This window comes from Varanus komodoensis, unplaced genomic scaffold, assembly GCF_004798865.1.
Source record: "Varanus komodoensis strain SLA01 unplaced genomic scaffold, ASM479886v1 scaffold15, whole genome shotgun sequence".
Taxonomy (NCBI): Eukaryota; Metazoa; Chordata; class Lepidosauria; order Squamata; family Varanidae; genus Varanus; species Varanus komodoensis.
In genome coordinates this window covers 25,495,693-25,639,871 of record NW_025335440.1, presented here as the reverse complement: position 1 = coordinate 25,639,871, position 144,179 = coordinate 25,495,693, and the positions used below count along the sequence as shown (strand labels likewise).

Here is a 144,179-nt window from a genome sequence, read left to right as displayed (position 1 = left end):
AACATCCTTTAGGGATAGCTCTTTCAGAAGGACCTCATGCCCAGATCTCAATATTCTTGAACTGACTGGTAAAAGTAGACTATTTTTTTAACACAGAAACATTCCCCCCACTACTTTGTTTCAGCTCAAGGCACAGGAGATAGAGTCCAATCTCTTGATGAAGTTGTTTTGCACTGGAATTGATCTTTGACATCTCGGCATAGTGTAACAGCTATTTAAAATCCTTGGTTAATAAACAAGTTGGGTGCTTGGACCAAAGCACTTTTCAAAGGGCTTATTGTGGGGCACTGAACTTGTCTTCTGATGAAATTTCTCTTTCAAAAAGTTCTCATACCAAATCGCTAAACTGTTGGTTTTTTTTAAAGTGTGGGAGTTTAATGAGCAAGGGGGGAGTTGAGTGGGAGAAGGGTATTACTGAAAAGAAACCTCTGGGAAAAATTACTGCTCTCACAGATCACAGCTAAAGTGTTTGAAAAAGAAAGAAACACATAAACTCAAGGATGGTGACTCATATACCCCCCAAAAGTGGGGGGGGGGAATCAAAGTGATGGATAAGTCAAGGAAGACAGAAGACAACAAAAGTGGGTATAGACAATCTTCCAAGCTGGTTTAGCACTACAATTCCTGTTAGTCTAAACGTGAAAGAATATTTTTCATTTTTCCTACAAAGGGATATAAGGTTTTTTCCCCTTAGTTATATATTCACAATGCATTAGTTATTATTAGTGTTGCTGCTGCTACATGATAAATCGTTCAGGCAGCAATCCTGTACACACACCGAACCCCATTGAATTCAATGGGATTTATTTCAGGGTATCCATGTAGAGGATTGCACCATAGCACTTAGGGGGGGAAAAGATAGGACCATCTAGACTGCACACCTCTGCCTGACCCTTTGCAAAGCCAAGGGTCATATTGCAGATGGTGCATTTGACAAGGATGACTGATAAGGTCAATCACAGTGCAAGGTGGGGGAATCCAAAAGCCACAACAGAGTAACACCCAAGTGTTATAAACTCCCGAGCGTTAGCAGACGGACGAGCAGCGCTTTCATCGGAGCCCCGCTTACCCACAACTCAGGTGCTCAAACTCATCCTGTTTTTCTTGAACCAACAAACTATCCAGTGTTGGCGAAAGCACGATCTACAGAAGAAGCATGTCAACTCTCTCTCTCTCGCACACCCCCCTCCGAACAACAACGCGGCCGCCTCACCTGAGCGTGGCCACCGGAGGCGAGGGCTGCACCGCTGTCGCAGGCGACCGGAGGGCTCTCAGCACGCCGGGGGTGCCGTCCGTGGCTGCTCGGAGCTCCTTCTCCCAGCCCCTGGCAAGCAAGCGAGCAAGCAAGCAAGACAAGCCAAAGTTGTGCAAGACTCCAAGTCGCGGGAGCGGCGAGCCCTGCCCAAGCGCCTCCCGCGCTCCCGCGCCGGGGCAGCGGGATGCAGGGAGCCCCGCTCTCCCAGAGCATCCCCCGGCAGCGGCGCGCCCGCTCCCCGCGGACCACCCCCGGCACGGAGCCGTCGCCCCTCCCGCCGGCCAGCAGCGCGCCCCTCGCCTGTGCCCCCGGTGTGCTCGCGCGCGCGGCAGCCCCGCCGCCGTACCTGGCGCCCGCCGAGCCGTCGGCGGAAAGCCACGCGAGGCACAGCAGCAGCAGCAGGCTGCTGAGCAGAGCCACCAGCGCGAGGAGCGCCCGCATCGTGCGCCCGCCCGCCCGCCGGCAGCCCTGGAGCAAGCCGGCCAGCCGCCCTATCGGAGAGCCCGAGCAGCAGCAGCGGAAGGGGACGCGGCGGCGGCGGCGGCGGCGGCAGCCCTGGCTGCAGAGACGGCGAGCCCGTCAGGACGGCGGCGGGCGGAGGAGGGGCGGCGATTGCCAGCCCAGGGTCGCTTCTCCCCGCTTCTGCCTCGCTGCTCCGCCCCCACCCCGCGCCGCGCGGAGCCGCTGCCGCCCCTCCCGCCCGGCCGCCCCACCCCCCGCGGCTCCTGCCATCAGATTCGCCTCCTCCTGGGTCTGCCGAAGCAGATGGGGGGCGGGACGCCTGAGCCGCCTCATCCCATCGCCGGGAGAAGCCATCCCTCGGCAGCCATCCTTCATCGCGCACTTCCCCACCCCCGCCCCGTTCTCGCTCGCTCGCTCCCTCGCTGGCTCTCTTTCCCCCCTCCCTCCCTCCCTCCGGCTGCTCACTCGCTCCCCCCGCCCTTGGAAGAAGCGGAGGAGGGGGCCGGAGAGGTTAAGAAAGGATGGAGGGCAGCGTGACTGGGAAAAGTGGGTGGGGTGGGGGACCGCAGCAACGTTTTATAGTGCTGGCGGTTTGCAAGAAATCGCAAGGAGCCCATTTCCAAATGGTGATGACCGGCATGGAGAGGGTGCCTCTAGGCATGTGCAGTGTAGTCTCAGCAAAATCTTCCAGTGTGGCCTGAAGGAGACATGACACACAGCAGCCTTCCCCAAACTAGAGCCGAGTTGATTCTTTTTTTGCACTGCAGCGCCCATTATTCCCCATGGTTGAGGATGATGGGAATTATAGCTCAAGGCATCTGGAACGTTCTAGAGAAGATGACCATAGAAGGTTCCTATCCAGGCTGCTTATCGTTGTCTAGAAAACAGTCACACTTTGTGTGTGTGTGTGTGTGGTGGAGGTCATTTGGATCAGGGCCACAGCACAGCTTTGCCACCCCTTGCTCCCTATCTGTGTGCTGCTTCCATGGGTTTAGTTGTTCCCACCATCCTAAAGGTGCTACTAGCTACAGAAGGGCATGGGAGAAGGCAAACACATAAATTTTGTCTCTCTTCTCCCCATACCCCCAGCCCCACTGGGCATCAAAATAAGAACAGAAGCTTAGGGAGTTAGGAGTTAGGGAAAGGGCTTGTGGATGACAGGGCAGGCAGTCAGCAGCAATGTATGGCCTCCGGTATTGGAAGTAGTAGGAACAGCTGCCGCTGGGCATCTCTAGCAGGAAGATGGCATTTCCCCATGTCCGGCTGCCATCTCCCCATGGGTAGCTGATTGGCTCCTTTGGGAACACCGTGCTGGACTAGATTGGCCTCTGATCTGATCCAAGAAAGCTCTGCTCAAACCCTTAACCGAAGGAGCATCCTTCCTTTGCCATCCTTCCTTTGTCTGGCCATTGGGATCTCTAAGAGTAGGAGTAAAACTGGAATCACAGAGGTCTCATCTCTAAACATTTGCTTTTTGCTCACCTCATACCTGTCAGGAGCACCCAGCACGGCCAGGCTTTCCTCCTGTACCATGAGGAGGAAAATCCCCAATTCGCTGGGCACCACTTTTTAAACTCCTGGGCTCCATTCCTGCTCCGTTACCAGGCCAGCCTTTCACTTTCGCTGAGTAAGCACTGCTGGGCCTGGAGTGGGACCAAGGCGAAAAACCACCATTCCATTCTTGCCATTATGTGGCTGAGCACATGCAGAAAGTCTAGGCCTCAACCCAGCCTCCCGTGCCTGATAAGAGGAAGGGGGGGCCCTCTTCCGGTGCTCCAGCAGAGCCTTTGCCAGTCAGTGTGGACGTTGGCGGGCTAGCTAGGCCACTGGTCTGGCTCTCCTTAAACTGGGACTAGAGAGCCTGTGCTGACATGCGAAGGGGTGGGAAGGATCCTGGCAGCAGAAGGAAGGCCTGTGGGTGGTGCCCAAAGTCTTTTCCCCAAAGGCATCTGGGAAATGGGATGCTGGCCTGGACTAGCATTTGGTCTGAACCAGCTGCTTTTTCTTAAGCACTACCAATCTCTGCATATTTGAGGAAAGCCATTACAGATTTTCTTTCCTTCTGGGGGCAGGGCTTTTTAAGGGATAATAGCATAAGAGTTGTGTGAAGTATTTCCTCTTATCTATCCTGAATCTCCCACCATTCAGCCTCATGGGACCCTGCTGAGTTCCAGCATTATGAGGGAGGGATCCATATCAATTTTCTATATTCATATCGAATTTCTCCACAACATGCATAATGTGTATGTCTATAAAGTCTCTCCTTATTCACTTTTTTTTTTCCGGGGGTGGGGGTGGGAAGCTAAACAATCCCAGATGCTGTAAGTTTTCCTCCTAGGCACGTTCTTGTAACCTTACTCATTTTAGTTGTCCTTTCCCCACCTCTGCAATATCCTTCTTTAGGTGTACTGATCAGTGCTGTATACAGTATTCTAACTGTAGCTACACCGAACATTTATATAAGGGCACTGTGAACGTGACGGTTTTATTTTCAATTTCTTTCCTAATTATGCCAAACACGGAGTTTGCCTTTTTCACAGTCGGTCAGCGTCTGCCAAAACCCCAAGGTCTCTTTCTTGATCACTCACTACTATCTCAGATCCCATCAGCTTGTACATCAAGTTAGGATGCTTTGGCCCAATGTGCATCACTTTACACTTGCTGACATTACACTCCACTTGCCATTTTGATGCTCATTTTCCCAGCTTGGAGAGATCCTTTAGGAGTTCTTTGTAATCTCTTTTTGTTTTACCCACCATAAATAATTTAATGTTATCCTCATATCGAGCCACTTTGCTGCTAATTCCAGATCATTTATGACTAAGTTGAAAAGCATTGGTCCAATATAGATTTGTGTGGGACTTGACCATTTACATCTCTCCACTGGGAGGATTTACCATTTTTCCCCACTCTGTGCTTTCTGTTCTGTTGAGATGCTCTTCCTCTGTGGTTTTTGTGGGCAATTTGCTCTGTCCTTTGTAGTGTGTTTTGTGTGACACACTCACAGACTCATACACACGTTGTCCTCATTCTTTGCTTGGGAACCAAGAAGAACACAGAAATGAAAAGTGTGCCTCCTACACCAGATATTACACTTTAATGATGAAGTTTCTAATTCAGCATCATGTCTAGCTTTATCCTAAGTGAATAAGGTTGGAAAGACATCGATTATCCTACCCTTGCCATCATCAATTTATCTTTCCACGGTTTCTGGAATAAAATTTGGCTTGTCAGAGAGCTATCAATCTCTTCATCATCAGACACTTGAAAAGGAAAGTGAAGCATTAACATTAAAAGCTGCCCTGACTCAATCAGGAGGGCTGTAGGTTAATGGTAGAGGAACTGCTTTGCAGGCCAGAGGTCCCAGACATGGTCCTCAGTGTCTCCAGGGAACAGTGGGAAGCTTCCTGTCTGGATCCTCCAAGAGCTGTTGCCTGTTGGGATAGTTCAACCTTCCTATAGGAACTGTATCCCAACACCTCTTCAGGATACCAGGCTGGGGAAGGCTGCTGCAGACTAGAAGTGGGAATCTCTCTTAGCCCAAGGGCCAGATTCTATTTTGGGGAAGCTGTCAAGGCCCACCTTCAAGGGGTAGGTGGGACTGAGGAGAAAAGGAATGAAGTTCCAAAGACAAAAGTACCAGCACATTGTAGCTTAAAGCTGTCTGTGTGCAAAGCCTTAGGAGAGCTATGTCCAAACAAAGTGCAAAAGCCAGGAAACTGCCACACAATGGGTAGTTGCTGAAAAAAGTGGTGCCAGGAAAGGGGGGGAAGACCACTGGGGGACCACAGGCTGGACTGGGACCTTAGGAGAGCCAGACTGGCCCCTGGGCCAAAGGTTCCTCGCTCCTGATGCAGATGGCACTGAGTTGGATTGAACAATCGTCTGTGCAGAAGGCAGGTTTCTATCTTCCTAAGCCCACAATCCATCTATTTATCTCCTATAGCAAGGTGAAGAGTGTGTATTCCTCCAGATATTGCACTGCAATTCCCATTAGCCCTGCCATTAGCTATACTGGCTAGGGCTGATGAGCGCTGTTGTCAAACATCATTTGGAGGGTCATAATTCCCTGTCCCATCCTATGATTACCACTAGAAAACGCTATGTTAGATTTAGGGCATGATCCTTTGGTCACAGCCATATGCCTCTGAATTTGAGTCTTGTGGTCATCAATGCAGAGGGGGAGGAGCAGTGGAGGAGATCTCCTCCTCATTCTCCTTTCGGCTTTTTCCCATCTTGTTGGGGCACATTGGAGAGGGAAGGAAGGAGGCTGGCAAGGCATCAGGATAGCTCATCTCCTGGCCTTTCCATTTTCCTCCACACTGACCCAAGCACCTCCTTTCCCTCATCCCTGAGGTTGCTTCCTTGCCTTGCAAGAGGCATCCAGCAGAGTTCTTTCTGGGGGCCAGAAATCAGAGCTCTGGCTGCTATCTCCAGCCTCAGATCTGGGACTCTAAAATATCTTATGGCCCCTCTGTCCCTGTCTGGGGTGATAGGACTGCTCCCTCCCTCAAAATGCTCATTCACAAAACATCTCAGCCTTTTGGCACATACTCCTAAACAGGGAAAGGGTTGAAAACTCTTCCATCGATGCATTTGAATTATATGGTAGGGACAAGAAATCTCAAAAAGGAGTTTAAACTACAATTGTGAAGATGTGGTCCCTCGTGGCTAGCCACAAAAAATGTGCCAGGAATTGTAGCTCTGTGAGACATTCAGTGCAGCTAAGAACATCTTGTACATATCACTGGACCACAGATCCCAAAGTTCTTTGTAGGCCTGTCATAGCTGGGTTAAATTTGAGGTATGAATGGGTGTGAAGTAACCAAGTGGCAGCTGCAGGATGCTCCCCTCCACCTTGACTGCTGGATATCACTTAACGTGCTACTGTAAAATGGTGGCACTGTGTCATGGAAACTCACGAGTGAAACAAACTGGTGACTGATCTATTCAGACAGCTACGTAAGCATTGGCACTCATACCTGAGATCAGGAAATAGAGAGAATGAAAAGGATGGCCCAATTAACTGAGCTCTAGTTTATTTCTGTCCTTTAGAGGTGTTGGTACAATGTGTGAGAAGGCTTTTGGTGATCCTGAGAACATTTATTTTTAGCATGCCATAAATTAGGACTCTCTTGCCAACCAAGTACCTCTTCACACACACGCCCCAAGTCCACCTCAGTCTCAAGGCATAATCTACTGAATGGACATTTTTGTGTGCATGAATGCAGAAGGGGCAGCAGCAAGAATCTATTTCGTAATGGGAACTCACCTGCAGTGAGGCTTACCAATATTGCAAAATAAATTCTGGCATAACTTTGTAAGGAACACAGTTCTGAGCATTTGGAATGTTAAAGCTATTTTATGGTAAATCTGCAATAGCTACAGGGCAGTCAGCAAAACTGAAATGGCATTTAGGGTGAGATTAAAAACATAAAAGAAACTCACTGAATCAGAGTATTATCTAGCCCAGCCACTGGTCCCCAGCAATGGTCAGCAGTAGAGTATGAAGCAGGGTGCCAAGTCATTAGTCAGTAGCTTGTTTTCTCCTATTGTGGGAACCAGAAACTGGTATTCAGCAGTCTATACTTGAGCGCCACTGTGGCACAGTGCTTAGAATGCTGGGAGGAGATCTGGGTTCTCAGCCATGTAAGCTCACTGGGTGACTTTGGACCAGTCCCGGACTAACCTACTTCACAGGGCTGATATTGTGAAGATAAGATAGGACCATGTATTTATTTATTTATTTATTTATTTATTTATTGGGACAACTTGTATGCCACCCCTTTCGCATAAGCCTCGGAGCGGCTTCCAATACATAAATAAATACATTTCTGTACAAAATACATAAAATACTGGAGATAGTCTGGCCACAGATCTAAAATCAATAAATAAAATCAACAGTTAAAATAGCGTTTAAATAAAAAGGTCTTGGTCTGGTGCCAAAAAACAAATAACGACCTCTCTGGGGAGTGTGTTCCATAAGTTGGGCGCCACCGCAGAGAAAGCCCTCCTCCGGGTATTCACCCTCCTAATATCTTTCACGGAGGGCTCCCGGAGAAGGGCCTCTGCCGCCGATCTCAAGGAGCGGGAGGGCACATATGGACGCAGGCGCTCCTTTAGGTAACCAGGTCCCAAGCTGTTAAGGGCTTTGTAGGTCATAACCAGCACCTTGAATTGGGCCTGGACTTCGATGGGAAGCCAGTGAAGCTGACGGAGGACTGGAGTCATGTGAGCACAACGCCCAGTCCCCGTCAGCAACCTGGCAGCTCTATTTTGCACCATGTAAGCTGCTTTGAGTTTCTTGCAATAGGAAGAAAGGTAGTGTATAAAGGATGATGGTGGTGATGATGATCTAAACATAAGGTAAATATTATACTTAGCTATCTTGAATCAATGGCTTCCAACTTGGCTCCCCTTGACAAATAGCTTCACGTTTCAAGCATACAGAAGCTTCCTCCAGAATAAGGAAGATTTCTTATCTGGAATACTGTGTCAAGTTCTGGGCATCAAGATTTAAGAAAGATGCAGAAAAATTAGAAAGGGTCCAGAAGAGGGCAGCAAAAATGATGCAGGGTTTGGAAACAGTGCCCTATGAAGAGAGACTGAGAACTGGGTATGTTCAGCCCTGAGAAGACTGAGGAGGGTCATGATATCCCTTGGTAAGTACCTCAAAGGCTGTCACAAAGAGGAGGGTCAAGATCTCTTTTCCCCTAATGCTAGAGTGTAGAACATGGAATAATCAAGTCAAGCTGTGACAACTCAAGTTCAGACCAGATATCAGGAAAAGCTTCCTCACTGTCAGAGCAATACAACAGTGGAACCAGTTGCCTAGAGAAGTCGCGGACTCTCCCATACTGGAGACATTCAGAAAGAAACTGGACAGCCATCTGAGTGGGATGGTGTAACTTGGTGTACTGCAACAGCAGGGGTCGGATCCAATGGCCTCCAAGGCCCCTTCCAACTCTATTATTCTATGATTCCATGATTCTATGTTCCATATTGCTGGTTAGGGAATGCTGGGAGTATGGGATATTTTTTCTCTCTAGACACTCATAGAATTGCTTTAAGTTAACTAAAATGATGTGATCAGATGTTTCTAATTATTCTGACATGGCTGTAAGGTAATTAAATATAGTAATAATTTCTCATTACTTGCTGTTTTCCAGCTGATGAAATTGTCCAAAATTTGCCAGACTGAAAGATGGCAACTTGCATATGAGCTGCAGGGAAAATATGCATCCAAAAAGCATCTGGGGGTTGTCAAACTCTGAGAAGAGACTTTTCTGTCCTGAAGGCCAGAGTATTACCATGGCAACCTCCTAGGGGCCCACATGGCAGCAGTGAGCATGATCTACAGCAGGCATGGACTGGAAGTAGGTCTTCCGACGTTTTGGACATTGGCCATGCTGGCAGGGGCTTCTGGAAGTCCAAATATCCAGAGACCTACCATCTGTCCACACCATGGTCTTAAGGGGCCTTCCTTGACATAGCATTCTCCAGCAGTGTTGGACTTCAGTTTCCAATGCCCTCCACTCTGGATTGGAAGACAGAATAAAAACCAACCAATCAAATATATATTTTAAATACTAACTGAATGTTAAGCTCTAAATTCTGGATCCAGCTAAATGGTGCTGCTTGGCCTGGAGTCTTGCACAGTGGGTTTTCCCAGCCTCCCTTAGTCCAGCCTCCTCTCCATGTGGGAAATCTACTATTGCAACATCCCAGATAGATAGCCATCTAGTCTCTGCTTCACCATATCCCAGGAAAGAGAATCCATCATCTTCCTAAGCAGCTTATTTCACTGTCAGACAGTCAGCACTGTTAGGAAGTGCTTTCTGGAATCCCCTTTCTTGTAATTTGGACCCACTGGTTCAGGTCCTACTTGCTGGAGCAACAGAAAACAAAATCTCGCCATCTTCTATGTTGGTGTGAGGAAGCAGTGGAGGTCCAGATGTTTTGAACAATTCCCATAATCCCTAGTCCATGTTGCCAATAGTCAAGAATGATGGAAGCAGCAATCCAAGACATCTGGAGGGCTATAGGGTCCAGCCCTTCCAATACTAGAATTTGGCTGAGTGATCACATCACCTCTGAATGATCTCATCTCCTGGCTTATCATAGCCAATTCTGGCAATAATCAGAATGCGTTTGTTTAGCCTGGAAAAGAGACTATTGGAAGCTATTGGCTGTGCTAGCTGGGGATTATGGGAGCTGAAGTCCAATGCATATGGAGGGCACCAGACTGAGAAAAGCTGTGATATCCCTCACATGGAGATCTGGATCTCCAACAAAAAAGGCATGTGACCCCTTAGTGATATGTGACCCCCCCATCTGTATGGAACCTGAGAACACCACCTGTGCTGTAACATGGATGGGGTGGGGGCTCCACAGCGTTGATATACCTTTGTTCATACAGAAAAGCTCCATAAAGATGCCTCTCTAGGACACAGTCTTAATGTGAAAGAAACCCCTGGCAAAAAGTTTCTGATGTTGATCAAGCAGAATTGCAGCCTTAGGCTTGGCTTGTGGTGTGGAAGGCTGGGTAGAGGGCCTCTCCCAGAAGTGGGTAGAAGAGAAGGCCCTCTGCAAGCAGCGCTCATCCTCTCACAGAAGACAGATCTTGGGTCCAAATCCCAGTGGAACAGGGAAAAAATAGTGGCAGCGGGGTGGGGGGGGGGGGAGAATTGGTAGAAAGTAGAAATGTGAAAGTAAGGTTAAAAATGGAAAAGGAGTTAAAAATAGCACTCTTGACACTTCATGGCTGGTCAGATGATCACCTCTGTTTTACCATGCTTGTTCTCATTTTATTCAAGCACTTTGCTTTTATGACATTGCTCAACAGCACAATAACCAAGCATTCATATAATTGGAGGAGCTGATTGAAGACAACTGGGGAAGCAGAATTTCTGCTTCATGAGCAACTTCATGAGCAATGGAAACAGACTCCCTCACAGACAAATAGAACTGGGGCAGGGAGGGCATCCTAGGCCACAGTCTCAGCATGCTGCCCTGGGATCCCCTCGAATTCCTTAAGATTGCATGGACTTCTTGCTCTTTGTGCAGCTGGTCCAATGCATTCTTAGAATCAGAGAATAGTATTGCTGGAAGGGGCCATGAAGGCCATCAGGTCCAACGCCCTGCTGTTGCAGGACACCAGTTTATACCATCCCACTCAGATGGCTGTCCAGCCTCGTTTTGAATGTCTCTAGTGTGGGAGTGCCCACCACCTCTCTAGGCAACTGGTTCCACTGCCATCTTGCTCTGACAGTGAGGAAGCTTTTCCTGATATCTGGACTGTCACAACTTGAATTGATCATTCCATTATTCCATTGAATTGATTATTCCATTATTCTCAAGCATTAGTGAGCAGAGATGTTTAATCTAAACATCCATAGAATTATTTCCCACATTATTACATACAAATAATGCATATGATAATTAATGGCGCAGCAGTTTCTTTTTTTCATTTGGGCAGACTAACACCACCATGTCTTACTAGTAAACTCCTTACAGATTGAAAAGTTTACTTACTGCCAGAAAGCCAATTTTCCCCTTCCTTGAATATGCACTTTGAAGCTGAAAGCAGGGCTGGCTGGGTATTCATAAAACTATTCCTATCATCCCCCACTACTGGCAGTGCTAGTTACAGCTGATAGGAGTTGTAGCTTAAATGTCTGGAGGACCACAGGTTGCCTGGCTTTGAAAGCACAATTCATAGAATCACCGAGTTGGAGGGAGCCTTGTAAGTCATCTCTACTGATGGAAATCTGGAGCTCACGCTTCTTCAACAGACAATTGTGTAGCTTGGGATCTGGTTGCCCAAAAGTCTGCCTATTCCTAGCTCAATACAGTGGCCCACTGAGAGCATCTTTGGAAGCTTTCCTGAGGGCAGCCTTGTGATCAGAGAAGCAGGCAGCCACTGACAGAAGACCTGCCAGGTTGTGGTGTCCTGCTTATGGCATTCTCTTCCCAGGGACGCATGCCTGGTGCTGAGGCTTTGATTCTTATCTTTGTCATTTCTTCACTGCCATGGATAGACTTGGTCCAGAAAGGTGCTTTGTAAATCTTTGGAAAGAAATCCAGCAATGCTGATGTCCTTCAGGGAAGTCCCGTGTTAGTGGTTTGCTATCACTGTGGGGTTTTTATTCTTGCTGAAAGTGTCATTAACTGCAGAGCTTCTTAATGTTGCTTTATTGATAAGATGCAAACTGCTGTGAGAATTTTTGTGACTGAAGGACTGGTGTAAACCTCTTAAGGAACAACCCTATTGATGTTCGGGCAGAAAAGGTTCTACAGCTCCCAGTATTCCCCAGCCCTTTCCTGTCTAAGCATGCCTAGGACTGTGCCTTTAAACAAATCAAAATATTCTTGGGCATATGAGCTCTCTGTGTAGATCAGGGCAAGGAACCTGTGGATACCCAGATGTTGTTGGAAGACTTCCATCCCTGGAAGAGAGAAACTCTGCATAACCACCAGGTACAAAGAGCTGTAATCTGGCAAGGCTCAGCATTTTTGTCTAGTGCTGAATGCTCCTGCTTCCGTTTAGTGTTCACAAATGACTGCCAAAGCAGGATCATGGGATCAGGAAGCAGTGCATTGGCAATCTCAGCGCAACGGACAGAATACGTCCCCTCCTGTTGTCAGATGTGTAGGTCACATCTGACTCCCCATCATCTCTGTGACAGTTAAATTGCTCGCCCTCTAAAGGACTGTTTGGGGGAAATACTCAGTGTAGCATGATGTGTTATTTAATGGGGGAACAAGGGAGAGAGATGCGGCACACAGGTTGCCATTTATTCCTTCGCAGACCAAGCTCAATGGACCATCCCTGATCAACAGACCATTTGAAAAAGACGGAAAGATCACAGTAGCCCAGTTCCCTTAAACAGCAATGCAGTGTGGCCTGAGGCCCTGCTCTTGGCTTGCTTCTCTCTTCCCTTCCTCCCTCTGTTTATCCTGACACAGGAAAGATGGGATGAACAAGGCAGCAGTAGGCATAACAGGCAAATTAGACAGGGGAGTTAGGAACTGGGAGGCTCAGCTAGTTGAGCTCCTCTTTCTTTCTTTCTTTCTTTCTTTCTTTCTTTCTTTCTTTCTTTCTTTCTTTCATCACTGGACCAGCTTACAAGCCACACTTCTCTGCATATTTGGAGGGGAAAAGCCCTACAACTCACACTATTCCCCAGCCAGCATGGGAAGGCATCCTAAAATCCTGAAAATAAAATTACAATTTCAACATTTAAATGGCAAAATTATACCCACCAAAATGCAACAGATTCAGATTCAACAGATTCAGCAGCAGGTTCAACTAAATGCAGTCCCCAGTGAATGGGCCTTCAGAATTTACCAGGTAGTAAATCCTACTGAAGTCAGTGACACTTCCTTCTGAGTAGCCATGTAGAGGACTGAATGATCCTCGTTTGGTATTTTGCATCAGCCTTCCCCAACTTTATGCTCTTGAGAAATGCATCCCACGGGCAGCAAGGGCAGCAGAAGCTTCTTTCTAGTGCCTGAATCCTTTCGACACAATATTACTGCCTTGGAGCCAGGGGTCATGCCATGCTCACCCCACTTTTCTGGGTGGCAAAACATTCCAGAGTGCAGCATTCATGGGAATTTGATTTCCTCTGAAAGCTTACGGAGGAGATGTCTACAGGTTTAATTGAAGATGTATGGGCTGATCCCAAATGGAGGTATAGCTCTAACCAGGTCTGTTTGTTTTCATCCAGGGGCTGAATTCCATTTCTGAGAACTCTCTGGGACTATATCCCAGTTGTAGGTGGGGCCAAAGGCAAAAGAGGCAGAGCTAAAAATCATATTTTAGCTTCCAGCCACATTCTAAGGAGAGACATTTTATTTCACTTTATTTTTAAGGAGGAAAATCTGCACAAAAGCCAGGAAACCACCAAAGGTTGATGGTTGGAGAAACAGGAGGGGGCCAAGGGAAAGAGACAGACATTTGGAGAAGTTGATTTGGCCCATGCCCCAGATTTTAGGAGATTTGGGTTTGGGGGTAGAATCTACAGCTCCTGTTGAGTAGCAGAGTCTGCCCTGAGCCAGTCCAGGAGTTTTCATGGATGCAACTCCCTGTATCCATTGTCTTGAACCATCATCACACATAACTGCCTTGAGGTGAGCATTTAAGGACAATAGCTTGCTTGGATCACACACAGAAGTATGGAACAGAATTCTAAAAAGGGAAGGCAGCATTAAACTATCAAACACAACTTTAGACCTTGTCCCCGCAGGCCATCTCTCTCCATCAACAGATTTTTCCCCTGTATACAGTATCTAACATCCAACAAACAAATGAAAAACACAGTACAATTTATTACTTCCAGGAGATTCTAGACATCCTAAATTAGCCTGGATAGTGGAGGGTTTTGTTATGTTTTGTTTTTGCATATGAGCATTTACAACACAATCCCCCAAATCCGCTCTGCTGTTCGTACATGCTCACAGTTTGAATTCTCAAGGAATTATTATGAAACATGCTGTGAATGCAAAGTAAGCCCAGTGCATAACATTCCAACAGGCAAGTGGGATGAAGCTGAATTCAGGCAGAGCAATTAGTTCTAATGCCACCGCTAAGAGGACAAGCCAGCACGATAAAATCAGCTCTGAAACAAACCGGATGCAATTACGTTTACCCCGTTCTTTTCAACATGCCAATTACTCCATAGGCAGGTGAATTTGCACCTAGACTTCAGATGTTGTGTGTATTGCCACACATCCCTCTGTTTCCAGGGGAAAAGAACAGGCACATTGGTAGAGTATAGCTAATTTGCCAAGCCAATTATATGAAGCCAAGCAGTATCCATGCTGCACGTCCCACCAGCAGAGGTTAGGAAAGATTCACCAAGTATATTTGTGGCAAAATAATGTTTGTTTTTCTTAGATTTTGGAATGGCCCTATCTCTGTCATGTTAAACTTGGGTATTATTCATTGAAGCTGAACCAATTCTCTTCAAATCATGTTACATGCATTGCCAAGTCTATAGCTGAAGCCACAGAATTCCTTCTTGCTCAGGTCAGCACCTTTACTATGATTGTCTAGTCTTTTGGTGGTAGTGGGTGATTCAGAGCAATGAAAACCATTTGCTCTCTGTGTGAAGACAGCCCAGGCTATTGGGTGGTATAGCAATGAATTAAATAAATAAACCTTCTTGAAACTTTCACATGAAATTGGAAGACGGGAGCTGTGGTGAGTGAAGCTGACTGCCACTCTTGGCTGCTCTCCCCGAGGCAGCATGCCAGGGATTATGAAGGACAAGAAGATGGGAGTTTGGGAAGACTGGTTGAGTCACAAGGCCTTTGAAGTGTCTTTAGGGTTGCTGCACACAAGTTCCCAGGACAACCGGGAGAGTGGGGATGCTTTTGAAGGGTTGGAGAAGAGGAACAGGAAGAGTCATTGCCTTGCCTGTTCTCAGACCCCATTACAAGGTGCTGGGTTAGACAAGGCAGGGCATGCACAGGTCTTGCTGGCTGTATATTGCTGGCTGGGTGACCCATGGGAGCCACCCTGAGGGTGGAGCCCATGGAGTTCCTGAAAGGGAATGGCTTTGGGGAGAAGTCCCCAGCTTGTGTTTGACTGTCCTGACATGTGCAGAGGCTGATCTTCCCGCTTACTAGAGGGCTCTTAAAATTACTTTGCATTGTAGCTGCAGAGTGCCACTCAATATCTGCTTTGCAAATTGAGTGTCTGGTGTTTTGAAGCTTAAGGGAAAGGTGGGATGGGGGGCCATCTCATGACAGTGGCAGCACTGGTGTGGTATAGTGATTAGAGGGAAGGGCAGGAAAGTGGGAGATCTGTGTTCTAGTCTTCCCTCTGCCGTGAAGTTCACTGGGTGACTTTAGGCCAGTGACTGACTCTCAACCTAACCTACCCCATAGGTTGTTATGGGGATAACACGGGAAAGAGTCAAACAGCAAAGCTGTCTTGGGTTCCTCACAAGAGAAAAGGCAGAATATAAATGTAATACTAACATTAATGCTACAAGTAGCATTGGCGGGCCAGATCTATCTGTCATTTACATATTCCACAACTCCCTGGCATGATCCTGCACTGGGGACACAGTGGGAAATTTGAATGGTGGCCTGCCTCTGACGCGTGGTTCCCCAGGCTTCTCTCTGCGTCTCCTTTTGCTGATCTTTAATTCAGTTCACACCAAGCCTTGATTTTGTTTTGTATTTTAAGTTTGCATGAAAATGTGCATGCCTTTCTCCAGCTCATGAGGTTTTGTACATAATTTTGCCTAATGTACACATTTTTTGAGGAGATAGGTTTCCTAATATAGTGCATTTTTAATGTTGTTTTCACTAATATACGTCTTTTGGAATGCATTTTTGGACTGGAGAACTGCATTGCAAAGTTCCAGAGGAGAACTGTGTTTCAACTTGTGTATTGGTTTGATTGCAGAGAAAATCATAATGGAAACAACATTAGGAAATAAACCAACAAATTTCTCCCCATCCAAACACCCTGCCAGGCAAGCAGCTGGAGCCAGTTCATGGTATCAGCTCCAAGTGTTAGACATTTGGAACCTCAGCTCTGTCTGTGCCTGGAGCTATTTCTTGTGTCATGGAGAACTGATCTTATGTTCTCACCAGCACCAGACAACTGAGGTTATGAAGTCTTTCTCTCCTATATGATTAGCTAATTAACTTCTTGCACTGAAGGGGTGAAGGAACAAATATCTCAAATGGGGGTGTTTATTCCACCCCCATGATAAGGATTAAGACACGGGTAAAATACCACTGCCACTGAGAGCCAAGATCTAATTGGAGTTCTTGGGTGATGCCAAAGGTGAAGGGTGTGAGGCTCAAAATACCAGCATATGGTAGCTTAAAGTTCTTATTGCCGAAAATTAAGCCTTAGGAGATCCATGTCAACTTTTCTGAATGGGAAAATAACCTACCAAGGCTAGAAAGCCAACTAATAACTGGTGACCAGGGGAGAGGGGCAAGTCCAGAAGGAGGTGGCATGGTGATCTGGGAAAGCACAGAGGGCTGGATGGAGGCTCCATGTGAACCAGATTTGGTTTGTAGGCCTACAGTTTAGCACCCAAGGACTAAAAGCAGGTTAGCCAGGTTAGTAGGAAGTCTGTCTTGTATCATGTTTTGAAGATACCATCATACCACCAGGCTTTGAAGATGCCATAGTCAACATGTGCATGAGGGTCCCAATCCTGGCTTGGCTAAGCTGGGTTCATTAGCTTCACCTGTGGCTCCAAAGTCCACGGGGTGGTGTAGCCACCATAGGACTTGGCCTGAACTTTGAAGAAGGTATTCTTGGTGCTGAACCTATTTGGGGATCGAATGCAGCACCATGGAGAGTTCAGCCTACAAGTTCAGCCTAAAACCCAGAGACCGAAGCCACCAGCCTCTGCTGGTCAGCCAGAACCATTGCATGAGCTGCTATCCTAAGAAGTGAGTTTCGGTAGCTGTGCTCATGTGCCTGCTGCTCCCTTTCAGCCCACCCTGGAAATATTGCCAAGAAAGGCCACCAGGCTATCTGGTCTTCCTGCACCAGGCATCTGCAGAGCTCCTGGCATCACAGCTGTGCCACAAGACGTCCCGTCACACGGCCATTTGCTGGCCACTGCTAGCCCCCCTACAATGATTTGTTGAAAGCAAGCGTTATCTCTCATGGAACACGCAGCACGATGAAAAGGGAGGGTTGCGATTATTATTTGTACTGAGCTGTGAATATGCAAGGTGATCTCAATAGATAAAGCCTGTCCAACAAAGAACAATCTAAAGAAAAACATCTTCAAAGGCAAGCAGGAGCAAGCCTGGGACCTTGCGGAACAAGGCTGAAGCAGTCCCAGCAGACAGGAAGCTTCCCCAAATGTATAACTTACCCATCACTAAATATTTTAAAATATGCACATTTAAGCATAAATGCCTAGGAACTGACCTCTGTTACTGCTGCAAATCCGTAACTGTTTCAATCAAATTCATCCTCCTTGAAGAAGCCAGGATTCATCTTCAAGGACTTTGAGGTTGTTGCAATTTTCCCCCTTGAGTTCAGTTTTGTGGCACATTTGGCTTTTCATGCATTTAATTCAATTACCTGAACCAGCGAATACCCAGCAAAATTCTGAAAGCCATTTTGATGTAGCTAGCTCCCCTTTAATAAGCGACTGAGACATAAAAGCACAAATAATTCTGAATACAGGTATTTATTTTGGCACTGGAAGAGAAGCTGCATTTGCATCTACAAAAGGCTCTGCATAATATATAGCTCCCTAGAGCATAGTGAACCTGAATGTTTGCTTTTAGGGAAAGATGCAGACCTTCCCACAGATTTCCAGTCTTACTGTGCACACGGTGTCGCTTTTGCCTGTTCTTGTTGTGGTTTTACATTTGTAGATTAAAGGTACAATCCAATGCATGTTTAAACAGGGGGAAAGCAGGCTGGACCATGCTGGGCCTTGTATGACTTTTTTCTGTCTAAGTATGCATAAAATTGCACCAACAGTTGTGTCTGAATTGTGCTTATCACATGCAACTCATTTAAATGTTTTAGTTCTGACAGTTTAAAATGAGAGGCATCAAAATCTTTCCCCAAATACTGGTATGCTCACTACAGACACTGACTCTGTGTGCTATCAATTATAAAAAAAGCCAGGCAAATGCATCTGTAGGGCTTCTAATATAAATCGCAATTGTTTGCTGGAAAAGAATTGCTTTAAGTTGATCAATCTCATTATTCAGTATACAGTGGCTTGTTTCATTTCTAGAGCTTAATTGCCTGTATCCCACCAGTTAGTCACTTAGATTATTTTACTCACCTGAATTAATTAGACTCAGATGTTAACTTGCTGAGCAAATTATAACTTCCAATGCTTGACAATTCCTTCAGGACTCAAAATACATCACTGAAAGCACAATCCTATTAATGTTTAGACAAAAAACATCCTACAACTTTCCGCATTCCCCATGCTGGGAGATGTAGGGCATTTTTCACCTCTAAAAAGGATTGTGCTTTTTGGGTTCGTATGTGAAAGATGACTCTTGATGTCCTGCACAAGGTCACTGGATAAGCCATAGTAAGAAAGTGTCTCGTATCCTAGCCAGTCACAATAACTTTATCTGTAATAAACTGCTGCCCCCAACTGCTGACATATGGAGTGTATTAGCTGCACCATCACCAGTAGAAAAGGGAGTTTGTTAAAGCCATGATACAGCTGCTTCTGAAGTCTGCTTAGGCTTACCTAATAATTATTAGCAAATAGAATGGAAACTATCCTATGCCCATTTATTTAATTTAATTGCCTGGGACATACTTCTGAGTAGGTAAGTATAGGACTGACCTTCAAAGCAACTGCTTTGCTCCAGAAGGGCTATGTCAAAATTAGGCCAAAACATGCAATCCTGTGCATGTTTAGACAGGAAAAAATTCATACAGCTCTTAGTGTCCCCCAGCCAGCATGGGTTGTGTCTCAAAATCCAGAGTTAGGCAACTGCACCTAATTCCCAGATGCCAACATTGATTGATCATTGATTGATCATTTGCTTATTGTATTTGTGAGTACTGTCTTTCTGAAGCCAAGCAAGTTGCCTCAGTTGCAAATGGTTCAGAAAATACAATTAGTAGTGGAATACAGCTGTAAAACATTAAAATAAAAACCTTAAAACCATAATAATGATTCTGAAAGCCAAGCTGAAAAGATGTGTCTTAGTCTCCTTCTTGAACAACTCCAAAAGGTGCACATCCCAGAGCAACATAGAACAAAGCCGTTTCCCACAAGCCCAGCAAATGTGTCTATGGGGAGCCACTCCTTCTGATGTTAGGGTGCAATCCTGTGTGTATTTAGATGCAAAAGGCTTACAACTCCCAGCATGTCCCAGCTGAGAGCTGTAGGCTTTCAAGGCATGCTCTTTCAGCTTCAAACTGAGATTGTCAGATAACCAGCTGACCCAATGCTTACTCCCATAATTTCTGGGCTTATGCAGGTTGTGTGCAACAATTGTATATTGTGTGTGCTATCTATGATCATGGTACATTCATCATCATCATCCCCATTATCATCATCTCCTTGTCCCCTCAAACTTTATCTTGGCTGTATGATTTAGGCCAGGAGGGTAGTCATTTATGTTAACCAGCAGTTAGGACTCAGAAATTCTTGCCAATCTACTGCAGGTCACTTGCAGATCTAAAAGCTAGTCCTGATCTACCTCCTTCTCTATGCTAGTTCTTTGCTAAGTTGTTCAGCAAAGTTGGGTGGGCAAGTCTGGGGTCTCTGTGAGGTAATTTCAGCTTCCTGGAATCCTCTGGGGACTGCAACGCAAGCATGCGCTGTTGAATTTCAGATGCAGCCACAGCAAAACTTGGACAGTGTGTCACCAAATTTCAGGAGCAAACCCCTGTGGCGGCTTTAAAAGACTAAATTTAGCTTTAAAACAAGATGTGCCTGTTTCAAAGAAACTTTTGTCCTTTTTAGGCCAAACTTGACATTTGACACCAGAATTTGGTGCCAAGCCACCCATTGTTTTCAAGCTGCTGCCACAGCAATAAATTTAGGGGATGCCATGGTGCATCCCACGGCCTGGGGGAAGGCATGTGGTCCCTGGGCTATATGTGGCCCACTGATATATAAGAACGTGCAAACTATGAGCCATTTCCCCTTTTTGTGTGGTAGGTTCATCCTGGCTGATAAACTTACATGTAGGAGATGCAGCTGCAGTATCTGTTGTTGGTGAATAAAGAGAACCAGGAACTGGATTGTCCCACTTTGCCTAATCACTGGATCATGGCAGGCTCTATATGTGCTCCCGCCGTGGATCTTGAGTTGTACATTCTTCAGTGAAAACTTTTCCTTGGGCATGGCAATGATTCTTCAGTACGGGATTCCCCCACCTGGCTGATTGCTGGCGGTGCAATGCAGCTCATGCTTCTTTTCAATATATAGTTTGATCATCTGCAAAAATGGCTTCTTCTTGGGAGGAGCTTATTACAGAGATAAATTTTGTACTTCAACAGTCTTTAATATTCACTGATGTTAAGTGTTCATTTCAATTATCTATCTGCTTCTTGGAAATTAATTGGTCAGAGTAATTGGATTCATGACTGCCAAAAAATTGATGATATTACGATGTTGGGAGAATAAACACTGACCTTCTATAAAGCAATGGATTGAGGAACTGACGATGCTTTCAATATATGAGTGAGGGCCACCAAGATGCCACCTTCAAGTAGATACTTATTTGGATCTCTGGCTCACTATGTATAATTGCTAGAAAGCTGTTATTTCACACTTACACACACACACACACACACACACACACATGCATTTCGTATTTATTCACTGGGGCTCACACACATACCCCTTCTTTTTATAATTTTGTGGTTGTTGAAATTCCACAATAAAACATATTTAAAATGTAAAGGATGGCACAAAGAAAAATGGATGACTCACTGGAGAGCATTGGACTAAGGATCATGGCCAATATGAGAAGGATGGAGAACCTCGAGAAAAATGGGTCTTGGGAGAAACAGAGCCAGAGAAGTGCTGGAGACATCTTGCAGGGGAATGTTGGCTATGTGGCACATCCTCAAGAATGGACTAATTCAGACTTTCTAAGTTGCTGCCTTCCAGTTCTTTTGACCTACAATTCCCATCATTCCATTTCATGTATCAGTTCCATCCAGCATAGCAAATGGTCTGATGATGGGAGTTGTAGTCTAAAATAGGACACCAGGCTGGGGAAGGATGTACTAGCTGGCCCTTAGGTGACTGGACAAATGGTGGAAGGAAAATCTCATGGTTCTTCTTGATTTTGGGCAACTTTTCTGGGCCTCCTCCCACTGCTTTTGACACTCATGCACACAAGCAAGCAAGCAACTATTATGTTATATTAGTCATGAAGTCGTGTCCAACCCATCATGACCCCATGGACAACATTCCTCCATGCTCTCCTGTTCTCCACCATCCCCCGGAGTCCACTTAAGCTCACACTGACTGCTTCAGTGACTCCATCTAGCCACTTCATTCTCTGCCGTCCCCTTCTTCTCTTGCTATCAATTGTTCCCAGCATTAGGCTCTTCTCCAGTGAGTCCTTCCTTCTCATTAGGTGGCCAAAGTATTTGAGTTTCATCTTAAGAATCTGGCCTTCTAAAGAGCAGTTAGGGTTGATCTCCTCTAAGATTGGCTGGTTTGATCTCCTTGCGGTCCAAGGGACTCGCAGGAGTCTCCTCCAGCACCACAATTCAAAGGCCTCAATTCTTTGGCGCTCAGCCTTCCTTATGGTCCAGCTTTCACAGCCATACATTGCAAAAGCAACTATGGAAGGGCCTAATAAAATAAAAGATGCAGAAGATTCTGTTCATCTGACTTCCCCCAAGCTGCACTGCCACCATTTTGGAGTCTGGTGTTGTTCTCAAAGGGCCATTGAAAAAAAAAATTGCACAAGTTCAGATGCTCACATTACATACCTGGGGCAAGCCCCCAGGTCACCAGATCAAGGTGAAGGGGAGGTGCTACAAATTATTACAGGAATGAGGCTGTTAGTCAAGAACTGAGTTTACATAAAGCTGGATGCATTAAGGACTATGTCACCTAAGGTAAAGGTAAAGGCTTCCCCTTAAAGTCCAGTCATGTCTGACTCTAGGGGGCACTGCTCATCTCCGTTTCCTAGCCGAGGGAGCCAGCATTTGTCCATAGACAGTCTCTGGTCATGTGGCTGGCATGACTAAACACCGAAGTGCATGGAATGCTGTTACCTTCCCACCGAAGTGGTACCCTTTTATCTACTTGTATTTGCATGCTTTCAAACTGCAAGGTTGGCAGGAGCTGGGACAGAGCAACGGGAACTCACCCCACTGTGCAGATTCGAACCAGCAACCTTTCAATCAACCAGCCCAGCAGCACAGCTGTTTAAACCACGGCGCCACCTGCATCCCTTATGTCACCTACTGCCCTGCTAATGGATTGCAACCTTTTCTGCCCACTTTGAGTCATCCACATTAATCTGAGGGTGCATTTAAATGACCAAAAGGTCAGTTTAAATCCTGCCATGAAGAATGGGACTGTCACTTTCTCATTCTGACAGGTGCCATTTTTCCTCCCGTTCCACCTGTGCTACTCCAAGCTCCATCAGCTCTATTTCTTTGGGTTGTAGGATAGGGCTAGGCAGAGCAAAGGGAGTGAAAAAATGGGGAGATGGGAACAGTGGCAAAATATCACAAGGCACCCGAATCCTGCAATACATCCTTAAGCTAACCGGATACCTTCAGGTGTGGTGAATGAGGATTTCCCCTCACTGGTGTTGAAGCAAGGTTCAATAGGCAGGCCAGCTATTCTCTGGGCTACAATGGGGGAAGACTGCTATCTTGTCCATTGCATTTCACGTAGAAAAAGCTGCCATCTGTGAGAGGTCCTGTGCCCGACATAGACATTCCCATCCCTCAGTCCATCATTGCAGGTTGAAGGCTGTACCTAATAATCTCCTGACAGAGGAGGAGACAACCTCTTTTAGTGTAGTAGATTTGTAGATTGCCTCCCAGCCCAGCCCAGAAAAAACAAATCTTCAAAAAAAATTTGAAGATTTTTTATGGCACAGAAAGAAATTCTTTCACTTCCTATTGCTCTAGATCAAACTGGAAAGTGTCAAAAGCTACAAGAAACCTAAGCTTCTCCATGTGATGGAACATGAGAACTGCAGATTGGCGCATAGGTAAAATATTAATAGCTGTGGAATATTATCAGGCTGTTGACAGGACTTGCCCACTTGGACAGGAAGGGCTACAAAGCTTCCTGGATGAGATGGTCTTCATTTCAGAAACAATGTTTTTCTTGAGTTTTGTCAGCCTCCTCCAACTTCTTGATCTTCAGATTTTGGACTTCAGCTTCCCTTAGCTCCACCCAACATGGCCAATAATCAGGAATACTGAAGTGGTAATCCAAAATATGGTTCTGACTTCTGGCTTGAAAGCTGCTGGAAAGGCCGACAACCTTACACCCAGGTTATCTAGAGGGAATCCCCACTGATCAGACAACAGTTACAGCAGGTTGTTCATAAATGGGGTATGTTAGCTATGTGGCACCCAGTCATCTTTTTGGAAGAAAGAGATTCCATTTTGATTGACTGCTCCAAGCAAGATGTAGGACCCTGTCAGAAGCTTTATGGTTCCAGATGGAGCCTTACTGATTCCTTCCATCACTGGGCCTTGCGTCTGAGCTGACAGCTGCAGGTCATTGAAGTGATGAACAGCAGAGAAGAAGGCAGTCGCTCTTCCCTCTCCATGGCAGCACGGAGCGCAGTGATGAGGTGCAGCCAAGGGAGAAGCACTGGGATCTTCTGAGTAACAGAGACGATCTTGACCCACTGCCACTCCCATCCTCACTCACCCTTCTCTGTTCCCCTGACCTTAACCCGTGGTAGCTTGGGAAGGCTGGGGTTTTCTCACTGATCCTGGGAAGAAAAACGCCTGCTAAATCTTCAGCTGGTGGTCTTATGTTGTCTGGAGACACCCTGTGTCCCTCTCCTTCCTTTCTCATGCCATCTGAGGTGCCTCCAGCCAAAGTCCAGCCTCTGCACTGTTCTGCAATTGCTAGCAGATCCTAATAAAGTGGGAATGCTGACCCGGGCAGCTGTTCTTTGGTGTGTGTGTGCGTGCGTGCGTGGGGGGGATGTTCTCTTTATAACTGTGGCTATGCTTGTTGTCATCATGAGTACCCGCACTTTAAAATTTATCACTGCACCACTGATGGAGAGTGAATCACCTGAATCTCACTCCCAGACTCTTTTAATTGAGACCTCTGGAGCCTCATAAATAAAGAGGCCCTGGGTATTTGTAGCTTGATACTAGCCTTGTTTCCATCTTTTGTTTTTACTGACACAAAAATTCAGTGGATGTTTCAAAAGACATTATCATTACTAATTTAGACAGCATTTCTTGGAATCTCCATTTATTTCTGTGAGGTGTATAAATGCCTTTCTGAGTTTACTGCTGGGAAACAGAGTGTGAGAGTAATTAAGTTATCTCCATAGATTTTTCCCCCTTGTGGTCTTCTAGATAAGCAGTAAACTAATCTGACAACTGAAACAGAATTGTGACTGGTTATTATTTCTGGAAATTAATTCCTATGGGTCCACCCCCCTGCCAAACCATACATTTAGCAACACACAAAAGGTGCAATTCATGGTGGTTCTAGACTTGGTTGTTTAGTCTATTTGGATTTTATGATCTGCTGTATTATGTGACTGTTGATTCATTTGAATGTGCATTTAACCTCTGTTTTGATGTGTTACGGTGCTTTTGTAGGATGCTTGTGCTCTGTTAACTGGTGATTTGAAATATTTTGTTTGCTGCATGGAGTACATTGGCCATTTTGTGTTTGATAAGTGCTTTTTGAAAGGTAATGATGTTGAATTAATTTCTACAGATATTCGCTGCCCTCATGAACACATTTAAAGCTAGGATCACATGTATCATCCTTCTGCTGTGTAGTATTTGCAATAGGTATCAGTAAGAGGAAGTAAGCACTAGATGGCATAATGACTGTTCCACACCAAAGGCGTAGATACTACTAGATGACGACTAAACCACTGATCCAGCCACATCAAAACACTCCAGCTAGGAGAAGGAAAATAGTTTTTTCTCCCACAGCCAAGGTGAGCTCAAACCAAATGTTTTGCCAGTGCCAAGGGTAGATTGGTTGGTCAACTGGTGGTGGTTGTTGTTTTTCCTTCTGTTGCAGTGATAGGATAATGGTGGTGGTGCAAGCAAGGGGAGACTCAGAGGAGGGAGCCAACCTTGTGCTTATACTTAGGGAAGAAGCTCTGAATGATACCAAGCAAGACAGAGCATAGATGCCATTCAAAAGGGTTGCACAGTTCAAGTAAACATGTGCGCCTGTATACTCAGAGCTTGCTGTGGAAAATTCTGCAGGTAATACTTCCTCCAAAGGGAGAACCATTCAGTGAAAGCTTTCTATTCAAAAAGCACCCCCGTCTTGACACTTGGGGTCACTTTATCCTAAGAAGGGTAAAGTGCAGGTAGAAGGCGATGACCTCTCTGCATTCATCCCGGGAAGCATCCTCCTACCCCCTCCCCAGGGAGTGGCTTTGTAGTATCATCACATCCCCTAATCTGGCTATGCGGTGTTGCCACATTGACTGTGAGGCTCCTGATTAATTGAGCACAGGTACTCAGTGTGGAGTTCTTACTGGGATGTGCAAGAATGGAGTTTCTTTTTGCAAAGCATGCAAACGTGTCCTGTTCACAATCCTAACTATGAATTCAAGGAGAAGCACAGTTTTTCAAGAAATGTTCACAAATTCCAGCATTTGCAACTATCTCTCTCTCTCCCCCTCTCCCCCCTCTCTGTGGGTGGGTGGGTGGAGGGGAGAGAGAGAGAGAGAGAGGCATAATTAAAGATACACAGAGAAATCCATAGTTTCCCTGCTCAGGGTGCACAACAAGCTGAAAAACTGATCAAAACAAAACAAAAATGGGAGCAAACCAAATGTACTTCAGTGTGCTTTTTGAAGAACTTAGGCAAGCTTGAAAATTCCTGGCTCACCCATCCCTACTCTCATTTTTAATATTTTAATAGAGGAAGTGCTTCAGAGCTCTTTTGCAAAGACAAAAGATATTAGCAAGCCTGATTTTAGGGATGTTGAGGTCTCCTGGAAACCTTGACTTTAATAGAAAGAGTTTTAGTTTGTGGAAGTTTGGTGCAGCGCTAATTACAAGCATTTCTGCAGGGCAAAACAGGGCATGATGCCAGTAACCACCTTTGTGGCTGGGAGTTCTCATTTTAGTGTCAAAAGTGGATACAGGCTGAGCCCTCCTCTTCTTCCCCTTTTTATGCCATATTTTGCTCCCCTAGACACCTTTCTCCTAGCCTGAGAAGTAAGGCAGAGAAGAACTACAGTTCAGCGTTCCTCAGCTGCCCACTCTTGGCATGTTCAGACAGAAAACCATCCTATAACCCCCATCATGACTGGCTAGGGAATAATGGGAATTGAAATACTTTTTTCTGCCTAAACTTGCATAGAACTACAGCTTTAATGTTTAAATTCCCCCATTTAAATATTATTTAATGTTGAAATAAGCCCCCTTTTCTATGTGAACAGGACAACTGCCCCCATCCCAGCTTGTTTCATCCCAGCAGCCTTCCTTAATATGGTTCTCCCCTGATGGTTTGGACTACAATTTCCAACAGCCCATAATAGGACCAATAATCAGGGATGAAGGAAACTATAATCCAAAGCTTCCAAAGGATGTCAGATGGGGAAGGTATTAGTTTGCTATCTGAAAACAGGTTTTGCTTTTCAGGAGTACATCTGAGACATTTCAGGAATAATTGAAAAATGTAATGCGATTGCAACCAAGATGGTAATCTCAGCAGGGGCTTCTACACATGCCCATTAACAAGAGAAGCAACAGAAGTGGGGAGATTCCAGGGGGCAAGGGAAAATATGATGGGGGAACAAAGGGAAATTAGGGGTGCAAAGGTTCAGTTGAAGCTATATAAAACCTTGACATATGGAACCTGAAAGCTGGGGCAGTTGGTGAGATAGTGGGAAATACTTGTGTGTACAGTGGGGGTGGTGGAGCCGGAAGGTCCCCACCATTTTGGACTCAGCCCTGTGACTTGCGCCTGAATTCAGAGCTCCATGCTTGGCACTCCCACTCAGATTTAACCCTGCAATCCTATGCATGCTTCCAAGGAAGTAAGCCTCACTATACCGAGATTTCAGCCTTCTACTGCAACCTTAGGCATGGCTTTTCAGAAGAAAATTCTGTGGATGTCAGTAGGGTTTATTTCCGCATCAGTCTGTACAGAACTGCTGCTTCCAAAGCCTGCCTTCCACGAAATGAAAATAAGACTTAATAGCTCTAATTGGTGTTACCATCCAAATATGAGCTATAATTTCAGTAACCAGCAATGAAATAAATAAAACAGATTACTTTTGGGAGGAATACAGGTTGGACTAAGACAAAACAGCTACTGTTTTAATTTCAGTTCACTTGAAATCACAGGAGGGCTGCTGAAGCAGCTGTACATTGAAATTCTACCTGGAGGAGGCTTAAAAGGATTCAGATGAGTTTTCTGTTTCAAACAGAATTACATCATGCCTTAATCTAGGAAGATGATACCATGTGCTATTGCCATTAATATTGAATATATCCAGGGTCCTTTCTGATGGAGGTGGATTGCTGCTGGCTTTGCTATTAACATTAAATGGTCCCAAATCTTCCCTCTATCATCTTATAAATATTATTGCTCCCCTTTTACTTTTCAGTTTGCTGCTGCCTTGCTAAAAGATGAATTCATCTTTCGGGCTTTGGGGTATGAGAATCATTTAAAGAAGCAGCGAGGACTTAACTAATGACTTGCAATGAAATGGATTCTTCAAGGGTCCTTAGATTCCCTACTTCAATTAAGAGTTTCCTTTGAACAGCTGGGCACTGATGTTCCTAATCTGCATTAAAATCTGAGAGCTGATTTTTGCAATTAGTAAGAAATGGTTTTGGAAAAAGATGTGGAACAGTCAACTTCAGGAAGTTGAGTCTTATCACCCACACATATTTCTCATGAACAGCAATTCATGATTTCTCGCTGATCTGAATTGGCAACACAGTGATTTGCACATTACTCAGAAATAAGTTCTACTTAGTTCACTGTGACTTACCCCCAGGTAAGTGTGACTAGATTAATTCCTTATCCACAGGTAAGCATACAGGATCAGTGTGCTAGACTTTTCTCTACCCTCTGGGCATCCTGTCTGATAACCTCAGTATCTCTAGGAATTTCTTCTCAGTTCTTGGTTTACCCAAGAAAGGTTTTGCAGTGTGGCTAACAACATCCGCTTCCTTCAAGGAAGCTGGACTGGAAATATTAAGAAACGTTGTTGCCAGAGCAGCTGGAATATTCATGAACCTTCTCCTGGTCAGTATTAAACTGGCAAAATGGAGAGTAAGTTGGACTAATATGACATCTCCTGATATCTTGCTTGTTAATTTTTCTTTGCAAGGGCTTCATGGAGAGATGCATAAACACATCATCTCACCCAATTAATGACAGAGGCCTCACTATCACAGGCTCTGTGTCATACCAGCAGCATTTGGAAGGATCATCAAAATCATCTGTCAGCCTTCCCCAACCCGATGCCTTCAAGATAGTTTGGACTTCCAGCTCCCATCATCCCTCATTTTTGGCATCATTGGCTGAAGCAGAGGGAAGATGCAGGCCAAATTATCTGGAGGGCATCCGATGAGAGAGGCTGCCACAGAAGATTGTAATTTAAGGAATAAATCTTCTCTTGCTCTCCCCATGCAGTGGAATAAGGAATGAATGAGGTGGTAAGAGTCCTGAGATGGTAAAAATGGATTGTAGCACTTCAGGCTGGTAGGTCAGATGATCCGAAGGGATTCAGTGCCTGTTTCACATTCCTGGTCAAAGGTCTTTATGAAGCTTAATGGATTTAGGGTGCAATACTATGGTCTCCCAACATTATCTGGGAGGCCACAAGATGCTTCTGAGTCCCAGTTCAGGAGTGCTGTGAACTTTGGAGACTTCTGCTGCCCCCTCCAAAGCCAGTGGGGAGAGAACTGATCCCAATTCTCTTCACCCAAAGGTTGCCACCGAAGGAAGAAAAAACAGGCTTGCCAGTGGACAGGCAAGGGAGGAGAACAGGGCCATGGAATGGCACTAAATTAAGACAGTCAGAAACAGTTGCCTAGATAAAACACCCTGTGAGAGGCACAGCAGTGGCAGAGATCACTTGCTTGCTTGCTAGTTGCGAAGTTGCATCCGACCCATCGTAGCCCCATGGGCAACACTCCTCCAGGCCTTCCTGTTCTCCACCATCCCCCGGAGTCCACTTAAGCTCACACCGACTGCTTCAGTGACTCCATCCAGCCACTTCATCCTCTGCCGTCCTCTTCTTCTTTTGCCGTCAATTGTTCCCAGCAGTAGGTTCTTCTCCAGGAAGTCCTTCCTTCTCATTAGGTGGCCAAAGTATTTGAGTTCCATCTATTCAGTATCTGGCCTTCTAAAGAGCAGTCAGGGTTGATCTCCTCTAAGACTGACTGGTCTGATCTCCTTGCAGTCCAAGGGACTCACAGGAGTCTCCTCCAGCATCACAATTCAAAGGCCTCAATTTTTTGGCGCTCAGCCTTCCTTATGGTCCTACTTTCACAGCCATACATTGCAACTGGGAAAACCATAGCCTTGACTATATGGACTTTTGTTGGCAGGGTGAGCGTCTTTTAATTTAGAGATCACTACCCCATCTGAATTCAGAGGCTTACATGCAGTGAGGTTGTGGGGCATAGGATGGGCATATACATCTCTGAGATCAAAAGCCAATGTGCATTGAGGCTGCTGTGCAAAGGACTGTGCTCTAATTCGCCAAACTAGCCAATGAATCAGTTAAAAGGCAGATAGTTCATCAGTTAAGGGTGCAATCTAAGCTTGTTTAGTTTGATATTCTTTGAGATTGGGAATGCTGGGAGCTAACGGCCTTCTCCCACTTGAAATATTCACTTGCTTGTGCCCTAAAAGTTATGTAATTGGTTGGCATCACCCACACCATTCCCTAAAACTGATGTATTTGCTTCCCATTTAGCAACTGGGAATTTCAGCTCCATTTGATGCCATTTCACATAACCAGCAGCCCGACAGTTCCACAGAACTGTGTGGCAGGAAAGGGTTAGCCTCTCCTTTCCCACTTCTCAGAGGCAAAGAGCGGTGCTAATTTCCTCCTTGTTAAGCAACCTTCCCTATGTTTGGAGTCACCTCCCCTCCTTCCTAAATGCTGCTCTAAAAATACCTGGGAAAGTACTCTTTAAAAAGAAAAGTGAAAGTGTAGGATCATGATATTCTCCACAGAATCCATAAACAAGTATGAGCAAGAAATGACAGGTCCACAAGAAATACCTTTTCTAGACATTTATTTATTTATTTTATTTTATTTAATTTCTAACCTGCCTCATTTGCCACACAGTTCCCTGGGTGGGTTACAACAACAAAAGCATAAGTACAATATAAGATACAGTATAAAAACAGAGATTACAAAGAACAATCAAACATTAAAACCAACATAAAATGTGCAGAACTGATAACTTTGTAAATAGGCATAACCCACAGTTAAAATGTTATTAAAACAAATTAACTATTAATATGCCGTTGAAATGAAAAATTCTTTTCCTGGCACCTAAAAGATTGTAAAGAGGGTGCCAGGAGAACCAGAAATGTGTGTAGAACTCTATAGTAACATTTAGGGTGAGAAAAAATATAGCAAAAACACAAAGCACACATGAGAAAATTAGATGCTTTATATAGCCATGGAATAGAATGCCAAGCTATAATGGTTTCTCTTCTGTTAGAGTATGATAGGAAGAACTTCCGTTTTTGAATTGACGTACTTGACCCTGTTGCTATAATAAGCATTTATTGAAGCAACTTGATTTCCATAGTCACTAAAGATGCATATAACATGCAAATGTGTTAAGGTGCCCATCCTAAAAACAGCATGGCTTATTTTGATTAACTGTGCATAGAACCATGTCTCACAGGTAACAGATTCAGTAAAATATAGGAAAAGCTGCTTGTTGTTGCATTAAACTTGCTACTCATCAGATCCAACTTTGATACAGCAGTGAAAAAGCTCAACGTGTGGCAGGTGCCCACATGGGGATGTTTGAATAAGGACCCAAAGGCTCCAATTCAATGCCTACTTGGCCACCAAGCTGACAACACTCTCTCCAAAAGCCGAGCAGCCCAGTTCCCATTTCCGAAGGAAATGCCCTCATTAATGTAACTTTAATCCTGTAAATTGAAATTTAGTGCTGTTCTGTATGTTTGCAAGAAGGCTAGTAGTTATTTATTTAAAAGATTTGTATGCCGTCCATTACTGTCGTCTCTGTATCAGGTATACAGCACTGTCGTTGCAGGGAGACATTTGTTCGACTCTGTGGCATCTGGTACTCAGAGCAGGGCTGACTCGGGATACTTTGCTGCCTGAACAGAAACACAAAATGGCCCCTTCCTCATAACGATGTACAAAGGTCGACTCTTTCTTCCACACTGGCAATGGGACAGCATCCTCCTCCACACTGGAAGGCAGCAGGCTGGCTTGGAGGATGTGGGGCAGGGCACAGGGACCACAGCTCCGCTCTCCAGCACCTTGCTGCATCCAATACACTGCAGCTGCCTCCCAGTGCCTGCCGTCTGAGCTGCCCTCCTCACTCTGCCTCAGCGTAGAGCCAGCCCTAACTCAGGTATATATGGCAGGACAGTGGAAGTACTTTAGAGAACCCCGTCCTTTGTAAATTTGTATAATTCTAATTCTTTAAAAAGCCATCTGTTTTACTGTGGCCACTACCACTTCCTGTGCTAATAAATTTCCTCAGTTAATAATGTAATGGTGTACTACAGTAGCCGTGATGGAGAAACCTAGAAATTCTGATGGTGCTCGGTGCATTTAATGCCTGGATGCTCCTGAAGGTCAACTCCACAGGTGGCACAGAATTCTATTGTCACATCGAGTGTGCAGATGGCCATAATTCATTCCCATAAGCAAAAAACCCTTTTCTCACTTTGGAGGAGGCATGCTGGTGCGTGAGGGTTTGTCCTTTGGAATGGGGCCTCAGAGGTCTTGCAATGTTAAAATAATGGTTTAAGCTGCCCTTCCACATTAGGCCACCCATTTTCAGAGCAGAAGACTTTCCATAAAATCTTAATGCCTCTATTAAACTCTCTGTGTGTGTGCGCGCGCGTGCAACAGCTGTCAGCCTTATCTTGATTGGGTGCTGCGATTCCAGTCTTCAATTCTGATGGACTAGGTGAAGTGCGCACCATTAAAATCCATTTCTCAGTACAAACTGCTGGCAGCTTTACAAGCTCTCTCTGCAATTAAGACTGTGTAAGGCGATCCCCTACAGAGGGGAGTACAGTAGCAAAGGAGGGAATGAAGTTGGGTGGAATCCCAGGATAGCAAATCATTTTTCTCTGGCAGGACTTGGAAGGAGGCAGGAGCAGATCACGAAGTCTAGGCCCCACACCGGCTGTCCAGGTGTGGCCATGTGCAAGGGGCAGTGGGGCCAGCACCCTCAATTCCTGGCTTCTTTCCTGAATTTCCAGATTTAACTTTTTGCAACCTGAAAGAAGCTCAGGTAGGATTCTACCGAGTTGCTCACTAGCCAGGGCTGGTGTTGAGTTTAGGCCTGGCTGGGCATCTGCCCTAAGTACACACTCCCACAGGGGGCCCCTGACAAGAACCCCTAGAGTTGCTCCTTCTTTCAGCATCGTGGCCTGTTTCTTTAACTATTCCAGATAATGGAGGTGGTGAAAAAGAAGAACATTCAATGGCACTGTCTGTGTGTGGCCAGTGGCACTCAGACTATCAAACAAGTTTAGCAGTTTATGACAATGAGGAGGGTAAGGGAAGACCATGGTGGTGAGAAAGTGGGCTCACTGAAGGAGGATGTTACTTGAGGCTGCCTGGCCGAAGGCTCTTGGAACCCCAGAGTTGGCACCGAAGTCAACCTTTCTCAACTTGGTGCTCCCCAGAACTGCTACTCCTATAATTCCCAGCTACTATGACTGAGGATTATTGGAGTTGTGGTCCAACTTGACTGGAGGACTCCAGGTTGGGCAAGGCTGGAGCAAACCCACACGAACTTGGCTTAAAATCAAACTACATATTACAGGATTAAGCCTTGGACTAAGTGTTCATGTGCTCCTGCTTTTTCCTTCCAACTCACCCCATAACCTAGCAGTAGTCCATTTTTGCAGGAATCATAATTTGTCGTATAGCTAGATTGAGAGAAAAGTGCTTTCTCAAAGCTACAGGGCAGATTTGCACAGCATGAGAAGCCATGGTGAAAACTCACAATTGTATCTGTTGTGTCATCCAGACCCAGTTGCAGAGCTCCTGTCTGACAGGATTAGTTTTCTGAAACCATGAAGAGAATCAATAGCCTGTTCTAAGATTTCCATGAGCACCATGTTACCATTCTTGGTATGGAAATACCACAGAGTCTTCTGGCAAGAGTGGCCTCTACAGTTCTCAGCTCCCTAGCAACAGATACGTCATTGCTTGTTTTATTCCCATTGACCAAGCAACATGCCCATCTGTTTACTTTGTAAGCAGGGAGACCTCATAAAAATACACAGGCAGAAAATGAAGGGAGATTGTGGCAAAACTGTTTGCTTTCATTTAATAAAAATCTCTGAAGGGCCTGGAGTGGCTGAGGAGCATCGCAGACATGGGAGGGGAAAATCAATAGAGGTAAGGAGGGAATCCACCTCTGGACCACAGCAGACCAGCTAGGAGGAGGACGGGGAAAGGTCAAGGATTTCAGTCTTGGGGCTGCTGAGATGTGTGGTGAGGCTAGGAGGGCAGAGCAGAGAGTGAGCAAACCCCAATGCCCAGGTAGCCACGTAATCACCCGACTGGGCAAAATTCATGTACTATGGAAAGATTGTAGGGCTGCTTGCTGTGTGATGTGAACGCAGCAGTGGTTTGCCTGCAAGCCGGAACTGGTAGCCTGGATCAAACAGTAGCTTTGATTTCTGATCTGCAGGCAAACCATGTTGTTCAGACTTGGATGTAATTACAGTTCTGGTTTGCTGTGAAAAGACTGGGGTGCGGGGTGGGTACAGGATAACAGGAGAAAGGGAAGAACAGGGAACTGGATTTGGCATTAAGCCTGCACGATCTTAACATCATGAGAATAAATCCACTTGGGTGTCTGATAAGCACTTGGCCACTTGTATTAGGTGAATTGGATTTAGGTTTTTGTTGGGTTTTTTGTTGATTCATGATGAGGTCAGAGCAATGTGGTATTTTTAGATATGTGCTTGCATTTTATTTAACTCACCTCAATCTTTTGATAGTTTGTTAAATGAGAAATTTCAGTACCATAGCTGTCTAGGATGATTTCTAAAAGACTTTGAACCCATTAACATCCCCAGCACAGCTCACTGCTAGGTCATGTTTAGAGGATGCTAAATCGTTAAATAAATATTCATTACCTCCACTCTTGCATATGTGATCAGACTTTAAGCCTTTCATTTTACATTTTTGCTACATAGTTGTTCTTTTAAAACTGCCATTAAACTTCTCTTCCATTCATTAATCACATTTCAACTGTACATTATATCCTCAAGCTAAATTACATCTGTGTGCCAGTAATATGAAGGGGTGAATTTACTGAACAGGTATGACTCTAAACCAATAATAATCATAATAAATTTAACCTTCAAATACCTGAAGGGCAGGAACAGGGAAGAGAGCAAACAGGGACCCAGAAGGCAGAATAGATTTAACAGGCTTAAATTACAGAAGGGTAAATTTGGTTGTACATTAGGAGAAACCTGGCTGTTTGGCAATGGAACTGGTAATGGGCTACCCAGCACTGGAGTTTTTATGTAGACGCTGTTGTCGAAGCCTTGGTTCTGGATTTCTCTGTAAGTCCAAGCTCTGGCCAAGAGATAGTTTGAATAATAATAAATAATAATATCCACACAGTTATTTATTTAAAGTTTTTATAGATGGTTCTATAGCAACACTCATAACCGTTTATAGCATAAACATAGTAATATCAATAAATCCATAGGAATTATAATGAATCAACAAAATTTACAAGGAATGGAATAATAGTAAGCAATGTAATAAACACTATTCCACTGCAACCACTCAATCCTTATCTAGAGAAAAACCAGTATAAAATCATGATCATCTTGTTTAACTGTTAAACTAACAGGACAGTAAAGAAGTTTTTGATCTGGCACTGAAAGGCATACAGAGTTGGCACCTGGTTCACCTCCCTGTGAGTTGGTTCCATAAACAAGGTGCCACAACTGGAAAGGTCCTTCCTTCATAGCCACCTTCCTTACTTCCTTTGGTGGTGGCTCACGGGGAAGGACCTCCATGGATGATCTTAGGGTCTGGGTAGGTGTATACGGGAGATGTTCCTTTAAATATCCAGGTTGATGGCTTTATCCATCAATGTGAGCAAACTGAAGCAGACTTAGACTTCAGTTGCAGCCAATGCAACTGATAAAGGACAGCGGCTTATACGTTCACAGCAGCCCATCCCAGTTGACAGCAGGCTGCCCTGTTCTGTACCAATTGAAGTACCTGGACTGTTTCCAAGGGCAGCACCATCTAAAGCACATTGTCCAGGGAGTTGGCATGTACATCTTACAAGGCCCGTTCCAACACTATGACTGGGATCACACAGAATGCTAAGCTACTGGGGCGTGGGGGGGGGGTGACTTAACATGTCATCTGAACCCCTCCTGCTTTTCAAAGGGAGGTTTATAAGCCATCCCAACTAGCCCAAACTTGTTGCTGGGTTTAGGAAACCCAGATGATACACTAAGTCACAGTCAAGCTGAAAGGCTACAGAGCCCTTGGCCAGAGCAGGGAAAAGTGGTTGCCACTCCAACCAACGGGCTGTAGTTGATGACAGCTGACAAAGTGCCCAAGCGGCTCTTTGCATGGCTATCATCAGTTCTCCCCACCCTGCTGGTGCTGGGACAGTGGGATTGCTCACAAGCAATGAGAGTGTGCGAGGAAGCTGCAGGTTGTCAACTCAAACCACACTGGGGGTCCAGAGAGGTAGCACACAGAAAGGGAACCCACCACTTCGCTTCACTTTCCTGCCACCACATCCATTTTGCTGCAGTGGTGATGCTGGGTGAGAAGGACCTGCTGCTTGCCTCCTTCAAGGGGAAGCTGAGCAGAGAGGGCCAGCGCCCTGCTGTGCCTGATCATTAGTCTGGGTCCTCTATGCACTGCATGCTTGCTCAAGGGTTAAGCTGTTGAGCTGTGGGTTGCCACTGAAATGTTGCTTGTCATGTTGTCTGAACCAACTGCACTAACAAACCATGGTTGGTTAACCACAAACAACTCACAGTTCACAAATCCACAAACCGCAGGTTCCCTTCAAGGGTTGTCAGTAGCTAAGGTGCACTGCATAGTGCAGTGAATTCCATATTATATGCCATGAGTAAGACTGTTAGTGCAGTGTGCTTTGAAAACTGCCGAGTTAGATCCATCCATTAAACTATCCCCCAGGAAGATCTCCAGCAGGGGGATTTCAAGCAGAGTGGATCCCTTTCTGTGTGACCAGTGGCATCAGCCTGAGGGAGAGTCCAATGCATCAAGATGTTGGGGTGCAGCCCAGGGTACCAATCTGTCTCTCCAGGGCTTCTCGGCTGGCCGCACTCCATTTCCCTCAACCATGGATTCTTCGGTGGTTTCCCAGCCTCTGTGCACATTTTTCCCCATTCTAAAAAGGCGACTTTCTCTCCTAGCACTTTTAGCTACAGTATGCTGATATTTTTGCTACCTCGGGCCTTCCCTCCTTTGCCTTTGGCCTCCCCCCCACCCGCCCTTTGTGTTTGTTCCCACTGACCACTGGAATGTGGCCCCTGTGTCCTTTTGTGGAAATGAATTTGATGGGCTAAAAGAGATCCAACATCCCTGCACTGCAGGCAGTAAAAAGGGGGAAATCCCAGAGACAGCCCAACTACTCAGAAACATCACAACTACCCAGAAATGACAGTCCTCCCTTGTGTGCTGATTTGCACAGCAATTGAGATGGGGTGAAGGGGGAGAGGCAGGCTGTTCAGATGCCCTTTTCTTAAACGCAGCTAGCTGCGGGTGGCTTGAATGTGGAGGAGTGTAAAAACATTTGTCTAAGACCCAATCCAAGTCATCCTGCTTATGCCACTGAAAGCTGTAAGGGGAAAACATTGCTGGTTTAATCTCTTGAGATCCATAAAGTGTGTCTGTGTGTGTGAGAGAGAGTGTGTGATTTATAGCAAGTTGTGGGGAGGGGAGATTAGACTGGGGTCACAGTGAGGATGCAAAAAGTCAGCCTGCTCTGCTCTGCTCTGCTCTCTTTTCCCCACCCAGGGAGGCCCTGCAGCTGCTCTTTCAGATAGAAAAAATGTCAGCGCTCCCACACTGCATCTAGCTTGAACTTTATCCTTTTGAATGCCAGGGTGAAGACAGGCATAATGTTAGGACACTGCTCCCCGGGAAATCCTCAGCTGTGGTGTAAGTCGGCCTTCGCGCGGGAATCAGCTGCTGGCTCAACTGTCAGCCTCGCCTGCCCCATCGGCTGGCCAGCTTCTTGTTTCCAAAAGCCACGCAGGAACATTCTTGCCAGTATCCATTTGCTGGCCTCCTCCTAATTCTGAAAGGCCCTCTCAAGCGACGGCGGAGCCTGCACGGTGCATCACAGAGGCAGCCGGTCCCTGCGCCTGCAAAACATGCAGAGCAGGTAACATCTTTGCCCAGTCCCTCCCAGCACATGTCAGTGACACAGCCAGGTTGCCTCTAGCCTGAGTTCAGGGCAGGGCATTTCGGAATAGCCCTGCTGCTCAAACACAGCTAGGACTTTAACGGTCTTGTGGGGAAGGGCCAGCAGCAAAAGCAGGCACGCTCGGGCACCTGCCGAGGGCCACGCCCCAGCAGGGGACAAGAACTGCCAGACTAGCTCTTCCTTTTTGCCATGGCAATTTGCCTCCAACAGGAGTGCTGCTGAGAAGAGGAGCAGGAGATGCCCCGGCCCACGTGGTCGCTGGCTTTCCATCTGACCAGCAAGCAAATGGTGGCCATTAGGAGAATGAGGAGCAAAGCGGCAGGTGGCCATGGCCATCTCTGGACATTCACTCATTTGTGACACACACAACCCACCTTTCTCTTCTCCACCCTGCAGGTGCCATTCCAGGATTTGCAGCTGCCTTTGTAATCCTGATAGGATAGAGCAAAAGACAAGACCAAAAACAAATGTTCTGAGCCTGTGTAGAGTTTGCATTTTAAACTTGATAAATCACAGCACCATTGTGGCTGTAGAAATAAAACAGACTCTGCTTCGACTGCATTGATGCAACATACTGGTTTTGGAATAAGCACCATTTTGATGTGGCAAATTCGTTTCTAAAGTAAAAATAATAAAACAAGCCGATGTGGCTATGTATAAGCCCAGTGGGCTTCCTGCTAGCTATAATGTATTTTGAGCTATAACAAGATAGAAAGGAAGCTGCAGTGACCAGTGTCAGTCCCTGACCCCCAGAACACTAACGGTAGGACAGCCAGCAGTTTCTCCCATCATCTGCCTCTCTCTGGTAGTTACTGGTGCCAGTGCTGGATCACAGGCCATGGATTTGGTCCTGGTGTTCACCCCACTGTTCAAAGAACAGTGTGCAATTCCTCAGTGTCAGCCCAAAATCTTTTGTTTCCCGAATTAGAGCTCAAATGAGCCTGTCATCTCCTGAGGAACCATCATTTTCAGACAGATTCTTCCTTTCATCTATTTCCTCCACCCTCGCTGTCCTGGCATTCCCTGCAGCAGGTCACAAGAATATATGAACTTAAGAAGAGCTGCACTAGATCAGAGCAAGAATCCATCTGACCCAGCATTTTGTTCTCACAATGGGCAACATGATGCTCCTGGGAAACCCACAAGCAGAACAAGATTGCAACATTACCCGTCTGCCCATGCTCCCCAGCAACTGGTGTACATAGGTATCTTGTCCCAGCTGCTGAAAGTAGCACAGAGCCACCAGGACTAGTAGCCCTTGATAGTCTTCATTCAATTCCCTACTGAAGCCATTCAAAGGGGCGGCCATCACGCCATCTTATGGAAGTGAATCCCATTGTTTTACTACACGTGAGTGAAGGCGTACTTGATTTTGTCTGTCCTGGATCTATTGCCAGTCAGCTCCATGGAATGATCCCGGGTTCTAATGTCTCCTTCTTCACTTTCTCCATACCTGCATAATCTTCTCTCTATAATGCTTCCCTTTACTTGGCTCTTTTCTCGGCTAAACAATCCCAGCTGTTTTAACCATTCTTCATATGGAAGCTACTCCAGCCCCTTGATGATTTAGTCACCCTTTGTTGGACTTTTCCCAACTCTACACTACCTGTTGTAGGGTTGCTTGCTTTACTCTGCTGTACAGCAGGGCCAGCCCTGTACATCTTCAACCTAAGAGAGAGCTTCCCCTCCAAACTTTATGCAACCACAGTTTCAGAAAAGCTGATAAAGTGCCTTCTGGCCCTACTTATTGGATAGCCCTCCATTCACTGCTTCTCTTCAGCATAAGGTTTAAGGTTTCGTTAGAACACCGTGTAACATTCCAAGTGTCCTCGAAGAAGGCATTTCGAATGGAGGAAAAATAAGGGCATCAGCATAGTCCATTATGAAGGATCAGAAACCTAATTCAGCTTTATTTTATCTCCTCCTCACATATTGAATCTGTAAACCTTTTCCTTAATCCAGAAGATAATTGTGCTGGTTAATATCCTACTTTTATCAAAATACTTTTTGAGGTAGCTTGTAAGATATGAACAGAAAACTTGAAATACAAGTCTTAACAATAAAACATAACTAAAATGCAATGAATATAGCTAGCAGCAGAACTTAAATCACCCATTTCAGCGGTGGAACAGTGTAGAAATGTAATTAATAACAACAACTTCAAATTAAGCAATATTAATATATAGAAACCAAAAACAGTTGCAGAAAGTAGAAAGTAGAACTCTAAGTAGTGACACTCAGTAGAAGTAGACTTAAAGGTGTGGACTAATAAGTAATCATTTCTCAGTGCCTGAAACTTTCTTCATAAGAGGCATCATATAGAGTGGCAGGGAAAGCATCCCAGAGATGAGGTACCATCACCAAATAATGTCTGATCCCTGTCCACTGCCTACCTCACCTCAGCTGGTGGAGGGGCACCAGTAGGAAGGCTTGCCCAGATACTTCAAAACACGGGCAGGTTTTATTTATTTTATTTATTTATTAAAACATTTTTATGCCGCCCCATTCGCCGAAGCCTCGGGGCGGCTTACAACAATAAGTTAAAAAATAATTATAATATTAAATTAAAAAAAATATAAACATTAGGTTAAAAATACAAAAATACCAATATAAAATAAGCCGCACTGGCCAGGTTGACAGTAGGAAGTCCATGAAGGATCCTGGTTGCATGCACAACAGATTGCAGTAACTGGTCCTGAATGTTCCTAGGCATAGGTAATGATGGTCAAGTCAGGGGAAAGGTTCAGGGCCAAAGGAAGCAGCCCCATTTGGTGCACTTGCTGAAGCCTGTGGAAGGCACCTCATGTCACTGAGGCTCCATAGACAGCCAGAGGGGGAAAAACGGGATCTAACTGCAGCCTGGAGCTGAAAACCTGGTCCTTCAAGAGTGGCACAGGCCCATTCACATGGACCACACCAACCACTAGCAACTCCATTTTGTCTGAACTGAGTTTGCATTTATTAGCCCTCCAGCAGTTCGTTGTTGACTCCAGATGTTGGTTCATTACTTTGTGTCCTTCACCAGATCCAGTAAAAGTTAAAACAGAGCCAGGTTAACTATTTGATTTAAAGACTGTGCAGTGGGACCAAGTTTATTAATTTTGTTTCACTGAAACTATTTTAACCAGAATTATGGAGCCTTCATAATGGATATTTATTTATTTAGCAGACTTATATGCTAAATATGGTCTTTATATGGAATATTCTTTGAAGGGAGATACATATATCCCCTTCTTTGTTGGTTTTTAAGGAGATCCTTGAAGATATTCGTATTCCAGCTTACAAGTAGATGAAGTTTTACAGCTTTGTTTTAGCAAATATTGACATACTGCTCTTATGTTCACACTGAGGCTTCATGCTATTTGACTGTTATTTTAATCATTTGGAAACTTTTATTTTTGTTGTATTTTGATATTGTGTACATAAGTTGTCTTGGCAGGATATATGAGTATACCCTGAAAGGTGGAGTAAAAATCTATTAAATAATACACAATACTACTAATTTTTAAAATGAATGGTATAATCATATAATCAATGTTATAAAATATCAGTGGCTTATTAGTATTAATAATACTAATTTATTTATTTTCTATTTAGTATTAATAGTAGTAACCAATGAATATAAAAAATGAAATGCTGCAGAAAGACTGCAGATTTTTTGTGTCAGGCAGAGATTTTTGAGAATCCTATTGCTGCTAATGAAGAAATAATTTCTAGCTCAAGACATGCTGGGATTATGAAATATGGTTGACAGAATAAAGCAATCCAAATTAATGTTGTTTTCTTTCCTTTCAGCTTCGAGTTTAAACCAGCTGAAGAACATTTTCTCCAAAGAAGAGAAAACTCCAGTTAAAATAGGATAATGGCTCCTGTTTGCATAAGAGGACCATATTGGTAAATAATTATGTTGTACTTATGACCAGTTTGTTTTCATACTTATTTCAGGAGAATTTCCGCAGAAAAGGGCCCTCAGGCTCCCTCAGTTATGACATTTCTCCTACAAATTAGCCCCAGCTTGGAATGATGATTAAATACAGGCTGTTCAAGGATTGGAGGAAACCTACCATATTGTACCAATTGAACATACCCCATGGTTTCCAAAATCAAATAGACTAAAGTGAGAATCCGCCACACAACGGTAAAAGAACACAGATGTTTTCTTCTTTCAGATCTCAGCACTGCACACATATTATGCTGCTTCTGCTGATAGTATACTGCTCCCCTTGTCTGTTTATACAGTTTGAAAGGGTTCCACCTGTCCAAACTAACTTTGGAGCAATCTGGGGATAGTAATAACTAATTATAGGGAAAATAGACATTTTAAAAGAGAGAGGCAAGGAGGAAACTACTAAATAAACAGGCAGTAGTTGTAGGAACTTGGGCCCACTTATCCCAGAATGCAATGCTCCAAGGTGGAGGTTTCAGACTCTGAATTGAAGTGGAAGAAGAGGTAGTGTCAGAAAGGCCAAGGTTAAAGCGATGCAAAATAATCCAGTGGTGAGAACCAGACTGCCCCTGGTTTGGGGGGAGATACTGTGGAACAAGGAGGGTCAGAGAGGAAGAAGCATGATTTTATCAAGTCAAATAAGCCATGTTTGGCATCTCTGCCAGCTGGTGCACAAGCAGCATGAACCTCCTTGAAGGTGAAGCCAACTCCATTTGGTAGAAAAGGAAGGAGGGGAATTGAGTTTGCAATCATCTCCTGGTTCTCTGGACAAGAATGAACTCCACAATCAGAGGGCCTTAACTTGATGGATGCCTCTTGCTAATGACCTTTTAGGTAAGCCATGAAGCCAGTCCTAGCTGGTCAGCTTTAACATAATAAAGCTTGTAGTTAAATGCCTTTCATTGCCATCTGCTGGGGAGGGAAAAGAAGAAGCTGCAGGGAGTGAGATACCATTTCTTGGTCCATGGGAGCAGACTGTTGCCGCAACTGTATTTTAAGACCCCAGCAATGCCTCATGTTTGGAATCAGGAAAACACTGGACTTTGCTTTATCAGTGAAGTCATCATGTTTCTTGATAAAAACTGAATTGCTGAATGAATTGCATCCATTACAGAGAGCTAATGTGGAAGCAGCTGATAGTATTCATTCCAGTACAAGCCTCACCTCATGTGGGCAGGCACTTATAGGAAGGCCTTTCCAGATTACCTCAAAAAGTGGGCAGGTTACTAGGAAATTGCCAAACACTAGCAAAACATTGTGATGTTTCCTAGCCTACACACTAACTGTGCAATGGTATCAGATCTGGAAGAGATACTGCCTGTACTGTAACTTAGTGAAGATTTGCAAAATGCCTGCATGTTTTGAGAGGGATACTTCTTTAGCCACATTGCCAGTTCTAGATCCTCAACTTCATTGATAAAACACTTCCAAGAACCCCCTTTCCATGCATTTGTGTAGGCAAAACTAAACCAGATTGGAACACACCATTCCTAATTTTCATCTGCAACCATTGCTTCCATTAGAAAGCAGCTTCTGTTTTGCGTCCTGTATTTATGCAGACAAAATGCATCTAATATGCATAACTGCAGGACACTTAAGTGCTAGCAAGGTCAAGACATTACTGAAATGGTTCAAATACCTTAAGAGTGCCTGTAATAAGTGCCAGCCTCTCCATTATGTCTCCAGCCTGCTCTGCCAATCTATTCTATTTTTGTCTCTGCCCTTAATGTGCACAATAAATGAATGGAAGCCATTAGGAAAGATAATTGCTGAAAATGTGTTGAAAGAACTATCTGAATTATTATTCAGTGTCATGATGAGAGATTGTATGCCATTTGTTCTGGCTCCCCTAGCTGTAAACCAGTCTTGCCAACCTGGTGTCCCCCTGATGTATTGGACTACAACTCCCAGCATCCTCTAGCTGGGAGAGTGAGGAGGGTGCTGTTCCTCTGTCCTTATGCATCTTTCTCACATGCAGCCTGGCACTTTGCTTATAAGGGAAGACTCTGCTTTGAGTGACTCTGGGAAAGGCAAGAGGAAGAAACACCAGGCAGGTTAGCTCAGCAGCAGAGGGTGGTGTGGAAGTGGACTGACCTTACCCCATTGTAGCCGAGCTGTGAGACCCATTTCCTGATGCCGTCTTTCGCTATGAGACTGGAGGCTCTCTTGGAAAGGTGGCAAGGGCAGCATGAGCTGCCACGTAAGCATAGAAGCTCTTGAGCAAGACTCAAGGCATTCACACGTTAAAATCAACATTTTAATCAAATTATGCTCAAGTTCTGCCCTGCTTTTCCTTTGCATTCCATTATTCATGGAAGATGAGCGTTTGAAAAGGAGAGCTTCCACTACTCATTTCTGAGGACGTTCTGTGGAATTCAGAACCCTGATTCTCCATTGTTCCCAGTCATGTGGGCTCCCTTTCAGGCAATTGTCCTCCATGGAGAAGAGAGGCAGGGCTGGAATAGTCATTTAAACACTTTTTAAATGCCTGAATAGGGCTGGTAAGGCCCAATCCAGTGCTTATTCAGGTATCTTCAGATATAAACAGATAAAACTTTAGTAGGGCAGTGTCCTATTCCCCTTTGCAGCACAAATTTGGGAACTCTCATTAGTGTTGCTGTTGTATTCAATTTATATGCCACTTTTCTTTCTCTTGCAAGGAACCCAAAATGGTTTACAAAGCTCTACTTCACTCCATTTTATCCTCACAACAACCACCATATGAGGTAAGTTAGGCAGAGTGTATGTGCCTGGCCCAAAATCTCCCAATAAGCTTTATTTATTTATTAGATTTATATCCCACTGTTTTCTTTTAAGGGACTCAAAGCAGTTTACATAATTCTCCTCATGCTGCTCTCAATCTTATTCCCACAGCAACACTGTAAGTGGGGCTGAAATTCTGAGACTGGTCCAAAGCCACCTAATTAGCTCCATGGTCAAGTAGGGACTAGAACCTGAATCTCCCGAGTTCCTTGTCCAACACAATCACCACTGCACCGTGCTGGCTTGCAAAGGTTTCTACATTCTTCCTGGCAATTTGCCATCCGCTCTGCTGTAATTGTCAGCACCAGCTTCAGAACATCTCCAGCATGCCGTGGTGTCGGAACAGCAATAACAGAGTGCAGCAAGAAAATTAAAGACGCGAACTGACAATGGCATTCTAATTCCAAAGCTGCTGAGGCTTGATTTGCATTGCCTATTTGTAACAGGATGTGTCATTAAACTTGGACTCATGATAAAGGAATACTTGAAATCATTGCCAGAGATAACATGGGCCAAGGGGGCATGTTCCCTCAGTGAATTAATTACCGTAAGTGGATGCTTTTAGAGGTGGAATTGTGTTTTGCTGGTCCTGCAAGACCTGATCTACAATATTATCTGCACTGGGGTTGCCTGTCACAACCATGCTAGTTTGGTGTGCCTTGACAGTCCATTTATCAGAAGTGATCCTCACCTTGACCACAGCAATTTCAAATGAATCATCACATAAGCTGTTATTTATTTATTTGCAACATGTATATACTATTCCAGTTTTAAACAGATTCCAGAGTGGTGAACAATAAAAGATCGAAAGAATAAAACTTCTTATTAAAATATTGTTTCAAAGGGGAAAAAAGCAAGAAAGAGCACGAAAAATGTGGCTGGTCAATCAAGGAAGGTTTCTTGAAATAAAGTTGTTTTCAGGAGGCACCAAAAATAGGCTGAAGTTGGTGCCTGCCTGATCTTCTCAGGCTGGAAGTGACATAAAGAGGGACCACCACTTTGAAGTCTCTTCTCCAGGTGGGCTCCAGGTGGGCTGTGCATCCATGTGCAACCACCAGCATCAAGCTTCATTGCAATTTAAGGAACACCCCCTGCCATGAACCTAGTGGCCAAAGTATACATCAAGAACCATTTTGATCTTAGCAACCCTTCTAAGTTTGGCTTTAGGTGGGTGCTGGACTCATTTTCCTGATCTCTAAACCTTTTGCAGTTCATCTACAATACCATCCATATACCTAGTCTTTCCCCTAAAATGCACTTGGATCTCCATGGGATTCTAGAGTGGCCTCCCAAGTGCCATTTAGGAAGCCCATGAAGAACCGCATTAAAAGTCAAACTCCATGTGAAGCTAATCTTGTAGCATGAAGCTAAGGCTTATCTGATTTTTCAACTTTTGCATACACATGCCTGGCCCTGATTTGGATCAGAACTACCCTGCTCTAGGAGGGAGAGAAATAACCCTCCCAGTAGGAATTCAGGAGGTGGGGTTCCATCATCTCCTCCTGAAGCTCTGAGATCCAAGTCAGCTACACAGTACATGATTAGTGCCATAATATGTAGTCTGACTCTAAAGTGCACAGTTCAGGAGTGTGTGTCTGTATGTTTAGGGCATCAAGACTGGTGGTTGCAGTGGCGGCCTGGCATACCTTTATTTTAAAACTTCCAACCCATGATAGGTAACAAGTAGCATCTTGGGATATGCCTCTTGTAAGCAGAAATATCTTTTGCAACATTGTGGGCCGGGCCAGCCAGTCTTTTTGCTACCCCAAATTGTAATAGCACAGAATCCAAGGGCTGTTCCTTAAGAACGATCGCAGTGCTAAGTAAGCTTGACTAAGTAGGCTTGAGTGTCTATAGTGACATTGTGCAGCTCTGCAGCTGGCTTCTCAGATTGCAATCGCTTCACTGGAGTTCCCAAAGGCATTGCTACCTGCATTTTAGGGGGTCCTAAAGTCATGCTTTTCATTCATCTACCCAGACTCCTACCCATTGCTTGTTAGTGTTTCTATGTCTTTCTATCCTGTCCTTAGCTTGTGGAAAAGTCATGATATTTAAATAGGTGTCTGGACCAATTCATTACAATATGTACATCCAACAGGACAACCTTCCCATGTTGACTCTCACTGAGTTTAACAGGTTTTATTCCTCCTTGAGTGGCATAGCACACTCACAAAGAACTGGGTCATGCTAAGCTCAATGGGATTTGCTCTGGAGCAAATAAATTATAAATGGCAGAGTTCTAGCTTCTTAAAAAAATAGAAACTTTCACTATAGGGAGTTTAGACAGAAAATGTGCCACATTCACGGAATGCCAGTTTAACTTGTTGCCATAAAAGCAGTAAAGCTGAATGGTTTCGCGTACTATAGTAAATGTAGTTTTGAAGTGGGCATGCATTGAGAGTATGCTCAATGGGGCAAAATCCTGCTTCCTAACACTTCTCTCCAGCTTTATAAGCACGCGTGCGAAGCAGCCCTTTTCCAGCAAGGGCATCAGTAGGACAGGAGAGGTTAGCTAGTGCCATCCCATAATCCCTCATTCATGCTTTTGACTCATGAAGTGGGTTGTTTGAAACTCTGCTATGTCTCCCGGTTAAATTGATACAGATCTGTCTTCAGTTCGGTAGCATATTAAAGAAGTTGTGGCTTAAATTACAGCCTAAAAATACTTGAGAACATAAATATACATCTTGACAGGTAAGAAAATCTCTCACCCCGCTTCCCAATCAGCATATATGCACTGTAAATTGATCACATATATAAACTGAAATAGGAAGCTTGTCAAGGAAGGGTGTACAATCTAGACCGGGGTGTACAACTTTCCTCTTGCCGTTTTCTATGAGGTCCCCAAACTCAGTGGAACTTAGACATACACACACATTTTCCCCTGGTTTCTGAGATCACCATTTTCCTGCTGCTAGTAGTGTTGGTTCTGGAGGAAGGAAGAAGACTTTACCTCCAACCCCACACCCCAGTGAAATGTTCTCAATCAATTACACTGGCTACCAATTGAAGTCTGGGCCCACTTTAAGGTGCTCATGTTAACATATAAAGCCCTAAATGGGTTAGGACCTGGATATCTTAAGGAACACATCTTCCCTTCCATACCTACACATACCAAGATCACAAATGAGGTCCTTCTCCAAGAAGGACCTTTAAAAGAAGCAAGTAAGGGAGCTACAAGGGGAAGGGCCTTTTCAGTAGCGGTGCCCCACTTATGGCATCAAGTCCACAGAGAGGTGTGCCTGGCACCAGCACTTTATACATTTTGGTGCCAGGCCAAAACCTTTTTATTCTCCCATTATTTTAATTGTCGGCTACAGATTCATTTTTAAACTGGTTTTTATTAGAATGATCGGTTGCAGTGGTTCAATATCTATTTATTCAGTGTTATAGCTTAACTTGTCTTGCTTGTATTCTTGTATAAGTTTTTGGTTACTTGTTATGTCATTTTAACATTTATCTGTTTGTAAACCATCCCAAGAGCAATGTGCTGAGGCAGTGGTATATGTTTTTTGAAATAAATAAATGTGATAGCTAAAATGGGAAAGAGGAAAGGGGAGCAATTTGAGAAAAGAATGTGTAAAATGGACAGAAAGAAAAACAAATGAAGAAAGCTACGGAAAATGACTGGAAAGGAACAAGGACAGGTGCAAAGAGTGAAGAAGGGACAATCATGTGTGATTAGGCACTTTCTAAGAAAGGAAGGACTAGTTTAATTGAAGGGAGAGTGAAAGAGAGACTAAGAGTCAGGTCTAAAAACAATTACAGGGCAAGCAGTGGAGAGAAACAAGCTTATGTACACACGCACTTGGTGAAGGCTTAATTTACGGATCAAAACACATGAGAGATTTTATTTGAGGAGGATAAATATTCATGGGCCATGACATGAAGGTTTCATCAGACATTTAAAGGTTACTGGAGGAAGGAATCTTTCTTGGGAGTTACGGAAATTTGCAGAAGTGGAATGAGTTGGATACTCCACACATGTAGCAATGCATTGCAGAATTACACTCCAGAGTAAGGCCAGAGGGAGGCAGTAAACAGATAGATGGCTACCAACCATGCTCAGCAGCAAATATTTATCTGAGAGGTTTGGTTTTGTTTTTAAGAAAACACAAAAACACAACTATAGAACCCATATTATCAGATAATATAATAATGTTGGTATCAGAAGCAGCAAGGAGGGGGAAGAAGGAAAATGTGATGGGCTTATCCCAAAACGTGTTCTGTAATTTATTATAGCTAGGATCACAAGGTGAACTTGTATACAGTAATCTTGGTTATGGAAATATAATATTTATATCAGTGCAATGACCTACACATAATTATCTACACATAATTGCTAAGAGGACGTGTTAGCTCAAACTAAATTGTTCTATTGGTTTCAGTAGGCCTTACACATAACTCTTTTTGGACTGGGGTTGTGTATTCTAGAAAAAATGGGATAAACTATGAGCTATTCATAGAAAAGCCCTACTCTTGCTTGTCATGTCTTGCAATGTGCAGATGACAAAATTAAGTCATTAATTGCAATTTGATGAAAATTGGCATTAGGTAGAGTGACATGCTGGTGGTACCCTCCAAAAGTGCTGGACTGCAACGATCGTCTTTCCTGCCCAGCGTGGCTACTAGCCATGACGAGTACACTTGTGTCCTACCTTTCTTGCATCCTGGGATCCAGGGCAGCATGCATTGGGTCCCCAGCTAGGATCTGGATCACATTCAGCAAGATGGCCATGTTGCTTCACATACCCTCAAATGCTGCCCTTACATTTCCCCAAACTGTTTCCATAGACAGCATGGAATACAATGCTGGTAATTACTAATGTGAAAGAGCATGAACCTGGAAAATATATGCTTCTCTGTTATTCTGGCTGTAGATTGGTAAAGTAAGTCTATACAAAAATAAATATGGAATCCATAAAATGAATCGCAAGCTACCAAAAAGACATATATATCTTTAATTTAATATTTCCTTGCACAAGATAATGTTCTGAATTCAAGATGTAAACAGGCTTGGGGGGTGGGATCTAACCTTGAGCTTTGCTGGTGAAGCAGCAAAATTGTTAATTATTAAAATTATTAAATTATTAATTATTATGCAAAGTGGCACTTGCATCAACCGAGGTTCGACGGTTGTATCGCTCCCAGGTTTTTATCCCTCCATCTTTCCCAGTTTTCCATCTTGAAGGTATGGAAAACAAAGTTTCAAAAGATTCAGATAAGGAGAGAATAAATGTGGCCTATGTAAGACTACACTGACATCTAATATGCTTGACATGTATTAAAATCTTGAATAATTGGGTGCTTCGGTTCCTAATCCTGTGTGTGTCTATTTGAGTTCCACTGAAGTCAATAGGAGGTAGTATCAGGTAAGGACACTTCAGATTGCTGCGTTAATAGCTGTGCTTAAGCTTTGGAATGCTTTCCTGATGGAACTCTCTGATGTTCCCCCCTCTTTTAATGCTAATGGCCCACTCAGAACAGCCAGTGGCCAGGAGTTGTAGTCCAAGCAGCCAGCACCATATTGCCTACTCATGAGACATGAAGGAAGCTGGGTGTACTTCAGGTTCAACTGCTCCCACCACCAGTCTCCATTCACATATGCTAGAAGAGATGATTGCAAACAATTTTCGGCTTTAAACTAACATATAATAGCAAACTATTGTTGAATTATGGCTTACTGGAATAAGTCAAGATCTATATGTGGTTTCTTCTTGGTTTGTTCCAATAAACCCCAGAGGTAAGCAGTTTATCCTTGTCAAAACTAAGGACAAACTACAGTGAGTGCAGGGCCAGAAGTGGGTGTTTCTAATGTCCTGTTTGCGGCCTTATAGAAGGAAAAGAAGGGGAAGTATAAAAACCGACACTCACCCAAGGTCAAGTTCATAGCTCTAAATTGTGGCACAGTGTCGCATCTGCAATGCACCAAGATATCATCTCTAGATTTGATATGTTATAGTAACACAAGCCATTATTAATTATTAACTGAAATTCTATAGAATGTACTGTTTAAATATGGTAATATGTAATAAACAGATCCTATCAAGAGATCAGTTTAAACATCTGGCTGCATTCACACAGATACTCTTATTTTAAAATGTAATCATTTCCATACTTATCACAAGCAATGCAAATTGCCACCTGACCCAAAATCCCATAATGTACTTTCTAATGAGCCTTTAAATGTGGAGCCTATTTTCAGGAAATGTCATCTGTATACATGTTTATGACCATATCAGTGCGATCTATGGAAACTTTATATACCTTTTATGAATAAAATGTAAGTGACAGTATTGGTCCTGCACTGACAAACCTTTCTGCTCTGTATGTCCTGAAACTGCAGAACCATAAATTCATTTGAGTGTGGATTTAACTGTTTATTTAAAGGGCAATTTTGCAGGGTATTAGCATGGTGAAATCACCTTAAAAATTTTTCCTTCCTAAAATATACCCAGGAATATCACATGGCTGTTCTGTGGAAAATCAGAAAATCATGATTGAAAGAATTGTATTGTTTAATATTGGATGTACAAAATGGTAAAAAAATTATACCTACAATATTTCTTTGTTTACTGTATGACAACATCCTCAAGTTTCAAGACAGCATACATGAGAATCCAATATTTGTTTTCAAAGAACAGCTGAATGACAGGATGATGCACATAATATTTACTTATGCACTGATAAGTTAAAATGCCAGAAGAAGGTTACTATATTAATCATGAACAAATAGTGGCTTTTCCCATATTAGTTCTTCTCTGCACTAATTCAGTAACATGTATCACAGAGCTGCCTGGATATACTGCAAAGAACAGTAGATGCTTTTAAAAGAATTGGCAAAAAAATTCTGCCAGTTTTTAAATCCTGAATTGGCAGAATTTAACAATTATTGCAAATATTCCATTGATACAACTTGGAACATTTTAATCTAAACATGGCTGAGTGACTTTAAATTCTTAACAGCTATATTTTAACATTTTATGTTATATGGAATACATGGTTAGAGCACCTTTGATCGCTTGATTGTAGAAAACACGGCCCCAACTAAAATAAAATGATTACGTTGCTGGAAAAACAACCATAGTAAATTGTGTGTGTTTGATGAATTTTTCACCTAATCCCACAGAAATATACCATTTGGAAGGATGTGATACATAAAATCAAGTACACTGGAAGGAAGATTTCACAAGCTAAACCTTCGCATCATGACATGGATTCAAGGATCCTGTTGCAGAAACAGAAGCATTTCTGTTCAAGGAATATGTACATCCCACTGGTAGATTCCCCCACCCCCAAACACACCACATCCAGATGGTTCGAAGGCTCCCCAGATCCCTTGGAGAGAGATTTCAGGGTATGTGTAAGACTGTAGATGCAAGGAAAGAAATGACAACATTCCCTGCACCACACACAGGATCCAATTTCAGTCCTTTGTCTTCCCAGCATTTGATCTGCATATGCCCCACTGATCAAAGCTTTATAATGTTTGATGTTAAGGCACAGAGGCTAGGATCCCAAAAGCTGCAAAACATACACCAAATCATTTGACTATACCACATAAAATTTTGAGTTCCTGCCACCAATTTTGAGCAGTAAGACATTAATTTCAAAACTAGTTCTCTATGTTACACAGGGGATTGCTTTGTAGGAAACACATGTCCAAAGCCCCCTTCGACAAAATAAACTAGTTTGTGTGGCGCTTTGGATCCAGCCCTATGGTTCCTCACCCCTACTGGAAGGATTGAAATAAAGGAAAATCAGTGCTTCCATGAGAAAGTAAAATACAATGTCTCATGGATTGTCCTTGTATATGCAGAAGGTAATTGACCTTCCCTATGTGTCTCTGCTTTTGATTATTTGAATTCAGTATTTTGAATATGCAAAATATTGGTTTGCTTTTAAAAATCAACAAATCCCTTCATATTCTAAAGTTATCTAGACAGTTGAAACTTTACTTTTAAAAGATTAGTCTATGATTTAACAATATATTTTTGCATGGAAAATAAAGTTACATTCTGGTGAATTCCTTTAATGGGCAATTGCAGTTGAGGGAATTTTTAAATCATTCCAGAATTTAAGACTGTCTCCTATATTTACAAAGAACACCGCGGGTTTAGTTTCAAGGAAATACTTCTGAAAACAATTCCAATTCTATGCAATCAGTGAATTGATCTAGTTAACGTAGACTTAGAATTTATTTTAAAAATCACAATGACATAATAGTTTATGAATTCTCATTTTAAGATATTAACACAGAGTTCCTAGGCCAACATTAAAAGAAAGGTAACAGGCCAAGATCTGAAGTGGAGTGCATGGTTTCCTACATGCTTTTCAGTCCCAGTCCTGACTGCATTTCTACATGCCCATGAAAAGCTTTCTCAGTGGCTTGGGGCCTTCCGGAGAAGCAGCATCTCATGAAGTATTAAGAGGCTGCAGCAAAAGGCCTTCAGGTACATGCAGAAATGCTTTGTACACAGAGACTTCGCCATCTACTAGCCACAGTTAAGCTGGGTATGCTAGGGTCAAGGAACTTTAGTTGATCATGTTGATAAGTGACCATGTTCAGAATGACAGCTTTCCAATAAAGTTCAGCTCTCCAGCCAGGATTTGTGACCAACCAATGAAATTGGATCTTTTGTTTCAATTTTGTCATATATAAATGATTGACAACCAAATCTTTTCCAAATAGGGAAAGGAAACACGACAGATGAATGCAAAGATGAAAAATGAAGTCTGAAAATATTAGTGTTACAAAATAATAATGACCTATGTTGGTTTTGCACACTGGTTATCCTTGTTCCATGTCTTCAAAGTTGGCCTTGTGCAACTTATTATGGATTTGGTTTGTTACTCTGAAAAGCACCATGATGGGAGTGGTTTTAATCGTCCTTTTCTACAATCACTTCACCATGAAGCACTTTCCTCCTTTGACGAAGCATATGAAAGTACAGTTGTGGAAACACTATTAAAGGAAAAAAGAACAAATTGTGTCCATTATACAAAATGTACGCGTGTAACTATAGCATACTGAATTGGCAGAACACAAAAGATGGCTTGAGTTATTGCATCTGAAAAATGGGTAATCGTTTTAGCTTTATCCGTGACTCTTAAACATTATCTGCCATGTTATCCAAGTGAGATAATTCAATAATCGTTTAATAGATACAATTTGGGTGTTCCTTCGCTTACCACACTGAGCTACTTGGGAGGAGGAACGTACATATTAGATTGCCTTAGAATGATCTGATGTATTGTGATTACAGGTGGAATGACTGTCATCTCACATGGACACAGCTCAGGCTCCCCATGGTGGCCTGTTTTCCCACAAACTACCCATTCTGAAAACCCACAGACCGTTCTAAGGTTGTTACTCAAAGGGGGTTGCCAGGGGGCAGAGGGCAGTCCCCAAATGTTGCATTAGTCTTGGCCGCAAGCCTCTGCTTGTTCTGCTTCAGACGAGGAGTCCTGTTTGTGCAGTGTGGACTCTGCCAGCTGTAGTGAGCTCAAAGCATTTTGCAATCAGAGGTATCAGAGGGAGGAGACTTGTTCCTCCTCAGAGTGTCTCTTGGGATACCAGCTGGGGGTGGAGGGAAGGGAAGAGGGAGCGAATATCCTCATTGAGCCTGACCATCTGTCAGGTTTATCATGATTACTTTGCAAAACAACCCACCCACCCTGGCTTACTGCAAGGAAGAGTTGTTTGCTGTGTGAACCCGGCAGTGAGGCAGACCACTGGTCCACCTAGCTCAGTAATGTCTGTTACCGTCAACTGACACACAACAGCTTTCAAAGGGGAGGCTGTGAGTGTGAGCAGGTGCTTATCCCTGACTTATGGTGCATTCCAAAGTGAATGACAACATATAGATCTGCATTGCATGATTAAGACCTACACACGTCTATGGATACTTACATGGTATATAGGAGGCCATGACGATGAGAAGGAAATAGTAATAGTCAAAAGAGACATTATACTTGTTGGGAAGCCTCACTGAAAACATGCCCGATCGCTTTACATAGGGCAAGGCAGCATAAATAGTCAGGAGCTCACCGACGACTCCTACTGGATATAAGATGATGAAAAAATTGTACCTGCAGAAAAACACAACGCAGCTCCAGGAATTCCTTTCTGAACACCTACTGTTTTCTGCCTTGGATTAACAATAGTAGAGCAGTAAATGAGGGGGCTAATGCTCCAGCCTGATGCATGCGTATGCAGGAGGAAGCACAGTGGGCATTACTACGTGAAATACATAGGACTGCAAAGTGTGTGTGCCAGTGGGTAGGACAAGGGTTCTTGGTGTTGCACTGAGGTATGTATTCAATTAATTCACCAACAATTGCATCTGATTCTTTGGACAGGTATGACTAGCCATTTGTCTCCTCACTGTTGGCCCAAGTGTGTTGGCTGGCAGCAATTGCCAGATAGTAATGAAACTCCCTTTTGTGGTAGTACTTTAAATTGGCATAAAAATACCTTTCTAAGGTATCCATACATCCCCCCACCCCGCTTTGGCCACCAATTTTATTTCTGTGATGTGAAAGAATTGTTTGATTTGTCTTAATCTACTCTTAATCTACTCTTCCATGGGTAGATTTAAAACTTTAATTTCCTAGCTGGGGAAGTTCAGCAAAGATTTGGTTCTACAACTTTGGCACTGAAACTGAAGATCCTGGGTGATTTCACACTACATGACAACCCACCCTGGTAATAAGCAGCAGTGTGATGGCTGCTGTGTAAACAACCCACAGTGCACCTGACAGATGTCTGAGCTCATCATGGGTTGTCCATCCATACATTCCCACAGGATTCCCAGGGGATCAACTTGCCCATCCTCCTCCTGACACAATCTGAGCCAATTTTGCTAGCTACAGATCTCCCCCTGCCCCCTGGTCCCCAGGGATCGTAAAAGTCTGTTCTGACAGCCAGCTTATGCAATCTCCACTTTGATAGACACTGGAAGAGTCTTCAAAGTACCGAGTGGCAAACTGAAGATATCTCTAGTTGGCAATCATTTTTTACACACGGGCATTAAATGACTAGATCAGTGGTGGCAAACCTAAGGCACGCATGCCACAGTGGGCAGGCAGAGCCCTCTCTGTTGGAACACAAGCCAAGTCGCCCCAGCATTGCCCCAGCAGCTGAGCACTGGATAACAGCAGACATAGGGGCCATGTGCGTTCTCGGAAAGGAGTAGTGAGCCAGGCAATGACGTCACGAGCCGCGACTCAATAGCCACAACTTGTCCGAGCTTCCACATAGCCAGTCAGTGCGCTGCCAAGGATATATATACACACACATACATATTTGCTTGGACTGGCTGTGAGTTGTTTTTTCTAAACTCTCAGTTTTCAGGTTTTATTGTAGTGTTGGCACTTTATGATAATTACGTGGGTTTTGGGTTGCAGTTTGGGCACCCAGCCTCTAACAGGTTTGCCATCACTGGACTAGATGCACCCAACAAGAGCAGCCATGGAGGCTTCTAAGCCAGGACAGTTTGTCCTGTTGTCTGAACCCAACCAGAGTGGTTAACAAGCCATGCTTCTGGGTTCAGACAGCACAAACCACCTCTGGCTAATATATACTAGGACTTACCATGTTGGGTGTACTCAGTCAGTGGGCACACATATTTTCATTTTTGTTTTTCATTTAGCTGTGCTTGTGCAACTGGGTTTCTGACTAGGATGTAACACCTGTAGATGTTTCAGTCAAAAGAATCCTATTCCTTGTCAATCCCATTTTAAAATAGCCCAGAGTTGTGGATTACTATTTGCTTCCCCACCATTGGCTCAGTTGTGTTGGCTAGTGGCAAACACCAAGCTGCAGTGGCTTGTAACCATGCTATATCAGCCAGTGATGCTTTTTTGAGGGGGGGGGGGTTGCATAATGATTCTCAGCAGCCTGGCTTGTCATGTGAATACTGTCTGGGTTGCTTCTTGCTGGGGGGAACAAGCCACCCAGAAGCCTGTAACAGTCCATTGGTTCTCGGTGGCTTGTAGCCTAGAGCAACAAGCTATTCTGGCTGGGTTTGCATGATATGACAAGCTGTGCTGCCAAAGATAATTATGCAAATTCCTGACATATGCAGCATATCAACAAGTTACCATGGCTTGTAAACTGACTATCACGTGGACTGGGAAATTATACTGAATATGAGGAGAACACCTTCAAAAATAACAGCCAATCAATTCAGATTGATGTTTCTTATATAAGATTGCTGGTGTTATATGGCAAAACCAAACAGGTTGAAGCAACAGCAACAGGGCAATCATCTGGTTTGCTTTAAAGCTTGCTGCAACAAGTTACATTTGAATTCTATTCACAGCAGTAATTAAGAAGCTAAAAGTAATTTCTCATTGGAATCAACATAATGTAAAACCTTCTGTAGAGGCATTTATAATAAAGTGGGGAAATTTTCCAACAACATTTCTAACAAGCGGTCAATTTCTAACAATGAAAGACTCCAATTGCTTTGCAAAGGATTGCCCTATTCGTCACCCTATATACTGGAAACTTATTAAGAGGGTAGCAGCAATGCCATGCTAAATTCCCAAACAAGGCATGCATGTGCAATCATTCATACAGAATGACTCTCTGGAGCTCAAGCTGGAAATTGCAGTGAGAGTGCCCTCCTAGGATGTGAAAGAAATGTGCAGTATGCATTCCATGACCAAAACTGGTGAGATTTAAAATGGCAGCCATGAAATGTGAAACCCTCCAAAGAAATAATGGATCCAGAGGGCATGTAGGTCAACAGGAATGGGTTCATATGAGGCTTAAGAAGAAACCAAATAGTTTAGTGGCATGAAAGAGGGAATACCTAATTAATCCAGTCTAGGCAGAACAGAAACAAATCAATGAAGGATGAACACTAAGCAGCGGCGTGTATTCTATTAATGCAGGCAAAGCTTTTCTGGCAGCAAACACAGAAGATTAGAGATCTTTTAGAAAATTATTACAAAGAAGTACAGTGTAACAATTGTTATCAGAAAAAATATATTAAATACATTGAAAGGGAAGGTGCTGAATTAATTCCTTTGATTTCCGAAATCTCATTTTAAAAAATCACAAGGGACAAAAATGTTCAAAATACGCTTGTCTACTTTGCTCTGTAGTGTTCTTACAACTTGGGGGAAGGACTCAAGTTCAGTGGTACTGCATATGCCTTGCATGCTGAAGACCTGCAATTCAATCCCAAGCATGGGATCATGTAGCAAGTGATGGGAAAGATCACGACTGGAGATGGGAGCCACTGCAAGTCAGAATAGGCAATGCTGGGTTAAACAGCAAAGCAGTCTGATGTGACATCAGGCAGTTTCTTCTATCTGGTAAATTTAAACCGGTAAAGTTTTGGACATTTTTTACGCGCACACATGTGCATGATCCACTCTGTTCATTTCTTGCTGTATTAGTATCCTCTCCCCCTTTTCTCAAAGGACTCAGATGAGCATAAATAGCTTTTACTGCTGCGCAGTCCTGAAGCAGAGATGGTTTGGAAATTACATGCTCCAGGCCAGTCGATGAACATCACAACTGAGAAGGACACTGGCTTCAAATAGCAGTAGAGCAGCACATCTGCAGGACACCAAGTTGGGGAAGATTTTGCTAGCCGCTGCATCGCACCGGCTCTCTTGATGCACTAGTGGGGCTTTTCTTTTAGTTCAACATTTATACAGCATTTTAATGGTAGTGGACAATCAACGTTTTCCGTCTGGAAGTAGTATGGTACAGAACTTAACACACGGTGGGGCTACATGCAGTCCGAAGGCTGCATGTGGCCTCTGCACACATCCCTATGGGGCTGCTGCCACCCCCACACAAAATTGCAAACAAAATTAAGCCCGTAGCCGCTAGAGTCTCAAAAGGGCCGTGTTAGCTTGCAAATGTCTACTCTTTCAGCGTTTTGGAGCAGCTGTGGGTGGCATTTTAATCTTTTCTCCTTTTTGGCATCCGTGGGGAGGAGGGGCAGGCAGGGGGAAAATGCCCCCTGACATCTTGAAGCCCGCTTTTAAGCCTATCAGAATATAACTGAAGAGGACCAAGTTCAAGTTGCCACTCAGCCATCCAGCTTTCCACTGGGTGATCTTGAGCCAGTCACTTTCTTCAAGCCTAACATACCCCAGAGAGGTGTTGCAGGAATAAAACGGGGAGCATAGGACCACAGGCCACTCTTGCCACAGTGGCTCTCTGGTTCTGGCCTTGGGACCACAATGAATTGGGTTTTCTGGGTATGGATGACACAACAAACCATTGTGGTACTGAGAAACCACTGAACAGACCATTGTTTCTGTCTGTTATTTCCACAAATCATACCACGCTGAAATACCACATGGTTCAGATGATATGATGGACCAATGATGGCAAAAAGTCCCCACTGTGACTTGACATGTATCGGAATAGGGGCTATTCTGATAACCCCTATTTCAAGTACTACCCATGGTTCAGCAACAACCCTAACTCAACCCATACTCAGCTTCCCAGGTTACTGTGTTGTTTGAACCCAGTCAACAAGTGTTTATTTGATTAGTTGTGGCTATAGAGAATGTACATTGTTGGATATAAATCAATTACACACAATGAATAGCTTCAGCTATTGGGTGATGCAGAAATGTAGTAAAACTAAGCTCTTGGTCACCAGCTCTGCCCATTTTTGTGAAGAGCACACTGTGCGCAGGGCCGTAGCAGGACAAAACTGATAGTGCAACATTTTAGCAGGACTGGCACCAAACAGCTATGGGGCGGGTCTTCCACTGGTGGGGTGCCACCATGGAGAAGGTCATCTACCTTGTTCCCAATAAACACGTTTCCAATAGCAAAGAAACCCAGAAAAAAGCCTGAAAAAATAGGCAAGTTGGTCTAGAGAGAGCAGTTCCTTCAGGTATTTGGATTCCCAGCTGTTTAGTGGCTTTAAAGATAAACACTTTGAATAGGGCTTGGGCAGCCAACAGAACTCTTTAAGGACTGGTGTAATATGATCCCATTTGGCTGAACCAGTTAGATTTCTGGCAGCTGCATTACTGAAAGTCTTCAAGTTGTCTTCATGTACAGTGCATTACCAAATGGAAGATTACCAGAGCATGGATCACCAGAATCAGCCTATTAATAAAAATGCCATCTATTTTATTGCATGTAAAAGGCTGTCACTGGTTTGGCTTCTGCAAAATTCAACTATTACAACTACAAAACTTGAAGAAAGGTAAAAGATCTATTTTGAGAGGAGGAAAAGCTCAGCAGAAAAATGCTACACTTATACAGTCTTTTACAGAGTATGGTAATATGACTGTATCTCCAAAGTGTGGAGCAAGATAAGACAAGTTAAGATAGGAGCTGCTTTTCCAGCAAGTTACTTACTTGCTTACTTCTTTGTCGTATTTTTCCATCAAGGAATTCAAAGCAGCTTACAGAATCCTTCTGCCCCCCTCTCAGTCTTATCCTGACAACAACCCTGTGGGTAAGTTGCGCTGAGAGTCAGTGACTGGCCAAAGTCACCCAGGGAGCTTTGCGGCTGAGTGAAGATGAGAAGCCAGGTCTCCCAAATCCCAGTCCAACACTCTTGACAACACACTGCACTCGCATGATCTTGTCCATCCAAGTATACCAGAACAATGGCCTCAAAGTGACATAAGAGAAATCTGCTCATGGAATTTGCATTTACCCAAAGATTACATTTCTGTGTAGGGCACCCTTTGCTAACCCAGCATCTCCTGGATGATTTGGAATGCAGCTCCCATTCATTTCCCTGCTGGCTGGGGCTGACTGAAACTGTAGTTTAAAACATTTAGAGAGTACCAGGTTGATATCCCTCTATAAGTACGTCAAAGGCTGTCACAAAGAGGAAGGTCAAGAGCTCTTCTTGCTGTCCAGAGTGTAGGACACGGGATAATCAGTTCAAGTTGTGACAACCCAGATTCAGGTTGGACTTCAGGAAAAGCTTCCTGTCAGAACAATACTACAGTAGAACCAGCTGCCTAGAGAGGTGGCAGGCTCTCCCACACTAGAGACATTCAAAAAGAAACTGGACAGCCATCTGAGTGGAATGGTGTAATGTGGTGTTCTGCAATAGCAGGGGGCTGGACTAGATGGCCTTCATGGCCCCTTCCAACTTCTATGATTCTAAGATGTCTGGTACAGGGTAACCAAAAATAGCACATTATCAAAGTAAAATGTTACCAACTTGCAAATGAGCAACTTTTGCATTGTATTCAATATGCATATTTCAAAAGACACACAAGCACTTTCTAGAAATATTAATGGTATTAGCATAGGTCAGATTCATTCAATAGTCAGCAAACTGCATTTTAAACATGCCAAGTGTTTTGAACACAAAATGTTTATAAGTAAAACACACCATCCTCCACACGCACTAAATTCTTGCAGCTGTTGTCTTCCTTGCTGATTTTGCATGCATGAGATAAGCACTGGACAATAAAAAACTAAACTGCAAGGAATTCTCCACCTGGCCCATTTTATGAAGTATGGCAAGTGGTTGAGCATATTGAATGTGTAGAAGGAATATCGAGTGATCTCTGTCACAGTCCACACGACCAGAAAAAGAATAACACTCTCCTCATTCTGGATCTGTAGAAGTAGAAGAGCCAATATTTTCTGCATCCTTAACATTGCAATAAAAGTTAGAAATAAAGTTGCAGACATCATGCCCAAACCCATCTTTTTAGGAAGAATGCGTGTGTAACAATTTTTTAAAAACACTGGACACACCGAAAGACTGTCCACTGAACAGAAATAGTACATTCACATACACAATACAAAGGTGCTTACAGTTCTTCACTGTTCCTGAGAGCCTTTTTAGTTAGCTTCCCAAATAGTTCTTATTTTGTCTAATTGCTTTTGGATCAACCCTGTTACGGTGCACGTCTACTAAGAAATAAGCCCTACAGAGTTCAGTGGGCCTAATCCCAGGTAAGGGAATATTAGAACTGTACCTTTAGGAGCCCGTATTGGTAGTATGTATATAACTCATAGAATGCATCTATTTTTTGACGGGGATGCTATTTTGCTTACATGTTCTCCCTTTCTGTTTTGGTCTTTATGCCTTTACCCATCACTTCTAAGTCAGACCTCATGTCTATTATGTCACTTTTTCCATGTCCCCCTTTCAGTGCTAGGTATAAGATTTAGCAGCAGGGTGGGGGCGGAGGGAAGGTTTTCAGGCAGGGCACCTTCAGGGGACCCTCCTCACCAGGAAGAAGTGGGATGTGAAATTATTTCAAGCTGTATCCAGTATTTTTTGATGCTTTGTGCAGAGCAGAAACAGCAGCACAGCTACAGTATGGGCTCTTTGCTGGTCTTTGGATTCTGGCAAATGCCCAACTATGCCATCTGCTGGAGCTAGGTCTGCCCCCTTTGATAGGCTTTCACTGGCTTTGACATCTCCATATACATTTTGCTTTCGGCAAACAGTACCTCACTGTGACTTCTGCAACCAGAAGGAGGCAGCCACCTTATAGCAGTGATCTGGTCAGAGCCATTTCTGTGTGTTGCAAGAGATTACTTTGCCAAGGCCAGGGCAAGACATCTTGACCAACTGCGTAATGCTGTAATGCAGTACAAGACCTAGGGGCTGTGGACAGGTGTGGTCACCTGCAGCTTGATAAAAGACTGAGTCATTAAACCATCTTAGCAGGCAGCAGAGACCTACCCACTACTTCAAGACAACAGAACCTCTCAATAGTAGATGAAACGTCAACAGCAAATTAATTCCAAACTCTGAAAAGAAGGTGGGCAGGGAGCTATTTATTACATTCTGAGAAGATAAATTATAGACAAGTAATTTTCTTTTTGTTAAAATGGGAATAATTTTATAATAAACTTCTATGCCTGAAGACTAATAAAAGCCCCAGGGATGTTTCTGAAATAAAATAAAGCAACAAAGATGTCATTACAAGTACAAAAAAGGAGACCATGATTTTATCAAATGCACCATGGTGACAAAATCCAAATGCTGTGTTTACAGACATGCTGAGCATCTCAAGTATCATAAGAAATTGTGGCACTTGTGCTTAGATAGGGAGTATTCAAGGAGTAGTGCCAGGTGTTAGCCACTTTGGAACAATGTTTTGTATTATGCAGTACAATTTCATGTTTGCTTTACCCAGAAGCAAAAACCACTGTTTAACAGGGCTTACTTTCAGGGAAGCATACACAGGAGAGTAATTTTTTGTTAACATATTTCCCACCACTTTCTGGGGATGTTTAGCCTAATATCCTCTAAAAATCCTCTAAAAAGCTGCCCTGGATAATACGCAGCCTCTTGGCAATCGGGTTGTGGTGTTTCACAGGGCACTATCTTGCCCCAATATTGTTTGACATCAACTACAAAGGAGAGGTCATTAGGAAATCTGGAGCAAGTAGCATCACTGTGTGCGGATGTCACACAGCTCTATCCTTCTGTGACATCTGTGCCCAGAGTCAGAGATAGGCTGGATGAAGGCCTATGAGCTAACTGTTGCTGAAACCTGGTGAGACAGTGGCCCTGTTGGTGAACAGATTCGGGTCTGAGAGACAGGCTCATTGCTGGTTCTGGATGGGTCTGCATTCTGTTTGAAAAATCAGCTCCATACTCTAGAGATAGTCCTGGATCCATCTCTGGTTTGGGTGCTTCACCTGGTGCAGAATGCAGCAGCTCAGCTGTTTTCAGGAGCTGCCCCTTTTCAGCATGTGATGAATCTACTGGCGGGATTACACTTGCCTGTCTATTTGCTACCAGACCAGGTTTAAGGTTTTGTTATTGTTCAACAATGTAAACAACTTGGGACCAGAATGCCTGAGAGCCCGTTCTCTCTTACCCGCCTGTCTGGTCACTGGGGTCATGGTGGTTCCACATGGGCCTGTACTCCATATGGGCCAACCATGAGCACAGTACTTAGTGTGTTAGTTCCTTCCCTATAGAATTTGCTGCCTGGAACACTATTTTGATGCCTGCCAGCAAAGCTTTTACTTAAAGAAGTCTTCTCTAACTAATGAGCCATAGTTTAATTGACAATCTGGTTCCAAGGTTTTGATTCTGCATTTTAATCATTATTTTCCCATTATTCTTCATTTAATTTCATTTATTTCAATTCTACACTGTCCAATAGCCAAAGATCTTTGGGAATATTGCAGAGATTACAAGTATTAAGCAAAATATAAAAAACATTTAGCTAAATACAGCAGAAACATTCACACACCTATCCAAATGATATCCCATGACCCGATTAAAAACCTAGCATGAGCTAGGTCTTAACCTGGGGCCACAAAGAGAACAATATTGTTCACCATTCTGATATTGGTATAGAATAGTGCATACATTGTGCATTAGACTAGGTTCCCACTGCCCCCACTTTAAATGAAACTGGCATTCACAGTAAGAAGGAGAATATTTGGGAAATCCACTTCCATCATAACTCAGTGTTCATAGACATGGCCATAAAGAGGAAGGTCCTCCAGCCATCCTTCACGTAGGGCCTAGACTGGAGCTGGCACCATGTCTCTTCATCACTGGAAATGCCTGCCAGTGTTGACTCCCCGGCCCCTCCATGCACTGCATGTTCCATTGTGTGCAGAATTCCTCTATTGGCACATAGTAGGAAGCCCCAGAAAAAGATGTGTTTGCTGTACATGATGAAATCCAAATCCTATGTGTGCTGTATGAGTATCTAAGGACAGCTGATACCGTTAACTGACCTTTTGGTCAGTCTTTTGCTTATTTAGGCTATTTATATGTTTTAAATGAACTGTTGGGGAGTTAATATTGCATTGTAAATTATGATTATGCGTAATGTATTTTTTTGCTTTCATGAACTGCTTTGAGCACAATGTGTTGCAGAGAATGTAACCCATAAATAAACTGACTATAACTATTAATTCTTTCATATGGCTCCTACTAATGGTAAATGATTAGTAACCAACAAGGATATGCATCATTATACAGGCACACCATTTTACTGCACAGCCAAGAAAGACATTGTATAACATCTGGAATGCTCAGTTGATTAATTAGAAGCTTGTCTTGCATTAAAATGAGGACACTGTGGTTGCAAGAAAGCTAAAAAGAAAATAAAGGCTAAACCTGATGAAACAGAAGACCCATGGGCAGTACTCCCACTTAACTGAACAATCGTTGAAAATTTTATTGGAGTGACACTTAGGATGGGGTGGAGGAAACTGCTAATGTCAGTGCTGGCTCCAGGTGTTAGAGAGACTTTGGACAAGACACCCGCAAGCAGTCACCTCTGTTAGCACATCTGCCTTTGCACTGTCTTGTCATCAGCTACTATTGCCATTTGCTTCCTCCCTGTTGTGAGCATGTATTTTCCTTTCCAGCGGACCAAAACAAAAAGCTTATAAAATCCAGTCCTTTATTGGAGCTTCACTGGTTTTGCTGTGAGACAAGGAGCTTTAAATGAGAACTGTGAACAAGTTGCATAAATCAAGGGAACAATCCCTCTGATCTGTGAGAGCAGCTTCTGCCCACGTGAAGAGCAGATTCCAAAGTGAAACAGCCCTCTCTCCTTCCCTCTTTTTCCCACAGTCTTGATTCCACCTTGAGTTCATTCCACTTGTGGGCCAAAGAGCAGGAATGCCTGATGTTATATAAATGGCCTGTCCATTGGCCTGGTACCGTAGCATGAGGTCTAGGAATTCACTCTTCTCCCCTTGTTCTATATGGCATTTCCCCTCATGTCCAAGACAGTTTGGTTCACAGTCACTGCCAGACTTGCTTCTAAAACTTGACTTTTCAGGGTCACCTGCCAACTCCTCTCCTACCCTGTTTATGCCACATCCTGAATCTGAACGGCTGACAATGCTGCACTGTGAGAATGCTGGGCCCCATCCCCACATTCCTCATGGCCACCACTGGCTTGTCTGACAGGCAGAGAGCTGGTGAGCATGTACAGAGAGGCATCCAAGCACTCCTTCTCACCAAGAGTGTTGCCTGGGCCAGAGAAGGAGGCAGGTAGGGAAAAGGTTACAGCAGCAAAGAGAAGGAGTGGAGGTGTGTTTTGTCCATGGGCCCCTGCTGGGGTGCTCAACCGTGCCTACCCTAGATGTCAGTCCTGGCTAGATTTTTACCTTTCAAATAAAAAATGGCCCTCTCTGCTACTTTCCCACCTGTGAGGGAAAAGATACAGTCTCTGTGAGAAACAGCAGCTTTTGTTCTCTGTCTTACAAGGCACCTGTGTGCTTTGATTAGTGCTTGAGGCAAAACAGAGTAATTGCTGCCTTTTATGTTTTCAAAAGAATAGCAGCTTTTGGTACAGACAGAAATCTGTTTTGCACCTAGCATAATTTACCTGATGAAGGTTGCATAACACCTCTCCTCTTCCATTTCAATTACCATCTGCTTTTTCATCATGCCCAGCAATATTGTTCCTGCTGTTACTCCTCCCGTTACTTTGTTTTGCTTTTGGCTTTAAAATCCAGCAGTTTCAAAGAGGCCTGATCAACTCAAAGACCTGAACACTTTTCATTTTTCAGTGTAATGAATCGCTTTTTCTTCTACTGTAGTTTATTTTGCAATTTGGATGGTGAACCTAAGCCTGGCATGGGCAACAATAGCACCAATATTTAGAAAAACGGCATCTGATGAACCAATCCTGGAAACAAGTTTCAGTCTAAGCCATGACCAACTATTTAGCTAGTCACAGGGTTGGGACAGTTCGGATTCAGATGTGCTAAACAGAGGGGGCCATGGGATTCAGAAAAGAAGGGCAGGGATTTAAATTGTTATGCATGCAACACAAAAATTATGACAAATAATGAGACGGTTCTGAATATTATCCCATATTAGAAGATGGGCAAGTGCCATCTGCTGGTGAGACAGTCTAATGGCTCAGCCCTCCTTTGAAAGGCTAGCACACAGGTAATGTACACATGGACACACACCAAAATTGACACACATCATTCAGACCATAAACATCAAAGTAACATTGATCTCAGACTATGAAATAAAATATTGCAAAGCATTTTATATACTGGAAGCACTATAGGAAAGATACAGTCAAAGCTAAGAACTCCTGAACATGTTTAACTTAGACTTAATTCTTACTTTGTTAAATGAGATTTAATCCCCAGTTAAGTGATCTCCTGGTTGCTGTTCTAGATTCCAGTGCAAGAAAATTAAGCACATCTTTACTTTTCCTTTAAAATTGATTGGACTATTAAAATGCATCCAGACCTTGTCCTACTAAAATCCAGACCTTGTCCTACCAAAACCTTATCCTACTTTATGCCTACTAAAATCAAACAGATTTCAAATGATCAAGCATCTTTACCATAAAAGCAATAGCAGTTTTCTTAGATTGTCCAATAGAAGGGCTGGAGTTTCCTAATTGCATTCTGCAAATAAGATCAACCCTTGAAAATAATTTAAATTCTTATTAAAATGTATGGATCTTTGAGAAGAAATATCAACAGTGCAATTTCACATCCTATTAGTTTTACATTTAAAATGCTGCCCCCCACAAAATCCAAATGTCTTATCCAGTTCCACTTTGTCAGATCACCCAAATAAACTTTTACTACTTTTCCCAGAGTTTAAATACGATGGTAGTCTTTATTATAACTGTTAAAATGGCAGAAACTTTCCTATGCATCCTTAAAAAAGATGGAATTTATGCAAACAAAAAACTATCTGCATAAAGGTGATGCATTCAAACGCAAGACTTATTTCTACCTTCTCCATTCAACAGGTGCTAATTTTAAGTTCTCTCCAAAACAGCAGCAGCAGACAGATTGGTGAATAGGCTGACTAAGAGATGTGTCAGCCTTTGATCTAGTTTCATAGAGAGAGCAAACTAGGCAGCAAGCCAATGTAGCTCAGATATCCATCTCCAGTAGGCTTCAAGTTCTCATCAACCATGTGTAATGTAGATGCAGTTGAGGAACCTTTAAGTTTTTCCCGGCATTGCTTCGTGCAGTTAGTCACTTTCAGTCCTGTAAGAGTTCCTTCCGACCTGCTGCGGATGGTTCTATGCTGACATTTAAATAGTCATGACTTGCTATCAAAACATGTTTTACTACTGTTGTGATAGAGGGTAAAGCAAAGGGACAAGACTTTTTTTTGAAGACTTACCTGCTTTATACTATGTGTAATGAACCACACCATGAAGATCCGGGAACTCACTTGGACCCCAGTCACGAGCACAGATGTGTGCACTACTCCTTAAAAAGAGAAACATGTCATTTTTGTCCCCTAGGACAGGATTATGCTTAGTTAACTGAGAAAGTGAGAAAGACTCACCAATTGCACAGTGGAGTATCTGTAAATTAAGGAAAAGAGACAGAATTAAAAACTGAGTGTTTCAAACTCATGCATATCAGAGCAAGGGTGAGCAGAAAGGTGGAAAACCAAAATATCTGAAGATCTACCTTTCATCCATCTCTAGAGGCTATTGATTTAAGCCTAGGGTGGGCAACTGGTGGCCCACCAGTTAGATGAAGGTGAGTGTGATGGTGCAGTGGCTGGAGTGCTGGAGTGGGGCTCAAGAAAGCCTGGCTCTAGCCCTTACTCAGCCATGAAGCTCACTGGATAACTCTGGGCCAGTCACTGACTCCCAGCCTAACTTCCCGCACCGGGGCTGTTGTGGGGATAAAAATGGAGGCCAATCCTGCGAGCTGCCCTGGGTTCCTCCACGTTGAAGAAGTAGGATATAAATGTAGTAATAAATAAATGTTCATTGTTGGGCTGTTACTCCCAGCAGTTCCAGCTGACATAGCCGATGGTAGAAGTTGTACTCCAACAACATCTAAGGAACGCAAGCTGTCTGTTCCCAAATGCTACCGAATTGTGTGAGCAGTAAACATTCTTGGGAAAATGGGTTGTACATTATTTTCACAATGGACTACACTTTGTGGGTCTCTTAAAGAATTTTCTCCCTGTCCCCACACCAAAAAGTATACTACTCAAAAACTCACCTCAAGTAAAGCAAAAGTCTGGAAAAATTTAAGTGTCTTTTGAATGCTTTTGTACAAGCCTTTGTGTGTTCCTTTGTCCATATAAAACCGCACCATGGCAATAGCCAATACCAGCCACCTAGACAGAGGCAAAACAATATCCTTAATAAAGAACACACAATTAATTCATTAAAAGTGCAATCTCAGGCAAGTTTGGATGGAAAAATACTTACAATTCCAATCACTACCCAGCCAGCTATCTTGGCATGCAATTTTCTGTCTAAATTTGCATAGGATTGCACCCTTATTCAGTTACTATTTTCTATACATTTTTCATACATATTTCTCGTAAACTGCATAGTATGTCTTCCATTATCTCAGAAACACATTTAATATAATTAGCAGGAATTTCTACAATTATAAAGTTTTTTACACATTCAGAATAAAAACTATAGCATAGCTAGTCTGTGGCAGAACTGTTTGCTGATTTAATATTTAAATCATTTTTATGCAACTTGTTAGCCAGAAAGGCTCCCAGAGAAACGTATGCACAAACCAACTTACGCACAACCAACAACTTATGCACAAAACCAGTCCCTCACTGTGGGTGTACCATCAAAAGGAAAGGAAAGGAAAGGACAGGACACAAAAGGAAAAGCAATGGGGATGGAAGAGAAAAAACCCAGGAAGTCTTATAGGAGGTTTGGTAAAATAGGGCTGCTTCCCATCTCATCCACAGACTGGAATGGCTGCTGTTAGTCCCAGTATACTCAGAAGGAAATGTAGAGTGGGCTGGATTTAAAGAGGTTAACTTTGCTCAGCAAAGGCATTCCTTAAATAAATCATAGCAACTCATCAAGTGAATCCTCTCTCTAATCTCACCTGCTATTCATGCTCCATTTGAAATTGAGCCCTTCGCAGTCAGGTCAGCAAGGCAGTACCAGACAGGGGCTCCATTTCAAGCGGAGGATCAGAGTCCTCCCCGGCAGCAAATCCAGCGTTCCCACGCAAGGCCACCCTTGCCATGAAGAAGTGTGAAACAACCAGTTTCAGGCAGTGCGGGGTGGGAGGCAGTGGAGAGAATGGCCAAGGGCAAGCATCAGTGCTGCACGTCTTAAGGTATTTGCCAGTGTGCAGGGAGGCAGCAATAAAACATCTCATGATGTTTGCTCAGGAGGAAAGCAAAGCTCCACCAGATAACTCACCTTCCTGCAAACAAAACTGGAAGTGGATCTGTAAACAGACATGTTTACTCAAGATGTGAACTGAAGTAGCTTTTTCCTTGGACACGTCCCAGAGACACACTGTTAATGTGATAACTTGAATAATACATGTGCAATAATACTTTCCGATTGACAGTCCTTTGGTCATATTTAACATGGTTGCAAATCATGGAGCTGTTTTGGAGCACTCCCTTCATTTTGCTGCCTGTTCCCTGAAACAGGCTGCTGCTGAGTTCAGCAATTTGCAGCAAACTGGAATAATGGATCAAATAAGAGAAGACTGTTTAGCTGGCTGTGCAACCTTCAGTCAGTCTATTCGGGCCTGCTGTGGTTCCTTATTTTATCCAGCTGAGGCACTGGAATGATTTTGCTTACACAAAGGCTTATCTAATGAGCCAATCCATACAGTCAGTCTTCCAATATGGGCCAGTACATATTATTCATCTTTCCTGGGCAGGAAGCTGTAATAAACCTGTCTTGTCATACTTGATATTTCTAACTTGCATGTTAAAGGAGCAGACCTGTCCAAGGTTTCAGAAGAACAGTCAGCCTAAGGTTCTTTTGTACTTCTTGTCTGACAACCAAAACCAAGCCCTTCTCTCTTCTAACCACTCTCAACATAGTACCTTGATGTAGATCCTTTGCTTGGCCTTTCCCAGAAGCCTAACTTGGCATGCTAATAAAGCTTACTGCCAGTGGAGGCTTTCATTAGCACTGGGATGGCAACCGCGAATTAGATGAGTTCTTTGATTAGTTTTCTACAAGCCCTGCCTCCAGTTCAAGGCTGAAGTTGGCTATGGAGGCTCTGGTCTTTTTAGCATAATGCCCACATCCAGCTACTGTGGCTGTGTGTGTGCAAACCAGGAAAGCATGGCTTGTTGGGAGTTAGCAGCAACCCTCCAACAGTCCATGACTTATTTGAGGATTGGTGCTCACACCAGGGAGGCAGGTGGCCCACGTTTGCAGGACATGGCAACCCATAAGGGAAAGGGTAGATAGGCAAATTTTGCTAGTGTGTGCCATGTACCTGCAAAGGGGGGAAATAGGCAAAAGTGACCATGATCATGTGAACCTGATCATTTACCCAAGTCGCACAACTGCAGTGTGATTAACAAGCCATGATGGTTTGTTAACCTTGCTGCCTATGCCGGGCAGACTTCCATAATTACCCTTCCTAGTGTGGTTTGCTGTGTTATCCAAACCCATGTAGTGCAGCTTGCTTGAGCAGGAGCAAACCTCATATAACCCATGCCACATGAGATCAGTCAACATAGCAAGCTGTACAAGTGAAGGTAATTTGGGAAATCCATCTGGAATGTAATCTGGGGGAAATAGCCAACATGACTTGTTCCTCTTACCCTGATTGTGCAAACTGGCCCATTGACAGGTGATAGAACAACTTCGACAGAATTTCGAGGGTTTGAAATCAATAGGCATGCTAGCTTGGGATGATAGGAGTAGTAGTCCAAAACATTTGGAGCCCACCAACTTGGAGAGGGCTACTTTCTTCCATGGGTTTGCCTGGTAAGGTGATGTTATCATCCTGTATCTTTTGTGAAATATTACAAGGTCCCCAGATTGTATCATCTTCATTGTGTATCCCTCCAATATTTTTGTTGCACTACTTTTATCTTTAATGGGAAGAAATCCATTAAGGAAGAAAGACAGAGTGACTGACTGTTGGTGCTAGGAGTCCTCCATCTGTGAGCCCCACATCAAAGAATGTAACCAGACTTACTTATAATCTTACTTTTTATGTTTTGATTTCCAAGAGATCCAATATTCTAGGGGAAAAAAACTTTTTATTTTGCACAGTAATCTAATAGGATTCATGGTTCTAAACACTTTTGTGTAAACCGTCTTGAGATTCTGTGATGATTTGACAGTATAATTTTTAAATGAATGAATAAATGTTGTGAACAATATTTTTGCTATGAATAGATATACATTAATGGGTATTTTGGGCTTTTATGGAAAGTTTCAAAGAGAACTGAAAGCCCTGTGTACTGATTACCATCTACGTATTATAGGAGGAAGCATCATAACTACTCTTACTGTGATGCCTTGAATATTAATTGGAAAATTGGAAAATGGTACAAGCTAAGCTCCTGCTTAGCTCCAGATTTTGCCAAAAAAGCATGCTACATGTGATGCACAGTATCATATTTGGCACCAGCATTCCTGTAAATTGCATTTTGCTAGGCTTGCATAAGCTATCTCTAGCACAATGCCAAAACATTTGATGGTGTGACAGGCTTCTTTTTACACTAACCTACTATAATTTACATTAGCACCACTGCCAAATGGGACACTGCCTGCTAATCCTCGTCTCCATTTTATCCTCAGAACAAACCTGAGATATAGGTCAGGCTGAGAGTGAAAGTCTGGCTTGGAATCATCCACTGAGCTTCATGGCCAAGTGGTGACTAGAACTCGGATCTCCTCCATCCCATTCCAGGCACTAAAATCACAGCCATGCAAATCCACCATTTCAAGCTTCCATTTCCAAGTATTCTACATGTAGAACTATCACCCAAGAGTTGAACTAGATTGTTTAGAAATCCATACATCACCTTATCATTTCTGCCTACTTTTTACTTTCATATTGGATTAAGACATGTTAATGCTTCAGACCAGGGCTTGTAAAAATTCTCATACCAAACAATCAAACAGCCACGATCTAATTGAATAATAAATATATAATAGGATTTCGACCCTATTATGCTAAGACAGTAATCTTCAAATCAGACCCGTATTATACATTTAGATGCTCTCTCATCAAGGCAAGACAGTCCGTGTGCTGTGATAGTTAGAGTGATGGGTGGGGATTCACAAGATCTGGGTTCTAGTCCCCACTGAACCATGAAGTTCACTGGGTGACTTTGGGCTGACGCTTAGCCTTACCTACCTCAAAAGGTGGTTGTGAGTTTGCAGTGAAGGAGGAAGTTATGTAAGCTTCCTTGGGTTCTTTGCAGGAAAAAAGGGATATAGATATAATATATAAATATAAGTAAATGTTGAAAGATTTTTTCACAGCCAAGAGTGATGAATGCCAATGTAAAGCATAACTACTTCTACACTTTTGCATAGGGTGCAGCAGGCATAGGATGAAAAAGCAATCAGCAGCTCTGCATCCCAACATTCTACTTTTCTATAGATCCTATAGCTCTTGGTCTATGGTTCTTTATTCTTGCCAAAAAGCCATTTACAACCAATTCTGTTGCTTGCCAGGTGACACAGCAAAGATGGACTATTCATACAGACAGTGAAGTCACAGTGAAGGAGACATCCCAGGAGGAGATCTCTTAGACCCATTCCTCAATTCCTCCTGGCTGTATTGCAAGTCTGTGAAGCCACATTTTGGATGAGCATCTAAAGGAACTCACATATCCAAAACGTGAAAAAGCCCTTCTTTGCAGGGGAAAAAAATGTAACATATACATATCCTTGGGCAACCATTGTACAAATGCTTATTTCATCATGCACATTAGTCAGGACATAAGCACCAAACTATGCACGCTGATAGATGCATGCTTTCTGAAATACAAATTACCTCTTTAGGAGGTGGCGGACCATAACTGATCATTACTGGGATCAGCAATCAGTGCAGAGAGAAGGAACCTAGCCCTTCCCTTCCCTCTTGCAGTCTTCAATGGAATCCCTCATCCAAAGCTGGTGCATACATTAGGTCGAGATCCCCCACTGGCATCAGTGGTGGGTTTCCCCAAAGGCAAATACCAGCTTTGCAAGCAAGATCTTCCTCAAGATCACAGAGAGGAGGAAAAGGATGACTCCCTCCCCCAGACTGTGATTCTAATTATTATCTCCCCAACAAAGAGATGTTATTTGCTTTAAAGGCAAAAGCACCTCCCTCCACACACACACACACAGAGAGTAAAAACAAAGATACATTTAGGCTGCAGCTCTGTGAGGCTGCCCATTACCCACTCAACTTGGAGAATTAGGAGGCCTCCTGTGCAGGGAGGGAGGCACATGGAGGCAATGGTTTCTTGCACACTCCTCCCACCCTCCAAAGCAGACAGCTTATTTCAGCCTCCAAACTGGCATGCCTGGAAGGATAGGAAAGAGGCTGAGGTACCACCAGGATTCATCATACCTTGATAGCACCTGGCTGGCTGCTTCTTCAAAGTTGTAAGACTTGGAAAAGGGGTTTACTGGGCTTTCCAGGGAGGGAGGGAGTAGACCAGCACCATAAAGCTGATATTGGGGCCTGGATACCAAAAACACTTAGGACTCACTAGATGCTATCTGGGTGCCACAGGGCTGCTTTGCTAATGCCACAGCTACTTTGACTCTTAAGAAGCAGAATACACACCAGATCATTGTCATTTCACTTTATCTGTTGTTTGCTTGATTTTCTGCAAGCTTGGCATTATAGGGTGGCATTGTGGGATGCTAGAGCCTGGGGCTTTGGAAGGATCACTGCCATTGAGTCACTGGCCCCTGACCCCGTAAACTCCCTTCTGTCCTGCCACCACCTTTTGTTATTACTGGACAACGAACTCCCTGCATCTATGTGAACACAGCACAATGAGCTTAGTGACTGCATCTAAGCCATGGTGCTTGAAGATGGCTCAGCTCAGAAGCTGGAGAATGATATGCCCACCTACCAGCACCTGGGTAGCTACCATTTGTTGCTGGCTTGCTGTTAGGGGCCACATCATTCCGCTCTGTAGTGGCAGGCTGCAGGCCTGCCTGACAGTCTAAAAGCAGCTGATACTGCTTCTTCAGTCCTGGCCAGTATGGCGTTCGCATCTGTAAAGAAAGAATTGAAAGATTCTTTCTTCTTGTGTCATTGTTACCTGAATAAAAATAAAATTGTTCTTTATTAATATGGATTGTTTCCCTTTTTGCTACCCTGGGCCTTGCCCAAATTTCTGGGAAACTAGCTCATTAATTAAATTCTGCTCTTTTTATAGTACCATCACTCAAGTACATCTTGAGCACAGTGTAGTTCCTCTCTGGCAAGGATGTACAAAATAGCAATCCACCTCTACACTGAATACTTAGTAAATAATGGAACATTTTTGCCAGACATCCATGGTTAGGGCTGGAAAAAGTGTAGATACACTTTCTCATTGAAAGTAAGATTAAAATAGTGTCCTATATTTAGAAATGTGGCATGTCAGGTAAAGGGTCTCCCCTAGAATGCTGGTCTTCTGTGTGCAAGGATTTTTAAAATGGGGTGAGCATTAACTAGTGTATCTAGGAAAATATTTGTTGTCATTGTGTTTGTGCCCTATAAATTGGCTCTATCCATTTAGTCCCTTGCATGCCAGAGAGCTAGTGTGGTGCAGTTGGGAGTGTGAAACTGGGACTTGGGTGGTCTAGATTCTAGTCCCTGCTCAGCCATGCAGTCAACAGAGTGACTTTGGGCCAGTCACAGACTCTCGGCCCAACCAACCTTATAGGGTTGTTGTAAGGATAAGATTGGGAGGAGACTTATATAAGCTGCCTTGGGTTCCTTGAAAGGAAACAAGGCAGGATATTGTCAAGAGTGAAAAAAGGTCCCAGAGAGAGTCTGCCGAGGGTATATAATCATTTACACTTTATTCAGACTTACAGGAAATACATGTGGCATGTAGGCAGTCCCCAAAGAAAGTACTAATATGGGCTTTGTACAGAATGCTTTTATAACCTATCAGTTACATACACAGATTGGAGGAAGGGTGGGGGATCAGCTATACAGTATGCTAAAGGCACATTATAATAAAGCAATAGGGGATGAACACAATAGATGGACACAATGAACACAAGAATCTTCAGGAAAGGCAGACATTAGCACGTCTAAGGTGTGCTCCAAAGGACAGGCCTTTCAGGACAGGGATCTTAGCATTTCTAAGGTGCACTTGGGAAGCAAGACTGGATTCCATCTCAGATCAGGATTCCCATCCTCAGTCTAAAGCTGTTCTTACAGTATCAGATTTTTTTAGCAGCCATATTATGACAGAGCTTTTGCTCATTTTGTCCTGGCAAATATAAATATGTGTACTCAGAAGTAATTCCCACTGTGTCCAAAGGAGCTTACTCCTAGGACACCATGCACAGGATTTATTTCATCCTTACAGTCCAGTGCTGCTCAGGTCGCTGAACTCAGAAGGAAATACCACGGAGTTCAACTAGGCATGTCCTGAAGAAGGAGGCTCCGAATTACAGCCTTGCGCTACAATTCTACACTAACATTGCTTGGGAGTGAGTCCCACCAGAATTTCTTCAGGGAAAGCATAGACAGGACTGAGCTGTGAGTTACTTCTGCGGGCCGATTTGCAGCTTCCCAACTCAGCAATAAGTTTCTTGGAGCTGAAAGGCGTTACCAAGGCCCTTTAATACTGTGTCGCCCAGGGGCTCATTAAAAGGAAGAAAAAGAAAGCCAGCGGCGGGCGCAGTTTTTGGTATAGCTCTCTTTCAGCCGCCGCTCAGCTCGGGTTACCTTGGCCAACCTTACCTCGGCCGAGCCTAGTACAGTAGGTAGGCGGGACCCCACGGCAGGGGCAGCGCGCGGCGAGCAGCGGGCGAGTGCCGGGGGCGGCATCCGCAGTAAATTATGCCGAGGGAAGCAGCCTGCCCCATTCCACCGAGCCGCCCGGCATTCCGGGCCCAGGCTATACTTAACCTCTCCAGCGGGCTCGAGGCATGACGCGCTTGCCTGGCTGGAAGGCTGCACCGTATTAGGAAATGCAGACGAGCCAAAGCTTAACACCCCCCCCCCGCGCGCGCGCTCACCCAGGCGCCGCTCTCCTCCTCCTCCTCCTCCTCCCTCCCCTCCGAGCGGCAGGTGCATCCCGGGCCATTGTTGTGGAGGGGCGGGGGGGAGGGAGGCACGCCCCCCCCTCCCCCGGGTTGCGGGGCGACTGCGGCGAAGCGGGACTTCGGCCGCCGCTCGCTCCGCCGGTCCCGGGCACTTTCGCCGCGCCCAACTCACCCCGCAGTCATGGTGATGTTGTAGAAGATGAGCCAGGCGGTGGTGATGGCGCCGCGACGCCGAGGGCCCTTCTTGCCGTTCTCCTTCTCTTCCAGCGAGCCGTTGCCGGCTCCGCTCTCCTCCTCGCTGGACGCCATGGCTTCCCTCCCCGGAGGCTAGGTGGAGATAGACGGGGACACGCGACGGCGGCGGGAAGAGGACTGCGGAGGAGGAGGGGTCAGGCTCAGGCAGCGCTGACAGCTGGAGGGGCCCTGGCGCTCGCCCCATCGGTCTTCGCAGAGCCCGAGCGCAGCTGCTCCTCCTGGCCAGCTGCTCCAAGGCTGCGCCCGCCCCCGCTCGCGCACACCCTTCGGAGAGCGGCGCCCGACTGGCCCGCGCGTGCGGATGGGGCACAGGGACTGGCGCACCGTCCTGTCCAGCAAGCGGCGATTCGCCTGCTGCCTCGTCGCCTCCCGCTCAGACGGGACCACTTTCCCGCCTTGCAAGAGCTGGCCCGTGTAAACCGTGAGTGTGCCGCCACGGAAAGTCCCTTAGCCGTGACCGCAAAGTAGAAGCCGGTGCCACGTACGTCTTCAGAACTTATCCAGCAGAGCTCATCTTGGGTTCTGGAGTATTTGGGGTATATACGAGCGGCGCACCATGGGGAAACCGTTCCTATAAATTCGGAGGGGAAAATGCAATACACTTGCCTGTGGTTGCATTCACAGATAATGTGCAAGGTGGCTGCAGTCTCCTGCGTTTCTGATTGATGATGTTGGACTAGCTTCCATCAGCCCCAGCCTGCATAATCGGTGGACTATGGTAATTTGCCGTCCAGTATCCCTGTGGTGGTTAGAGTGTCAAGAATGAGAACCTGGGAGACCCAGGGTGTAGGCCCTGCTCAGCCATGAAGCTCACGAGGTGACTTGGAGCCAGCTGCTCTTGCTCAGCCTAACCTATCTCACAGGGATGTTGTTATGGGAATAACATGACATTGAGGAAGGCTATGTTCGTCTTGGGCTTCCCACAGGAGAAAAAGAGGCAGGATATAAATGTAATGTAAACTGGACAGCCATCTGAGTACAATGGTGTAACTTGGTGTCCTGCATGGGGTTTGATTCGGGGACCTTCATGGCCCCTTCCAACTCTACTATTCTGATTCTATGTAATGATATAAATAACAGCACCATATTTTACATCTCTTGTATGAATAAAGATCTAAAAAGGAAGAGTCTCTCTCATACATATTAATTGACTTATCTGGCATCAAGATGTGTCTATTATCAGTAGCAACTATTTTGTGACTGGTCACTTGTAATGCAATGGTCACTGCTGTTATTTTCTGTATTTCATTTCCTTCAGGCTTCACCACTTACAGTTCCTGCATGTATGGAAACACCATAGGTATATATACCTGAAATTCTCAATAGTACACCATGTCTGTATAAATAAATTTGTTGGTCTGTAAGGTGACACAGGAATCTTTTTGGCTTGAACCTTGGGCAAACTAGAGGAAATGAAAGCAGCACCTTTTATGCTAATCTCTGCTCTTTCAGGCAACTGTTCACAAACCTTATGCAACACAAGTAGGAAATAAAAGAGGCACGTCTGGCCAAACATACATGCCCAAGGGCAGAAATACATTACATTACTATACAGATTGAGCTGGCATTGAAGAGTCAGTGTTGATATATTTAATTCATGAAACTGGTGTATTAAGACAGAAAGGGAGGGAAAAAATCTTGATTTTAGTAGAGAAACTGTTTTGGTGATACTTTAATCATTTTCTTTTTAATAGAGCTTTACTGCTTTTATTTCCATTGTTGTACACTATCTTAATGACACTTGTGAAATGGCAGTCTGTAAATATTTTATTCACAGGATTCAAGGTACCACAGAAAAATTTCTGTATTCCTCTTAACAAAGACCCATTTCTACGCTATTTAGGCCACAATCCTGCATATATGTAGAGCATAAGTGTACCCTTGATGCTGGTAGGTTTCTGAAGTTAGAGGCATTGGTGCAGATCAGTGGAGCAGAAGACATACCTCCTGCTCTACAATTCAACTTGAAGGCTGTTTTGGCTGTCTAGATGAGGCACTTGGGAGAAGAAGGAAGATGCACTGTATCCTGGCAGCCCCATTTTCCTCCACTTGCTTCCTTGCAAGATGCCTCCTTTACCATCCCTCTAAAGTTGATTTTCATACATTAGAGAGGCACCCAGTGCTGTCCTTTTCACACTATTCAAGGTGCAATTCTCCAATTCTGAGGTTGGAGTTCTATTTCCAACTTTGGATCTGGAAATCCAAGGTATCCTGTGACCCCCTAGAAGTTATCTGGGGGCTATAGGATTGCTCTTTTAAACAAGCTACTTGTAAGTCCTACAATTCTCAGTTTTGCCCAGCTGTCATGGATGATAGTTGTGGGAGATTTCCTGTTGCACGAGATGGAAAACATAGATTGTTGCTGGTGAGTATCCTTATAGGTTGGGCAACTAAGGTGGTAATATTTGCTTAAAACAATCACTTTGAGGAAGCAGCTGCCCCTCCAACAGAGCTACATAAACACAAACCAGTCCCAGTGGCAGTCACAAATGCCACTCTGTCCCCATATGTATTTTGGTAATAGTATTACTAATAATGCCATCTATAACATCAGACATTTACACCCCTGCTCATCTTTCATTGTGATATGCCATCATTTGTCAGCAATTCTTTATTGCATCCCACATAGAACAAACAGGTCAGTTTCTGTACAAAATAATACATGGTTACAAAACTGACATTAGAAAGGCTATATGCAGAAACTATATAGCCATTCTGGGAACATTTTAACCTCCCATGATACTCTGTCAATGATCTTAAAATGGTCATTTTTGACAAAGGAATTTTAAAGACACATCAGCCTGGAATTGTTGAAGTATACTGAGTGTTTTGATTACAGACAAATGTGTTTCAAACAACAACACTACATATGCTCTGGTAACCTCCCGGTTGAACTGATGTAACATGCTCTGCGTGGGGCTGCCCTTAAAGATGGTCCAGATACTTCAATTTGTTCAAAACAGATCTGCTAGATTGCTGTCGGGCTGGTCATTATTCTCATATAACACTGGTCCTCTATCAGCTTCACTGGCTTCCCACTGAAGTCTGGGCCCAATTTAAGGTGCTGGTATTGACCTATAAAGCCCTAAACTGCTTGGGACTAGGATACATAAAGGAACATCTTTTTCCCTACATGCCCTCCCATTCCTTAAGATCTGCAGCAGAGGCCCTGCTCCAGGAACCCTCCTTGAAAGAAGTTAAGAGAGAATATACTGGCAGGAGGGCCTTCTCTGTTGTGGTGGCCTGGCTAAGGAATGCGCTCCCCAGAGAGGTCTGCCTGGCACTGACTTTTTGGTGCCAGGTCAGCTGCTTTTTATTTTCCTGTAATTTTAATGTTTAAATATTTTAATCATGTTTTATGCTCAGTTGTGGATTATTATGGATTTATATGTATTTATTGGGTATTCTGTTTGTAAGCCATCCAGAGACACATAATATTTATTTATTTATTTATTTATTTATTTAGGAGACTTCAATGCATCCGGAGACACATAATATTTGTTTGTTTGTTTATTATTTATTTGACTTCTATGCTGCCCCATTCGCCGAAGCCTCGGGGTGGCTCACAACCATAAATAAACTTCAAAATAGAATAATATAAATTAACAATATAAATTAACAATATAATTTAAGTCACCCTGGCCAAAGAATAAAATGAATAAATAATATTAACAATTAAAATAACATTTGAATAAAAAGGTCTTCGCCTGGCGCCAAAAAACAAATAACGACTGCGCCAGGCGGACCTCTCTGGGGAGCGCATTCCATAGATTGGGCACCACCGCAGAGAAAGCCCTCCTTCGAGTACTCACCCTCCTAATTTCTTTCACGGAGGGTTCCTGGAGAAGGGCCTCTCCCGCAGATCTCAAGGGGCGGGTGGGTATATATGGACGTAAGCGCTCCTTCAGGTAACTGGGACCCAAGCCGTTTAGGGCTTTATAGGTCATCACCAACACCTTGAATTGGGCCCGGACTTCAATGGGAAGCCAGTGAAGTTGACAGAGGACTGGAGTCATGTGAACATAACGCCCAGTCCCCGTCAGCAGCCTGGAAGCTCTATTTTGAACCAATTGAAGTATCCGGACCATCTTCAAGGGTAGCCCCACGTAGAGCGCATTACAGAAGTCAAGTCGGGAAGTCACCAACGCGTGTGTCACTGTCGCCAGGCAGTCGTACTCCAGGTAGGGGCGCAGCTGATGGATCAGCCAAAGCTGAAAGAAAGTGCTCCTCACCACCGCTGTCACCTGAGCTTCCAGTGAAAACTCTGGGTCAAGGAGCACTCCCAAGCTGTGAACCCTGTCCCTAAGAGGGAGTGCAACCCCATTCAGGACTAGGTTCAGTTCACCCTCCCCGAAGCCCAATCCGCCAACCAGCAGGACCTCCGTCTTGTCTGGTTTGAGCTTCAGTTTATTGGTCCTCATCCAGCCCATTACCTCGGCCAGGCACTGGTTCAGCACAGCCACTGCCTCACCTGGATTGGTGGAAAATGAGAGGTAGAGCTGGGTATCATCAGCGTACTGGAGATTCTGCAGCCCACACCTCCTGATGACCTCTCCCAGCGGTTTCATGTAGACGTTAAACAGCAAAGGGGACAAAATGGATCCCTGCGGTACTCCATGGCATAGCTGCCATGGTGCAGAGCCATAGTCCCCCAGCACCACCTTCTGGAATCGGCCATTGAGATAGGAGCAGAACCACTGTAAAGCAGTGCCTCTGACCCCCAGTCCCGCTAGCCTATCCAGAAGAATACCATGGTCGATGGTACTGAAAGCCGCTGAGAGGTCCAGAAGAACCAACAGGGACGCACTCCCCGTCTCTCTCCCTGCACAGGTCATCGTACAGGGCGACCAAGGCAGATTCAGTACCGTACCCGGGTCTGAAGCTGGACTGAAATGGGTCCAGATAATCAGTTTCATCCAAGAGTGCTTGGAGTTGTCCCACCACCACCCGCTCCAACAGCAGCTATATTTTTTGCATTTCTGTTCCCTCTAACAACATGGTTTACATTCTCTTCCCCACCCCATATCAGTTTAATAGTTCAAGCATCTGATAAAGTGGGCTGTAGTACATGAAAGCTTATGCCAACATAAATTTGTCAGCCTTTAACATACTACAGACTCTTTTATGTTAAAATTGCCATAGTATTTCCTGCAAAGAGCAAAGTCATCTTTCTGCCTACTTTTCACATTCAACCCTAGCAGACTGTCATTATAGATTTAACTTGCTCCTATTGTTCTCTTAGACCTCTGATTTAATATATTCCTTAATGAATGGGGTGAGAAGCCTCTTTTAAGAAAAATCTACCTATGGACACTTCTGTGGAGATTTATGACTCAGCCAATCTCCATAGCAGTAGGGAATTAGCCAGGCAAAACTTGGTCAACAAATTGATTCATGCTGTTAGGGCACAATCCTATGCATGTTTAGATGGAAAAAAGTGCTATAAATCCTGGCATCCCTCCAGCCAGTCATACAGGTGGGGTCATGCTGGGAACTGTAGGGCTTTTTCCCCTGTCTAAACATGCATAAGCTGTTTAGATGTCCATCCTTAGTAACTTTTCACAACCATAGACTCAGAACTTGGGGATTTCTTAAGAAAACATTCAGACTAAACCCAAGCACATATCAATACTTTTGTTGTTGTATTTACTTGCCTGTCACATATTGCTTTGGGCTCTAAATTCAAGGAGTAAGCAACTGGACCAAAAACTCTGTTCATTCCATCCCCTCCTTGGTGCTTACACCCTAGTTCACTTACAAAGGTCAGTGGTTGTGCAACAGCAAAACCTTGTGGAAATCCAGGGCTCTACTCAGCAAAATGAGTAGGAAGGACTGCAAACACAAGGCTGATTTACCATGTTTTAAAGTAAGTGAAAGATTACACATTACCCTGTGAAAATAAGACCATCAGTCCAAAGTTTAAAATTCCCCAACTGCACCATTGAATACAGCAAGTTTTTCCAGTCCCAGTGACCTGCATATGTATTGGACTACACCTTGCAGCACCCACATCCAGCCCTTCTGGACATTTGGAGCTCACCAGATCTGGGAAGGCTGTATTAGCTTGCAAGTATATCTGAAACAGCAAAATGCGGTTCAGTATTATGTTTGCTAACCAGCATCTTAAACCACAGTTTTAAGCTGGTTTAAGACACTTGAGATATTGCAGCTTGGCTCTCCTTGGGATTACTGGTGTAGCAGGGTTAACATTTAATGTAATTCTTCACATTTAATGGCCCAATGGAAGAAAAATTAAGTCACAAGTGGTTATAGACAGTCACAAGCCATTAATACTCTTGCACTAAGCAAGAGCATGGACCCGATGGCCCTCAGGCCCCTTCCAATTCTACTATTCTACGGTTCTAGCTTATGACAAGGGCATCTCATTGCAGGAGTCAAGACCACCGCCTAAGCAGCGGTTGGAGGGGGGCAACATTCCTAAGAACAATACAATACAACACAACAAAGAGACTCAAAATCCGACTGTATGCATGACAGGAGCACAGCGCGTGTATCGCGCGCTCCCTCCTCACTCCCCGCCGCTGAACTCCTGCTCGCGTCTCGTCATCAGGCAGCGCGCAGGACGCCCTCTTTTTTCCCAGTATGCCCTGCGAGGCCGGCTCCGGAGTCGGCGGTGACTGTGGAGAACCGCGGGGAGAGCGCGGTGAAGGGCTGAGAGGCGAGAGAGTGACTGAGCGAGCGGGGGCGGAGCTTCGGCCGTCGCGGGGCCTCTCTCCCTTCGTCGCTCAGCTGAGGCGTCTGTTGCTGCTGGTGGTCCCCCTCCCCTCGCCCGAGGGTCAGGAGGGCGGGAGAACGAAGCTCGCCTCCTGCCTGCCCGCGCCGCCTCGGAAAGATGCCGCTCTTCACCAGCAACCCCTTCGACCAGGATGTGGGTGAGTCCGCGGAGGCCCGCACGGTCGCCCCAGCCTGGGCCCAAGCGACAGCAGTTCTCTTCATCCCCTCACCGGTCCCCTCCGTGGGGAGTAGCCGTTGCATCCCTAGGATATGACCCATTTCTTTTCCCCCGCCCCACCCGGATGCTGTCGGGTCTTGTGATCCTTTCTTCTTCCCATATGTTAGGTTAGGTGGGGCGTATGCTGTATCGCGTGCCTTTTTTAAAAAATTTAACCCGCAAGTTACCAAGAGAGGCCTGTGGCTAAGGTGCTAAACGAGACCCCTCCCTTTATTTTTAGCTTTTTTTATAGGGTAAAACGAAATTTAAAAACGAAGTGTTACTCTTAACCCCCCCTCAAAAAAAAAATAAAATAAAATTCAGCTTGCTTCTCTACTTTTCCCTGCCCTTTTGTACAACAACAAGGACAGGAGGGAATTCACCTTGCGGTTGACTAACCCAGGGTTGGCTTTATTAGCAAGTTAACTGTAGCTTTAATAAGGTGAACTGTAATAACAATATTAATGAACAAATCTCAGTATTTGATTCCTATATATATGTTCATATATATATTCCTATATATATGTTTGTTCAAAAGCATGAAATATAAGTAAACATAATGGTCCATCACTGTTTTTCTAGTTCTCATCTTAGTGTTTTTCTTCTATTTTCTCTGCCAGAAATTTCCCTTGGGTGCCTATCCAGCAGCTTTGCTATTGGAGCTGTTTTGGAATTACTGGATGGGAACATGTGCATTTAGTTTGTAATTTCAAGTTTTGGTGATCTCCCAGTATTTTAAATTGTAAACTCACTTGTGAAAAGCCAGTTGATATAAACTAGTTACTGCCTCATGTATATAGAAGACCTCATGCATGGTCTTCACGTGGAGGATTGTATAGGTGTTAGCATGTTTCCTTCTGGAACTGTGTAAAAGAGCTCTTGGGAAAGAGAGTAATTTAAATTGAGTGTCCAAAGGCTACTGGTAGAAAGAGTTAATGCTACATGAAGTATGTAATGTTAATGATGATAAAATGGGCCATGTGGACAGGCAGATACTTGGCTATAGCTTGCTGATAACAGAGGTTTAGCAAGGAAGCTTATCAGACATGAATTGAAATTATTTATGCTTCTGACGGGCTGGCTTCAATACTTACAAGCACAGTCATAAGTGCTTCATAGAACCATGTGGATGTTTGTCACAAGGCTGCACCTGTTAATAAGGGATAGTCTGAGAAGAACTGAAACAAAGTATGAATACAAAATGCAGCCTTTGTGTTCAATCTCTAGATGGAGAAATCAAGGGAGAACAGCTGTTCTCAGTGAGAGGGAATATAAAATGTTCAGAAAATAAGAACGGCCTTGTTCTGTCAAACCAAAGCAAGGGGCAATGAATTGCAAAGCACACACTTATATCCTCATGTTATTTTCCATTGGAAATTTCTGGGGAGAGATTAGGAACGGGCCTTGGGTGTGTGCAAACTCATGAATTCACTTCCATGCCACTCCTGCATTTTCCTCCCACATGGAAATATTAATCTGTCATGGTCAGAGGAGCTCCAAATAACTGGAAGTTCCAGGTTACAGTGTTTGCTTATTCCTCAGTAGGGACAAGGAAACTGAAGTGAATATATTTGTGCAAGTCTGAGGTTTGCCAATCTCAAAACAGGGTGGGATATAGTAAGAGTCTTACTAGGGCCAGTGCTTTGACATTCACAGACAGGTTAGGATGGAGATCATTATTTCATAATGTAGCTAAAATTCATGGCATAGAATTATCTGTGTTTGTTATGAATACATTGGACCTAGCAGTTATATCTGGTATAGATCACTAATGCTATTAGCATCCTTTCTCTAGTAATTCTATTAAATTTCAAAATTTGAAAAAAATAATAGGGTTCGGCTGTATCTTGTGTTAAGTTTGTTTTGTTTTTTAAGTATAAGTATTTCATCCTATTTTGAGATGTGACACTGCAGTCTGTGTTCCTGAATAAACTGGTTAGGAGTCAGTTCTATGGAAGACCAGAAGAAGTCATAGCTTTGTTATGGCTGTCTCGTTTCTTTAACGAAAAGAGCATTTGTGTTGGTGATGTGGAGGGGGCAGCAGTTTGTCTCTTGTTTGCTTCGTAGAGACTGTTGCTTTCCCCTGCAAATTATTTGTGTGATAAAACAAATTTAATCAATGAAAGAAGTACTTAGTGAACAGCAGCGGGTTTTGAAGGAGTGCTCTGCTCTGAAAATCCAGTGCAGAGATTATCTTCATCTGCCCTCCTTTCTGTTCCTTTTTTCATAGATGCATTTGGAGGATGTTATGGATAACTTATGTCTCTCCTTCTTGTCTATTTATCCCTCATTTGCATCCTCACCTGAGGTCAGAATTCCAACCTTGGGTAAGGAAGCTGCTGGGTTTTTTCTGCAGTCTTCTAAAGGGTGGGGGCAGGTTATTGCAAACTGTACATCTTATGGTTTATGAGATGCTCCCCTGAGGTCCATAAATTATACCCTTGTTAGATCACCAGTTTGAAGGCAGAGTCTTTTAAAACATATTTTTTTCAGTGAGCTCTTGGATTTACATTTTCTGCCATGTGATTAGTTAACTTAATAGGCATTATTTAGGTTTCTTTAAATGAGGGATACCAGCAGTTCTGGTAATACCGTAGCCAGTAACCCATCCGTCTGTCCTTCTTCCTTCCACTATTATACTTCCCACTCTCTTGGTGTTCATCAGACTTTTCAAGCCACAGAAACTGAATTGCATTCAAGTCATAAAGACTCATGTATCTTATTCAGGGGTCTTCACTGATTTTTATTTTTAAAATGGTAGCCATTGTGGTGTAGAAGTTAGCATGTTGGATCAGGGGTATGGGTGTTCTGGGTTTTAGCCCCCACATTCCTGCTGACTTTGGGCCAGTCAGAGCCTTTCAGCCTGACCTATCTCACAGGGTAGCTGTGAGGATAAAATTGAGAAAAAAAAAGGATAATGGAAACCACAAGGATAATGGAAACCTTGAAAGGAAAAAAGATGGGACATAAATAAAATAAAACTAAAATGATCATTTAAACAGCAATAAAATATTTACAATGAATTTTCATTGTAAGAAATCATCTTGTTATGGATTTCAATGTTGTAGATAACCAGTGGTTGGTTCCGTTACAACTGAATGCAAATACCATTTCTTGTGCTACTGGAGATAAAGCTACAGTGCTTTACCTTACCTGAAGCATGAACCAGTGAGAATTCATAGCAGAATCACTATAGTACAGCCCGGAAACTTTCAAAGTGTAGAGAGACAAGTGCTTTCTTCTTAGTTTCACTTGTGAGGTGTAGGAGATGTGATGGACCATATGTTTATTTTCAGTGAGGATGTTATATACAAGCAACAAACTTGGATGTAAAAGCTGGTGTTTAATATTCAAGTTCCAGAGCTTCCAGAGCTCTAGAAAGGCTTATTCATGTGCTAATTTAAAATACTTTTAACTCACCATTTCAGACTGTCTTGAAGCTTTTCACACGATGTCAATGGTATAGTACAGGCATATAATGTATGAAATGCAAATTGAAAGATAAGTACAGGAGAGGCAAGATTGTGAGAATGAGAAGAGTGCTGAACAATAGATTCCTTGGCAGAGAAGGTTGTGTAGAGCTGTTGCCATCACCTGCCTCCTGAGATCTTGCTTCCCCATCTTCCTGCCATTTTATAGGGATTTAGATAGCAGAAAACAACTCAGCTATCATGTATTGAACCTATTTTATGGCTAGCATAAATTGTGGTAATATTAATGTCAGTGTAAACTTATGCAAATTAGTTTTTAAATGACAGTTCTTATGATGTAGTCACATTGATTGCACCTTTGATACTTATGAGCCCCCAGACTCAGAGGCTTAACAAGCATCTAAGGCAGCTCGAGAAACAGCAGAAGCAATCTGTATCTCCTGCTGTGCATTTTAGCTGGACAACCAGTTTTGACAGTTTAGCTCAGTTACTGGAAGGACAGGGAAGATGGGGAGAGTGCTTTCCACATCAGCTGCAGTTGGGAAAGGGATTCTCAGCTCCAAAGTCAGGCAACTGTTTTTGATCTAAGAATCTGAGTTATCTTATGCCACCTGCCGTCACTCAGTTGATATCTAGAAGCTATAGGATTGCACTTTCAATCACACCTAATTGTCCACCTGTGTCTTTATAAATACCATTAAATTTTATTTCAAGTTTGCAATACATTACTTCATGTGGTACCCCCAGTTTAAGGAGGATTTCTCATAATAGGACAAATTATGACAAATGATTATCATTTTAAGATGTGTTCAGGGAAGAGGCCAAAGCTCAGAGGTAGAATGTTCCAGGTTCAGGCCCAGGCATCTTAAGTCGAAATGATCAAGTAGTAGAAGATGGAAACGGCCTGTATTAGAGGCACGAAGGAAGCACTGCCAAAAAGGGTAAACTGTACTGGACCAGATTCAGCAGTAGTTTGACTCAGTATTAGAGAGTTTTATTTGTCTACATGCTGCTATGTGTATAAAACTCAAATACACGACAATTTGTTACCAATAGAGCAGATCAAATTTCCTTAGACTGAATGCCATGCATGTCTCTTTTGCTTATTATACTGTAATCTGCTCTGTGTCTTAGTAAGAGGACAGTTTCAAACTGAAGTACAGTGCACAAATTAACTACCTTGAAAGTCTAACAAATAATGAGACAGCTTTCTGGCTTGTCTCTTTTCTCAGACTCTTTTTTCTGTTTCTGAATTTTTAGTTAGAAGTGCTATCTCAAATGATGGTGGTAAGAAAGAATAGGGTTGGAAAGAATATGGTGGGGGCGCATAATGGTCAGCCAGATGTTCCTTAAAGAACCAAAGCTATGCAGGAGTGTATCTGAGTTGTTTGGAAAGTATTCTGATCAGCTGATATTTAAAAAAAATCTGAATGGATTCATAATCAAAAATAGTTCTGTGGATTGCAGAAGTAGCAACTCTAAATTTAACTTGATAGCAGATACCTGATTTCTCTATAGACAGAAATGAAGATCCAAACCACTAAGCAAACCAAATCCTAAAATTAGCATCAGCTTATTTCTTTTTGGGGAATCCCTCTTTTTAAAATGTGTGGTTAGGATTCTTTGTTGTCCATATGGTACCAGGCAACGCTGATTCACCTTTTACAAACCCTGATGCTCTAGGGAAGCAGCAATGCAAACCTTTAGTTAATCATTCACCACTTGTACTTAACATATATACTGACATATAAGAAAACCCTTGAAATTGAAAATAGTGAGGCAAAAAACAGGTATGCTAGGTGAAAAAAACCATTATATTATAGTCATTGTTTTAAAATGGAATAGATAATAGAGACAATTGTATTTATGAGCTTGTTTTTATTAATAATGATTTTTAAAATGCTTACTGGTACAGGGGAAGCTCATCCTGCATTGTGTTAGGTGGTGATGCAGCTGCAGGCCTAGTCCTGAATCTGGCACCCACCCAGCCCTCACTGTGGGACTGTGCACCATTCAAGGCTGGCAGCGGCTGGGAAGGAGAGTGTTCCCCACATGGCTGTCTGTGGAGAGCCACAGCACTGCCCATGTAGGCCTTCTCTCTCTTGTTTCCCCCAGACCTCTAGCTGTCCTTACGGACCAATCCCAGCCAGCTAGTCCCCTTGCAGGCTACCATTGGCCTTGTTCTTTACAAAACCTTCTCAAGTGAAATCAGAGGGAACATGACCGTTAGCTAGAATATGGTAATGTGACATCACAGGAATCCAGAAGCATCTGGCTCCATGAAACTGAAAATAGCAAAGCAAAAATTGGGTTGTCTTATATGCTCAATATGACAAACACCAGAAAAATAGCTCAAAATATTGACCTTGTCTTTATGTGTGAATGACCTTATATAGCATATATGGTATGCTGGATGATATAACATTGCCCAGGTTTTTCCAACTTGATTCCCTCTGATGTGTTCGAGTACAATTCCCATAATTCCCCACACATGTGATTCCTAGATCACAGCAGATTGGGGAAGAACATCTGGTTGGCTGGAGGAACAAAGATGCAGGAACCTATTGACAGTTAGCAAGCAAAGAACTAATATGCTGACAGAGACTCATCTATTTGATTGCAGTTTAGCTCTGCTAAGTTTGTTTGAGCATCTTCAGTTTCACTGTCATTAGTTTGTTTCATTCAAGTCCCACTCAAGTCTCACATACTTGCTTAAGGATACTCAACTGAAAAGCATTAATTGCAATTTTGAAGTTGTCAGATTTACCTAATACTTCATATGCAATTGACATACATTCATTTTTCCTACTGAACTTAGGGATCCCAAAACTTTCTCTGTTGTATCATTGCTTTAAATCTTTTTTTCCATGTCAGGCATGGTATATTTTAAGAAGTCATGATTCAATTTTGTTTTGTTTTGTTAGCTGAATACTCTGATAGTAGGATAAGCAAAATCCATGGACCTGTTCAGCCACTTAAGACTGTCTCCCTTCTTAGAAAAGCCCATCTTTCCACAGCATGACTATCCTGTACTTCTGTTGTACAGTGGCATTGGAGATGCCTTCTAGGTCAAGATGACCTATAGGCCCTAAATTGAGTGGCTCTACATTCATGTAATTAAGCATGCTTACAACAGAAATATTTTTTTAAAGAAAAACTGCATGGAAGCATAACACTGAAAAATTACCATTCTTTCTGTTGCTGCAAATTCTTTATAACTGTTGAAAACTGAAAGATAGTGTGACCTTTCTTTCCCATCTTTGGAGGTACTTCTGGTTTTGCTGATCAGTGAGACAAAACTCTGAACTAAGTTTCAGAGCAAAGATGAAGCAAGTACATGATAAAGTAGTTTATTACTGGCTTGCAAGATGTACAGGACCGGCTGTAGCAGAAATGTGTTGACTTGACAAGGCAATGTGTTAATGTCTTGAGTAATGAGACCCTGCTATTGAACATGTTCACAGTCTTGGATACTACAAGTGTGTTAATTTTTTTTAGAGTTCGTGTAGCACTTCGCTTTACCTGATTTTGATATCCTTAGGCCTGCACCTAAGAATACTTTAACATAACAAATTAAAAATAGAATGACCATATTGATATAAGTATTTCATTCTGTGTGCAATGTTGATACTGAATTTTCATTTGTGTTCTAAAGTTCACTACAAGTCTTTGTGTGTGTTTTAAGAGAAAGCAACCAGTGAAATGAATACTGCTGAAGACTGGGGGCTCATCTTGGATATTTGTGATAAAGTTGGGCAGTCACGGACAGGGTAAGTGTACATTTCCTATTCAGTTAAGGTCTTTATTTTATTTGAAAGGATAATTTATTTCCGTTTTTTTAATAATTTATATTCTGTCATATTTTAAATGACATATTTAAAATCTATTAGTTTAAAATGTTATTGACATCAAATTAATCTGTAGTGATTTTATGAATATGTTTTGATTTAAACTACTGGTCTCCTACATTTGTACTATATCTTGAGTTTAGCCCTTAAGGCTATTTTTATAATCAGCTAAATAGTGTGTGTTACTTCAGCTATTACTTTTTGTTTAGATGGCATCATTTTAGCCAATTACCCACTTTGTGGGTTTCTTGTCTGTTGCTTAGTTCTGCTTGGTGTTTCTTGCAGACTTAAAATTTGGGCTCTGTGAATCAATCTTGGCATAGTTATGGAATGCGCTCCCCAGAGAGGTCCGCCTGGCGCCGTCGTTATTTGTTTTTCGGCGCCAGGCTAAGACCTTTTTATTTAAGCAACATTTTAAATGCTAAATACAATTGAATTTTATCTGGCCAGGGCGGCTTATTTTATAATGTGAGTTTTAATCAAGATTATTTTATATGGATTTTAACTTGTTTTATCTATGTTGTAAGCCGCCCCGAGGCTTCGGCGAATGGGGCGGCATAAAAATGTTTTAATAAATAAATAAATAAATAAATAGTTCAGTATTTTTATGAGGAGTCTCCTTTAGTTTGGAAGTTGAACTTGTGACCTTCAGGTCCCTTCCAGTCTTGTGGACTAATTTGAACTTTTCTCACTGTACAGTATATGTAAGACTTCTCTTAAATAAACCTTTAAATTGTTAACTGTGTATTATTTTTTTAACTAAAAGTAGTTTTAAAAATAGTTACCAGACAAAAAATGTGGACTGAATTTTGTGTTGCAGAATAATTCAAATGTACTTTACTAATATATTGCTGTACATGCCAGTTCTTCCAGTGCTATCTTAACAGATCCAGTGATAATAAAACTGGATTATTTGCCTTATTTGAGTTTTTTTTCCAGTCAGCTGCATGTATTAATGCTTGTAAAATAACAAAAAGTAAGCTGTTGTTCCAAATTGTGTGCTTTCTGATGATTTTTATGGACAATTTGTTAACAGTTTCCTACCCTAGAATAATACAAGTTCACAGTTTTGTACAGTGTGAAATGATCATGATATATAGCAGCATTTTCTATAATTAGTAGTGCTAAGTATGATGCAGGGGTTTGTAAAACACAGCCACCAAATATAGATTACTCAGCACTGTAGGGTAACTTAACCTAGAGTTTCCTATAAGCACTGGTAGCTAGATACCAATGCTTGATATAAAAATGAAATCCTTCACTAAATAAAAATGAAATCTTAAATATAAATATTAATAGTAAATGTTAACTTATATTAATCACCATTACATGAAAATTCCTCATGGATATCTTCAAAAGGAAGGATGCTATTAGTTGGTGAAAGCATGACACATTTAGCATCTTTTCACATAGCAGTTATGCATATTTGCATTTCTATACTTCAAAGAATACAACCACTATTTACTTCCTATACACACAAGTATATGTGTTAATGAGTCACTATTTGAGTTGTGAAAGCTGGACCATAAGGAAGTCTGAGCGCAGAAGAATTGAGGCCTTTGAATTGTGGTGCTGGAGGAGACTGTGTGAGTCCCTTGGACTGCAAGGCGATCAAACCAGTCAGTCCTAAAGATCAACCCTGACTGCTCTTTAGAAGGCCAGATACTAAAGATGAAACTCAAATACTTTGGCCACCTAATGAGAAGGAAGGACTCGCTGGAGAAGAGCCTAATGCTGGGAACAATAGATGGCAAAAGAAGAAGGGGACGGCAGAAAATGAGGTGGCTGGATGGAGTCACTGAAGCAGTTGGTGTGAGCTTAGGTGGACTCCGGGGGATGGCGAGGACAGGAAGGCCTGGAGGAATGTTGTCCTTGGGGTCGCGATGGGTCGGACACGACTTCGCAACTAACAACAACAACATTTGAACTACAGTTGACTTTTTGGCTGCTAAAACCATCTGTAGTTAAACATGGACATTCAGCTTGTATGTAGAATAACAAATGTGGGTCCGAGGGGGGCTTTAACCAAAGGTCTCACGTGCACTCAGATTTATATATTACAATCTTTAAGATAATGTGAAATGGCTATTTCCAAAAATGGAAAAATCAGCTCACATATGTATTACTATTACATCAGATTTATACCCAGCCTTACTTCCTCTTACAAGAATCCCAAGGCGTCAGAAAATTAGGGGCAAAGAATTGAAACACATGAGTTGACTGTTAGTACATCATACCCTGCTTTTTGAGTTGCTAAAGTTCATGAATGTGTCAAGTATTTATATATTTATTTAATTTTATATGCCACTTACTAATCCTAGAGGAGTCTCTAGGCAGCTTACAGTCAGCAATTAATATTACAGATATGAAAAACCACTAAAAACAATAAAAGTCATGCCAGGACACCTCATTTTTCTAACCCTAACCTAGTGATGATGAACCTTTTGGAGACCGAGTGCCCAAACTGCAACCCAAGACCCACACTACAATAAAACCTGAAAATTGAGGTTTTAGTTTAGAAAAAACAACTCACAGCCAGTCCAAGTATCCCTCTCCCTCCCTCCCTCCCTCCCTCCCTCCCTCCCTCCCTCTCTCTCTCTCTCTCTCTCTCTCCTTGGCAGCGCACTGACTGGCCATGCGAAAGCTTGGACACGTTGTGGCTAATGAGTTGTGGCTTGTGACATCATTGCCTGGCAGCGCTACTCCTTTCCGAGCATGCGCATGACCCCTATGTGCAATGTTATCTGATGCTCGGCTGCTGGGGCAACTTGGCTCTGTGTGCCCGTTGCAGCATGCGTACCATAGGTTCGCCACCACTGCACTATACAAATCTATCTATTTTACTTTAGAAAGCTTTCCAGAAAGCATTCTGATTCCAAATATTCTGGAAACCCGCATCACTGGGGTGTGCATATTAAACACTTTTTTGTAATGAATGCTTGTGTTTTGAGAACAAAAACATGTAAAGTGAAGTCCTTATGGTTGAAGAGCCAGTGTGGCATACTGGTTAGAGTATTGGAACAAGACTCACAAGATCTAGCTTCTAGTTCTCATTCAGCCATGAAAATCACAGAGTTACTCTGGGCTACTCATAGACTGCCTAGCCTAAAGTTGAAAATGAAATGGAGGACAACCCAGATGGTCCATAGCAGAGTAATCAACTTAAGAACAGTAATTCCAACTTTGAAATTTTGAGAGCAGGTGTAGTGACATGGTTAGAGGACTGGGCTGTGATTTTGGTATCTGGATTCTAGACCCTGCTCAGCCATGGAGCTAACTGGGTGACTTTGGGCCGTCACAAAATCTCAGTCCAACTTAACCACACAGGGATGGTGCTGCAAGGATAAAACAGTGATGAGAACTTTGGAAGCCATCCTGTATTCTTTGCAAGAGGAAGAAAGAGTGTATACATGTGACATAATATACGTATTGTGATTGGCATGCATTCATTTTTACTATTTTTGGTGCCAGGTTAAAACCTTTTTATTTAATCGTTATTTTAAAAATTAGTAATTTTATTGTTTACAGTTTTTATTATATTTGGTTTTGATTGAATTTAGTTGTTTTTGGTATTGATCATTTTATTGTACTGTTCTACCAATTGTTTATGGTTTGCTTTTAATCATGTAAGCCATCCTGAGACACAATAGTGAAGGACGGCATACAGATGTTTTAAATGAATGAATGCTTGTGGAAAAAATAAAGCACTGGAAAATTCTCAATTTTGGAAAAGTTTTCCACTCCACATCACTGGCATTGGCTCTGTCTTATCAGCCAGTTTACCAGCAGGCCTAACTAAAAGTAAGAGATAGAGAATGACTGAGGAACCTTGGGCACTGTGACTGTAGTGAGACATTGATGTGGAAATGGATATGTTGAGGAGAAAAGGAAAAGAATTCATTTTTTTTTTTTTTTTTTTTTTTTTTTGGCCAGTGGATTTACCTTTGTTTTCTATCAGTTAGGACAGTCTTTTCCAATCTGTGGCTTCCAGGTCTTTGGGGCTATAGTTCCCAAACTATTTGCTGTACTGCCTGACCATTTCTGACCATTTGCTGTACTGCCTGGGGCTGATGGAAGCTGTAACTGGAGAGCACCAGATTCAGTGTTTAACAGGGACTATTCTGTGCAGAGGGTATCAAAATTCCATGATCAGGCAGATATGGCCTAACCTAGTGGTTTTTCTAGTTTTGTAGTGGCTTTTGCAAGAAGCACCAGCAACACCTTAGGTGATCTTGGAGCTGGTGGTATACAACAGGACTTCTTGCTGCTAGAGAACAGGCAACTAGTGTTATAAACTCTCTTATATAACCAGTTATTGGGGAATGACTTATCTAGAGCACAGTAGTCATTAAAGGAGGGGAAAAAATTAAAACTGCTGTATCGTAAGAGGCATCTGCTGCTTGCTAAGTAGCTGATGCAAGGACTTAATATTCTTTCATCTGAGTAATGTTCTACTTTCTTATTAGCATTATAGTTTGTCAATATATTTTTAAAAGCTTTTTGTCTTATTTGTTAGGCCTAAGGACTGTCTTCGGTCTATTATGAAGCGAGTTAACCACAAGGATCCTCATGTTGCTATGCAAGCATTGACAGTATGTTGACAGTATGTTCTTTTAAAACATAGCTTTGTTTAATAAGTTCAACTCCAAGTATAAAATACTTAAACTCTGATTCTTTTCCTCTGTTTAGCTTCTTGGAGCTTGTGTCTCAAATTGTGGTAAAATATTTCATTTAGAAGTATGTTCAAGAGATTTTGCTAGTGAAGTAAGCAACGTGCTAAATAAGGTAATATATCATAAGCATCTTAAATTTACTTATAAAGTTGACTGTTTAAATAATATATTAAAGTAGGCCAGAAGGTAGAAGAAGCCTCGCAAAGATAAAGTTTATACACACAGACAAACTGATGATCAGGATTTCAAGAGGATAGCTATATTGTCTCTAGCTGTGAATACATTGTGTTGTGGTGACTTTATTATCATGCCTGCAAATGTTGATGTCATAATAAAGGACTTGGTCTTTAAGGTACTACAGCTACCTTTTGTTATGGCAATAAGTTATTAGAAGCAATTATATAATCAGAATGGTCTGCCTCCTGCTTTCTTAACCCCTTACTATCAGCAGCATGAACTTGAGCTATGTTAGGCTGGATGAATTTCCAGAGAAAGTGATCTCATAGTTGTGAGGATATCGCTTTATTCTTGTTATTTGAATGCAGTATTTAAATAGTATTCTCATCTTAGATGGTAAGACTAAGAGGAGTAACAGTAAAATATAGCTTCTATGCTATATGGCATTTGAACAGTTTTACAGCTAATTTGAATTGTGTCCTGAAACAAATCTTACATTTTTGGCTATATCTACCTGGTAGTTTGAATATGCATGCTATGGAAGGAGCTATTAATGGTTTTAAGGTGTAGGTGGGATTCTAAAATGATTTGAGGTACATAGGAACTAAAATAGGCATGCAATTTGTGTTGCTTCTGGTGGTTTCTGTGTAGAAAAGACATAGGATTGGATCTAGGCTAAATTATTAAGTCTCATTGATTTTAATTCAGCCTGTCCCATTATTTTAAAGAGGATCCAACCCATAAAGATTTCCTTAAATTATGTATTAATGTTCTTTTTCACAGGGCCATCCAAAGGTTTGTGAAAAATTAAAAGCACTCATGGTGGAATGGACAGATGAATTTAAGAATGATCCTCAACTTAGTCTGATATCTGCTATGATAAAGAATCTTAAGGATCAAGGTGTTATGTTTCCAGTCATTGGTTCACAGGTAAAAAGCTGATATACAAAAAGTAACAACAGATCTCACAAAAAATCTAGCTATAGGAGATGGCATATAATACCAAGAATTACAAATTATCACACCCTTGTTCAGTTGCTTAAGTATAGTTGTGGTTTGTTTGTTCTCATACCATAGTTCAGAGAAATGCACAGCTAACTTTGTGAAGTTTGCTGCTCTTCTGTTAAAAAAAATATCCTGTCTTGTGAAACAGACGTGCACTACTCATTTCTCCTCTGTTGTCCAGGTGTTATCCCATGGGATCCTGTAGTAAAACCAATCCATTTCTTCTTCCCTGCCACCACTTTTTTGGTTCCTTGTGGCCTTTTACCTCTGTAATTCTTTTGCTGCCACTTCCTCCTCCCCCCTCCCCCCTCCTATTATTATTATCACCACCACCACCACCCTTGGAGTGGCTGTTAGATCTTTTTCCTCCGCATCATTATGCTTGCTTTCTTTTTCTTGGGGAGGGGTCAAAATTTATTTTTAGCTGTACATGTGCAGCTGCAGGCATTTGCATGTTGCAAGTACATGAATCTGAAACTCAAGTGAGCTGTTTCTAGGTGGAGGGGTGGGATGATGTATTTGCTGTCAAAGTGCAACAGGAACTAGGCATTGCTCCAAAGTGGCTCAAATAAGCTCTTTTGCTGTTTGCTTTCTCTTGACAGCTGTCAAAAGTCAAGCTGTCAAGAGCCAAAGGTTCCAAGTAATCTTCACTCATGAAAAGGAGTTGGTGTGATTTACAGCCACTCCATGGCAAGATCCTTGCATTTTTCCCAAGAGTCTTCAGAGTAAACCACATTTTGCACCTTTTATCAAGATTCTAATTTTGCAAGAATAAGTTTGAAGTGCAACACATTTGTGGGGATCTGAAAACAGCTCTTGATAACAGTTGGTAGAGGAGGAAGCCCATGCCAGCTACTCCTTCACTGGCTGCTGGACTTTATTGACAAGGGAATCTGCTGTCCAGGTTTAAAGGACACCTCGTGGGTAAAACAAATTCTGGTACAGCCATGGGGTTTTCCACATAGCTTGTCTGAAGAAAACAAGCTACTGTGGGTGAATTGGGTTGGTTTCAAACAACATGACAGGCAATCGGGTTTGATGCCCATGATGGTTTGTCCCATTATGTGAACCATACAACCAGTAAATGCTTCTCCAAGCCATTTATCTGAAGGTGATCAGTGCAGATGAATTTTTCAGTAGCAACAGTATCTTTGGGATTAACTTTTTCCTTAAGGTTAGCAAAGAAATCCTAGCAAATGTTGGATCAGAGTATTTTGACATTTAACATTAGCCAAACCTTTGACTGCTCTATCAGTTGTATTCTGCTAAAGCATGGAGACTTTGCATTTACTAGCATAACTGGAATTGTTTCTTGTCTGTGAAGTGGCATTCTGCAGTATAGAACCAATATATGTTTATGAGAGTTCCTGGGAAACCTTTGATAAACCTTTAAGAAAGTATTCTTCCATTCCTTTAGGTATGCCATGCTGTTTTTGTTGTTCCTCAGACATAGAGAGAATGTATTCACTGCAATTTGTGCAAAGTCTGCTTCTGAAACTCTGTTACTTTTGAAGGTTATACTCAAACCTAGGCTGCAAACATATATTTACTTACCTGAGAGTAAGATTCATTAAACTCAGTGGCTCTCATTTCTAGTCATGTGTTATTTCATATGGCAGCAAATACCATCATGCGGAATTGAAAGCAAAATGCCTGCTAATGATCTGATCATCCACACTACGTTCTAAGAACTGTGGAGCAAATCTTGTACCAGAAATTCATTGATAGCTGAAAGTTCGGATACAACATGAGTGTTGGGGATGGGGTATGTGAATGATTCTGAGGAAACTTTTTCATTTGCATTTGTTCCCCTTCTTGATGAATAAATGGGTAAATATGCTTCATAATATAATGGTTTCTGACTAATTCCAGTTTAACTCCCAGTACTGGATTTAAATGACACTGAGTTTTCTAGTAACTCTTTCTTTTATCAGGCTGCAGAACAAGCAAAAGCAAGCCCAGCTCTGGTAGCCAAGGATCCCGGAACAGTAGCAAACAAAAAGGAGGAGGAGGATCTAGCTAAAGGTTGGTTATTGTTTGAGAATCTTTAAAACAAAGCTTATAAATGGAACTCTTCAAATGGCCCAATATAAATAATTGATTCCACAATAGGAATAAATTGCACATCTACGTTAGCTTGCTCACATTTCATTTTTTTCTTTTGAGACCTTGGTGCTACTTTGAAATTAAATCTGTTCAGTACTTTTTATAATGAAATGGGAAAGAAGAACAGAGAAAAGAGGACAGTATTGCTCTTCAGAGGTGTGCATTCCTTGTTATACTTGCCAAGCTTTCCCTCCCAAAAGGCAGCTCACCTGTATGTAAACTGTTTAGCAAGCAATTTGGAAGCAAAAAGATGCTTCAGTATTAAATGAGACGGATGTAAAAAAGACAAGGAAAGAAAGAAGTTGGTTTCATACTTATTTTGATTTTTATCCCAACAGCAAGCTTGTACTCTGAATAAAGATTTATATGATATATATGCTGCCTGGCAAGATCTTCATGAGTATGTAAAAATTGATGTTCCTTTTCAAATAAGCTTCTTTTCCATAGGGAGGAAAATGATAGTCATTTTGTGTGAATCAATGACTTCCTTAAAGGGCTTTGCAGTAGATAATTTCTTCTGTGTGGTGTTTCTGTTTCAGCAGTGACAATCCAATTTTAATTGTGTTTTCATTATTAGAACATAGGTCTGTAATGAATCTTGTTGCATCTGTAGGATATTTCAAAAAAGAACCTTGCATTCTTCAGAGAACAATGCGAGAAAGTCCATCTTATATACTTGGAAAGCCCTCCTTCAAGACTTGTTTTTAGGCAGATCATTGGTGGCACTCTTACCACCTCTATAGTTGGAGAAATACTTGAAGGATTTTTATCGAAGCATCTGCTTAGTAGGGTTTTAATGATTTTGGTTAGACAGTCATGAGGATTTCACAGTCCTCTTGCTTTTAAGATGTAGGAGCTTTCCTGAGTGGCACCCCATTCACAGTTCAAGCATTAAATTGGCAACTCTAATTCAGTGTTGGAAGCAGAAGCATTTCAACTTCAACAGAAAAATCAAAACTCATTAAATGTCTCTGTTTTATCTGAGCACATGACTAATTCAGCTTTCTATATGTCTTCAGTAAAACTAGTGTTGGGCCAGTTTGTAGGAATTATTTCACCTTTTTATATATTGAAAAATCTTACATGTTAAGGAAAAGGAAATTAGCTAAATAGTCCAAATTTAAACTGGTTGCTATTCAAAGGCACCTTTTATATTGTTATTTACCCTTGTGTTTTATTTTTTGCAGCCATTGAGTTGTCACTGAAAGAACAAAGACAACAGCAAGCACCACTTTCCAGTCTTTATCCAAGCACCTCAAGCCTCTTAGCAAATCACAAACATGAGGGTCGGAAAGTTCGAGCTATTTATGATTTTGAAGCTGCTGAAGATAATGAATTAACATTTAAAGCTGGAGAACTTATCACTGTACTTGATGACAGGTAACTTTGCTGGAGTCCAGAAAATTATGTTTGTGAAGTAGGTATCTGTACAGTAATGCTTCCATACTGTCAAATAAACAAGATTGCAGGATATGTCTTTAAAGTTTTTTTAATGTTTTGAAAATGCAGACTGTGTTTGTTTGTTTATGCACATATTTATATGCTACCTATAACTGCCAAAAGGCCTTCTTAGGCAGATTACAACCACATATTAAACCATATTAAACATAATATAAATAACAACATGTTAAAACCTATTAAAACAATTAATGATTATAGTGACTGTATAAAAAGAATATAAAAAGGCCACAAGCACTGTAGTTACATGTTAAGTGCTTCCTTAGTAGTTTACTGTCACATGTAAACTCTGCTTTTGGAGTCTGCATGATTTTGTGAAAGGAGACCCAGGAGATAAAACAATTGGAAGAACACAGGTTGGACACAAAGAAGCATAAGAAAAACAAGTGTACTTAAAAGTAAACTATTTACTATTACTTAAGAGTAAACTTCCACAACTTTCAGTTCCGAAGTGCTAGAACTGTTTCCCATTACAAAACAAAGCTTTATGGTGTAAGAAGCACACTAATATATTTCCTATATGAGACTTTGCTTAGCAAATGGGTAAAGTATTTAAATTATAAGCAGTTAAAGACACAGGCTATAGCCAATTTTGCAGTAGCAAAAAAAAGAAAAAAGCTGGCATTGTTCCACTAGTGGTTGTACAGTCGAAGAATAACAACTAGTGCAAGCCTCATATAGCCTAATAAAGTTTTAATGCGTTATGCAACCCCATGTGCAGAATCAAAGCATTGGATTTTATATTTGCACAAGGGTTTCCAGTAAATGACGCTTCCAGTAAAAGCTTTGTGCTAGCGGAATGGCACTATTGGAACTAACCCACAGATTTCAGTTAACAATCTTGTGCAGGCAAATGCACAGAGGTTTGCACAATGGAAGGACATCTCAATTTCAGCTCACTTTGTTCCTAACAACACTAGTTTGCTAAATCAGGGAGGCCCTGATTCTCTGAGTGGAAGAGGCATTCCACTGAAGGAAGGGCCCTTTGAATCCAAGCCTGTGGATTTTTGCTGTCAAGCTTTCCCAGAAAAAGATGTGGTCACATTTAGCAGACATTTCTAGGCTTTTGATTATACAACTGAAAGGTACTGGAGTACGCAGCACAATTATGTGAAAAGATAACTCCATATTCTGTTAAATGTGAGCTGCCTGCTGGATTTTTTAAAATTTCTTGGAATATTTCTTACACTATTGTTAAAATACAATTCCCACATCCACAAGGGATAAACACCTCTTCTGGCATTTCAGTGAATCTTGCTGACCACTTATTAATTCTGGAGTACAATTATGCTTCCATCTGTGTTACATAAAAACTTTACATCACAGTATTATTGGACCATCCTGAGACTTTCTGTAATATGATGGGATAGAAAAGCTTTAAATAAATACATAAATAAATATTAAATGGAAATTGATACATTATTTTCTTTTTTCTGAGACTCACATTAAATGATGAAGGGATAGTAGGAGTTGTACTGCCAATTTAAAACTAGATTTTGTGGTCTAATCACTTGTTTTCCTGTACTGCAATTTCTTCTAATTTTTTGAAATGGTTTCAAAATAAAGTAATTATATTAAATTATAAATAATATAATAGCATGCAATAATAGGATAATTGTTAATATCATCATTAATGTTAAAATTAAATAATGATTGTTTAAATTTTGGTAATGCTTAATTAAAATATTAAGTGATTCACATAAATATTAACAATCACATGAAATATATTATTAAAACTGTTTCAGTTACAGTAACAATACAAATGCATTTGAATGCGATTTCATATTTCAATAACAGTACAAAATACTAAAGAGAATGGTTAGATGGAACAGCGTGTAATTAATTGGATCATTTACGGTATCTTTCAAAAACAATGCACATAGTAAAAAAGTTTCACTCAATTAAAATTTACTGTAAATACAAGCTAGGTAGAAAATGGCATAATTAAATCCTCTTTAAATTAGCATTGCAGTTCTTGATTATCATTTGTCACTGAGATTTAAAATCGTTGAACTTGACCTTTTTGCCACATACCTGATAAATTTCATATACCTATGTTTTGGGTTGGGGAACATGTGGCCCTCTGGATGTTGCTGGACTCCAAGTCCCATAATCCTTCACAGGTGGCTATGCATTCTAGGGCTTGCAGTCCAACATTTGCAGGGCCCCATGTTCCTCAACTTTGCTTTAGTGGCTTATACCCTTTCTCCCAAGTTTCTCAAAATAAGAGTAGCACAGTCATTTCTTTAATTTGCATACTTTTAAGTAGTTTGTCTACTTCGACTTGTACAAGAAATTTTGAGGGACTGCTCTCTACAGACTTCTTATGTCTTCTTATAAGCATATAATTATATATTTCACTCTTTTTTTCCTTTTGGGGGCAGCAGTGCAAGGATCTATGTTAGGTACATTCCATTATTTGTCTTGCTTCCTTTACTTATGAACAAGAGGCCTGCATTTTGGAACATCCATGAGTTTCAGCAGGGGCTTTCTGTGTAATGAACGATAGGAACAGCTATCTGAAGAAAACTAAGTTCGGCTGGAATCATGGCATAAAGTGATGTAATTGTCTGAATTGTAGCCCCATGTGGTTGTTTCTGTGTGAATGCCTCCCTCTGCTGCTTTACTTTTTGTATCTTAATAAACTTATGTGGAAAATAGGGGGCAATATTTAAATGAAGTGGCTCTTAGAATAATCAAGAATACTGTCAAAATATATCCTTCATGTCGGTAGAGATGCAATTCACATAGTATTTTTGACCACTGAATTATTTTCACATCTAAAATAAGATATGCAATTCTTTCATTTCTAATCTTACAGTGATCCAAACTGGTGGAAGGGTGAAACTCATCAAGGAACAGGATTATTTCCTTCTAATTTTGTAACTGCTGATCTTACTGCTGAACCAGAAATGAGTGAGTAATGAAATGTTCATGCCGAAAGATACTTTCTGCTTGCCACACATTGAGCAGGCCATTAAATCTCATGTTACTGGTTAGTACCTGTGAGACTGTCAATGAACAAACACTCCTAGGATGCAATCCACTCAAGATCCAAACTTGGAGGATTATATGAATCCTATGCAGAATAGGAGAAGTAAATGTTTTGTGCCTTTCATTTTTGCTAGATGCCAGCTTTGGGCAATCTGGCTTGAAGTTTTGGAGGCAGAGGGAGTAAGACTGGAGTAGCTTGAGAATGCCTTGTATCCTGGCCTTCCAATTTTCTTCTCTCCCCACCCTCATTAACCCTTCTTTGAATTTGCTGTCAGTGGGACATAGGATTATTTCCTTAATGTTTGTTTATTGAGTCATATGCAAGAACTTAGTGAGGCAATCTGAATGAATTACAGACCTGGTCTGCACATAACAGTGAGATCATGAGTTAACTTATAATTTGCCATGGCTCATTCTGAAAACATGCTTCCAGTTTCAGTTAGCAGGTTCCATTAGTTCTTACTGTAGGCTATCCCATGATTTGCAAAATTGGACACTTTGGATTGGTTGTGGGTTAAAGAAAAAGTTAAATTATACACTAACAATAGGTGGATTTTGGGTTATTTAATCCACAAAGAACCCAGTTTCCTGGTTCATGTGTTATAGTATACTCTGTGATCAGACCAGTTGGAGACTTCAAGCTGAAACTGGAAGGAACATTCATCCAGCATAAACAACAACAAATTGTTCCCTGGTTTAAATCTTGCCTCTGCACTGATCTCATTTGTAATGTCAGGAATAATGAGACTTCCTATATAGCATTCTTGTAAGGGTGAGACTTGATACGAGGTAATACACATGAAGCTCTTTGGGCATTCAAAAGTGCTCTTTAAATAGTAAGCATTTATCTTATTTTAATATTTTTATTGATAAGATATAATGACATTGATCAAGATCCTCATCAGTGTTATATAACTGGTCCAGATATGTATAGAGGCTTTTAAGTCCCACTTTGGGTTCTCCCCAGAGCCCCACCATGGTCAATTATAGCAGACACCTTGAAAGGGAATTTTGTTTGCTCCTATGTTTGAGTAGAAGTGTTTTCTGTTTGCATGTGACAAAGGAGTTTGTCTTGCCTGTTGATACATTTTATTTAAGAGTCCAAATAGTTTTATATCATGAACTGGATCCGGATTTATGCATGTGTAGCTAGACTGGCAGGAGCAAATTCACTTTTTCCCTCTATGCAGCCATCCCTCCAAGCTTCCCCAAAATTCAGTTAGGGTTGGCTGTCTCTGTAAAATGAGGCTGGTTATTGCTTATGGTATGGGAGAAAGTAGAGGGGACCCCCCCTTAAATTAGGTGACACAACTTTCCCTGAACACAGTTTTTGTTCATGGAAGATTCTCTGCCTGAGTTTGGAATTCAAAAGTCCTCCCATTCACTCTGCTACACCGCTGATTACCCCATTCAGCAGGGTCCACCATTTATTTATTTTTGTATTATGCCTTTTCAGTGAAAATAGTATGGAAGGGAACTAAAAATAACAAAATAAGTATACAGTGTAGAATAATTAAAACATATTTGCTTCAATTAAAAGATCAAAAACAGATAAATAAAAAATAAGCACCCACCAATCAATACTCTGTATAGCTTTTTCATTAGTCTGGATGAACTAACTCCGGGGCCTGAAAGTTTCATTTATTTCATTACATAGCTTTGTTATAGAAGTTCAACATGCCTGAATCTGGCTCCAACTCTGTATATTATACACAGAATGTCTTGAGTTGTAATTTGTGGTTCAGTATAAAGCTTTACCTTACTGTTCAATATTCTTTAAACTTATATTTTTCCAGTGAAAACTGAGAAAAAAACAGTGCAATTTAGTGATGAAGTTCAAGTTGAAACAATTGAACCGGAGCCTGAACCAGTTTATATTGATGAAGTATGTATTAAAAAGCAGATAGCAATAATGGGTATATGATGTCATTACTGAATCCTTTCAATTTGAGAATCGGTAGCATCCTTTCAGCTGATCATATACTGAGGAGGGGTAGCCTAAACAGCTTTCCCCAATTTTTAGTTCTGATTATATTCTTGGTAATGGGTTTCTTTGTCTCTTCCAATCTCTTTACATCAGACTTGAGAGATGGCACATCTCACTGTCTGAGACCTGGTTAGTCTGTCTAGTTCTGCCTATTCCTTCTTTAAGGATCCTGCTCTCAGGATACAATAACAAACAGCCTTACTGGAGAACACAATGTAGTAGATTATTCTTCCATGAAATACAATTGCACGGTGAAATTTTTGTCATGTCTGATCAAGCCATCTCCAGCTGTATGAATGAACGCCCTCCAAAGTGACCTGTCCTTGATCTTGCAAGTAAAATGCCTACTTTTCTGCACATGACTTTTTGTTTTAGAACAGTTCATGTTTTAAAAATGCCTAGGTTTTCACGCATATGGTTGGAACTGAAAGCTGGAGAAGGATGGGTGCTGGCCAGCAATCTGTAGGTGGGCTTTGAGGGCTTGTGTTATTCTATGTTCTTCCTCCTACCCATGGAGTAGTAGATTGATGAACATATCAAACATTTCTAATATTGCTTGCCGGACACCCTGACTAGCATTTGGTCAACATTTTGATAAAATAACTTCCTCTTGATACTGTATTCATATTGAATCAATTTTAAAAAGTTAGGATTGAATGGTTCTATATGTCTTTTTGTGCCATCAACCTTTACCTCAATATACTTTACGTTGCAAACGTTGTTGTAATTATTTTCCATTCTACCACTAGGTGGTGATGGAGCTAAAATAAGTATTAATGGATAAATTTGCCTGTCATGCTAAGTGCTTTGAAAATAAGCTGCACAGTGTGTGGTGTTCATGGAAACAAGCTGCCGGAAACAGGCTGCCACGTGCCTGACAGATAATCTGGCACACCATGGCTTGCTCGCTCCCTCCTTCCCTCTTGTTCTCCAGCTGGTATCCCAGGTCCTTCATGTCTTCCAGTCCAATAAGCACTCCTTTTCATTTGCCAATATGCGTTCTGCTTATGTCTTTGTTCAGGAGCTTCCAAAAACCCACCACAGTAAGGGTTGTTCCCCCCTCCCCCAGCCCCTGAAAATTGTGCACCTGTGTTACGCTTTTATTATTGTGGTTGGTCTTTTGCACTTAAGGCTGTCTGATAGGAGTTAATCACATACCGGTGGCCCTGTAAGCTTCAACTGTCAAAGGGAGCAGATGCAGTAGGTAACATACATGGTAACTGATGGGACAAGACTGAATGCAAGCTGATTTGTGCACAAATTCCAGCAGTCAATTGAAAACCAAAGTGAGCAGGGAGTGGCAAAAGCAAGAATGTAGGTATATGCACTTCTGGGGAAAAAGAAAATTGAGCTTGACAGTGTTTCACTGACCTGATGATTAGAAGACCATCTAGTCAAGTTACTTTTGTTCTGGTTTCTGTGGAATGAATTCAGAATATTTGGGCAGATGGGAACAGAATTCTTTTACATCTATAAAGACTTCCAGATGAGCAATTAGGGAACCTCTGCTATAGTTCAATACTTAATGTTATGCTAATTTATTGTGTCAAGCTGAGAGAGACCTACTCTTCATTTTTACCAAATGGAGCTTTTCATTCTATTTTTGCCAGTATATCCTGGGTTTCTTCAGTCCACTTTTATAAACCCATGCTCTCTTTATGGCCTTTACTCTCATGCAAGCATGGATCGTTCTCTTGTATTTATCTGTGGGCTTCTCAGTTTTCCCTTCAGAGCAGGCAAGTTCAGGAGGAGGGGAGTTGGCACTGGGACAAGTTTTCCAGAGACAGATTGTGGAAATGTGTCTGGAGTGGGAGGGATGGTTTGCAGAATTTGGGGGCTTGTTTCTTGCTGGATCCCTCCTCCCCTGTAACTTCCCATTCTCTCAATGGTTGTTACCCTTGTGTAATGATGTGCAAGGCTGGAAAACTTGCAAGACAGTCACTGTCTTTCCTATATACCCATTTAGGGTTTTTTTTTAAATATGCTGGAAGTCATTATTGATCCAAGAACATTTTTGCCTCTGTGAAGACTTTCTAGACATTTGCACATGTACCAGCTGTGAATCTCCTCCAACTCCTCCATTCCTGTATGGACTGACTTCGCTTCCTCCCACTTTGCAATGTTTGCTTAATTTGGCATAGTTGACGTGCTTATGGTAGAATCCCATTCTCTCAATATGTTGTATTTCTAGTTGGGCTGCCTGTTATAAACACCTGACTTAATTAGAAGAATAAATAAGCATTCAACCAAAATCTCATTTTAGATTTCCTTTCAAATCCTTCACATGTTGGACTTTTTCCTATCTTCCATTAGTAGTGGCATACATACCTTATGATAAGAGTCTGAGTGAAGGGATGTAGACTTCAAGTCAAAAACACAATAAAGATATCCTGAAACCCCTTTAAAGGAAGGCTGTTACTTGTTTTTATGATTGCTAGCATTGGCAGTTCTGAGAACTGGGTTGCCTACCAACCAGGAAAAAGAACTGGCCTGCACTGGTGCTTTAAAAAGCAGCTTGACATACAGAAATCACCAAGTATAATATTTTATAGCACAATTATAATTATTATGCACTTACCTACCAATGATAAAAACAAAGTTATCAGCAACCAAGATTGGTCAAAGTAGAAAAATATGACTAGGGAACTAGGTGTCCCCTGAACAACCACACAAGAACTCAGCAGTGTAATTCTCTCTCTCTCTCTCTCTCTCTCTCTCTCTCTCTCTCTCTCTCTCTCTTTTTTAAGTGCTCAACTGACACTATTCAGTTGCCATGTCAGGGTGCTGTTTTCATTTTTGTGTGTGTTTTTTTAAACTTGATAGGGACTAGAACCAACCACACGAGCAAGTGCTCAAGAAACAGTGGGTGATTAACCCTCTTTCTGCGGTGGCTGGAAGTTCAGAGAATTGTTGAAATGGTGCAGATGACAATGAAAACTCTTAGTTAAAGGAGGATTAAATGGCTAATATTGTTCCCAACCCTTTTTGGAGAACCTGCTTTTGCCTCTTCTTCCCTTATGTTTGGTGACTGACAGCTGGCAACTGTGCACATATTATATATGGAGTCTCTCCTGGCCACTCTGTTACATACTCTACTTCCCTATGGTAGCTGAAACTTACAAGGCAAAAACTATCAGACAGACATAAGAGCACACGTTTGCATCTGGAAAATATCAAGCAAAAACGATAAAACAGTTGTGGAATTTTCTAGAATGGGGAAAAATGCTGGCGAACCAGTGACATTTGTGCATCAGTGAAACAATCCTACAAGAAGCCATGGTTTGTCAGGGTGACTTGTTGCCCCCAAATAAACCTCCTTGTGAGAAGCAGTCTGGTTTCATACAAGACATCCCCTACTCCCATGTTAGCCACAATGACATATCATGATGTGCAAATTCAGTCAATGACTAGGAAGTATTCCAGTTCAGAGATCCGTGACATGGGGAAAATGGTTTCTGTTTGAAGGATGTAGTCACTGCCAACTTTTGCACTTTTGGGTGTTTTTAATATTGACTTGCATATGAAATGTATTAAATAAATCATGTCAGTTAATAGGCTTGGAATAGATTTTATAGATCCCAGTGAAGATAATTTCAGTTACAGTTATATTTTAGCTGAGTTTGCTGTTTCTAGACAACCAATCAATGGCAATATTTTGGCTCAGAATGTTCCCAAGTAATCGACCCATGGTTTTATTACAGGAATAAATTATTTATAAAGTATAATAGTTTATGCTATGTATGTGTTTTATCATAGAGTACACATATTGATAGTAAATAAATTTTGTATATGTGGTATAAGTTTTCATTAAAGCTATTGTAATATTTTGGCCATGTCCAGAGATTCAAGAAGCAGTGCAATTTGTTCTGCATGCACGAATGGGCCTTGAGCTTCTATTTCTCCATCAGCAATTCCCTCACTGCCACTTTGAAAGCTTCTAATTGTTTTCAGGATCTGCAGACATGAAAACCAACAATTTAATTAGACATATTCAAATCATTGGACATGACTGAAATAGTTCTTTGAAATAAGATTCCAAATATATAATGACCTGTTCCAAATTATAAAATGTGTCTCATATTTTAGGATAAAATGGACCAGTTGTTGCAAATGTTGCAAAGTGCAGATCCATCGGATGATCAGCCAGACCTCCCTGAGCTAATCCATCTTGAGAGTAAGCCTTCTTTCCTAAGTTCTGCTCAAGCTGCCACCTACAAACTCCACCTAAGAGCAGTTGGGGATGCCCACTCCAGAACCTGTTGTGTGGCCAACACCATAGTAAATTGACCTTGCTTGACAATCTTAAGATTTCTACTTGTTTTATTGAAAGGTTTCTCTTACATATAATTTGCTTAACTGCTTCTGTTGACTTTCTTTATAGAATACTTTTACGTTATGCTATTAATTTTAAATTATTTTTATACTGCCCCTCATCAAATCAGATTGCAGGCTGTGTAAATACTAGAATGATTTCGAATTAATACAACAAAACACGAACATCACAAGGTCATGTTAAAACACAGCAAATGATTTTATTTTTGTTATCCATACTTTACTTTTAGCAATATGCCATCAGATGGGACCACTCATTGATGAAAAGCTAGAAGATATTGACAGGTATGGATAGATAACAGTGGAGAAAATCCTGATTTTTAAAAGCAACAAGAATGAAAGAACTTTGAAATGAAAAGAAAGGAATTTGTTTCAGAGATGAGCTGTTTATTTTAAATCTTGCACTTACATAACGGCGGCAAATGCATTTTTTTAAAAAAAATCATTGGATAGTTGACTCTTGTCGCTATCCTGGATTTTCAAAAATTATCAAATGTTAGTTCCTTATTTTTTTGTGGTTTTCATTCCATTTCCCATGTGAAGAGGCATGTTCTGTCTTGTTCCTGGCAGCCATTTTTATTCTTGGGTATCTGCATTCCCTTCTCAGCCAAGCATTTCTTTAGATCAGTAGTGGCAAACATATGGCATGCGTGCCACAGCGGGCATGTAGAGCTCTCTCCGTCAGCACATGAGCCAGATTGCACCAGCATCGCCCCAGCAGCCGAGCAGTGGATAACAGCACACGTAGGGACCATGCGCATGCTCGGAAAGGAGTAGTGGTGCCAGGTGATGTCATCACAAGCCACAACTCATTAGCCTCAACTCATCCGAGCTTTCTCATGGCCGGTCAGTTTGTTGCCAAGGTTACACACACACACACACACACACACACACACACACACACTTGGACTGGCTGTGAGTTGTTTTTTCTAAACTAAAACCTCAGTTTTCAGGTTTTATTGCAGTGTGGGTCTTGGGTTGCAGTTTGGTCACTCGGTCTCTAAAAGGTTCACCATCACTAGGTTAGGGTTAGAAAAACAAGGTGTCCTGGCATGAGTTTGATGGTTGGAATGTGTTCAGAATGGGCAGAAATGATGAGCTGTGCAGAAAAAGCTACTCAAGGAAGGCTTTTTCAAATCGCCCACTTTTCAATGGTATTTTACCCCATATTAGGGTTAGGAGTGCGCACCAGGGTAGGGTTGGGGTTAGAAAAATGAGGTGTCCTGGCATGATTTTGATGGTTGGAATGTGTATAGAATGGAAAGAAATGATGAGCAGTGCAGAAAAAGCAACTCAAGGGAGGCTTGTTCAAAACTGCCCTCTTTTCAATGAAACTATAGCCCTCTATTTGGGTTAGGGGTGTGCACCAGGGTAGAGTTAGGGTTAGAAAGACGAGGTGTCCTGGCATGATTCTGATGGTTGGAATGTGTTTAGAATGGGCAGAAATGATGAGCTCTGCAGAAAAAGGTACAGTGGTATCTTGGCTCACAAACTTAATCTGTTCCAGGACTCTGGCCGTGACCCAAATTGGTTGTGAGCCAAGTTAAATTTCCCCATAAGGTTCAATGTAAATGAGGTTAATCCGTTCTGTAACTATTTTTGTTTAATCAGAAAAATGTGAAGAAGCAAAGTGACAAAGAACAAAAAAGATCACGGCCATCTCCCCCTTCCCCACCCCAAGTACGAGCCCAGCCATCCACTCCCCCAGCACAATCGTGATTGTGCTCGTCATCCCTGCATGCGCCTGTCATCCTGGCGTGCTGGAGAGGGGAGAGATGGGAGCAAACACGGGCGTGCTGGGGGGGAGAGACGGGCGTGAACGCAGGCGTGATCTGGGGGGGCGGTGTGAACGCGGGCACACTGAGGGGGAGAGATGGGCGCGATCGTGCTGGGGGAGGGGAAATGGCCAAGATCACAGTTGCGTTCATGCAGGAAAGACGGGTGCGATCTCGGCCATCACCCCCTCCCCGCCCCCAGCATGATCGCGGCCATCTCCCCACTTGGGGTGGTGGGGAGATGACTGCAGTCACGGTCGCCACCCAGTGCAGAGTTCACGACCTGATTCAATTTTTTAATGAAATTTTTGTTTGCGACCCAATTTGGTTGTGAACTGAGGCATTCGTGAGCCAAGGTACCACTGTACTCAAGGAAGGCTTTTTCAAAATCACCCTCTTTTCAATGATATTTTACCCCTATATTAGGGTTAGGGCAGTGGTGGTGAACTATGGCACGCGTGTCACAACAGGCATGCAGAACCCTCTCTGTCAGTACGCAAGCCAAGTCACGCCAGCATCGCCCCAGCAGCTGAGCATCGGATAACAGCGTTCATAGGGGTCTCAGTTTTCAGGTTTTATTGTAGTGTTGACACTTTGCGATAAATAAGTGGGTTTTGGATTGTAGTTTGGGCACTTGGTCTCTAAAAGATATTCCATGCCATGGAAACTCCCAAGCTTAGTACCCTAGCTTGGAGTTAAGCTGACACCTTCGTGCTGCAGTAGATCATTCAGAGGTGGAAGAAGGCCTCTTGGCTGCTGCTGTCAGAAGGCAGGAGAGCTCCTTTTTTATTCCTGGCATTTGCAATAAAATGGATTCTTTTTTCTCTGATTCAGAAAGCCAGTGATTAAACAGTTAACTGAACCATGATGCACACTTGATTTCATTTTGTAGAAAAAGATTGTCATTTACATTAAAATATCTCATTCAGGAAACATTCAGAACTCTCAGAGCTCAATGTCAAAGTGATGGAGGCACTCTCATTATATACCAAATTGATGAATGAGGATCCAATGTATTCAATGTATTCCAAACTACAAAACCAACAGTACTATATGGCTCAGTCCGGTGTATCTGGCTCTCAGGTATGTATTTGGGTGTTTAAAGATCTGTGACAGATACCATGGGGTAAAACATTTCATCCAAGTCCTTGGAAAACATAACAGTGCGTGGAATTATGCAGTCATGGAACATTGGCTTCTAACTGCTGGCATGTGTTGTTTACATAGCTTCCTTCTATTTTGCTGGGAGGTGCACAAAGATTCTTTAGAGGGCAGCAAGGAACTACTGTGAAGTAAAATGCATATAATTGTATACCTGCCAGATTTCATCAGGCGGCATTTACTATGCTTCCCAATTAATTGAAGCAAATTGGGACCAATAAGAAATTACACATACCCTATGAAGAAATTATTTAGCGTTCAGAGCATGCAAGAGGATGGGTTATTTACAAGGGTGAATTAAACATCAGTTATCACTGTTGATATGCAGTAATAAGGGGCATCAGTGAACCTTTACTTCAACATTTAATTAGTAAGCAAATATTGCTAAGGTGCTTTTGGATCATGATTTTATGGATTCAGGTAGAGAAAAGTGAGGAACCATAAGGTGAAATGGAAATGGTTTATTCCTGTGTTTACTTCTGCTCATTGTGTATGCTGTAGGTTTATCCAGGACAGCCTCAAAGTAATGCATATTTGGTGGCAGGGAGCGCACAGATGGGCCATGTTCAAGGCTACAGTCTTCCATCAGAGCAACTTCCAACTCTGAATCAAGCAACAGTTCCTCCAGCAGCAAGCTCTGGATTACCCAGTCAGCCTGTTCAGACATCTTACACAAAGTAATTGTGAAAGTTTAAATATCCAAGATTTAGAATTTAATGTGAACTAGGGGTTTTTAAAGTGAATAATTGATGGGAATTTTATCTTGAAAGTGAGATCGAAGCATTGATCTGTGATCATCTATTTAGATTAGGCATTTGTTCTCCAGTTTCAGTTACAGAGCATAGGTAAAATAGAAATGCAAACTCTGAAGGATTATATTGTAAATCTCATTCACCTGTTTGGTAGGTGAATGAGATTTACAGTATAATCCTTCAGTTATTTATCGAGAAGTGAATTCTAATTCTGTAGGATTACTTCTTAATGTTTAGACTGTAAGCCAGATTTTACACAAGATATGCCGTAGTACTACTTTATCGTAGTTAGACTTTCAGAACAACATCCTAGTTTCCTAGATTTACAATCCTCCCGCACTTGTTAAGATTAAGAGTCTTTGGAAGTGTTTTATCTGCTTAAATCACAAATTAACTTACATCCTGAAATACTGTATGAAATGAAATGATAACAGAGAGTATGCATTTGACCATCCTACTATTATTTTTAAAAATTCAGTTACCAAATATTTGTTTGGATACATCCACTAGTGCACTTTACCATTGATATAGTGGAAAACTTTCTGCTGCTGCTATGGAGACAGAGTAAACATAATGAATGATGTGCAGTTAAAATAGTCTGGAAAAGCTTTGTATTTCAAGAACAAAAACCTACAGGAGAGGCAACGCAGCAGGGTGGGGGAATGTCAAGAGAAAACCTTAGAGGTGCACAGGAACTATTTAGATTGTCTCAATAACTTAGGCCAGACTAAACCATTTTTTTCAGAGTAATCTTTTAAGCATCCCTAGAAGAAACTGATCAAATTGCCTGTGATGTAAAGTTCCTGGATGCAAAATGCTTTGGGCGTCTAGCAGTTTTTGTGAACTTTGCTTCCCTTAGTTTTTGAAAAGTTGCCTCTGTGTTGTGTGTGTGTTCTGTATGTCCAGTGAGGAATTACATTAATTTTGGCTACCACGTTTATACCCTGTACTGACCTATTTTTCTCCCCACTTTGCTTCCAGCGCAATGGTTGGATCTGTTCCAGGAAACACATATTCCAGCCAAGCTTCAGTCTACAGCCCACCTCCAGCTGCTACTGCTGATGTTGCTGTTTATCAGAATTCCGGAACTATGTCCCAGGTGCCAAACTATAACTTAGTCACCTCAACCTTGCCCCAACCACCAGGTAGCCAGCCATCACCACAACAGCCTGCATCATCACAACAAAATACTTACTCTCAGAAGGCACTTCTATAGGATCTAGGACTTCTGATTCCTAATCTGGTCTAACCTCTGCAGAAGGCAGTTTACAATGTTATGAGTTTATTCCTTTAATATCTTAAATGTGGGTTATCCTCAGCTTAATAGGAATCTTTCTTGGTGAACAAGTATGACAATTCTATTTGCACTGACTTTTTAGGATTTTTTTAAGTTTGCAAAGGAGTTAAAATACTTAGGACTTTTAATTCCTTTAAAATGCCTAAACATTGGTACAAGGTTATTTATGTATGCTGAAACTGGTTAGTTTGTGAAGAGTCAACTTGGCAAACTCTTACAGCATATACGTTATGTACATATAGTGTGTTTGTGTTAGTGGCTGTTTTGAATTACTATGGTGATCATGTGAATATATAACAGTGTTAAAATAATTTGCATTACTGTTTTATTAATCATGAACAGATGGACCATGTTCATGGATTTTATAAGAATGTCTGTTCAAAGTGTAGGACAAGGCTCTAACCTGCATATCATAAATACTTACAGGCTACGGATATGCTCTTGAAACTGAACAGTCTAGTTTTTCATTAATTGTACAATGAATGCAAGTGTGTCCTGCCTTCCTGTAGCATTTGGTGCTACTTGATGACATTATCTACCAAAGTAAGGGGCCTAGAACTTCAGACACTCTGCATTCAGAATGCATACTGCTTTTATGAATAATGGTTTCAAAACAATAACTTGCAAGCTGCTAAACTCATGGGACCATGAAACACATTTGAACTGTTTTATGTTTATTGTTTAAATGATGTAACTTACATTTCCATGCTGGTTTCATGTCACCTGAATGCTGAAGTATATTCTGTGTATATTGGTGGAGATCACGCCAAAGACAGAGAACACATTGGCTGTGAGTGAATGGCATTTTTAAACTGGAACAGAAAAAAACACTACATTGATTAAAGTCTTGTTAAGGACTGCCATAGTTGTCAGATCACGTGATTGTGGTTTTTTTGCTAAAATATATGGCCTTTTTATACTTCTTCAATTTTGCTAACCTCCTGTATGGGTTCCATGCAGAACAACCTCCAAGTAGGAAAATGGCATACTACCACCTTCAGGGGGAGACATCTGCTTGAGTGCTCATGCCTTGAGGAGCTGGGCCAAGCACGGTTCTCTCTCAGTAGCAGCTCAGAGGTCAGTCTCTGTGGAACTCTTCTTCAGCAAACTTTATCAGTTATTTAATCTTGTTCCTTTTCTTCTTTTACTTGTCCATTTGTCTTTGTTTTTTGTTTCTTATTATTTTATTTATTTATTAAAATATTTTTATGCCGCCCCATTCGCCGAAGCCTCGGGGTGGCTTCTTGCATGTATTTTTTCTGGCTTTCCCTGAATACCTGTGATGCAGTGTTAACAGCATATAAAAAGTATCAAGAGGAAATTTCCTATCACATATGGGGACAATAATTGGTTTAATCTTGCCTTAAATGGCACAGTTCAGTAGTTCCTCAGGCAAGAGCTCATCCTTGCATCAAAAAAATCTAATAGTTACAGTATCTGTCCCTACCATGCAGCCATAGTAAGATGTTCTGTTTCGTGTCACTTTCATTGGCTATTGTTTCAGCTGCCCCATTTTTATCCATCCACTTTGAATCTTCCAGAATGAAAACTGCTTCCATGAGTAACATTTCTAAACCACAGTTACTACTCATCTGTGTATTTTTCTCTGGGTCAGAGTGTGGCCTTGAATGTCCATGTGCTCATCATATTTAGAGAGGGCCTGAGTGAGAATGCTATCTCCTTCCCTAGGTCAAAGATGCCTATGTCCTGTTTCGCTTGGTATTGATTACTTCATAGAACCACTCTGCAGAAATTTTTGGTACCATCATCACCCAAACAACAGCCATAATTGTAGTGCTGAATAGTTGAAAACTCATCCTTTATACCCTTATACTGCGCATCATATTCAAGGCAGCATTGGCATCTGGCCTGGGAAATGCAAGGCCCCTGAACCTGATTAGGATAGGTACTGTCATGCTGTATCATTTATGGCACACTGAGTTCCTTCAGCTTCAGCTTTACTAAGGCTGCCATGCTTACTACACTAGGGAGTAATTTTCATTAAACTCTGAGGGAATTACTTTTGAGTAAATATCCATATGATTGCACTTCATGCATTCCAAGTTCTACCGTATTGTTACTGGCACCCATACATGTAGCAATAAATGCTTCAGCAACTTCCTTAGCATAATTCACCTTTTTTGGTGTCTAACTGTTCTGTCACTTCCTCTATTACAAGTGTTAATATTTCTGCTAAGGGAAAGCCACAACTCTGATTCAGCATGACTTTTCTTATACAACCCAGATGCTGCATGACTTGCAGTGCCAATTTGCAAAGGAAATATAGTGGCTGTTTATATATCTTTCAAAATCTGCTGAAACACATGGAGAAGAAAAGGTGAGATGGGCAAATCATTCATGCTTTGTCCAATGAGCTTGTTCTGCTTTCCTAGACAGGTATTGATGGTTCACGTGACCAGAAAAAACCTTGACGGAATTTTTATATACCCAAATCAACAGTAGATTTCTAAATTCCAGCTGAATGCTCTGGACATCTAGAATTATTATTTATGGGTTGTGGTTCTTGAAGTATCCCTCAAACTAGATAGCACAAATTGATGCCATAAAAATATATTTTATTGCTCAATCATAGAGGAAACTTTGCAAGGATCAGCAAGCAAAACACACCACATAACAATATGATGAGAATTAAAGTGTAATCAAAATAGTGGCTAGCATAGTCTTACTAAAATGGAAACTTTACATTTGTGTTCCTCTTAACCAACAAAGCAGTCATCATTAGGAGCTTTTATTTACCTAATTTGCTGGTTTGTAGAGTTCAGGTGACCAAATGTGGTAAACCTATGACATGAATGGGAGCTTCAAAGCTAAATATGGGTTTTCCCCTTAAACCTGTGATCACTAAATGCAGAAAGTCCATCATTTTCTGAGCATTTTGCTTCCGTGAATTAACCTTGCACCTGTGGTGAGCTCCCATCCTGATCAAGCAACACTTTCTGCACCCTCTGTGCACCCTCTGTGCTTAGCAGACACAGATTATAATAAGATTATAATAAGGGTTATTATTTTAAGTGAGAGCTAATGAATAACACTCCTATAAAATACAATGAATTTCAACAATACATATTGCATTCATTCTTAAAAGAAACAGACTCAACTGTTTTATGATCATTGGCTAATTCAGCGTAATTATCCAGCCTTTTATTTACTTTTTATCTAAGAAGGTTGCACTCCTGGTTTAAAAGATTGCTACTCCTTAGAACTATCATTCATAATACAAGCACAATAACAAATTGCTTTCTAAAACCAAAATTGCTGTCCAAAGTACCAGTCTGAGATCCAATGTTATACATATTTAGACGGAAAAAATTCCTGCAACTCTCCATATTCCTCAGTCAGCATATGGGACAGGAAATGCTGGGAGCTGTAGGACTTCTTTCTGTCTAAGCTTGCAAAGGACTGAACCCCCAAAATTGGTCCTCATAGTTCAATAGATAATCATGCAACTTAAATATAGCAACCACATTACTCACTCTGACCATATATTTATTGCTTTTTAAATGATACATAAAAATAAAATATTCAGGCACAGTTATACTTAAGCAACAAGGAGTGTGTGTGTGTGAAGACTTAGAATTTTGGAAACCAAAACAAACTAATACCATAAACTGTTAATTCTATTACTACTATCCAATCTATATCACAAGATGTGGTGATAGCCACCAATTTGAACAGCTTTAAAATAAGACCAGGCAGGAGAAGGCTGTCCACCTCTAGTAGTAACCCAGTGTTTACATGCACCAGATGTTCAGAAATGTGGGGAGGTGTGAATTGCACTCATGTCCTGCTTGTGGGTTTCCCATGAGCAGCTGGTTGGTCATTATGTGGACAAAATGCTGGATGAGATAGACCTTGGTCTGGTCCAAAATGGTTCTTACGTTCTTATATCTTCATTTAAACCATTTTAAATCAGTGCTCTTTGTTTCCAGTACACTTTCCTTTTCTGAGTCTCTTGTAAAGTTCTTTACCTTGTACTTTCTCTAGACATCAGAACTTCAGTCTTTTTCCATTATGTGTGAAGGATTTAGAGTTTTACAATCCATCTGTCATAATCCAGATGTCTAGCCTGCTCTTGTAGTCATGCTACTATGCATTATGTTGCATAAAAATATTTCCCTTGTATGTTATCCAAAAGGCTTGATAAACTTCCTGATCTTTCCTAAGTTGGAACACACTGTAGTTCATCCACATAAGAATTGAGATCTAATATTTTTCCCCATCCAAGATGCTAGCATTGTGTATTTTCTTTCTGATTGTTACAGATATAAATAAAAAAAATCAAATTTAGCTGGTGTTTGTAGCAAATATGGTACCATTTTTATATTTAGTAAGGTCTTCCAAGAGGTACCAAAACTTCATAAGAATAGCTAAGCCTTATCCTGGCTAGTATATAAGTTTGAAAGATGGTGCTCGAGGACAGCTTTGTGATAACGTGGACAGGCAGAAAGACAAAGAAGTCAGTCCTGGATCAAATCAAGTCAGAGCATAGAGGCAACAATGACAAACTGAGGCTGTCATACTTTGGACCCATCATAAGAAGGCAAGACTCACTGGAGAAGACAATCATGTTAGGGAGAGTTGAAGGCAGAAGATGAAAGGGAAAACCAAATATGAGATGGATTAAATCCATAACGGAAGCCACAGCCCGGAACTTGGAAGAGCTGAATGGAACTGCCATGGACAGGACATTCTGGAGAGCTTTCATTCATAGTGTCACCATAACTCGGAGATGACTTGATGACATATAACAATAACAAATGTACATCAACTAATGATGACATGATTACCAATTCAGAGAATTGCTTTAAAAGGGCTCTTCTCATCATGTCTGCTTTACATATAGCCTTACTTAAAATTAATTGAAGATGATACCTTTCTTGAAGTTGATGCATTAACATGTTACCTTGTTTGAAAACAAGCTGGCATTTTGCTGCAATTTTATCATAGTCTCAAAATTTGAGAATGAAGAATTCTCTTTAGATGTTGGGGGTTATAGTTTTCATGCTGCAAAAATGAATTCATATCTATTGGTCTTCTGTAAGCATTATATAAATGGCCATTACTATTTTAAATCTTGATATTCAAAATGTATTGCTCCTGTTATGTATATGTCACAATATTATATTCACTGAGAAATATACAATGCCCCAACAGCTCCCCAGTAAGGGAGCGGTAAGATGTAGCTACCTCAGTCCAGCATGGATTAATTTCCCTGTGGGTCCAGTTGTACTGTGCTGGAAGCTCCAATTTTGCATGTTGCCCAGTTTGCTGTGTCTTGTGTTCTCTGAACCCAGATGGGGTTTAAAGTGGAAGAAAAGAGTGCATGGGAAAGCACTGTGGCCTCAGTAATTCTTCAGTTAAGCAACTTGTAAATCGTGTAACACTTTCAACAAAGGAAGATACCATAACCATACTTATGAAGAGTTAAATTTTATATTATTGGTAAAACTTGAACTATCAGTAGTGTCTCTCAGAGTCCACCTGTTGAATAAAAGGATTCAAAACGGAATGTTTACAGATGGAGAATGGTCAAATACAGATTGAGAAGCTGAAATTAAGGAGAGCCAGGAACAGGACAAGCTCTCCAGATGGAGGCAATAATTAATATGGGGACATATTCCTCTATTAAATGTTTCATCAGTAATAGTTCTAATGTCCTGCTTAATGCATGGTGATCATGAACATAAAATGGATAATGAGGCACATAATGCATAATATTTGCAGCAGCCTTATTCAATGTCATCTTTCCTATTGATAATCACTAACTAATCATATATAGGTCTGCTCAGAAATAATTTCCATAATTTTCAATGGCGATTATTGCCAGGTTGATGTGCATAGGACTCCATCCCCACCCTCCCCATCTGATGTTTTGATCTGCATCTTTGAGACTGTCCAAGGTGTGCTTTTGTTCCCTTATTAGCTAATGCCAAAATCACATATACTTGTTTTCCACATTCTGGGCCTCTTTGAAAATCTGGAAAATCTTAAATTCTCAGTAGTAATTAGTGGGAGGACTGAATACCAATTTAGACTATAATCTTCACATGAATAATCACCTGTATCACTTTTTAATTTGCTAATCTGGTTTTTATAAATAATTGTTTTTAATTTTATTGTCAGCATGAAAGGATTAATATATTGGGGGTTTGACCAAATAATAAACCTTTCCACAAGAACTTTATTTCTAGCTCTGAAAAATGTAGTGAGATATGTTTACTATGATTGGCTTTAAATGTTTTTAATTTTGAATTGACTGTCACTTGATAGAAGACAGCTTTGCAAATTCAAGTGGGTACCACTGCTTGACTTTTCTAGTCTCCAGTTCATGAGTAATGGTGACATCTCAAGGGAAAGACCAGTAGGTTCCATGCTCAAAATAAAACTGCAGCATTACTAAAACTAATTTAAATTATATTCAAATCCCCAATTTATTACTTTCCACTTTCTCCTCCTCCATTTTATGATCCCCTCACCCCTAGTTTGCCCTATTACAGAGCAAAGGAACACTAATCTGTCTCCCCATTTCTTCACCACCAAGGGTGGGAGCAGGAATAGACGTCCCTCTGTGAGAGGCACATCAGTGCTATGTGACTGTCTTGCCTTTTCATTGAAACCTTTTTGACTTCTCACATTTTCAGAACATGGCTCTCTTGTCAAATGACTTTGCAAATGCAGTCAGTGAGAAATACTGGGTTCCACTGGAAAGGGTATTCAAAAAAGTATTCACAGAAACTTGGTGAGAAGTTCTCGTGTAAGCCTTCCCCTTGGGATCTCCTAATTCCAAAAATACTACAGAAGATACCCAGAGTTGAGGCAACCTTCATCCTTAGCAGTGTGGTAGCCTCACCACTTGCAGTTTCTAGTTTCTTGAGCTTGCAAAGGAAGGATCCTGGTATTTACCACCGAAAGTCTGTGGCAGGTCGTCTTGGGAACAAGTCCCTGTTCCCACAGGGCTTTGGTCCTGGATTCAGCTTCAGTTTGATTGACCCTCATTTTTTTTTTCCGTTCATATCCTGCCTTTTTCCTACAAAGGGCTCAAGGCAGCTTACATCATTCTCCTCCTCCATCTTCTCCCCACAACAACAACCCTGTGAGGTAGGTTGGGCTGAGAGTCTGTGACTGGCCCAAAGTCACCCAGTTGGCTCCATGGCTGAGCGGGGACTAGAACCCAGATCATCTGAGTCCCAGTCCCATGCTCTTAACCACTACACCATACTGGGGCACCGATGCACCACTTGTACAGCCCCGCCTAATTCAAACTTCACAAAAAGGCAGAGCTTTGTGTCATTAGCATGCTAATGGCATTTTGCTCCCAGTGGCTTTGCACAGATGTTGAATGATACTACAGATGAGATGGTACTCTTGGAAACCCCAAATGGATGAAGAACAGTCATTTAGTGTTACTCTCTCAAATTGTCCCTGTAGGTAGGACCAGGATAATGGCAACACATTGCCCCATGCTGGAAAGCAGGACTTTTTCCTGTCCAAATACGCATAGCAGTGCACCCTGAATCACATCCTGCACAATGATATATTAATCTATTTAATCTTACCTCAATTACCACTAGGTTTTTGTGATTTTTATTCCTCATCAGTGCTTGAAAAAAAAAGGCTTCTTGAAAGGAATTGCAAAAAATGAGTAAGACATATGCATTAGACATATGCATGCACACACACACAGAATAACCTGTTTTCCTAAATTCTGCTGGTGGTGAGAAAGGCAGGATTGGCAGTGAAAAACTATTTTCCATCTCTGCAGTGCTGCAGAGTGTTAGGTTCCAACAGTCTACTGGACTCTGGAAGTTGCCAATCTGCAGTTCCCAGCACTTCTTGCTCCTAGGACTCATGTCCCTTCCTAGATTCCCAGGTAGGCAGGAAAAATAACTTCTCGTACAGCTGCCCACGCTGGCTAAATTTGGCAGGTGGGGCCAGAAAATGGCTCTGGCTAGCAATGGAAGGATGTCAAGCCAACGCAGTCGGAGGGAACTCAAGCCTTTGTCCAAATTTCAAAGAGCTGAAATCTCTTGGTAATGGTATTTCGAATGGTTTTGAACTTGTATTTCAGTTCTTCCAACTTGAACTGCACTATTATCACTATTTCTGCCATAAAGTATTTCATCCTGAAATACAACACCTATTCTCAATGTAGTGCTAAACTTAGAAGTGGAAGGGTGACCTGTGATGGGCTCATTCCTATGAAGGAATATGTATGTATTGTATTCTTATGTATGTATCATGTTCATAATTATAATGTCTATAGCCTGAATGTCAAAAAGTGTCAACAATTACACAGTACCAATTAAACTATATTGTTTTCGAAACAGAACAATTTTGTTCTTGGAAATGTCAGTTGTATTGTATTGTGGTTATTTGACCTTTGGAGCTTTTAGGCTTCCTTCCATAGTACAGCATGTGGTGTTTCTGACCAATTTTCATTTTGGCTGCTGTCATGTTTTGACTAGGAGCTTGTAAACATGTTACCTTTCCCATAACTTTGATACTTAATCAAACAGACCTGCTTTAAAAACACCTTTCTGAGAAGACTTATGGGCAACTGCATTCCGGAATGGCCAATTCATTCCCAGAATTTATTACATTTTCAAGCAGTCTTTCCTGTGCTGATGTCCTCTTATGAAAGAAGTGTAAGCAAACTAGAAAGAACAATCCTACTCAGCTGGATTGGTGCATTAAAAGCTAAGCCCCAGTACACTGAGAATTCATGTCCGCTCAAACACCTAATTCACATGACATGATGATTCACGGTTAGTTGTTCTTGTTAGTATCAGTGTGGCTAATTGTGATGCACAAACTTGCTGCTGACCAGATTCACACAATCATGAAGGGAAAATAAACCACCATACCATGTGCCAGTTGTGAGCTGCCCAATTACCATAATCCTCCTTGCTGGGCATGGGTTGTTGTGATGCCCAGACTCTGGTAGGGTGGGTGACTGGGGTGGTTTAAATCTACTCTGGAACCTCTGGCTTGTTCTAAAGTTTCACCATGGTTTGTAAGCTACCCCAGCCACCTACCCTGGCCAAGTTTAAATAGCACAACAATCTATGCCCAGGAGGGTACTTAAACTGATTAGGGATCTTGCAACCAGCTTAAAAACAAAGAGAAAATACGCCTCTGGAGTTTATTTCCTTTCCACAATCCTGTGAAGCCACCCATTCACTGCAGTTTGTTAATGCAGCACATGCCAACCTGGGAGCCCTTGGCTTACTGTGAGGCTGTTCAGTGCAGCTCGTTCTCAGGGTGGCTTGTCATGACATCTGAACTCAGGAAAGTGGCTTATGCATATTTTGTCAGGAAGGGCTGCTGGTTGCATGCAAGAGACCCGACTGCTGCAGCCAGTGCCCTGCACCGCTCCGCCTCTGGCTCCCCAGCTCAGTCCTTCAATAGACAGCAGTGGGCTTCATCCCCTGACAGCCAAGTTATCCCAGCTAGGTATGTGTGATTTATGCCTAGCAAGGCATGCACACCCCCAGGTCAGGGCCCTTGCGATTTAGCAGAGAGGATTTAAAGGTGTAGGTTTTGTTCATTCTGCTTTGCTTTTTGGCTTTCATGCCAAAATCCTCCCCCGACCTCAGTGGGATTTTCTAATCCCCTTTGCAGGAATGAATGGGGAAATGAAATCGAGAGGTGCGAAGGCTTCGATTCCCCTCCCCAGATGCCACAGTCCTTCACTGTTGCTGAGTGTGTGTCTCCAAAGGTAAGCCACTCACACATACACTTACACACATATCCTTACACCAGGAAGAACAGGCTGTAAGGAGCAGCCAAGGAGGCTGTTTTTGAGTGCTGCTGCTGTTAGGAGCCACCTAGTTGTCTCCAACTTAGAGTCACCCTGTGGATGAATGTTCTCCAGGTGCTTTCAGAGATGAAGTTGAATTTTGGCACTGTGCCTCTGTGAGTGATCATTCTCAGCTCTGATTTACTCTGATTTTGACATTAATAGTTACTAATAGCATAAATAAAATCTCAGGTACTGTGTCCTAAAAAATAAGGACACCACCATCACCAAACAAAGTGAACCACTCTGCACGTCCCCATCCCAGCTCCAAGCATATGGCACGGCTATGTCAAATTGAGGCTGCCATACTTTGGACACATCATGAGAAGACAAGACTCACTGGAGAAGACAATCATGCTAGGGAAAGTTGAAGGCAGAAGAAGAGGAAGGCCAAAGAGGAGATGGATTGACTCCATGCAGGAAGCCACAGCTTTAGACCTTACAAAAGCTGAGCAGGGCTGTCAAGAGCAGAACACCTTGGAGGGTGTTCATTCATAGGGTTGCCATAAATCTGAGATGACTTGACAGCATATAACAACAACATGTCAACATAGGTGCTTTTCATGATCAGAAACGGAGGCAGAATCTTATTTATTTATTTAAAACTTTTAAATGCTGTCCCTTATGCATGGCATCTCAGGACGGCTCACAATCCTTAATATCAAAATACAATAAAACCACATATATAAATAACATAGTACAAAAATTTTACATAAAAATCAAAATCAAGGCGACTGTTCAAAACGATTAAAGTACTAATTTCTAAAATAGCAATTAAATAAAAAAGTTTTGACCTGGCACCAAAAAGAATATAAACTCTGTGCCAGGCGCACCTCTCCAGGGAGTGCATTCCACAATCTGGGCGCCACCACAGAGAAGGCCCTTCTCCGAGTAGATGTTCTTTTTACCTCTTTCAGGGAGGGTTCCTGGAGCAGGGCCTCTCCCGCAGACCTTAAGGGGCGTGGGGACGTATAAGGGAGGAGGCATTCCTTATTATCACAGTAGGGAAGCAGCAGAATTGTGCTACAAAGGCCTGGGATACATGCTGGGAAGGAGGACACAGGCCAGGGCAATCCAGCAAGAGTGTCATTCATTCATTCATTCATTCATTCATTCATTCATATCCTTGATTATCTACTGGCAGCAGTATGGCCGACTGAAGGACTAACCAGCCCAACATCCCATGACTCTGGCATGACTGAGAAGAGATCCTGACCTTCCACGTACTTGAGGGATGCTGTCATATGTCCCCTGATCTTTTCTTCTCAAGGTTAAACCTTCCTACTTCATCCAATCTTTCCTCATTTCCACTCCCTGGACCATCCTTTTCAACCTCCTTTTCACCCTCCTCCGAACACTTTCCAGCTTGTTTCTTCAACTGTGGTCCCCAGAAGTGAACTCCAGAGTGCTGAGAAAAGGGGAACTAGCACTTCATGGAATGTAGAAGTGATACTTCTATTAATGCAGTCTAAAATAGCATTTGCCGTGTTTGCAGCCACATCATATCGCTGACTGATATTCAACTTGGGAACTACAATAATTCCAAGATCCTTCTCACAATTCCCCATCTTGTAATGATGCATTTGCTGTCTTTTTCCTAGGTGCAAAACTTGGCAGTTATCCCTACAGAAGCTCATTCTGTTGTTCTCAGCCCAGCGCTCCAACCTATCAAGATCACTTTGAATTTGTTTCTGTCTTCTGCTTAATAGCCATCCCACCCAATTTTGCTTCATTTGCAAATCTGATAATCATTCCTTGCACTTCCTCATCCAAATCATTAATAAAAATGTTGAAGAGCACTGGGACTAAGACTAAACCCTGAAGTGCCCCACTTGTTAACTCTCCTCAGTTTGGGAAGGTGCCTTTGACAAGCACTCCTTGCGTCTGATTCTGTAGCCAACCAGGGACCCACCTGATAGTTTTTGATCATGCCCACTAATTAGCTCCTTCATTAATCCTCCTTTAAAGAGTTTTGCACTGCAATAAATGCTTTCACCTGAAGAAGCTCAATGTATTTACTTTCATGAAAGAATAATGATTATTCAGATGATAGCCTCCCGGGAGCTGGAAAGTGAAATCTGTTTCCTTGCTCAGATAAATGTTCCATCACATTGTACAATGCTTCTGTTTTTCAAGGTTAGTCATCATCCACATGCAGAACTTGGCAAGGATTCATATGTTGTCGAACAGAAATTGTTACTACCTTCTTCCTGTGTAATGGCCGCATGGTGCTGTCAAAGCATAAAGCTTTCTTGTGAAATTTCCCCATTTCCTTGAGGTGTGAGAATGTGAGAATATGGCAGCATAATTTGAATATCAAATGCATGTGCATTTTTAATGCAATATCATCCTACTGAAAAAATTCTTTTACATGGAAACAAGGAGGCCTGTTTATTCAATTTGCTTGAAAAATGATTTGCAGAATGATGAATTAAAATAATTAACAGGCCCTAAAATTTGCTGCAGTTTTGTGCACTGGTTAAAGGAGTGAGACTGTGAAGGGCACAGGGGTCTGGACCTGGTACACTTTGCCCAATTAAGAATTGTAAGACTGAGAGGAGCCTAACTTTGTTTTATTATTCTTAAGAATAAGTTTGATTACAGCAAAATGGCTGTGGAGCTGGAGTGCTTGGTGCAGTTCCCTTGTATACCTCTGCTGACCAGGTTGTGATGACAGATGCCCATTGGGTTGAAATTCCCACTGTGAGTGCTGATTGGCACATTTGAATACAGGTGATTCCTGTGCTCACCTGGGGGGTTGGGCTACCTGGAGCTTGGGCTGGGATTTTTGGTGGGAGACTGCTCAATCTCTGGCCATGAGGGATGCTCCAATTTACTTTGGTGATGCTTGGGATGTGACCAGCCAGGTATGTCCTACAACTGGGTCTCGGGAGATCTAGGTACTATACCCCACTTGGCCATGAAGCTCACTGGGTGATTCTGGGCCAGTCACTGACTCAGTCTACCATGCCTCACAGATTTGTTGCTGCGGGTATAAAATTAGGAGGAGGAGAAGCTTGTAAGCCACTTGAGTTCCTTGCAAGAAAAAAAAAAGCTGGGATAAAATGTAGCGAATGACAATCATAATAATGAACTCTGGTATGTCTTCACAAAGAATGAGGTTAAATGGTAGAATTCCCAGAACAAAATGTAGTGATGGTGGCCCACCTGGCTTGCTTGGAAAGCTGTTAGGCAAATTCATGGAGGACATGGGTGTCAATGGACACTCGTTATGATGGCTGTATCCTACCTCCATCCCATTGCTTGGAAACAATGGCAGGTGAGAGCTCTTGACCTCATGTCCGGCTCAAAGGCTTCCCAGAGGTATCTAGCTGGCCACCTTGGAAAACAGGATGATTGGCCCTTGACTGGATCCTGCGAGCCTGCTCTTTTATTCCTATGAGCAGGAACTGCACAAACACCAGTTGTCTCTGTTTTTGCCTGGTGGAGGATGTCTGGTTAAGATTTTGGCAACATAACTTGCTACTGTTGCTATGTTTCAGGGTCCAGCTTTCCTCCAAACACCTCTGCCTGTTAAAATGAACAAACATGTGTCTGATGATCATCAAATCATAGAATCATAGGATTGTAGAGGTGGAAGGGACTGGAAAGCCATTGGGTCCAACCCCCTACTATTTCAGGACACTAAGTTACACCAACCCACTCAGACGCTGTCCGGACGCTTTTTGAATGTCTCTTGTCTCGGCACGCATGCTCATAAATGCATGCGTGTGAACACTTACAGAGCAACAGGCCTATGCAGAAGTCAGAGTTAAGAACAGCTAGTTCCCAGGCAAGGTCAGGGCAGGTGCAGAGTTGCACTGTTGTGTGGGTGTGACTGTGAAATGAGGGCACAGAAGACCCTTCCCCAAGCTGGTGCTCTCCAACACAGTAGTAGACCAAAACATCTGGAGGGCACCAGCTTGGAGGAGGCTGTTGTTAAAAGTTTAGTATAAGTGTGTTCCTCCCACACCTGCCTGTTTTTTTCTCCCACCCTCTGTATGTATGTTTCTTAACAGAATGTCTCTCTTATTTGCACCCAAAGTATTACAATATTTCTACCACTAGCAGGCATTTTGTGCCAGTGGCGTAGCTGAAGATCAAATTCAGGGGCCTTGGCCGCTTCTTGCTGCTGCCTAGAGGCAGATTGTGAAGTAAAGCATTGTCTGTGCACAGCAGAACTTGTCCTTTAATGCACAGTCGACATATCTTTAAAACATATCTTTAAAACTGTGGATCACACATCGTGGGACCATTTTATGTTTCTCAAATACATCTAAAAATGAGCCCCAGAACAAAGATCCTCATGGCCTATGAGCAGGCTCCATAAAGCACCCCAAGTTTTTATGAAAGAGGGGGTATACCTTCAACAAATGAAACAAAATATCTCAGAATAAAGGAATCCATCAGACAAAAGACCGTGAACTATTACAAAACAGTATAAAGAAAAGTGGCTTAGACGTCTTGATTTGAGAGCCCTGGGGTGTTTTGAGCAGGTCTCTCGTTTTATTTGTAAGAATATGCATAAACATAAACTTTGCATAGGGGCATATAAAATCCAAGTCGTTGACGGGAGTGAAAAACGCATTCAAAGAGAGACCACTGGGGGTGTACAATCAAAAGAACATTTATAGTTAATTCAGACTTACAGGAGAGGCATTAGCAGTCCCTGAAGGGGCTACCATCTGAACATGATGCTTTTATAACTATCGTTACATACACAATTTGGAGGGGGAATGGGGAATCAGGTGGGGATCACTGCACACAATATGCTCGAGGCACATTGGGGGGAAAAGGATTCAATGGGGTTTAGGTGGACGCAATACAGAAAGACCTTTCAGGACAGGCAATCTATTAGCATATCTAAGGATGTACCTTCAAAGGACAAGCAAGTATTAGTATCTGTAAGGTGTACTTGGGAAGCTAGACTTGCCACACAGATTCCTGATTGGATCAGGAATCCCATCTTTAGTCTACAGCTGTTCTTACAGCCTCAGGCTTTTAGCAGGCATTTCATGGTACACTTTTGCTCGCTTGCATCCCTAGGGCAAAACATCCTCTGAAATGAGGACAGGATGAAAAGGAACTGATAAAAAAGGACAGGAAATGTACAGTAAGCTAAGGAAGGGGGATGCACGTTGAATGTATAAACTCTGGCTTGTATCCAAAGACCCAGTGCCTCCTTTCGCACTTGTCCTTGACAAAAAGCCCCCCTGGGGGGTCAGCGCTCCCTGGTGTGGCAGGGATAAGTGTTGGCGGGTGCAGAAAATCTCCTGCTGATAGGGTCCCTTTGGAGTCAAGCCAATGCCTCCTATGCATCTGAACGAAATCATGAATTGGATTTCATGATATCATCATGTTACATCGACTGCTTCTTTTTCAGTTGCCAGTCTGCTAGCTAGTTTGCAGCAAAAACAACGAAGAATCTTTTGGTCTCTTAAAGACTAACACAGTGCCAGAATAAATTTGCCAGTTTCCAAGATGTCACAGGATTCTTTGTCCTTCAGTTAATTCCTCTAATCTACAGTAAGAAATCTGTATTCAATTTTACTTCTTTGTTCCTGCTTTTCTTTTCATAGTCAAAGTCACCTTGCCATTGTTTCATGTTCCTTCTGACCTGGTGCATTATATATAAAGTTAAAACACTATTAGACAATTCTTGGTTGATTGATTTAATATCATCTGATTGATCCTGTGTGAATTTGCATTTGACTTAAACAATAGGGGGTTTTCATGGAGGGGAAGGACAACTTAAAAAAGTGAAATGTAGGTTTTTCCCAGCTAAACTTTGACAGAGGTCTGGGAAAGGTGATTTTCTATTTAACAGAGTGCTGAAAAATTTACAACTCTTTGAAACTCATTGATGGCCAAGAAGTTATGTAAATTCATTATACATTAGTATTTCTTATGTGAGATTCAGCAAAGGTCATAGAATCTTTGCTAAACATAACAAACGGTTTGACTCTTCCAATTTATTTTCATTTGGAATTTCTTGGCACTATCCTGGAAAACATATTTCTCAGCTATTTCTATATTCAGATTAGTGAGGCTGATATGGAATATTTTCCACTCTTACAATGAATTTATTCATGGCCACTCTAAAGCAGAAAACTTTGGGTTGGATCCCACTGATTTCAGTTGGTTTATTCTAAGTATGACAAAGTCTGGATCCAATGCAGTATGCAATCTAGCATAAAATATATTTCATTATGATTTTTTTCTATAAATGAGATACTGATATTGTTTTCTTCTTTATACATTTCTAAGTTGAATGGGTCTTTATTTGTATTTAGATTAACACAATTCATTTATGCTTCTTTATGTTTTTCCTGCCTTGAAGTGGACAGAGACCAGGATAAATTACCTGTATGCAACCAAACTAAACTACATTTTATATTTATTTTCTCCTGCATTCCATTCCTTATAGATCATAATGATGCTTTTCTTCTTTTTAGGCCCCAATACACAAGGGGGAATTTGGAAAACAAGAGGCTTGGCAGGGAAAATTGACACTATCCCCACACAACCAAAGGCTGGTTAAATGATAAAATTGCTCCTCTTGGAATACTGAGGAATACTGACCCGCCTTTCTCCTTTCCAAAGTGAGTGTACATTGTGGTACATAATTCAAATACTTGCGTACATAATTCAAATTCACTGGCCCATGCTAGACAAGCTTCTTTCTCTAAAATAAAGGTAAGTGAACCATGGGCAGTTTTATAGGTTTTCTTGGAAGGAGTTTAAGTGCTTGGGTAGGGGCTGGGCATCCTGCATTAAAACTGTATTGTTATTGTCTTGATATGCATTCTGTTCAAACTGCTTAAAGTTCAGAACTCTTACATACAAAGGCAAATATATGTACATTATAATTTATGTGAAACAATAGCTTTGGCTGGTTTAGCTTAGGGAAGGAGACAGCCGTATCTTCCATGAAGGACAAGAGCTTTTTCTGTTCCTGTCAACCGTGTCACTGGCACAGGAAACATAAAGTTTAAAATAGTGCTTACACCACTGTACATGTTTACCTCAATACACGACAAAAAATAAAATTCTTTACATATCATGAAAAGAATCCCTCACTTCAGCATCCAGGCTATTTTGAATCATTTCTTTATGAAAATGTCTAGCCAGACTGAAAATGGCTCCATAAAGCCTGCATATTGCCAAGCGTTATAATCCAAATAGCAATTAAAAGCAGGATCCACTTAAGCAACATGATATAAGCCGGAGAGCAGAATGTCAGGGGAAAATTTTTCCCTCAAACGGTCCCACGTGCTTTTCTGCCATCTTTGATTCTTTGGTGGTTTCTTGGCTTTTCTGCAGCTTTTCCACCTTTCTAAAAACTGAAAATGCCTCTCCCAAGGATGGGATTTTGGCAGTAACAGCATTAAATGACAACATAATTATATTTTTGGTGTTTTGGAATCTGCCCCTGTTGCAACTCTGCAATGGAATGTGGCCCTCGGAATGGATGAGGTTAAACAGCCCTGACAGGAGCTCTTAGCAACAGCTGAGCAAGATCAGTATTTGCCTAAGCACCTGGCTGCAGATTCCAGCAACATCAAACAACAAGGCCTCCAGAACATGGATATACTTGGAAACAAACTGGGAGCTAGTAGAGACCTCTTAGCATAGATGAAATGTGCTTGCTCTGCGTAGGTATTGTTTATTGCCATGAATTACTGCTTACTTGCACTAGTTGCATTTTGGACTAACTAAAGTTTCTGAACTATCTTCTTGGTAGGCATGTCATTAATGGAGTGGGCTGGAGCCAGAGGTCAAATGAGATGGCCTGGGAGGCCCCTTCTGACTTGCTCTGTTTCTGTGTTCTGTGTTTCTGCCTTTCTTAGGAGGGCAGGATCACAGGTGTTCATTTTTAAGTTGCTTCCACATTAAGCTCTGCTTCATTTCTTCTTGTTTAAAGGACACAAGTAAAAGTTAGTTTGCATTTTTGAATATACTTTAGCACAAAATGTACACTTACATATTTTTGCTCATGGTAACTATTTCTAAGTGCATGTTATCCTATAATATGCATTTTAAATGTTAGTTAATTTATTTTTACTTATTATTATATTCCATCATATTTATATCCCACTCTTATTTCCCACCTTTTATCCTGGCTTTCATAATCTTCCTCCTCTCCATTTTTATCCTTACAACAACCCTTTGAGGTAGGTTAGGGTGAGAGTCAGTGACTGGCAAAAAGTAAGTTTCATGGCTGAGTGGAAACTAGAATTTGGATTTCCCAAGTCTCAGTTTAAGTCTTGAAATGCTACCAACTGGCTTTTGAGCTGAGAACATCATTGCAAAAATTATTTCAGATCAAGTCAATCAACATCAGTTCCTCCAGTATCCCATCTTCTTAGGTGATTCCAGTAATGCCAGGGTGGTGAACCTCTTTCAACTCAAAAGTTTAATTCCACTTTGGAAAAGCTCTTGGTGGCCAAATACTGTCAAGACCAGTAGCCAATAATACCAGCATATGTAAGCTTAAAGCAATGAATCCTTAGAGAGGCATTTCTGCCTTTGGAAAGAGAAGGGGGCTGCCCAAATGGCAGAAAGCCACAAATGTTCAGTGATCATTGGGAAGGGGAAGGGGAAAAGGGTACAGCTGTCTGGGGAACCCTGAGCTTCTGCATCCCAGATGTTATCTTAATTCAGCAGGTGGAAAAGGGAGAGCTCAGTATCACAGGCATATTGATGGTGCTGATTTCTAAACCTGCGGACAATCTTCTTCAGAGATTTCTTTAGTGCTATGGGTAGCGTACCCATAGAAACATAGAAAAAAATAGATGGCTCCTGGCCCGTCTAGTCTGACCCCCAGTTTCAGCTAGCTCCTCATGTAATCGCCAACAACTGGAATCCCTCAAAACCCTTCACCCCAAGGGATTCCCAACAGGTGGAAACTACTATGTGGGAAGGACATGAACCATCATGGAACAAGGGTCTCAAGGATGATATCACAGTCCACAGTAACAAAAACCATTGGCTAGGTTTGTATGTCATGGCTAGCAAAATCACACTGTTTCCACAGCACATGGATGGAAACAGGGTTCCCATTGCTATGTGGTTTCCACACTCCATGCTCCATCCACTTGCTTTCGCCATGCATCTCAGTAGCTCGCACAAGCAAAATCCTCTTCTGCATTGCATTGCTCTCTATGGGGCTCAGCCACCTCTTCCTGACTGGTCCACTGAGCTTTCGAATTTTGTTTTCCCTCTTTCTCCTCCTAGCCTGTGACACTAGAGGAGGCTCCCCGCTGTGCCTCTCCTTGCCAGCGGTTGCCAACCACAAGCTTCTTGCCCAAGCCTGTGGTCAAGATACCAGCGTTAGCACGGCTCACTCATGCAGTAATTCAATAAAAAAGTAGTGCATTTTCAGAAATAAGAGGGAAAGGATGTGAAAGGGTTTTACAAAGGAAAGGAGAAAAGGGAAGTGGATAGTGGCAAGTTGGTACAGATCTGGCACAGAGTAAGCCCCACTCCTTGGGCCCACCAACCCTTGCTGTCCCACAGAACAAAGAAAACAGGAAAGCTAGCCCTAGCTCCTCACAGCAGACTGAAAGAAGTTTTTTTCCGCTTCCATTGCCTCCTCACAATGCCATCCGGCGGAGCTTTTTCAAGTGGTGCAAGGCCTGGTTCGCCCGGGTCCTAAGGAAGATCCGGTTCCACCCTCAAAGGCCCGCTGTGACGACTTTGCCAGGCATTTCAGGGAGAAAATCACTCAGATTCGTCACGAGCTGGACTCCACTAATGAATCAGAAGTTTCAAGGAAGACACCAATGCTACCGTCTGGTCCAAAATAGCTGGATGAATTTCAGTTATTGCGGCCCGATGATGTGGACAAAATGCTTGGACGAGTACATCCCACCACTTTCCTATTGGACCCTTGCCCGCCTTGGTTAATAAATAATTCCAAGCACGGGATTGGGACCTGGATCTTGGAAGTGGTTAACGCTGCTCTGAGGGAGGGTCGGGTGCCTGCCCCTTTAAAGGAGGTGGTAGTCCGACCGGTCCTGAAGAAAGCGTCACTGGATCCAGAGATGGCCACTAACTATAGACCTGTGGCCAACATCCCGTTTCTGGGCAAGGTGTTAGAGCGGGTGGTGGTGGGACAACTCCAAGCACTCTTGGATGAAACTGATTATCTAGACCCATTTCAGTCCGGCTTCAGACCCGGGCACGGTACTGAATCTGCCTTGGTCGCCCTGTACGATGACCTGTGCAGGGAGAAGAACAGGGGGAGTGCGTCCCTGTTGGTTCTCCTGGACCTCTCAGCAGCTTTCGATACCATCGACCATGGTATCCTTCTGGATAGGCTAGCGGGATTGGGGGTCGGAGGCACTGCTTTGTGGTGGTTCCGCTCCTATCTCAACGGCTGATTCCAGAAGGTGGTGCTGGGGGACTATGGCTCTGCGCCATGGCAGCTATGCCATGGAGTACCGCAGGGGTCCATTTTGTCCCCTTTGCTGTTTAACATCTACATGAAACTGCTGGGAGAAGTCATCAGGAGGTGTGGGCTGCGGAATCATCAGTACGCTGATGATACCCAGCTCTACCTCTCGTTTTCCACCAATCCAGGTGAGGCAGTGGCTGTACTGAACCAGTGCCTGGCCGAGGTAATGGGCTGGATGAGGGCCAATAAACTGAAGCTCAATCCAGACAAGATGGAGGTCCTGTTGGTTGGCGGATCGGGCTTTGGAGAGGGTGGATTTGACCTGGTCCTGAATGGGGTTGCACTCCCTCTTAGGGACAAGGTCCGTAGCTTAGGAGTGCTCCTCGACCCAGAGCTTTCATTGGAAGCTCAGGTGACAGCGGCGGCGAGGAGCGCTTTCCTCCAGCTTCGGCTGATTAATCAGCTGCGCCCCTACCTGAATTACGACTGCCTGGCGACGGTGACACACGCGCTGGTGACTTCCCGCCTTGACTTCTGTAACGCACATTACGTGGGGCTGCCCTTGAAGACGGTCCGGATACTTCAGTTGGTTCAAAATAGAGCTGCCAGGCTGCTGACGGGGACTGGGCGTTATGTTCACATGACTCCAGTCCTCCGTCAGCTTCACTGGCTTCCCATTGAAGTCCAGGCCCAATTCAAGGTGTTGGTGATGACCTATAAAGCCCTAAATGGCTTGGGTCCTAGTTACCTGAAGGAGCGCTTACATCCATATTTGCCCGGCCGCCCCTTGAGATCTGCGGGAGAGGCCCTTCTCCGGGAACCCTCCGTGAAGGAAATTAGGAGGGTGAGTACTTGGAGGAGGGCTTTCTCTGCGGTGGCGCCCAATCTATGGAATGCGCTCCCCAGAGAGGTCTGCCTGGCGCCGTCGTTATTTGTTTTTCGGCACCAGGTGAAGACCTTTTTATTTAAACGTCATTTTAATTGTTAACAATATTTGCTTATTTATCTGGCCAGGGCGACTTCTTTTATATTGTTATTTATTTTATATTGTTAATTTTATATTGTTATTTTTGTATTTTATTGTGTTTTATTTTATGCTGTGAGCCGCCCCGAGGCTTCGGCAAGGGGCAGCATAGAAATGTTTTAATAAATAAAATAAATAAATAAGACTGCTCCATGCAGAGTCTAGCTTTTTGGCTAGGGAGCAAAAGATCCTGTCTTCAGAGGAATGACAAAGACCCTCTCAATCCCCAGATCCTTTATCCCCCTTCCAGCTTGACTGATCTATGGAGTGATGTCAATCTTCCACACCAAGGTGGCAGCTTCCAGCCATCAGCCATCACACCCTTATTGTACAGGACTGACAGGTCCCGGTTCCTATCCTGGCATCCTTGAGTCCAGCTTCACTGAGAACTCACAGGTACAAATCACTCCTTAGACCCTGACAACTAAGATTATAATACAATGTAAATTACTCTGTTGGCTAGGACAATTTAATTCTCACCCCACCTGGATTTGATTCAATGCCTTGGTAACACATCCACTGCATAGGTATTTTTAATTAAAACAAACACTGTTGGCATGATTTCCCCTTTCTCCATCCATGCATTCCCTGTTTCAGGGAGTGAACAGGATGACAGGCACATCATTCTGCCAATAGGAACAAAGGCAGTGATGATATGTATGTGTTGCTAGGGAATTGTGGGTAGTAGAGCTCAGATGCCAAGGGCAACCCCTTGTTCTTTCTGTGAGACTCTATGGTGTTTCCTCACCACTGAGGGGCAAATAGAGTTTCTGGGTCCAGCTGTCGAAAGAAGTCATGGAGAAGCATGGAAATTTTGGAACAAACCATTGAAACTCTGTAGTTTCAGGGAAATATATATACTGTACTGAATTTTTTTTCATAAGCCATCGGGGACTCTTAGTATTGGACGGCATATAAACACTTTAAGTAAATAAATAAAAAAATGTGCGACTGGGTTTTGACAACATAACAAACCAACAATTCACCATGGCTTCTAGTGATGTGTGAACTTGACATTGAGAGACTGAGCAGAATAATCAGGAAAAGTTCCTTTTTTCAGTTGCTCGTGTAGATCATCGAGCAGGATGACCAAAGCTGTTTGCTGTCCATGGATGCAATGGAAACTAAGGTCCAACTATTGCAGTAGCCAGATCAGTCGCATATGTTTTTCAGTTTTTAGAAACCGGAGTTTCATTTCTTTTTGGTAGGAGCAGTAAGGTGGCCATAGAAAGCCTATCAGTTCAACCTACTGAGCATACAGTGACAACAAAATCGTCCTCGTCGTAAAATTAGGTCATGCCATTACTTTCCCAGGACAACCTTATATATGTCTATGGTGGAGACTCAGCCAGTCTCTTGCTCATTGCAGGCTGTGCAGTGAGAATCATCAGCCTCGGAAATGGAGGAGGAGGAAGGGCAGGAGCAAGCGGGGGCTGCACCTCTGAAGCGCCTTCAAAGCTACTTAGTGAGGATGCTCGCACTGAGCGTGAGAGTCCGTCTGTCTTGAAAGAGACGGAAGGGTGTTCAGGAAGGGAGCAGGAGCAGATGTAGGGCTTGGTCTTTGACCCATTGAGGAGGTGTCCAGAGAGAGGAACTGCTCAGAAGGAGGGGCTTGGTCACTCTTGCTGTCAAACTTTTCAAGGGTGAGTCTCCCAGAAGGGTGAAGCCAGCAGCCTTCCTGAAAGGGAGGGACTGCAGGGATGTTTCCAGTTGGGATTCAACTCTTACATGAGCAGAGGATTCTCCTCCACCCTTGGGAGAAGGCTGTTTTTCACATGTGGAGTTAAAAGTATTGAACTGTATTTCAAAGGGATATCTTGAGTTTTATGGAACCAGGAGAAAGGAGGGAAAGGACTAGTCATGACCTCTACTTAGGCCCCATTCAGTTCAAACAGGTCTCCCACCAGAGAACCCACTACAGTCTCATCTGGAGGCAGCCTTCCTCAACTTGGTGCCCCCCAGATGTGTTAGACCCCAACTTTCAGCATCATCATCAGGAGTTGTAGTTTGACACATCTGGAAGGCATCAGATTGGAAGAAACTGATCTAAGAAATGGCTCTTCTATCTTGCACTTGCAAAATATGGTATATGGTATGGTATTGTTTACATTGCATTTAAATTTTGACTCCTGATTATACAGTAACAATTGCTGTCTTCCTTAATTTACCCGTGTTTGCCAAAAAAATCTGATTGGAAACCACTGAACAACTGTTCTGTTTCCTACATTCATGGGAAGAATTCCCAGCAAATATAAAATAAAATCTGCTGAATACTCATCACTTTATCACCTGCAGCTCTGTGGAAGCTTTTCCTTCCTTTTTCCTCCAGCAGTGAAATTAGCTGAGGAAAGCAGAGTCTGAACTGTGAATTCCTGTTATTTCAAAATGCACCCTGTGGCCGGCATTTCCTTATCACTGGACAACCAGAAAGCACTCCCTGAACTATCAGTTCTCAGAAATGAGCAAGACTTTCTTCCTTACTGGTCTCAACAGGACACCTTACAAAAAGAGGCCCGTGCATGGTATATTCTGGGGGAAGGCCGGAGAAGTAGCCCACCACTCACAATGATGCTTCCTTTGCTCCTGATTTTATTTTCATCTCTTCATGGCGCCTTTTCAGTAGTGGGTAAGTCCACCTCGGATCTTGTGCCAAGAATGGGGCTGTGTTGTTTCAAATGGCACCGCGATCACAGAGGTATTCAGGCATTCAGATTGCTGTTTAGCGTCATGAACTGAATCATAGCAGGATTAGAATGTTGCTGAATGTTGTTACCATTGCACTGTCTGTCTGAAAAGCCCTGCTGGGTTTTCAGTAGCTCGGTGTTCTTGCCTGCCGGATGTTTAACTCTGTGAGTTTCAATGTGCATAATTGTATCTGAATGATTCTATGAAAATTAGAAATAGTTTGGGTGTACTCTGCTCCTGCTTTAAATGCAGCATGCCTTCAGTGCCTATCCATAATGTATTTTACCTAGCTATAAAGTGGAAGATGTTTACTAACAGGAGACAGCTGTACTGCGATTAAATTTATAACTGTTGGCACTGGGGATAAAGAAATGATTTTTTCTACAACTCCATAGTTCTCCCTTGTTCTTGCTTTGAAGGCAAGAACAGTTTATTCCTTATGCGATTAGTTTGAAAGTGCTAAGGCTACAATTCTACACCTATTTATTCCAGAGTAAACCCAACTGTACTAAACAGAACTTCTGCATCGGGCAGCATGAAATCTTTGCAGAATTCAGAACTGTGTACATGGCAGAGATGCAACATCTTTTGTTTAAACGTGTGTGTCTTCCTTCAGAGTCACAATATAAAAACTGTAGGGACGTTGTTGTATTTTTGCCATCATTTTACGGAGTGCTAAATCTAATGCAGGGGTACTTGTTTGTTAGTATAGCATCTTTTCTACATGTTCTGTTTGGTTGAGGATATTTCCTGTTCATTGTAGTCTCTTGGTTTTCTCATTTACTTTTGATTGGAAAATAAGCCACAACAAAGCAAAATGAACCAAACAGCACATTGTTGATTCATCCTGTGCAAGATTAATGGGTGGAAGAGGAACGGAGATGACATAGCTGGTCTTACTTCCAACTTATGCTGATAGGCTCTTCTGCATAGAACCTCAACATATATATTCCATGCATGAGACCTGGAATTTAGGTGATTTACCTGGAGCTCAGGAGTGCCCAGAAAGAGACACCGATGCAGCTGCTTTCACAGCTCAAAGTTGCTGTTAAATAGTGGGCACAGCATAAAAGTCTTCACAGTGACCCAGTTTTAACTTAGTTGCTTTCCCTCTCCTGGCCACTAAAATGGAGAATGAGCTCTTGGAGTCAAACAAAAAGAGACCTGGAGGAAAAAGGCAAAACAAGAGCTTTTCTTGGGAATAGATGTGTGAAGGTTGTCAGCATGCACTGGACTCTGCATGCAACAGAGTTTTGCAGTGTTTAATTTTTGTGAACCTCCCAGACAGCTTTGGCTGTTGAAATAAATGAATGCCTGTGTGAATTATTGTGAGTCTGGAAAAAGAATTCCAAGCACAGTATGCCAACGGGCAAAGTTTTGTGTGTGATGGCGGCCACCACTGTCAAAAGCACAGCCTCAACCGCAGCAGTGATTACTGGATCTCAACATGCATCTGGAGCATTCCAAATCATGACAGCCCATCCCAGCAATAAGCCACAAAGGGTTGGCTGTTTTGTGAACAACCCATGATGCACTCAGCAGAGAAAAGAGCCCAACGCAGGCTGTCTATTCTCTCTCTACCCCCTCAGTCTTCCCACGTGAATCCCAGGGGACGTGGCAACAGAACCAACATTTATGGGCGCAGTTACTTTTTTTTATAATAGGTTTTATTCAAAATTATGATCCTAAAAACAAAGAAAAACTAAAAACAACATCAATCATCAAAAACATCAGGCCTGCTGGGTCAGCCCCCACATTTTTTTTTCATTTATGATAACTTAAAAACATATTTAAATCAATACGAAATCCCGTTTCTCTAGCCAATAATAAAAAGAGTCCCAAGTTTGACAGAAGTCAGTATCTTCTTTCTCCTTCAATGATAAAGTCAATCTATCCATTTCTGTGCAGTCCAAGATCTTTTTTAGAATCAATCCGTCGATGGGTGGTTCTTCACTTTTCCAGTGTTGAGCAAATGCAATCCTCGCCTCAGTAATTACATGTAAAATCAAATACATTTCTTGTTTACTAATATCAACAGGTATAATGCCTAACAAGAAGACTTCAGGTTTAAAAGCTAAAGGTTTTTGTAACATTTCCTCAAGCCATTTATGTATTTTAATCCAATACTTTTTCGCGTTATCGCAAGTCCACCACATATGATAGAAAGTACCCAATTTATGTTTACATTTCCAACATCGATTTGACATATTTGGAAACATCTTAGCTAATCTATTTGGTGACAGATACCATCTATAAAACATTTTATACAGGTTTTCTTTGTACGAAGTTGCTAATGTTACCTTAATATTTCTCTCCCACAGCTTTTGCCATTTTTCTAATTCAATATTATATCCAAAGTTTTTTGCCCACGTTATCATAGTTTCCTTAACCTGTTCATCTTCCATTCTCCTATTGAGTAAGAAATTATATAGTCTTTTAATCATTTGCTCATCTGATTTAAGCATCACTTGATCAAATGCTGTTAAGTCCTTGTAAAAGCCCCACATTTTATAGTCTTTAGCATATCTTGATTGTATCTGCACCTTATGCCACCAAGAGATATTAGATCCCTGTTCTTGTGTTTCTTGATTCAATTTCAATTCTCCATCCTTATCCAGAATGTCATCATATCTTATGATCCCTTCAAAATTCAATGCATTTAGATATACAAAAGCTTCCATAAGTGAAAGCCATCTTGGCAATTTATTATACAATTTTGCCTTTAACTTTTCCCACACTGACATTAATGATTTTCTAATATAGTGGCTTAAAAAAGAGCCATGTAGCTTAGGCTTTTCATACCATGTATAAGCATGCCAGCCCATTTGCAAATCATGCCCTTCAAGTTACGAGATTCTCTTATTTATCCATTCTTTTACCCACCTTAAGGCAGAAGCTTGATAATACAGCATCCAATCAGGGAGACCAAAGCCCCCATTCTCTTTAGCCTCCTGAAGTATTTTTAGTTTAATCCTTGGTTTCGTCTTTCTCCATATAAATCTTGAAATTTGAAAATTTAAATCATCAAAAAACTTTCTATCAATTTTTATGGGAATCATTTGAAATAAAAACAACAGCTTTGGTAATATATTCGTTTTAGCCAGTGCTATTCTTCCATGGGCACAGTTACTTTTGACAGCTATCAAAAGTAAGGGCTTCTTTTAAAACATGGTTTTTAATGCGTGAAAAAGTTGTTTTTGCAGCCCTATGTAGCCATGAAAGCTGCATATGTCCCTGTCAAAGAAAAAGACAGCAGGTAGCCTTTCAAAAGTCCTGTAGATGGGGTGGGCTGCACATGGCACTTTCCTGAGCACCAAGAGGCTTTGGAAAGGGTAGAAAAGACAGGCAGCAGAGAAAAAGTCAGATCCAAATTTAAAACCTAGATGAACTTACTGTGAAGGGGGTGATGTAGTTGCTACTCTTTTTACAAACAAAATATTCCTGAAGCTTTGCTATATACTTCTCAGTTTGCCACCTGAAAGCTGACGGCTGTCAAGTGAAAGCAATGCATTTGAAGTCCAGCTCTCTCCATGTTCATGTACGGGGCTTGCTTTGACAGCCAGCATTTATAAGGATATTGAGTAGGCAAGGCTGCACATGTAGGATTGTCAGAATCGCACCTCTGGCAACTCTGAACTGCTGAACTAATTATGAAATGTTTACACATTTCTGACAGTTCCCTTCCGTCCTTCCTTCCAGGTGGTGAACTAATGATATCTCCTCCAATGTACCACTTGGTCACTTTGAAAGGGCTGTCACTGCTTGTCACTTCAAAAATTGAAAAAGCGATCTCTGAAAAGAAAAAGAAACAAGAAAGGAAAGAAGCCTCCAAATTTGGGGGCTTACCCCCATCTTTGTAGAACTGTGCACTTAAGCACAACAATTATTTTAAAAACTCCATGTCTCCCTCACCACGACCTGCATTCTAAAACAGCTGTGAAGCAGGACAGAGAGGGAAGAATGGAGCTGATGGAATGGTAGCATTTTCTGCATGTGCAAGGTCCCAAGATGAAACAGGGAAGGGGGGGTCGGCAAATATTTCGTTTAGGGTGCAATCCTATTAAGATGCAGAGTGTGAGGGGTGGTGGTGTCGGAGTGCTGCCTCCAGCCTCAAAGCTAGGAATTTTAATTATGTTAAGGCCCCTCAGAAAACATCTAAAAGGCACAGGAGGCTGGGATGAAGAAAAGGAGAAATAGTGATCCCTCGTAAAAGTGTTCTCCATTGTAGGCAAAGCATATAAGGAGGAAGTTATCAGTGGCTAGGGACTACCTCCTTTACCAGAAGTGGTGCACTTGGATGCACCAGGCTGAGGAACAGGTGGAGACCATGCACCCATCCTGCCAAGCGACCCTGTGGGCAGCTGGTTTCCCACCGTGTGGATGGAGTGTTGGACTGAATGGACCTTTTAGTCTTTTTATTCATTATATTTATAGCTCACCTTTTTCCCCTTTGAGGAACTCAAGGTGGTTTACATAAGTTTCCTCCTCCTCCTCTCCATCTTATCCTCAGAACAACAGACCTGTGAGACTGAAGGTCTGAGCCCTGCCCAAAGTCACCCAATGTTTCCAGGCTGAGCGCTGACTAGAAGTGAGATCTCCCAATTCCCAGCCCTGTAGATTTAACCGCTCTACCACACTGACTCTTTTTGCCGTGGACCATACAGAAAAATCAGGCAGCTGGAGCAAAGGTGGCTAGCTTTATATTCAGAGAGGATGATCCTTCAGAGAATTAAGTCTCAAGTCCTGGTGGAAACCCTCTTCCCCCCATGTAGGCTCCTAGAAAAGAGCAACTGAATTCAGTATTCTCCAAATCTCACAAAAAGCAAAGGTAGCATGCTGGTTGTAGGTAAAATTCTGAACTCCATATAGTAGGAAGTACACTTGAAAGTTTGCTTTGGAGAATATCAAAACTTTATCATCAAACATTTTTCCCCTGGAAGAAAGAATGAAAGTTGGTATTCTTTTCTGTTGGCAAGGTTAGTGCAATTGGGGAAATGCTTTGGCCTATAATCCTAAACCCACTTATTTGGGAGTAAAACTCATTGAACTGAATGAGACTTACCCTTGAGTAGACACTTCAAGTTGACAGGATCTAGAACCTTGAAACCCAACAGGCAGAGCCTGGTGCAGAAGGAATTGGTTTTGTGTACCAGAACTGGATGGAGGTCCCAAATCTTGTACAGCCACATTTGCTCCTGGGTTACTTCAGGCTTTCTGTATATTACCAGTGTAATTCAGGTGGGAGGACAGTGATTTTGTTGCTGCTGTTGTCAAACAGTTGGAAATCAGAAATCCTGATGATCCACTAGACATAATCTAGACATCCACCAGTAGATCCAGATCTGCTTACTCCTGGTTTAGCAAGTTGCACCGTTAATTTATTTATACTATTTTGAGTAGTTGTTTTGCTTTTTTAACCTAG

At 42.4% G+C, this 144,179-nt stretch overlaps 4 protein-coding genes across 10 annotated transcripts in view; 2 read left to right on the top strand and 2 right to left on the bottom strand.

The window, feature by feature from the left end:
- Positions 1-1,696, bottom strand: part of ST8SIA6 (ST8 alpha-N-acetyl-neuraminide alpha-2,8-sialyltransferase 6) — a 44,648-nt gene extending 42,952 nt beyond the window's left edge. Inside the window, exons 1-2 of the mRNA XM_044425034.1 lie at positions 1,602-1,696; positions 1,214-1,324 (exon numbers count right to left, since the gene is read on the bottom strand). Of these exons, the coding sequence (XP_044280969.1) occupies positions 1,214-1,324; positions 1,602-1,696 (206 nt within the window). The remainder of the gene's footprint in view (positions 1-1,213; positions 1,325-1,601) is intronic.
- A 49,540-nt stretch (positions 1,697-51,236) lies between these two features.
- HACD1 (3-hydroxyacyl-CoA dehydratase 1) lies at positions 51,237-77,137 on the bottom strand. Of its 3 annotated transcripts, none has more exons than XM_044424885.1 (7): positions 76,799-77,137; positions 68,654-68,771; positions 67,980-67,998; positions 67,812-67,900; positions 61,086-61,315; positions 54,650-54,828; positions 51,237-53,701 (listed from the first exon to the last, which is right to left on the bottom strand). In XM_044424885.1, the coding sequence occupies exons 1-7, from the start codon at positions 76,933-76,935 to the stop codon at positions 53,619-53,621; spliced, it is 855 nt and encodes a 284-aa protein (XP_044280820.1). In that variant the 5' UTR covers positions 76,936-77,137; the 3' UTR covers positions 51,237-53,618. The 3 variants fall into 3 exon arrangements, with proteins under 3 accessions (XP_044280820.1, XP_044280821.1, XP_044280822.1); XM_044424886.1 differs by having other exon boundaries at positions 67,812-67,894; XM_044424887.1 differs by lacking the exon at positions 76,799-77,137 and adding an exon at positions 76,322-76,514.
- Positions 77,138-83,512: 6,375 nt separating this feature from the next.
- STAM (signal transducing adaptor molecule) lies at positions 83,513-115,692 on the top strand. 3 transcript variants are annotated; one of them, XM_044424794.1, is made up of 14 exons: positions 83,513-83,774; positions 90,950-91,034; positions 95,629-95,704; positions 95,802-95,897; positions 96,746-96,892; positions 98,902-98,992; positions 100,261-100,453; positions 103,353-103,447; positions 105,322-105,410; positions 109,599-109,686; positions 110,075-110,129; positions 112,549-112,702; positions 113,282-113,457; positions 114,514-115,692. In XM_044424794.1, the coding sequence occupies exons 1-14, from the start codon at positions 83,735-83,737 to the stop codon at positions 114,746-114,748; spliced, it is 1,620 nt and encodes a 539-aa protein (XP_044280729.1). In that variant the 5' UTR covers positions 83,513-83,734; the 3' UTR covers positions 114,749-115,692. The 3 variants fall into 3 exon arrangements, with proteins under 3 accessions (XP_044280729.1, XP_044280731.1, XP_044280730.1); XM_044424795.1 differs by lacking the exon at positions 83,513-83,774 and having other exon boundaries at positions 91,019-91,034; positions 95,629-95,715; XM_044424796.1 differs by lacking the exons at positions 83,513-83,774; positions 95,629-95,704 and having other exon boundaries at positions 90,989-91,034.
- Positions 115,693-131,207: 15,515 nt separating this feature from the next.
- The window catches only part of LOC123020848 (macrophage mannose receptor 1-like), a 24,399-nt gene continuing 11,427 nt past the window's right edge, over positions 131,208-144,179 (top strand). Inside the window, exons 1-3 of one of the 3 annotated variants that reach the window (XM_044425040.1) lie at positions 131,208-131,251; positions 136,303-136,468; positions 138,566-138,698. In XM_044425040.1, the coding sequence (XP_044280975.1) occupies positions 136,343-136,468; positions 138,566-138,698 (259 nt within the window). In that variant the 5' untranslated portion in view covers positions 131,208-131,251; positions 136,303-136,342. The remainder of the gene's footprint in view (positions 131,252-136,302; positions 136,469-138,565; positions 138,699-144,179) is intronic. The other 2 variants (XM_044425041.1, XM_044425042.1) reach the window with 2 other exon arrangements.

Bases quoted from the DNA above. Each gene is read 5' to 3' on its own strand.
- HACD1 (XM_044424885.1), bottom strand. From the start codon at position 76,935: ATGGCGTCCAGCGAGGAGGAGAGCGGAGCCGGCAACGGCTCGCTGGAA. The intron at 61,316-67,811 runs GTAAGTCTTCAA...CTACTTCTACAG, and splicing joins TTACACATAGTATAAAGCAG to ATCCAGAATGAGGAGAGTGT. The intron at 54,829-61,085 runs GTGTGTTTTACT...GTTTTTCTGCAG, and splicing joins TTTAGTGCGTGTGGAGGATG to GTACAATTTTTTCATCATCT.
- STAM (XM_044424794.1), top strand. From the start codon at position 83,735: ATGCCGCTCTTCACCAGCAACCCCTTCGACCAGGATGTGG. The intron at 109,687-110,074 runs GTAAGCCTTCTT...CTTTACTTTTAG, and splicing joins TGAGCTAATCCATCTTGAGA to CAATATGCCATCAGATGGGA. The intron at 113,458-114,513 runs GTAATTGTGAAA...CTTTGCTTCCAG, and splicing joins GTTCAGACATCTTACACAAA to CGCAATGGTTGGATCTGTTC.